Raw genomic sequence first — 144,179 nt, 5'->3', positions numbered from 1 at the left:
GAGGGACATTCAGCCCGTTGTTTGTGTGAAAGAGAGAGGTGAAAGATACCAGAGGGACATTCAGGCCGTTGTTTTTGTGAAAGAGAGAGGTGAAAGATACCAGAGGGACATTCAGGCCGTTGTTTGTGTGAAAGAGAGAGGTGAACGATACCAGAGGGACATTCAGGCCGTTGTTTGTGTGAAAGAGAGAGGTGAAAGATACCAGAGGGACATTCAGCCCGTTGTTTGTGTGAAAGAGAGAGGTGAAAGATACCAGAGGGACATTCAGCCCGTTGTTTGTGTGAAAGAGAGAGGTGAAAGATACCAGAGGGACATTCAGCCCGTTGTTTGTGTGAAAGAGAGAGATGAAAGATACCAGAGGGACATTCAGGTCGTTGTTTGTGTGAAAGAGAGAGGTGAAAGATACCAGAGGGACATTCAGCCCGTTGTTTTTGTGAAAGAGAGAGGTGAAAGATACCAGAGGGACATTCAGCCCGTTGTTTGTGTGAAAGGGAGAGGTGAAAGATACCAGAGGGACATTCAGGCCGTTGTTTGTGTGAAAGAGAGAGGTGAAAGATACCAGAGGGACATTCAGCCCGTTGTTTGTGTGAAAGAGAGAGGTGAAAGATACCAGAGGGACATTCAGGTCGTTGTTTGTGTGAAAGAGAGAGGTGAAAGATACCAGAGGGACATTCAGGCCGTTGTTTGTGTGAAAGAGAGAGGTGAAAGATACCAGAGGGACATTCAGCCCGTTGTTTGTGTGAAAGAGAGAGGTGAAAGATACCAGAGGGACATTCAGGCCGTTGTTTGTGTGAAAGAGAGAGGTGAAAGATACCAGAGGGACATTCAGCCCGTTGTTTGTGTGAAAGAGAGAGGTGAAAGATACCAGAGGGACATTCAGGTCGTTGTTTGTGTGAAAGAGAGAGGTGAAAGATACCAGAGGGACATTCAGCCCGTTGTTTTTGTGAAAGAGAGAGGTGAAAGATACCAGAGGGACATTCAGCCCGTTGTTTGTGTGAAAGAGAGAGGTGAAAGATACCAGAGGGACATTCAGCCCGTTGTTTGTGTGAAAGAGAGAGGTGAAAGATACCAGAGGGACATTCAGGCCGTTGTTTGTGTGAAAGAGAGAGGTGAAAGATACCAGAGGGACATTCAGGTCGTTGTTTGTGTGAAAGAGAGAGGTGAAAGATACCAGAGGGACATTCAGGCCGTTGTTTGTGTGAAAGAGAGAGGTGAAAGATACCAGAGGGACATTCAGCCCGTTGTTTGTGTGAAAGAGAGAGGTGAAAGATACCAGAGGGACATTCAGCCCGTTGTTTGTGTGAAAGAGAGAGGTGAAAGATACCAGAGGGACATTCAGGCCGTTGTTTGTGTGAAAGAGAGAGATGAAAGATACCAGAGGGACATTCAGCCCGTTGTTTTTGTGAAAGAGAGAGGTGAAAGATACCAGAGGGACATTCAGCCCGTTGTTTGTGTGAAAGAGAGAGGTGAAAGATACCAGAGGGACATTCAGGTCGTTGTTTGTGTGAAAGAGAGAGGTGAAAGATACCAGAGGGACATTCAAGCCGTTGTTTTTGTGAAAGAGAGAGGTGAAAGATACCAGAGGGACATTCAGCCCGTTGTTTGTGTGAAAGAGAGAGGTGAAAGATACCAGAGGGACATTCAGGCCGTTGTTTTTGTGAAAGAGAGAGGTGAAAGATACCAGAGGGACATTCAGGCCGTTGTTTGTGTGAAAGAGAGAGGTGAACGATACCAGAGGGACATTCAGGCCGTTGTTTGTGTGAAAGAGAGAGGTGAAAGATACCAGAGGGACATTCAGCCCGTTGTTTGTGTGAAAGAGAGAGGTGAAAGATACCAGAGGGACATTCAGCCCGTTGTTTGTGTGAAAGAGAGAGGTGAAAGATACCAGAGGGACATTCAGCCCGTTGTTTGTGTGAAAGAGAGAGATGAAAGATACCAGAGGGACATTCAGGTCGTTGTTTGTGTGAAAGAGAGAGGTGAAAGATACCAGAGGGACATTCAGCCCGTTGTTTTTGTGAAAGAGAGAGGTGAAAGATACCAGAGGGACATTCAGCCCGTTGTTTGTGTGAAAGGGAGAGGTGAAAGATACCAGAGGGACATTCAGGCCGTTGTTTGTGTGAAAGAGAGAGGTGAAAGATACCAGAGGGACATTCAGCCCGTTGTTTGTGTGAAAGAGAGAGGTGAAAGATACCAGAGGGACATTCAGGTCGTTGTTTGTGTGAAAGAGAGAGGTGAAAGATACCAGAGGGACATTCAGGCCGTTGTTTGTGTGAAAGAGAGAGGTGAAAGATACCAGAGGGACATTCAGCCCGTTGTTTGTGTGAAAGAGAGAGGTGAAAGATACCAGAGGGACATTCAGGCCGTTGTTTGTGTGAAAGAGAGAGGTGAAAGATACCAGAGGGACATTCAGCCCGTTGTTTGTGTGAAAGAGAGAGGTGAAAGATACCAGAGGGACATTCAGGTCGTTGTTTGTGTGAAAGAGAGAGGTGAAAGATACCAGAGGGACATTCAGCCCGTTGTTTTTGTGAAAGAGAGAGGTGAAAGATACCAGAGGGACATTCAGCCCGTTGTTTGTGTGAAAGAGAGAGGTGAAAGATACCAGAGGGACATTCAGGCCGTTGTTTGTGTGAAAGAGAGAGGTGAAAGATACCAGAGGGACATTCAGCCCGTTGTTTGTGTGAAAGAGAGAGGTGAAAGATACCAGAGGGACATTCAGGTCGTTGTTTGTGTGAAAGAGAGAGGTGAAAGATACCAGAGGGACATTCAGGCCGTTGTTTGTGTGAAAGAGAGAGGTGAAAGATACCAGAGGGACATTCAGCCCGTTGTTTGTGTGAAAGAGAGAGGTGAAAGATACCAGAGGGACATTCAGCCCGTTGTTTTTCCACCACATACATCAAACTAAGAGGGCTTGATACAGCAGTATTGCGCAGAAGTGAAAAAAAAGAAAACAGATTATATGATGGAGCAATTCAGAAAATACCAGGATGGAGAGGTTAACAGACTGTCGTTTCTAGAATTAATTGGCTTCAAGTTTTCAATACGTACCAACATGTAAAATCATGTACTATCAGTACTTTTACCTTTTAGATCAGCTTTGTTTCAACATTTTAACATGTTTATCTGTATATATTTCTAGGATTTAGTGCTTGTGCATACAAAAAACGAACTTATCTTGCTGGAAATCCCACGTCCACCTCCTCGTTGGTGAGCAGGGGACTTAGACTAACGGAAGGAGTACTTATACTTGTAACAATTGAGCAAATTTATGAATAAATAAGTATTATCATCTGTATTTTACCTGAGTTTACCTGAGTTTACCTGTAAAAAAAATGCTCGCAAATGTAAGCAAAAGGTGCGCGCAAATGTAATGATTTTTACGCGCAAATGTAATGGTAATGCGCGCAAACGTTATGCACCGGTTTTTCTTTTGAATTTATTTCACATGTTGTCATATCAAGGTCTTTTAACTGACTAATAGGTATGGCTTTTGCTCAGCATTGAATCCTTGAAGTGAGGTATATTCTCATTTGCAATTATACCATTCCCCTTCTTTTTGTACTCAATATCCCCTCTGTCCAAACATTGTCGTGTTAAGTGAAACTCGGTGTCAGTAACTTGGAATGACCAGTTTATGGTGCCGATTACTAATATTCATAAAATATTCTAAGCCATTTTTTAGACTCAATCATGGTTTTTACATTCATGTAGTTTAAAATATCATATCTAATATTTTACAGCTCCTTTGCGTGTTCTATTATTGTAAAGTTAATCTATATTGCTGCAAATCATATGATTAATTGACAAATTAGACGTAGTACCTTTAAATGTTATTATGCCATTCAAACTAATACAATTTTGTTTTTGTATTTCTTTTGACGCAGCAACAATGAATATAACGTGTTACTTTTATCATATTTAAAAGCTTTTGTTCGTTTTATTGTTAAATTTTTACGTGAATTGTGATTTTAAAACCTCTATTGATATCATATTCTTTTAAATTACTCTTTTTAAACTGATAAAATCACTTGTCAATAAAGAAAACAAAAGATGTTATGTTTCTAAATTTTCTCTGTTATTACAAACAAATTTTCAGCTGGATGAAGAGAAATTTAAAAGTTGGTTTGACACCAATAAATCTTTTTCTGAAAAGAACATTATTTTAACTCAACATCCTACGGATTTTCATTGCACATTTAATACCTTGAGTTCGCTTAATTATAGCAGCTAGGTTCAACCCTTGACAATATACTCGCATATTTCGACTACAATTTCATTGTGCGACCATATTCTAACTATTAATTACTTCAAAACAGAATGCAAAACGTAAAATAGAGTATAATAAAACCACAATAAACTTCAACAAAAACCATGAATAGGTGATGACCCCCAAACAATGACGAAGCGATTAAGCGAGTGATTCCGAAAGGACTGTAAACAAAATGGCGACAAAAGGAGATTTAATCTCTTTATGGAAGTTTCAATAAAACCAATGTATCGCATTTCACCGTTGGAATTTGAAACTTGAAAAATTTAATAAAGTTTAAATTTACATCTCTAAATTCAAATGGCACAGGTGCAAATAATCAAAAGTCTACAAAAATACTTCTACGATGATAGAATCTATTGTATCTCCGCACAAACAAGAGATGGAAATTACAATGTGAGCTTTCTACAGATCAGAAATGCTTCAGAAGTAAACTGAAAAGAATAATTGTCAAATTAAGTATGCATAAACAAAGGTAGAACAAGTCTGTTACAAGATATATGGCCATGAAATCTGAGAAAAATAGCTAAAATAAAAAGAATGAGTTATCGTAAACATTTCAGTTTCATGTTTTTATGTATACTTAGACAAAACACATTATTTTGAAATGGAAAAGTATTTTTTTTATTTATTCAAAACTCTTTATGGCAACCTGTGAGAATTGCAAAGTAATTCTTGAATACTAAATTAGAATTGGTAAAAAAGAGTAGTTTTACATTGTAAGTGTGATACGAGATGTGAAGAACACAAGAATGATATACCAATAATTGTTTGAAAAACTATTTTGAAAGCTGGAATTAAGAAAAAAGAATGCTTGCTGGCTGAATTTCAAAATATCATTATTCTTTATAAATGAGATATTTTCAGAAAAACGTCATAGATAGAGCAAGAAATTGTACTATTTAGTTAAAAAATAATTTGATTTTTTTTAATAACATGCATTGAGAAGTATGAGTGCTGTTAATACTAAGACAACGTTTTTTTTTCAAGCAATGGCGAGGGAAAATCCAGAAGGGATCCCAAATTATTAGGGTCGGAGCGATCATATGTCATTTTCTTTACTTAAATTTCAGGAATTTACTGCGAAATTTTTGAATTGAGGATAAAGATGTATTTTAATGAGAAAAACTTGCGTCACCTAAAATTATCAATTTATGAGTTTTTGTGGCAATCCACTTACATATCCGGCATTATCAATCAGTAATAGTTTTATTATTTATCTAGATCTATTTAGCCATTTATCAGCTTCATCTATATGCAGGTACGAGTAAAAAGTGGAAAACATAAATATGTAAACTGGTAAATAAACATGATCCTTCATTAAAAAAAAAAATCATCTGCTTTTCTGGCTTTTCCTGTACACATTTACTTCAGCAATAAAAATGAACGGGCCATCAATGACAAATTTATTGAGTTGTATGTGGAAATAATATGTGTTTAATTAATACAATATCCCGTTGATATTCTTGAATACTAAGTAGTTTACAGAATAACTGTACTTATTGTTGAAAATCAGAAAGACTCATCAGATCTCGTCAAAATGAGATTTCCACGCGTGACTTGGTGTGTGGCGTACGTCTGCTACCAGAGGATGGACTTCTTCAATTGAACATTCGCAGTATGAGTTGGAATATAGTTAGTATTGCTAGAAAAACGAAAAGAGTGCTTCCCAGGAGGAAGATGACATATGTATAGATTTTGCAAATTTTAACCAATTCATTAACGTACTTCAAAAAGAAAAGGCTTCAAGGTTCTCAATTCTGTAGAACGGATGTTTAGATAAATTTATAATTGGCATTAATAAACCGTAAAGTATTTCTAGTTAATATATTTTACATTGACGTATATTCTTTTCAACTGACAAACATACACTAAATCCATCGAAGGTTTTGTGTTCGCTCAAGTTTGTTTTTGTTGAAACAACTGTACCACTATAATGATGATTATTATTTAATAGCTACTAAGAATCTGATTATCAAGAAATTAAAAGAAAGGAAGATGTGAAATAAACAAAGACCTTTCAAGTCAGTTGTAAAAAACTGCAAAAGATATTAAAAATAAATAATATGCAAATAACGATTTCATTTATCAAAACATAAAAATCTTGATATTAAATCAAAGACGTATCAAAACTGTCTCCCCTAAAAGAAAATAAGAAGAAATTAGAAAATAAAATATGGCCCCAACGGCATAATGACATATAAAAATTCGTGCTCAAATATAGTTCTGAAGCTCTTTGAGAGAGACCTTGTAACAATATAAATACAATATGTCAGTTCTGGAATTTCATTTATAAACTATTTTATTATAAAATCTAAATTCTGGCAAATCATCTACATGTTTGATTTACTAAAGCGGAGTTCATAAATTTTAGAAATCAGTTTTTATGCAATGTTGAAAAAAAACTAATAGAGTATCACACATGTATTACGTTCAAACTTAAGCCTCGGTCACACCTTACCGGATAGCTCGAACGGACGCCTAACGGATAACTTTTTTTTCAATCCGTTCATGTCCGTTATACGTCCGTTCTTATCCGCTAGACATCCGTCCATATCCCTTGCATGTCTGTTAAGCGTACATTTTTCCGTCGACGTCCGTTCTGTCCGGTGGAAAATTTTGAGCATGTTCAAAACTTTGAACAGACGTCCAACGGATAAAATGTCCGTTGAACGTCCGTTAGGCGTCCGTTTTGTACGGTACTCGTCCGTTTCGTTTCCGTTTTGTATCCGTTACGTGTCCGTTATACAACCGTTGGAGGTCTGAAAGATAAATTCACCAACGGACTTCTACCGGACGTTTAACGGATAAAACGGATGTTGAACGGATGAGAAACGGACTTCTACCGGATGTATAACGGATAAAACGGATGATGAACGGATCTGAAACGGATAAATGCCAATTGAAAATTTCGAGTCAGAAATACCAATTATTGGTATGTCAGATTTCTTAAGTTTCATGAATTCTTATTATTCATAATCGATCTTAGAGTATAGGCACGTCTTCACAATCAAGCAGTTCTTATTCAGGCCAGACACTGCCCTGAAATTTGAAGAACAAACCAAAACCAGTTACACAGAAAGTTTTGAATATTTATGCGATTTACATGTTTTATTATTGTCGCCTTTGATTTTTCCGTTAATCTTGTTCATCCGTTTTATCCGGTACGCTTCCGTTAGGTGTCCGTTTTATGCGGTACTCGTCCGTTGGATGTACGTTCGACATCAGTTCTGTCCGGTACGTTTCCGTTTCTCGTACGTTGAATATCCGGTGTGTGTCCGCTATGCATCCGTTACACGTCCGTTTTATTCGTTCAGTACTTTAACGGACTTCCAACAGATAACAATTTTGTCAACGGACAACTTTTATTTTCATCCGTTAGGCGTCCGTTTGTGCTATCCGGTAAGGTGTGACCGAGGCTTGTGAAATCGGTATCAGAGACACATATTATGCTTAATATGTTCAATAGCAATTCACATTTTAAACGCGTCCGATTTATTGTTTTATGAACTCACGTGTAGCCTAGGCACACAGCTATATCAGTATAGTTTTATCGTCTCATTGGATTTAAACTTGAAATCATATGGTTGACCAAGCCAAGAATGAGTTGACAGATAATTATTTCAAACTTAAAACCCGTGCTTCATATCTTTGTATCATGGTCTTTTCAGTCTGTTTTTTATAATTTCACATGAAGTACTAAAATATGAATGTGATTTTTTTTTATTATTATGAAAACGAATTGTCTAAGGCAATTGTCACATAAATCCGACATTTCAGATTGCTTGGCTTATTGTCTCAGCTCTGTAGTGACAGAGTTTAAGTAATTTGCAGAATTGGACATCTGCATTTATCATGCATATCTTGACATCTGTAAAACAGATATATTATAAAAACAGAAACTTCGAATAATTTAACAAACGCATGTTTTAATCAAGACATATATTTTAAAGAGTTTGTGGTTAAGTTTTAGTGATGGAACCTGTCTGTATGCATGGTATGATGTTATTATATAAATTCAGAAGACAGCAGAGACAACAAGTGGTGGATTCTACAATGTATCTTAGATTGTTGTATTGTTGAGGGAAAACCTCATTAAAGATACATGGCTTGTAATTGTGTACACTAGACGCGCTTTTCGTCTACAAAAGACTTGTCTGTGACGCTCAAATATAAAAAAAAACCGGCTTAATCAAGTACAAAGTTGAAGAGCACAGAGGACCCAAAATTTCATAGGTTTTGCCAAATGATTGCAGCTAAGGTATTATTTTCATGCGGTAGAACATCTTTTATGTTTCGAAAAATTCAAAGATCTGTAAACAGTTTTTAAATATAAATAAGGCCGTTAGTTTTCTCGTTTGAATTGTTTTACAATGTCATTTCGGGGCCTTTTATAGCTGTATATATAATGCGGTATGGGCTTTGCTCATTGTTCAAGGCCGTACGGTGACCTATAGTTGTTAATTTCTAGGTCATTTTGGTCTCTTGTGGAGAGTTGTCTCATTGGCAATCATACCACATCTTATTTTTATAGTTCATTTTTAATATATGACCATTTCAATGATAATTCATGTCAACACAGAAGTGCTGAATACTGGGTTGGTGATATCATCGGAGATGAAACCACTACTAGAAATGACATCGACCCAGTGGTTGTAGGAAAACTCATTAAAGTTAGAAGGCTAATAATCTTGTACGCTAGACGCGCGTTTTATCTACAAAAGGTTCATCATTTGCGCTCGAATGAAAAAAATGAAATGAGACTACTCACATGAACACAAAACCCAATTTGGCTATTACGACACGGAGATGAAGACCATTTTTCGTCAAGGTAAAACATTAAATAAAAAATCTGCACATACCAGCTTCAAATATAATGGCCTCAAACATAGATTCTAATTGTTAATTTCTGTGTCATTTGCTCTCTTGTGGATACATGTAGTTTTCTCATTGTCAATAATACCACATATTCTTTTTATACTCACTTGAATAAGTAAACATACCAAGGCACACAATATAGAAAGCTGGTTCAAACGTTGGTTCTACAGCAAGCTTACCAATGTTATCACAGCAGTTGGTTGAATACTCTGTCTCAAGAAAAAAAAATATCAGAGACCTAGGAGGTTTCATGAAATCTGATACTATATTTAATTGAAATCGGCAGTATTTGTAAGAGACCAGTTAGCATTAATATCGTTAAAGCTTAAACAGAAAGATTCATTTTAACTGAATAAGTTGGTCTATCATCTGTGTTGCTGTTGAAATACATTTGTATGTTGTAAGAATTCAGAGAAACAACAAATTTTGAAGAACATTGAATATTTTATAAATTAAATTAGAACCGTAACCACAAATAAAACCAATTGGCCATATATTCCAACTATATTGTGCATCTTGTGTCATGCTTAAGTCTAAGAGATACTATGTTAAAATGTCTCAAGAGACAACTGTGTACAAAAGCTTTACCTTAATTTTGAAATCGTTTGTTGTGTTTTCACAATAAAATGTTGAATCATAAAAGTACTGTTCAATAATCGTGTATTGTTACTGTCTTTGTTTCGAAACAGAACCTGTCATTTTAGAAACATGCTGTTTGATTATATAACTTTCAGATAGCACGTAAAAGTACTGAATGGTTTCTGAGACTTTTGTATTCACATGTAATGGAACATTATTCAATCTCTGCAAGGGCAGACTGACAAGTATTCAGAGCCAACTATATCACTTTCTTTTTATTTGTATTTCTGAGTGTAATGTATAAAAATGAATTAAAATGACACAGATCTCATGCAGGTCGTATTCAGTGATCTGACAATTGCCCTTTTAAAAACACTTCCGCGCACTGTGCATTGAAAGAACAACACAAACTTTACAATGGTAGTCAATATCCTTGCAATTGTCTTTTTCTAATAAATCAGTGCACTTGTAAACAGACAAAATGTAATAAAGCCAGAAAGTAAATTTTATTAAGAGTTGACACACACCTACCAAAAATAAAAGACCCATGAGTTGAAATATGACTAATTGTATTATCCTATTTGCTTTTTAATCTTTTTATAAGGGCAAATGATTAAAACAAAAGTTAGATGAGCAATACATTGCTTAAGTTTAACTGTCTTTGAGGAATAACTTACAAATATTTCCGGGAAATAAGAAAGTCATTTCATTGAACACAATTAGTAATTCAATGTGAACAGAGTGAATTTTTTGAGGAAACAAAACGAGATCATCAGTGCAACACAATTCTTGGAGATAGAAGGAAACTTTTTTTTAGCAAACGAAATACCATACAGACAAACTAAATATATTAGTACATTTTGAATACGCAATACATCAAACCAGAGGTTCCAATGACCTTTAAATGTTTTTATTATTTAGGTGTTGCAACTAGCTCAACACCAGATACGTTGTATATTGGTTTCTAGTCATACCCTGGATTCATAATGATTTAGCATTTAGATGAATGAAAATGTCTGGAAACATTTACTAGGGAGCAACATTACCTCTGATATGCAGCTTTACCATACAAAAGATCCATGTCAAAAAGCAGAATTTAAGACACAAAAATCAATGCATTTTCATACTTTTTAAATACATGATTTTCAGTTTGTGGGAAGATATAATCTCGAATTATATTTGATATACAGTAAAGCATATCAAGATGGAAAAATCGAAATGAAATTTTGACACCTATACTTCTAGTGAAAAAAAAACGTTGCTGAATCACTCAAATTTATTAGTTTAGATACTTTTTCACATTGAAGCTATTATCAGTCTTAAGTAAAAAGCTTTTTAAAGGATATCACATTTAAGATCATCAAATTATTTGTTTGTATTATCAAAATTATACCCATTTAAGAGCTACCTTTTTGTAGGCACACAATCATATACCATGAAGGCGTATCCAAAATTGTATTTTATGAAAATTGATGTATCATTTTCTTTTTTGGTTCTCATTCATATCATTAATCATTTATATTTTATAAAAGCCTTTTTCATTTTCATTTCAATTTAAGTATATGACGTGTTATTAAAGCATACAAATTGTTGAAATGAAAGTTTAAAAGGATTTTTTTTTCAAATACTTTTATATAAATGCAAATTCATCTATTTCTAGAGCTTCAAAATTATCACGAACATGTTTAATAATGAAAATCTTGCAGTTGTGTTCTGACTGATATGTATTGTTGCAAGTGAGGTCTAACCTTTTTAATTACAATAGCGTAATGAAACGCATTAATAATTAAAATATAGTATTATCCTACATTGAATACATTAAACTAATTAAACCAATTAAAAAAACTGTGCTGTGTGAATATTTCTAAACTGATATATATAAATGTAAATATTTTATGTATTTTGAGTAGTAAAAAAAAATCAAGCTATAAAAGAGTTCAAAGTTGTGTTCAATATCGTAGCAGCTACATACGTAGATTTCTGACTACTAAACGTGTAGCTAGCCTAGCTGCTGAGTAGATCTAGCCTTGAAGTAAAAAAAACTTTCGAGTCAGTTTTTTGTACTCTTTCTTCAAAATCATCCAATCAAAATGTTTGATAACATGTTTCGAGCATGATTTTTGTGCTCCAAAGTTTTTGGACTTCATGCCCTAGATAGCTGCTAGTCTATATAGCTACACGTTAGTCGTTCAGTAGTCAAAAATCAACCGTAGCCCTATGTAGCTGCTACGATATTGAACGCAACCCAATGATCAAAATTGATGATTATTAGATTAAATGACATGCAAAATATTTAAGCATTGGACAATGCATACTTTTATCAATACCGCATAATACCTGGAGGTGGAGATGTTAAGAAAACTAAAAATCGCATAGTAATTTTTTCAGAGCTACTCAATGGATACCCCGTTCCCCCTTGTTATAACTTATAAGATTCGGCATCCGATAAAATAATTTACTGTATTGAACTCAAAAATGATTCTAAGCAAAATGAGATATTTAGTTGTCAATGGTAATGTATGTAGAGGATTGTATCCTATAGCTGCATTGCTTTTGGTTTTGTTTGCAGACAGAAAGGTAAAATAAAAAAACGAAGATAAGAACAGATGAAATGACCAGTTCCTTCCGTTAGATATAAAACACATAGTCAATACCTTCATCTGAACGAGCGAAAAGGCTAAATATACCAAAAGGGATATTCAAACGTTTAAGCCGAAAACAACCTTACAACGCTATGAAAAAAACGAAAAGACAAACGACATAAAACAAAACACAACATAGCAAACTAAAACTGGCCAACACGAACCCCATTAAACACCAAGAAGATCTAAGGTGTTCCGGAAGGGTAAGCATATCCTGCTCCGCATCTCGTACCCGTCATGTTACTCATTTAAACTCATTCGAGTTTGACATAATATATATAATATAAACAATTTTCATTCTTGAAGACCGTGTGTTTTCCTTAGATATCTGTTTGTTAGGTTGCTATGATTGGCGCCCCTCGTTCATTTTCTTTTATCAAATATCATATTTTCTAATTTGTACAACGTATTTTTAAAATTAAGATAGTTGTGATTTGAAATCTTCTTTGAAATACAGTCATGTATATCGGAGTTTAAAGAGGCATAATTTTACAAAAAAAGAAAAAAAAATAACATTTTGCTTGCGATATGAAAGAAGCACTGATGACAGAAGTGTTTAACGGCTTTGATTGACTATACAGCCCTCGCACGGTCGAAAGAAGCACAACAGTTTAACCCCGCCACATATGCAACCGCCTGTCCCATACTAGTCGAGAAACTCGTTAATGGTTATCTCTTGTCATGCCTGAATATATGTTTTGTCATGGTTGGGAATTGACATGGGGTTGATGGCTGATCTTTAATAGTTTCTGTTAATTCAGTCATTACGTTCCTAACTTATGGCCGATTAAGATCTTGATAAATTTAGAGACACCTGTCATCTTTAAAATAACGAATGTGTCTTTTGGTTTTCTGTTGTCGAACTGCTGTTTAATTGACATATCTTTTTATTCATATTCATTTCAGATTCATAGGCAGGAGTTAATCTTATAAATTTTTAATACAAAATTAATAACAAATAATTTAAACAGAATGTGACTTCAAATAGTTCTCATTTTGTGTTTTGAACCAATAACATGTACAGAAAAAAATGTTCCAGGAATCAAATTTATTTTTTTAAAGTTATATCGTCATACAGCATTCAAAAAAAAAAAAAAAGAAAAGAAAGAAAAAAATGTTTTTCTTTATGCCAAGAGTAGCATGTTTCATTTGAATATCCGGAAACAAATGATAATAGGAGACAGCAACACAATAATGTATGACCAATAACCAAAGGATTATAATACTTATAACTGATTGTTTTGATTATGCATATTTACTTAGATAAAGATGTCTAGAAAGGGCATCACAAAATAGCAGTATATCTGCTCATAGATTGCTGAGCAGTCTGTTCAAAGATTTTAAACATTAGTTCAATTTGCGTAATATGAGGCTGATCATAAACAGCACAAAACATAAAACCTTTGAATAGCCAAACTTAAAAAAAAACCTATTTGATTCTACTAAGTTCGGCAATAGTCTTCTTAAATTTATAATGGTTTATAGTTCGAATGCCTTAAATTAAAAAGATGATCTCAAACATTGAATAATTAGCTCAATATTGAAATGTTTTGGCCTAATGCGAAATAAAGTCCACTTGTATGAAATATAAAAAAGAAGATAATTTCCAATGAGACAACTATCCACAATAGACCAATATGACACATAAATTAACAACTATAGCTCACCGTAAGGCCTTCAACAATGAGCAAAGCCCATACCGCATAGTCAGCTATAAAAGGCCCGTAAATGACAATGTAAAGCAATTCAAACGAGAAAACTGAGTCTACAAACTTTGTAATTATAGAAGATGGTGATAGTTTGACTTTATCTGTTCAAAGTATATGTACAGTTTCTATTCAATTGACTAAATTTGAAGAATATTTCGTATATTTATGTGGGTCTTCATTTTGGAAAAAAAAGATATAGAGAAGATTCACATGGGTTAAAGAAAAGAAAACAGATAATACCTTGGTCCTGTGTAATTAAAACATGTTTCTCTGAGTTCGTTATACTTAAATGTGCCTATATACTAGTATACGAAAACGCGAGTTAATGTGGATCAGAATTATACCAAAAGGACAAAAAAAGACTAGCAACACACAAAACAAAACAACATAAAATTGAGCAACACGAAGCCAATCAAAACTCGGGGAAGAAGTAAGGTCCTCTGGTAAGGTGAACTGAACTTCCAGCACTAGTAACTAACATTCGTCGATTTCTTCAAGGCAATACAGAATACAGCTGATCGGTCACTGTGATTTTCAATAACGCTTACGGTCGGTTAAATATCACACCAAATATGCCGGTTTTCTACTTATATATTACAAATAACAAAACACATCAAATACTGTGAATACAAAAAACTTTTATCTGAAACAAGTATAAGCTTTTGTAATCACATTGCCAGCTGTATTAGTCAATCAAACAATCGAATTTAGTTAAAAACACAACAATTATCGAAATTTAGATTGTTTTTTGGGAACATGTGTTACAGTATAAACAATAATCAAACTACTTACCTACTTACCTCAAGTAGATATAGGTTGCTGTCTCGTTGTCGTATAACACGCATAACCAACATGTGCTTTTATTCATATGTCTTGTATGTAAAAGACAATTACAAATAGTATTTTTATGGAGTAAAGTAATTAAAAATGTAGGTAGGAATCTATATACCTCTTAGACGTCTTAAATAATAAAAAAAAGTCGTTTAGAATTGTGAATGTGATAAATAGATCTATAAACATCAATATTGATATAATCCAATACCTTATCACTGCTGCTGCTCTATAATAAGAAAAAAATAAGATAAGTTATTTAATTACATCTATACATGTATATGTTAAATATTAGTTTAACCAGTATGTTATTCAAATGAATTAAATTGGATTCGGCAACAGGCAGCAAGTCTATGTAAGCCCTCCCCATAGAAAAGCTAGTCAAATATAAATAATGTTATTGTTTTAGACAAGTTATGCTATAAACAAACGATAAAAACTGTTCGCTTATAAATCTAAAGTGATTATCAGGAACACGAAAGTCATTGGTTTCATCTTTGATAAGCTTCATTATTGGCTGGATAATTATGCGACGGAGGAAAAATAGATTGATTTTATTTCCCTACCGAGCGCATGCAACCTTAGGCATGTAACAATTGTAAAATACTGATAAACATCAATTATAATTTATAAAAAGGATATCAGGAATTACTACATTTATTAAACAGTTCAACAAACCACACTAACAATCGGCATTAGACTCATCAGAGGATATAGAATAATTGATGATGATGGAAAAAAAAATATCACGATTTTGAATATTTATTTTTAATGTTTTGGTCTTGTTCATAATTTAAAAAAGTTTCTAAGACGACTTCGTTCCGTCAGAAACATATTAGACTGTCTTTTGGACAATCCATGGTATATATACTTTTCAATTTTTGGGTTTTGTTCATAATTTCAGATAGTTTCTAAGACGATTTCGTCCCATAAAAAATATATCAAATTGTCTTTTGGACAATTCATGGTATACTATTTTTCGTTGTGTACTGACTTCCTAGATCTTGGCCCTAGTCAAATGAAAAGATCTTTAAAAGAATGCAAGTCTATTTTATTAGGTAAGGTAAAGTTACGAAAATCTCTTATACTTATTTTTACATTTATGATGATAACTGTCGATAATATATAAAGCTATTGTAAGATCTTTTAAACTTCTTTTAAATTTCAAGGGTTGTAAAAATTTATGGTAAAAAGTTGATAAATTACGTAAGTTTGCACAAATCATCTGAACAGTGGTTAGACTTATTACAGTTTTAGATCATTCTCTTTAAGACTTCATTTTGAGAGGCTAGAATAATTCATATTGTCAATTTACAAACTTTTGTATTGTATCTCAAGTCCTTTACAAATATAATTAAGTCTAAGATATATTCTACCGACAATAAGCTATTTACAAAATGCTTTAATGCTATAAAAAGTCAATAAGAAGCCTGTTGTATTTCACACACAAGCTCGTTACTTGTGACAACTCTTAACCAGCAAAAATTAGCTAACTCATTGAATCTCCAGTCTGTTGTCTCCTAATAGGTCATCTTACTTAGAGGTCAACTTCTTGTCCTAGTTGTAGATGAATTCAAACTTTTCACATATTTTATAATGTACGCAATGTTTTAAGTCCAGAAGAAAGTTAGAATACTTTAAAAAAAAAAAAATGATAGTTAAAATATACGATTACTTAAAACAGCACTTTGTTTGACCAAAATATATATTATTGATTCTAATAATGACAAAAAAACTTGCATATCATGACCATAATAAATATATATTCTAATTGTTATCTAACTTTGTGGTTCAATGTTTTATTGTACACACACACACACATATATATATTTATGTATCATTTTCATTGATAACTGTGAAATCGAAGACTATAGATTGAAATTGCCTTACATATCTTCTACTTGCAACTTTTTTTTTAATTTGTCTCCATGTGTGTGTGGTGTTTTCCGATTGTTTATTTTAAGTATACATTTTTATGAATTTTTCAGTGGTTGATATATTTGATACTTTTTATGTGATAGTAATGTAGTATTGAGACATACTTGAGCCAGGAGAGGATTCTAAACAGAAGGAAGGAGATACCAGACTTCACTTAAGCACCGGACAATGTGTTTTATTTTTTACTGTTTAATTGGTGTTAACAAGTTATAGGTGAACCTCGCATTCGTTCTAGCATGAATTTATGATTAAACTTCAACAATCCAGTGCAGTCGAAGTATATGCAAAAAGAAGAAAAAAGTGGTGACAAGAACAGGAAAATAAACATCAATTTCGAAAAAGTTCAAAAATATTCTGTTGTTTTTTGTTTCATTGTAACTGTAAATGCCCGAGTGAACCACTGCTTTGTAAGGTCACATATAAGTTCTGCGTTCAAATGAACTTGAAAATGAAGAACTATATTTCACCCTAAGCATTAAATATATACCCAATACACTTGGTTTTCACTGATGCATATACGCTGTATTGAAAAGAATTATTTATTTTTTCCATTTTTAACAGAATTGTTAGTTTGAAATTCAATTAATGGATTTCTTTCATTAATAAAAGACTGAATTAAACGTATCATTTCAGATATTTCTAACTTTTGAAATTTTACAAAAACGTTTAATATTTTGTTAAGGAAGTTGATGAGTATTATTGTTATGTAAAACTTTTTCTTATCTTTAAGGATGTTCGCTGCTCTGTTTAAAACTAACAAGCTTTTTAAAAGACTGTTATAAATTGAAAGTATATGAATAAAGAAACTAAAAGCAGAAAAAATGGAGGGTCCGTGTGCTTGCTTCGAGATATAAGCCGTTAAAAATTTGGCGGGAAATAATTCTCTCTAGATTTTTCTTTCACTTAGAATGAAATTCAGAACAGTGTGGCTGTGGCCATTGATTGACACATTAAATTCGTCCATTGACTGCGACAATTTACGTGAACGTTTGTCTGTAACGACCACTGTTCACGACGTACCTACGATAGCCATTTAAACTGTGGGGCCACCAAAGGTTTCTTAACGCCTTTAATTATAAATAATTCGAAAAATTAATCAGGAATAACCTTTATGTTTTGATTTATATAATTGATATAAATCAAAAAACATCGTGTTATTTCTGATTAATTTTTCGAATTACTTTATTAAGGTGTTGAGAACCTTTGGTGACCCCATAGTTTAAGTGTCTTTAAAAAGTACATAGTGAGCAGTGGTCGTTCATACAAACGTTCACCTAAATTGTCCCAGTCAATGGATGGATTTAATGTGTCAATCAATGGCCACAGCCACACTGTTTTGAATTTCATTCTAACATGGGCATCTTTTTTGTTTAAAAAAATTATGAAAAAATAACAAGGATTTTGAAATATGTCTTTTTAAATAATATGTAATAAAAATATGAAAAGAAAGTAGGGGGTTAGTGTGAATATTTTTTAATGTAAATACATGGATAAAACCAGAGGATTCCGAAAATCTGGCAAAAATTCAAAAAGTAGAGGTGCAAACACCCTTAAGGCAAACATCATGAGACTTTAGAATGAAATTCAAAACAGTGTAGCTGTGGCCATTGATTGACACATTAAATTCATCCATTGACTGGGACAATTTAGGTGAACGTTTGTGTGTAACGAACACTGCTCACTATGTACTTTTTAAAGACACTTAAACTATGGGGTCACCAAAGGTTCTCAACACCTTAATAAAGTAATTCGAAAAATTAATCAGAAATAACACGATGTTTTGATTTATATCAATTATATAAATCAAAACATAAAGGTTATTCCTGATTAATTTTTCGAATTATTTTATAATTGGTGACCCCACAGTTTAAATGTCTATCGTAGGTACGTCGTGAACAGTGGTCGTTACAGACAAACGTTCACGTAAATTGTCCCAGTCAATGGATGAATTTAATGTGTCAATCAATGGCCACAGCCACACTGTTTTGAATTTCATTCTATTAACACTTTTTTTTTTAGGAATTGTGAAATAAGAAATCAAATTTAAAATTTCATAATGCATCCACTATACGCGAAAACGGAACTACCAAAAACATATTAGGAAAAAACGAAATCCGAAAAGTACTGAAAGTCACTGTGTTAAACGTCCAACGTGGAATTGGTTATTCTAATTATTTTTCGATTCCATTCGTTTATTTCAATGTATATATAACAAGACGTTTATGCCATTGGGAAATGATGTTATTTTGGGTTCATGACCAATATATATGTGGCCATGCTTTTCGTCATCACCATTGATTCTTCAAAAAATATCAATGGTTCATTTTTATTTTCTTTCAAAAAATTTGATAAAATGCATCACAAAATTTTACCAGAAATTACGTGTACACTATTCATGCATTTTTTCGGCATGTAAATATACATTTAAGAAAATATTACACTGATGACTTATGATATGTATGTTTAATGTTCTACTGTTTCATCTTTAATAAGGAATATTTTTTGGAAAGTCAAACAATAAAACGTTTATTTGATATCTTTAAAGTTTCATGATAATGATATTTTAGCCTAAAAAGAATAGGATGGGATTGATAAACTAGCCTCAGTTCTACTATACGAATCAACGCAAAAGAAGGTATCCACTTCATATGATATTTGGATATAGCTGTCTCATTAGCAATCATACCACATCTCCTTATTTTTATCTTTTTTCGTCCCTTAGTAGCTGTCTCATTGATGTACACACATCTCATTTATTCATATCTCTATCACAGAATCATTCGAACGCTAACTTTCTTTAAAATCTCATCATAGCTCTTAAAAATAAACAAGCTTAAAATTGCTGTATGTATGTGCGTACTTATTCAATGAACTTTTGATTGATTTAAGCAAAAGTATATTCCGTTATTCTCTTATATATATATACGATACAACGTCGTCCTGCTAAAGCATATGCACTTTTTTTTTAAGTTGCCAAAATCACCAGCGTTTCAAATGATTATTTTTTTACTTTTTTTTCCATATTTAGCTTTACAAATTTTTAGTTTTGGGCGTTCCCGATGAACCATAACTCAAAAGAACGCACACCATAATAATTCATGTGAAATGTGAGTTTGGTTAAGACTGATACGGTGTAAAGTGTACTCTCAGTTTCATAAAATTTTAAGGGTTCCTTCAGTATATTTTGTGCTCTTCTTAGCCAGGCCGAAATGACAAGATTTGATTTCTTATGGAAAAACATGCCGAAGTCATAAAAAGTATTTTTTTATTTACCACTGGAAAGATGCTTGCTGCAAAACGATTTAAGCTTATCCAGAAATAAAATTCGAACACTCACATTCAATAGACTGAAGCAACAACAAATTAAGAAAAAACAGTGTGTTATTGCCATGTTCCTTAGCCGTAACTGTATCAACTGTTTAAAACAAGAAGAAAATAAGACCAGAAAAATGAACTCTTTATGTGCCTGTTTCAAGTCAAGAGCCTCTAATTCAGTAGTTGTCATTTGATGCAGTATACCATAACTGTTTTCCGTATATTGTTTTGTTCATAAATCAGGCTGTAGGTTTTCTTGATTGAACTATTTTATATTTTGCCAGTTAAGGATCTTTTACAACTTTGTATACTGAATGGGTTTTGCTCATTATTGATGGTAGTACGGTGCCCTATAGTTGCTTATATCCCTAACAGTAGTTTGTCTCATTGAAAATCACACCATATCTTCTTATTTTAAACCTTGATGAACCCATGGTCAGATTTATTAACAAAAAATTGATAAATCTTTCACCGAAACTACCACAAAAAGATAAAATGGATCTAAACGCCTACATATAATTTTTCATGTATTTTTTTCTACGAATTCTCAAGAACAAGCGATGCAGTGAAACAAACAACTTGCAAAAACAAGAGTATGAAAATGTTAAACGGAGTCCGACCTCAGAAGACAGATCAAAGATTAAATTAAAAATAACCCATGCTTCAGATGACAGAAATCCTTCAACTCTCCACTGAATTATTACCATCTTAACAACTGAATAGAAGTTCTAAATTTGTACACATCTCTTGACGTTTGTATCATGTTTTTTATTTCAAGCACATATTCTTTCTTTTTCGATGTAAAAGACTAAGCTATATTAATAATGAAATTTCAAATACCAAGAAACATTTGAACACTTTATTTCAATAACAAAATATTAAGAAAAATTAAAAATAATAATCAAGGTAAACAATAACCCTGTTTAAGATGATGACAATGTTAATATATTCAAAGAGACATGTCAAATGAATAAATTGCATTAAATGGGCACATGCAGTTTGAAATGAATGCGCTAGTATGTAATGACTTCCGTCTAGTTCGTAAATATTTGAGTTTCTTTAATTTCTATTGCATAATATATTGCATGGCAATAATGTTACTATTGTTTATTTATAGAATGTTGTTTAAAATAATTTTAATTTTATCATTTTTTGTAATTTCCAATTGCAATTCACAAAAGAAATCATACTTTGAAAATCAAATTAAATTTTCTCAATAGACTTGGACAATAGAAGTAATTCTGCTTATAATAAATGAAAAGCAAAGTTTATTAAACTTTCATCAAATTTGAATAATGAAATGATGAATGTATTTTTAGACAAAACCAACCGTTTGTCGTGTTCGACGTTTACACATAAATATTTAAACAGTAGTTTAAACTGAATAACGAACAGTTTACAAATAGTTAAACAATCTAGTGAAGCTGACATTGAAATTAACACCCTGTCAGTCATCGAAGGTTGAACTCCTAAGCAATAAACGATCCATAACTAACAGAGTTTAACAATGTTATTGTCATGTTTCCTTGTTTCATAAATACAGATCGATGAGACAATTTGTAACAAAATGAACGTCACAATAAGCAATTAATTTTCTATTGTTGAAATTGATTTGTCGGCTTTTGTAAGTTTTATCTGTGATAATCTTTTACAATTATTACAATGTAATTGACATTGGATTTTTAGTAGATTATAATCTTTTTTGCCCATCGGGATTGTATTTAAAATAAAACTTGTATACATTTTGAATTAGGAGTATTTTGTAACATTTTGATTAAATCTTTTCTGTATTTATTCTATTTTGACAATGGTTTTGCTTGTCGAACTTAAATTGTACGCTATTTAAGTATTTTGAAAATTGAGATAATTCAGTAACTTTTCTCTTACATTTGTATTCTCAATTATCAATGTAATAACTAGTATTTTATATCATTTTTACTGAATTAACAATATAGACCTTTCATTCTGCAACGAATGTAAGACTTTCTAATTACAATATAAGACTAATTTCGAACAAGAAAGAAATATTCATGACATTTTATTCCCGCAATAATATTAAGTTTAAAAACAGAAACGATAAAAACAAATGTGTAAAAGTAATTTTCAAAATGTTTAAAATACAAGCGTTTTGCTTTAATAGTAAAAAGATTTTTTGTAGTTTAAATGGAAGTTTGAATATTTTGCTTGTCATTATATATTTTTATACATTTACTTTTAATAAAAAAAATAACAAAAAAAATGTATCAACATCTTAGATCATAGACATGTATAACATTAAAACTAAAAAAACATAACATATTCTGACAACAATACTAGCACTTTTAGTCTTTCATATATTTAGCACTAGGCTTTAAAAGTAAAGGTGTGTTCAGAATGGTTTAAATTCATGAGATCATGATGTCCATTGTACATACCAAACTAGTGTCAGTGTGGACACTATCCCTTTGAAAAACACCAGCATCATAAAAAAAATGTATTCTTGAAACAAATCCAAACGTCACGTGTTTGAATTTCGCCATTTAAGTATGCGAAATATGTTATTTCAAAGCAAACATTGTTATAGTCATAAATTTGAATATCACATAACAGACGAATGTCGGTAATGTTCTTCCGGTTTAAGTACTACATATGCTACTGGTCTATGGATGTCTTGTGACGGTAAATATCCTGGAGGGCAGCAAGGTAACAAATACTGTCCAGGATGAGAGTGTGCTGCAGGCGGTAATCCCGTCAACGCTGATGACGTAGGAGGGTGGAAATACGGCGAATAACTGAGTGGATTACTTGAAGACAGTTCCTGAGATCGTAAACTAGCTAAAGATGAAGAGTCTAAACTTTTCAAATTTTCTAAATGCGAATACAAACTGTGTGTTGATGATGGTGGTAAAAATGCCCTCATTTTGTCACTCATTGATGCAGAGTTCATGAAACTGTCGGCAGCTGCTGCAGCGGAAACTGCAGAAGGATGAAACGATGACGACAAAGCACCAAATGCCATTGGATTCATTCCTGGTATCATTGGAATCGGAAAAGCATATTTGTCCTTTTTTAACAATGACTTTGGTTTTCTACGTGGTCTATATTTATAATCGGGATGTTCTTTCATGTGAAGAGCTCTAAGACGTTTTGCTTCATCAATAAATGGTCTTTTGTCATCTTCAGAAAGTAATTTCCATTCAGCACCAAGTCGTTTACTGATTTCAGAATTGTGCATTTTTGGATTATCCTGTGCCATTTTACGTCTTTGTCCTCTTGACCAAACCATAAATGCATTCATTGGTCTTTTGACATGATCCATATTTCCCGCTTTTGAACCATCACCATAGTCAATATTGTCACTTCCAGGGGAAGAAAGATCTTCCGGACTCATATCTTCAGAACTCATCATTAAATATCGATCACAAATACAGTCAGTTATTGTATATGTGTTTTTTTCAACTTCGGATATTTCGAGTCTAAATTATAACACAACTTTCTTCGGATATGAGAAAAATGCTTGAATTTCCAACTTTACACCTGTGGTCTTCAGTGCCTTTTCTCATCTGCTATCAGTTAGAATTAACTTGAATACCTTTTTTACTAAACCTTTAAATCGATTAATTCTTAGCCCCTTCAGAAGCTTTTATTATCCATTTGTTATTTTAACAAAGTGTTAACCAATAGACTTTTATTCGCATTAAGATAACACCTTCCTTCTTGTGTATTCATTTCTGATTGGAAGTGAATATAAATTTTTTCATTCGTCTATTGTAGCCACGTGTGATTGAGTCACGCCTCTTATTTACAATTACAGAAAAATGAAGATGTCATTATTTGCAGACCAGCATATTAATTTTCATTTCTTCGTTTATAGATTTTGGTCTGTTGATTTTTATACCATGTATTTAAAAAAGTTTCAAGAAATAAAAGGATTTTTGGTTAATATATTGGCAGGTAAATATTTGAAGGTACCATTAAAACCATCGGACATTTCCCCATCAGTATCTTAATACATGTATTGCTCATGGAATTTCATAGTTCATGTTGAAAACCAATTTCAATCATTCAATGATATACTTTATTCATACTGGAACAATAGATAAATATGCATGGTGTAAATATTAAAAATTTCAATTAGGAAATTAAAATCGGAAACGTTTTTCCTGAAATTATTAAATATAGCTGAATGGTGAATTATTGATACGAATACAATATAACATCTATAAAATATTAAAACCGAATTCAAATTTGTATGGTACCCAGACAATATAAAGAGAGTTAGGTACGTAGTAAAAAAATAAAACAAATAAAAATCATGACTGTTTTGTCATAAATATCGAGTTGCTATATCGAAAATAAAATACAATTGCACATTAAAACACAAAATACATTAGAGAATATAATGATATCAACGAAAGGTAATTCAACTGATGGATATTAAACAAACATCAAAAAGAAAAATTAAATAGATTATATTGTCCCAAGTACAAAATGCCACATCATAATAAATTGTGCATTACTTTAACGTGCTAAAGCGAATACCAAACTATTACGACAAACAGTGTGATATGAGTTAAACAAACAAGAACGCCTGTTAACTACGACCCATAATGTGAAAATATCACAATATTATATTATGCAGTCACTTGCACTCTTAAATCATATTTTAAGAATTATTAATTGCTGCTTGTTTTCGTATATATATATTTTTTTATCTGCTAGGACGTCTTGGCAGTAAATATCCTATTTTCGAATATGAAAAAGAAATTATCAGATATCGTAAAGAAAAATGTATGGAAGAAGAAAAATGTATTACAGAAAAAATGTTTTATTAGCCTACACAATTGTTTATTTTGATGAACTAATGGTGTTCAAGTTGGGTAGCTGTATCCAATAAATGACGTTCATCCATATGTACTTTTGTGGATATTTATCGATTTACTAATTTGAAAAAAAGAATTTGACAAAAATAAAATCAATTATCAAAAAATTAACAGCACCGAGTTTTTGATCTTCAAATTCTACTTTTCTTTATTTTCATACCAAAAATGTTAAGTGGACATATTGACTACATAGGTTAAAACGATCGAAGAAATAGACGAAAAAATATTTCATTGTAATCATTCAGATTTCATTATAAAAAGACGGTTTTCCTGGAATAATATTTCAAAGAACTATTGCATATCACAGAGCAAGAATCAAACAATACCGAAGGTTAAAATCCTTTAGTGGAAGATTAAACAGTTTCATCTAAATAAAAACAAATCAACTGATTCTAAAAGCTGCACATAAGTTACAACACATAATATAAAATATTCAATGTATAATTTATAGAACTTTCTTTTACAAAAGCATTCAAAGATCTTATCAACACAGTTAATAAATATTACATTCCTTTTAAATGATAAACTGTCACCGATGAAAAAAAATATAATTTTATTCTTCAAGTATAAAGTTAGTCTAATTACAAGAAGAGAGTTGAGTTTGCTTGTCAGTAAAACTGACTAAATCATTTAATAATTGTATTCATCTTATTTTCCTTATTGTGCATATTTAAGCTTCAAATACAGAAATTAGTCTACATTTACGCATTTGAAATATTTTATGTGATTTTTATGTAATAAATCAAATTTTGAAAAGTGCCTTTAATTTCTGTTTCTTTTTAATCTAAAGTTTATAGGAATTTAATATGATCGTTGAATTGTATCTTATGTGAATACTGTTTACATTAAAATAAGCAATAGAGGATTTCGTCATGATGATAAGAAAGATAACAATTTTTCTAATTTTTTTTCTTGATTTTAATTTAGTTAAAATTGAATTAATCTGTTCAAAAAGCTATGTATATATAACTTACTGTCTTTCATTGGTATTAGACTTTGAATAATATCTTTTTTGATATGAAGAAACTAATCCTATGATTTAAAAACACAAGATCATGTAATAATAAACCAAACTATATAAACAAGATACAATCTTAAAGGCGAAGATGACAGTATATTAAACCAGAAAAGTACCTACGTTTCAAATAAGTTCAGCGACTTATTAAGAATATCTAAAGAATATATGTTTCATCCTGTCATTCTATAACTCAACGTGTTATAACATTATTAAGATAAATATTGAAATTGAAGGACCCAGTGGCTTTTCAAAAATTTCAATTCGCCACAGCTTAAAATGTAGCTATCGAAAGTCAAGAAAATTGTCAGTATTATAGTTGTCTTTATTTTATATGACCACTAAGAATTGGTAGGTCTTTGATAGTCTCTGTTAAATTCATTCATTATTTGTCTAGAATTTTGGACGGGTTAGTGCTTGACATAATGTAAAAATAAAATATGAAAGACAGCATAAGTCTCGATAAACTGACAATGCATTGGCGAACAAGGGAAGGACACTAAAAGACAAACAAGGTCCCAAAACATCACATGGAAAACACAATACTTGGCAAAACTAATAATAATCCCACCATAAAATGGGAGATCCTGTCAGATGCTCCAAAAGGACAAGAGTGTCCTGCTCCATAAGTGGCACCAGTGCTGTTGATGGTAATGTAAAAATTCTGTGATGACAATTGGAACATATTCGTGGTCATCTATGTCATATATATATCAAGTAGAGGTTAATCAACGCACAATGGCGTCTACGACACTTTCAAAGGGATGACTTTCAGCTTACTTCTGAACTTTAGTTCTTGGGATCCTGATTTCCTGACTTTTTTGTCTACAGCAACCAACTGTAATGGAAATAATAATAGGAAACGCAAGCCTTTCAATATCGTATCAAGAGGGAGAGGTACGTGCTGGCGCTCCTGGAATGTTGCTACAAAGAAATGGAAAGTTCACAATTGTTAAGTATAACATTTGTCGTAAATTTTGTTCTGAATAAACTCATCATCTACCCTAATAGTCAATATCAAGATGCAATCCAGAATTTGAGTTACACACAATTGTTTAGTGTATAGGAACAAGTGCTTACCCGTGTATGCCTTTTGTTTGATTTATTTTTTGGTTGACGGTCTCTTTTAATGATACGAAAAATCCCTTTTTATTCACAAAATTAAACTAGTAAATTATGTGAAATTTCTCATGAGACCGAGAATTTTAAACTGGCATTTAACAGTTTATCGATGTTCAAAACTCACAGATTTATCTAAAATACGTAAACTAAAAGGTTGAATCTGAGACAACCTTCAACAGGAGCAAGCCCGGATGTGTCGAAAGGTCACGCGTCTCCTGGTATGCATGTATTACCCAACATGCAAAATAACAACACGACAAGGCTAAAAAGTAGAAGGTGTCATATAAAGTGTACACATGTTTTGTCTTATCTTAAGTCTTATCTTAAGAGCTTTTTGAAGTCTCGCGATTGACTTATACTACAGTTCTAAATAATATTTGTATCTATATTTTTTCTCTCGTATTTCTAGTAACATCTATAATATTCAGGGGCGTAGCTAGGTTCTAGATCAACTGTAGGCACAAATCGGCAGGGGGTCTGTGGGCCGTTCAAGGCCCCTGCAGGTCCAGGGCGGAGCCATGGTAGGGGGTTCAGGGGGAGATTCCTACGGAAAACGGTTTTCAGCATTTCAGTTGCATAATTTTGTGTACAAAAATATCATATTTACTGGTTTATATCATGATAATATTCATGAAGAAAAGTTCGAAGAATTATGAATAATATTACATTAACACCTGAATTAACGTAGTACAAACAAAAATCTGAAAAAAAAAATATTTACAATATGCCCACTGTAGATCAGATTAGTTTTAGATTAAGGCCCACAGAGGGTCAAAGGAAAAGATTTTGAACTTTTTTGAACGAATCTTATAACTCAAATTTGGGCAAAAATTGGTTAAACAAATTTAATATTTCTGAACTTTTATGAACAACTTTCAGATACAGTTTCATACACAAAGACAATGATACATTTACTTAAAGTCAAGTCGACGGTTTTTTTTCTGCCGATAAAATCAGTTATACTCGCATCAACATCAACATTGAGCTGTCGGTGGATATGAAGAAGAGATAGATTTGAAAGTCGCTCGACTCCCATTGTCGATCTCAGGTAGGATTTGACGCGTTTCATCGCGCTGAAGGATCTTTCACTAGTTTCCGATGAAACAGGCATTGTCAATAAAATCCAATTAAGTCTAACACTGAAGGGTACAGATCGGCGTTTGTTACGTTAAGGACAACAAAAGTCTATCTGTTCTGTTGTCTTCAATACGCCAACGGGCTTTCCATCATGCTATCTCATCTTCAAATTGTTTTTTTTCACCTAAATCCGAACGGTACAAGTTGTAAATTTTGTCTGCTATTTCTGGAGTCAAGTTCCCTAATTTGGCAATAATACGGATTAGAATTAAAATGTTTATTTTATTTTATTTTTTTTTTCCAAAAGGGGTATAATCGGCAAATTTATGTATAGGCACGTGCCTAGTCGAGCCTTAGGTAGCTACGCCCCTGATATTGTCTTACTTTCCTTTCAGTTAAAAATGTCGTAAAATATATAAAGCTTTCCAAAATGTACAATTGAATTTAAGTACAAGATATGTAGCAGATAAATAAATCTTGACATTACTTGTGTGATTTTATTTTATTTTTATATAAATTGTATTATAAAAAGTTTAAACAGAAATACCGAACTCAAAGGAAAATTCAAAAAAAGGGGGAAATCCAAAAATCAGTATTCTGAGCTGAGGAGTACCTTATTTATGTCGCTAAGACTACAAATAAAGACCTTCAGATATAGTATTGAGATAATTCATATGAGCAAGTTAAAACAACATTGCATCTGTGGAAAAAAAGAGGCTCATGGATTCGTATCGATGAAATAACCATAAAAAAGTAAAATCACAAAAAGAACTGATCTCCGACGAAAACTTAAAACGGAAAGTCCCTAATCAAATGGCAAAATCAAAAGCTCAAACACATCAAACGAATGGATAACAACTGTCATATTGAAGAGAAATCAACATATTTCATAGGAGTGACACGACCGGTGTCACATGAAAAGCAGTTTTTGATGTGGTTTGTGTTACTCATTCTATATGGTTTTCGATGTCATGTTCGGTTTTGTGTACTGTTGTTTGTCTGTTTGTCGTTTTTCCTTTTTAGCCATGGCGTTGTCAGCTTTTTTAGACTTTGAATGTCCCATTGGTATCTTTCGTCACTCCGATTAAAAATCGAAGCATTTACAGAAACTTTATTCTGGCACAGTTTGATATAAAAATATCATTATAAAAATCCTTTATGAGATTTGTTTGTACGAGGTGTGGGATGGTATTGATGTTAGACCAAAAGGTATCATCAAATTATTTATGGAAAGTTCTATGCCAACATGCTACAAATATGAACTGAAAATGCAATAATAATAAGCACATTTTAAAACACTCAAGCGATATAAAAAGCATTGGTACTGCCAACTCAAAAAATCAAACCAGACTTAAGAGGTAGAATAACCTCAAAAAGTAAAATCACAAAAATACTGAACTCAGAGGAAAATTCAAAACGGAAAGTCCCTAATCAAATGGCAAAATCAAATGATAAGTCACATCAAACGAATGGACAACAACTGTCATATTCCTGACTTGGTACAGACATTTTCAAATGTAGAAAATTGTGAATTGAAGCTAGTTTTATAACGCTAAACCACTCACTTGTATGATAGTTGCATCACATTCCATTATTTTTACAACGATGCGTGAACAAAACAGACACAATCGGTAAAATAGTCAAAAATATGGTTACAGCAGTCATCACTATGTTACAATCTCAAAACAAACAAGCATTTACAAAAAAGCACAAAAAGCATCTTTCAAATTAAAAAACACATTCGTTGTTTCGCGTGTTTGGCGTCAGAAATGAAAACATCACATAGGAAGAAACTTTGTCGTTCAATGTATATTCAAAACAATTATAATTTCACATGGGAAATGGTGGTGTGCAAGGTTAAAAAATCTAAAGTTATGTAAGAATTAATATCAGAAACAGACCGAGATTTAAAAGTTTACAGTCGCCATTAGTAACAACGGGAATCGTTACAGCATCTCAGGTAAATAGCGGCACATCTAATTTTGTCAACATTTCACATGTCCACTATACTCATGTTTTAGTTGAATAAAATTTACTGTTATCTATCTTTAGAGATTATTCATAGCTCTGGTTCCTTATCAGAATTTTGAGGCACTTTATGTCCTATTGATTCTATCAGTATTGTCAAAGTTTGATTAGGCTTTGAATTTTTCAAATACTTAAGACTCAGAAATCACCCCATATACAAAAATTGTCGAAATACACATCTGGTACTGGACAGTTTGCACCGTGTGATTTGTGATTTTACTTTTTATGTAGATATAATGTTTTGTAAAACTAAACTTTTAAAATAACTTATAATTATGGCCAGTTCGTCGGAATTGGCATGATTGTTCATTTCAGTTTTTAATTTACCAGGTAGGATAAGTCAATAAATATATAAACGGAAACAGTAGTTTTCCGAATTAAAATCTCGTGAATCTCTTTGAAATGTAAAATCACAAACATACTGAACTCGGAGGAAAATTCAAAACGAAAAGTCCCTAATCAAACGGTAAAATCAAAAACTCAAACACATCAAACGTATGGACAACAACTATCATATTTCAGACTTGGTACAGGTAATTTGATGTATACAATCAAAATAAAATACAAACATAACAAGTAAAACTGTGAGCTACTGCTCACTGATGATACCCCCGCCGAAATATTTCGGTAAACAGGAAGTTGTCGAGTGATGAATCTGAAAACGCATCACACGGTATAACTGACTTATATAAACCCTTAAACCAAATTTCAGAATTCCTTGTCAAGTAGTTCCTGAGAAAAATGCGACGAAAATTTTCAACTTGGCTATTATGTGTAAAATGATACAAGTGTTCGATAAACAGGAAGTTGTCGAGTGATGAATCTGAAAACGCATCACACGATATAACTGACTTATATAAACCCTGAAACCAAATTTTAGAAATCCTTGTCAAGTAGTTCCTGAGATAAATGCGACGAAAATATTCATGGGACGGACGGACTGACGGACTGATGGACTGACGGAAGGACAGAAAGAGGTAAAACACTATACCTCCTTTTTGTCAAAGCGGGGGTATAATTAAGGTTTATGACCTCTTCTGTAGCCATATTTCTACGAATTTTTCAAACTTCAATTGTACCAAAACTACAGATATAATGAATAATAGAGATAGGCAATTTAGTACATATACCAAGGGGAAACTTGATGGCAAGCATAATTATTTACTGTTTCATTGCATTTAATAGATAAAGGGTACTTTGTGGCAAATAAACCAAGATTTTTTATAGAAAATCCTCAGCCTTTAATACAGAGATTTCCGTTATAAAATTTTAAACATAGATTACTCACTTGCTTTTCTATGATGTGCTAGTGCTCATTTTCTAGAAAATGTTCTAACCAACCTATAAATTCCAAAATACCTCGTGCTGAGTCACTAAAGTCGAGCGCATCCTTTAAAGGTGTACTTGATTTGGTCCATATTTTTATTTGTTTTAAACAATAACTAAATTAATAAACTTGTTTTTATGAAATCAATGCTAGCACTGCATGCACTAATCTTAAATCTAGCAGTCATCAAATTGGCAAATATGAGAGTACAAAGATAAAGGCTGTGGATTTTCTATAAAATTTCCATATGTTTAGCATTGAATCAACACACGGGTACATAAACCTTAAATCCCATATGCTTTTAAAAAAAAGAGTGCAAGATGCGATTACATGGTAAACATCTACTACTATGCACGGATGGCAAGACTCAAAATGTCACGATTGAGAAAAATACAAATACATTTGTAAACAACTATCATGATACCGGTATTTGAAATACTAAGACCACGACGTCTTGTCTCTTGACAATCGAGACAATAAAGAATCCTATCGGTGAAGCAATTCGTTATGCGTAAGCAGCCAATCGGGAAAATGTTTAGACTTAGATGCAACTCATACTGAATAAGACAAAAACATCAACAGGGTGAGCATTATTCTCATATGCATGCATAATGTTATTTCAAGGTCTTTGCAAGAAGTAAATGTTTCAGTAAGAAAATTGATCAAGTTGAAATGAGAGGAAGTGAATGTAATAATATAGGTGAGAAATCGTGGATGGAAAAAGTTAGTTGCAATTGAAATATCAAGTGTCTTAACTGGAACATCAATCCATCAATCTTAAGAAAAAAACATATAATCCATGATATTTGTAACTTATGATAGGGTTATTAGATCTTAAATTTTATTTTGTCTTTAACAAAATAGAAATCTTTTCTACTTAGTACAAGAAACGGTTTGCACAGTGCAATCGTATTACAAAATATTAAATAATACGATAAAGAAAATATTTTAGTTAAGAAAGATAAATCGCCGTGTGAAGATTCATTATTAAAAATAAATACAAGTCAAAGATCTTGAAATAAGAATATATAATAAATTAGAAATCCGACGACAATGAAGAAATTTAATGAAATTCAGGGTCAGCAACCAAATGTTTGACTACAATAAACAAATGACACAAACTGTAACTTCTAATTTCGGCTATAGTAGTTTTCCAATGTGTTCAAATCTTTTAAGACGATGCAAATCAAGAACTAACAAACACTGAAAGAATCGCAAAGAAATCCAAAAAGAAGCTAGACAGGGTGTGTCGACATTGTAAGCATGTATCACCCGTCCAGCAAAACTTATCCCAGTCAAAATGTCACCAACGGGCATAGAACAGGTAACAGGTAAAAGTACAGATCAGACGACTATATTGTTAAACTCTTAAGTTCTAAGACTACAAAAACATGTCGTTTCTTTAATTTTGTTCTTTTTATATATAATATAAACTGCTCTTTGGTCGAGTTGTTGTCTCTTTGACACGTTCCCCATTTCCATTCTCAATTCTATGGTTGAGAAAGAGATTCGTTAAATGTTTTGGTGCAACACGATTTAAGTTGTTTCCCTTTGACTGAAAGAGATATACAAAATCCAATTTGAAACCGCAATAATAAATCGCTATCCAGATTAGATATAAAAAGATAACAGGAACGCAATAAGACACAAAGCACAATTATGCATTATTGCATCAACAATATTTAATCATCTAAGCATATTATCACAAATTATTGAAACAACTTACACCGAATAGACCGTTTTGATGTAAGCCACAATTCTTCATCAACTTAAACCTCTTAAAAGAATTTAGCTAAACAGAAGTTCCATTATTTAATCAAAAGGTCCTTAAAATATGATTGCAAATATAGTTGTGCGACCCATATATGTCCTTATTGGTAACAAAAAGAGAAACATGCGGATCATTCTTACTGAAACTGGAATTACATTATTAAGGCTTTAACAGATACCGGTAGGTGAAAGATATAGTCAGTCAAACATAAACTTAAACGAAAAAAAAAAAAACCAGAAAAAGACTAGCAGACAAATAAAGCATACATTACATAAATTCGTAAAGGTAGCCGTCGCACTTTATGTATCGTCGATTTCATTGGTTCTGCACCATAATTTCCTGGAAGAGTTTGTTGTTAGGCACACATCCTTGTTTAAAAAAAAATGACCGTAAACAGGTAACAAGGACTCTTGTAACGTATCAATAAAGATATCTAAGCATCATGTAATAAGACAAAAAGGGGAAAGTGACAATTTGAAAACTGAAATTGTTACGTTTGTCATGATTAATAAATTTGATCTTTCTCATAAAAACTTTTAACCTTAGTTACAATCTTGATAGGTAGAAAAAAATAATACCTATAAAAGGTAACAATAAAATTCAGAGGTGAATGAGCACTTACTCACTGATATCGGTTACTAACCAAAAAAAAAAAAAAAAAAAAAATAGCTACAAGGAATTTTAGTCCAGCTATAGATAAATGATCATTTTTATTCTGATGAATGATACGGGATATTATACAATTACTGTCTTTTGGTGAGGTAAATATGCGGTTTTATTGACTTTTGAAAAACTGATATTCACTGAGGCCGACGGCCGAAGTGAATATCAGTTTTTCAAAAGTCAATTAAACCCCATATTTACCGAAACAAAAGACAGTAATTGTTTTATTCCATATTCCGAGAGAAGAAAATGTATTTAATGACAAACATATTATACCAAAGCAAATTTTACAGGAAACATTTTACTGTAACGTTGCATGTAAAAGCGCGTGACGTTAAGCGCGGTGAATAACACTTCCTCAGGTGAATATGCTTTTTTATTCAAAATCCAATTCGTATAGAGAAACCTACTAAAATAATACCAATATGGAATAAACGCCTTTATTTTACTTATATCTAAAAGAAGATAAAAAAATAGAAATACTCAAAGCAGTTATAAGAAATGACGAATTAAAAGTAATGATTTTACATTTGACCAATTGCATCCCCGTGTCTAGACTTACTTTTTAGAGAATGTGCCATGGTACTATATATTTGACATTATCCCTTATTTGTATTTTGTTTTCTATGTTGTGTTTTGTATACTGTTGTTTGTTGTTTTTCTCTTTATTACCATGGTATTTTAGTTTGTTTTTGATTACCTTTAGTATCTTTTGCCTCTCTTTTGTCGTTATAATTGACTCAATCTTGGTATTATACTAAGAAAGATTCATGCATAGCAGAAAGTAAAATGACAAAAAAAAAAAAAAAAACCCGATCTTCAAGGAAATTTCAAAACGGAAAGCTTCTATTCAAATTGCAAAATCAAAAGCTCAAACATATCAAACGAATGGTTAACAACAGTCATATTCTTGACTCGTTACAGGCATTTTCTAGTTATCTAAACCCTTTACTTTTATGATAGTCGCATTACATTCCATTGGATTGACAACAATGGGTGAACAAAACAAACAGACATAATAGGTACCAATGTCAAAATAGGGGTACATCAGTTAACATTGTGTTATAATCTGAATCACTCTACACAAAAAGGACCAAACAAGTATGTCAACAACAAAGACAAATAAAAGAACCATATAACACGCACACATGTCAGTACCTATAATCTGTTCTTCAAGACCATCGTGTATTATTTGTGAATTTGATACGGAATATTTAGCAACAAGGGCTTACTATTTTCCGATGCAAAACTTTTAGAAAAAGGACGAGACGTACATGACATAACCCTGGTCCATTAACTTCTTGCTCAGACACTGATGACGTTTTATAAAATATGAGTAGCAGCTGCAAGCCTTTGATATAGAAAAGAAGACGTGGTATGATTGCCAATGAGACAACTATCCACAAAAGACCAAAATGACACAGACATTAACAACTATAGGTCACCGTACGGCCTTCAACAATGAGCAAATCCCATACCGCATAGTCAGCTATAAAAGGCCCCGATAAGACAATGTAAAACAATTCAAACGAGAAAACCAACGGCCTTATTTATGTAAAAAAATTAACGAAAAACAAATATGTAACACATAAACAAACGACAACTACTGAATATACAGGCTCCTGACTTGGGACAGGCACATACATAAATAATGTGGCGGGGTTAAACATGTTAGCGGGATCCCAACCCTCCCCCTAACCTGGGACAGTGGTATAACAGTACAACATAAGAACGAACTATAAAAATCAGTTGAAAAAGGCTTAACTCATCAGATGGACAAAAATATAAGTAAAAGTGGCCCGGTACTTATACATCCCGACACAAAAAGACACAATGAACAGAGAGTACTCGCAGTTATCTGACAGCTAGTTCAAAGCCACTAACAACTTATAAAAAAAATCATGCATCTAAGACTAAACTATCAATCCGTACACATCCAACATCCAATGGATTTAGTGTAAAGACATTATAAACAGCCAGAGAAAAACATGACCTTGTGCAATGCCAAGTTACAGGTATCGACAGATTGTGGATCCACGAATATGTATATATATAACATACTAGTAAAATTTAGTTAGCTTTTAATCTACTGATAACAAAATCAATATTTAATCCAATAAAAACAATATTCAATGATCTTATTACGGTGTTGAATAGGTAACCTTTTAGAATAAGTTTTTTTAAAGGAGCGACAAGTTTACATGGATCATTTCTAAATTTCCGGGCACGGTTAACAACATTTCCGTAAAAATGAGGATGTGCTATCCCGTTTGAAATAAGTTTTCTACAGGTACATCCAAACTTCAAAACCAAATCTTTATAACTATGGAAAAATTTAGTAAAGGTTTTCAGTAATTTATGGTAACGATATCCCTGGTTTAATAATTTACCAGTAATACATAGGTTGCGTTCGTTAAAATCAAAAACGTCACAACAGACACGGGCATAGCGAACAAGTTGTGAAATATAAACACCGTAAGATGGTGCCAAAGGAACATCACCATCTAAAAATGGAAAATTAACAATAGGGAACGAAAAATCGTCTCTTTTGTCGTAAATTTTAGTGTGGAGTTTCCCATTTAAAACCGAAATATCTAAATCCAGGAAAGGACAGTTATTACGGAATAAATTTGATTTATTTAAAGTAAGTTCCTTGGGGTAAATTTCAGCAGTATATTGAGAAAATTCTTGATTATTTAACGAAAAAATATCATCAAGATAACGATAAGTGTTGTTGAATTTATCAATTAAATGCAATTTCGATGGGTCTTTACTGAGTTTAGTCATAAACTGCGATTCGTAACAGTACAAAAACAAGTCTGCTATTAAAGGGGCACAATTAGTGCCCATGGGGATACCTACAACCTGTCGATAAACTTTGTAGCCGAAACGTACATAAATATTATCAAGGAGAAAATTAACAGCTTCAATCATCTCATCACACCCCCAGTAAGTATATCTAGCATATTTATCTTTCTCATTAGAGAAGAAGGCTTTAAATGAGTTGCAGCAAATATATCTACATTCAGCTTTACCAAACGACCATTTAATTAAATAGGAAAACTTTTGTTTATTAAGATAGTGTGGAAGTGTAGTATAAAGAGTAGAAAAATCAAAACAATTAACAGAATCAAAAGGACCATCAAAAGCCCGTAATTTATCTAAAACATCCAAAGAATTTTTTACACTCCAAAAATGGTTTACACCACTATGTTCATATATTTTATTACAATAGTTTATGATAAGCTCTTTAATAGTAGTTAATGAACTAGTTAAGAGCACTGACAGATTAGTTGTAAAACACCTACTAGAGGCCGAGATGAAACGATATTTAAATGGTTTTTTGTGTAGTTTAGGTAGCCAATACATAGTAGGGACCTTCAAATGTTCAGAAGAAGCCTTAAGCTTTGATGTGGTTGTGATATGCTTGTTTACTATATGACTCTCTGTGAAGCGGATGGACTTGAATGTAGATGAATTTAAAATTTCATTCTTAAGAACGTCCGTGTAGTATTTACGGCATACCACCACCACATTGTTGGTTGCTTTGTCGGCTGGTACAAACACAAACCGCTTTGAAAGTATTTGAAGTTTATTTCTTATTCTGGAAATAGGTGTATTATGTACTCTATTATTTACTTCTAAATTATTTTCAAAATGTGATATTCTCTTATCTACCACATTCATACATTTATTCAAATAAGAATCAAGAGATTTTTTATCAGATTTTTCCCGTTTACACCATTTTTTACAAAACGAGGAAAGAGCATCTTTGGTGACTTGACGACATTCATTCCAATCTATTTTAGATGGAGGACGATATTTTGGTCCTTTTTTCAAAAAGTTTTTAACCTCTCTGTCTGGGACGATATTGAGGTCCCCTGTAATAACATGGCCATAGGGAACATATCTAAACCTGGACGATTCACAGTTTCAAGTTAAGGGAGTATTACTATCTATATTCACGTCTGATGTAACCGACGTATAATTAAAAATTAAACTTTTGCTTGGTTTTTTGTATGTGTATGAAATTATAGGTGGTTCTATATTATCAAAATAGGGAGGTATACAGTTTTGAACGGTAGAGTCATTAAATATACTAGATAAGTTGATAAAATAAATACCTCTACTAATATATTTAATTTTCAAAAAATGACGTTTATGATCTTCAGGTTTGTCGATACGGGGGAACAGCCTATGGTGGCAAAAAGCTGTAATGATACGAGAATATTCATACAGTGGGCTGAAGAATGAGATGGTGTCACACTATTTGAAAATATCGTGTAATTTACTAATGGGTATTTGACCCAGTTTACATAATAATTGATGCCTACCATTATTTTTAAATACAGATAAGAGATTATCAAGTGTATAATTTATACGATGTTTAACTCGTTGATTTCGATTGATACGTTTCCCATGAGACCTATTATTTCGTTGTTTTTTTATCAATAATATTCATGATATCAATAGAGGAAGTAGTAGATATGTTCCCTTGTCCAAATATATTGTCATTTAGACCCAGGGGATAAGCTGTTTGAAGTCGTTTAATCCAAGACAGTTCGATAATTTTACGGGAATCTTCAAATTGTTATGCGACTGCCCTTGTTGTTTCTGGACCGTTTCGAGCGGTTGAAATCTAATAAATTTAATATTGTGGTTGTGTTTACCTAAATGTTGATAAATTATGCTTTTGAATTTCTTAGGTTTTCGGAAGCGGTATAGACTCCCGTCCTGTTTGTCCTACATATTGTTTACCACACTTGGGCTTAGTTCATGTAACCAGATAAATGAGGCTTTGGGTTTTTCATGTTATGTCACAGGAAAAGGAAAGCGAAAAAGCTCTCCCGTTCACTGTTGACCTTATAGTATTATCAGAAGATAATCTAGAACAGGTTTGTCATTTTCTGGCATTGCACGGAAATATTTGTGGATATCCACGTGCATTTTTATTGAATAATGCTTACGCTGTCGAGGCATCTTATATAATTATGTATCTGATTCCAACTCTTTACATTTTGGAAAAAAAATTTGAAAATTTAGAAAACAGCAATTAACAAAATTTAAACATTTATATACACGTCTAAATTGCATGATGAATAATGAAATGCCTATCTAAGTGAAGAATTACAGGAGTATTTTATTAACACCATTCGTTTACTACTTCGAGCGTAACAGATTAATTAGTGTAGATGAAACGCACCTAAGATGTACACGTTTATTAGCCGGGTATCTTTGATTATATTTTTACATTGCCATTAAGACTTCAATATATGAAGGTTAAAGCAGAATGACCATAAAAGTTTTCTTTTTTTTCTTTTTTTATGCATTATAATTTCATGTCAGATTAGAGTTATGAGAATATAAGGCATATTGAGAAGCGCCAATCTTTTATCAATATTCTATTTTCTTTCTCTGTGGCTGTTTGATCATTCCATATCTATTGTTCCAGTATTCATGATGTTAACCATTCAAAACGATTGGAGGTTTCTGTTGATTAACTAGAACATTTGCTATAAAAATACAAATGACAAAGTATTCTAGTTTATCTTGATAAGACTATATTTATACTGATAAACATTTTCAAAATAAAAGAAGTTGATATAAAGACACTTAGTTCCCTGCAATATGTGAAAAAAAGTAAAATCACAAAAATACTGAACTTAGAGGAAAATCAATTCGGAAAGTCCATAATCACAGGGCAAATCAAATAACAAAACGCATCAAAAACGAATGGACAAGAACTGTCATATTCCTGACTTGGTACAGGCATTTTCAAATGTAGAAAATGGTGGATTAAACCTGGTTCTATAGCGCTAACCCTCTCACTTTAATGACAGTCTCATCAATTTCCGATATATTTACATTGATGCGTTAAATAAACAGACACAATAAATAAAATAGTCAAAATATGGGTACATCAGTCATCATCGTATAACAATTTTAAAAGGAACAATTTAACAGAACACAAAAACATCTACTATCTACGAACACATTCATTGATTTGAGTGTCTGACGTCAGAAAATTTTATACGTCACATAAATTTGTCGTTCAATGTGCATACAAACAATTTTAAAATTTACATAGGAATGTTAGCATACAGGGTTAAAAAATCAAAAGTATGCAAGAATAAATTTCAGAAATAGACCGAGATTTAAACTAGTCCAAAAGTTATATATAGAATTTATAAGAATCCAAAAATAGATAATTCCACTACGCGATTGAATGATTTTGACGTTTGTGGTTCAAAGTATATTGTAATTCATAATAGAAATATATCATAATGACATATACTAGACTAGAACAATATCATACTGGATCTTTTAAAGTACAGAGTCACGTTATAAGAACAAAAGAAATACAAAGAGTCGCATATACAAAACAAACCACCAAAAAATGAAAGCCAATACAAACACATTGACGAGATGTATAAGTACCGAGCCACGTGAAACGGATATCACATAAAACCATTCAACAGTAAAAGTAATATTAATAATAGAACACAGACAAATGAAAGAACTATAAAACACGTTGTTAAGATGATAAACAACATCAGTACGCAGAATCTATACATCAAGACCATCGTGTATTATTTGAGAAGTTGATACGGAATATTTATCAACAAGGTCTTGGTACCTTCCGATGAACTTTTTTTAGAAAAAGGACGAGACGTTCTTTGACATACCCCTGGTTCATCAACTTTCTACTCAGACACTGATAGACAGATTATTGTACATTGACTTACCTAGTTGTGTGTATTTCAGGAATGCATGATCAAGAATATGGTCAGTAAAAATAATATTCATGTCCCTATATGCAACTATGTATTATTATCTGTGTTAAAAAAATCTGCTTTAAATCTAGCTTAAAATTCTAATCATAGAAACTTAATTACGGATTTAAAATTTTTGTTGTTGTTAAACTTGACTTTTCAGTGCCTCAATCCTTTTTTGATCCATCTGACCCTTGTTCACGCTATAAGTTGAACAAACTGTTTCGTGTAATTCAGCTGAAGATTTTATAAAGAAAGGAAAAAAATACATCATTTAAAACTTAAATGTTCCCTATTCATCAATAATATTGAAATTGTTAGTCATCAGAAAGTGTGTAAAGATACCAATACATAAATTGCAAGCGGAGACATTACAATGGTGTTTTTCCAAGCCCATGTTGATTTGTAGAAGTCTTTTTACAAATTTTGAATCACAGAATATGTTCCATGATTTCAAAATATATAAAATTACGAAAAGAGGATCAATCCGCTATACTTTATTCGAATTATGCAAGCAGTCTGATAACAAATAAATATGCCGACGAAGTTCTTCAATATATGCTTATAAGTGAACATTTAGTCGAAATAGTATTATCGGGAAGAGGAGACAATCGGTTAAATTACAGATTAAACAACTGTTCTGATATCTTTAGATTTAAAAAAAGAGAAAACATGTTGTTTGTGAGTTGAAACACACATAAGAGAAAATAATTCTTAATGTTTAAAGAAACGTTAATGTAAGCCGTCTTCCTCAAATCATTCTTAGTTTCTTAGTAATTCTATTTAAGATGAATGCTTAAAAGAATTCATGACATTGAGTATTGCAAACGACCTTCTGATTTAAAATGTCTATTTATGGTTTGATTATTACCTTTTTCGATTCGTTTGTTGAGCCAAGGAGACTTAACTTTATACGTCTGCTTATCTAACTATATGAGACATGCACACTCCAAAAAAAGGTGGCAAATAATATCAACATCAAGGAAAGGGAAATAAACAATAGGAAAAGAAAAGTCTGATCGTTTTTCATATATTTTTAAACGGATATTCCCACATGAAATTCTAAAAAGTTCACCAGTCACTGTAAATGCATGATGTAGTGAGAAGGAGTTCAGTTAAATTACATTTGAATAAATTGATAAAAAGGGGGATCGCATACGAAGAATATATTATCTAACTATCTGTATAGCTTATTGAAAATCATCTTTCAAGTTGTGTTGAATTTGGTCTCTATATAAAACTTTTTTTATACATTAGGATATACAACAGTAAAGGAATGTTTTAATGTGCAATGCAAATATCAAAACAAATATTATATATAATTCAAGTTAACAAACTTTTCTTTAATTTCTCTTATTCTGTAATATAACGATCGGGTCTCTGATAAAACTTCGTATTTATAAGTTCAAATGATGTGTGAATGATCGACCAAAATCTATTTTCTCGATAAGTATGTTTGTTGTTCCTGCTGACAAACTTCAAATAATATTGGCTAGTCTTTTTATGCAAATCGTACTTTTACAAGTTTCTTTTCAAATAATAAGGAATAAATGAGCACTTATGTAATCCCACATACAAAAACGTATCATTTGACAAAGATGAGATTTTGTCCTTCATGGCTTCAAATAAACATTACAATAAACGGATAATTGGAGGACTTACCTTGTTTGTATTGGATACACAAGCTTCTCGTACAAACAACAGTACATTGGTGACATAGGAACGAACTGTGCGCCTTTCCTTGCCAACCAATATTTTTTCATATTGGTTGGAGTTCCTTCAGAAAGTTGTAAAAAACAAGAAGATAAAAGAAGCCAGATCATTTAATTTCCCATTCAGATATTTTGATATTTTCGATTAACAATCCAAACTTTTCTAATTGGGTTCCATTAATATATCCTCCAGAAGTAGAAAATAAAGAAATAACAGACACGGCTTCCCCTGCTTCTTTTTTTTTTTTTTAGACTTTTACCTCGAATTTGCCATCAGCGGTCGTCTTAGTACCAGAATATATTACAAACAAGACGATTGCAACTTTAAAATGATCAATTTCCCCAAACATAGTAGCAATTTACCAACTTCACCTGCATATGTGATATACATTTCCCATCTCATTCGGTATTCAAGATCGCGCATGTGCTACTCAAACTTTGTAAAACGTCACCAGTTTTGGGCAGAAAGTTGACGAACCAGGGGTATGTCAAAGAACGTCTCGTCCTTTTTCTAAAAAAAAGTTCATCGGAAAATACCAAGACATTGTTGAAAAATATTCTGTATCAACTTAACAAATAATAAAGTGGATGGTCTGGAATGAATGCACTCATACCACATCTTCTTTTATCTATAGAAGTATAGATTCTAGGTACTGACTTTGTTTATCATCTTAATAACGTGTTATACTATTCCTTTATTTGTCTATGTAAATTTGTAGTTCTACCATTTAGTCTTTTCTTATGGAACTATCCATTTGACGTACCTCGGTCGCTTGACATCCCGTCATTGTGTTATTGTGCTTTAATAAATGTTTGTATTATTGTCTTTAATTTTCGTGCTTTGTCTTTACGCCGTTTTGTTTTTCTTTGTTGACATATATTTGTTTGTTTTTATAGTTATGATTATAACACAATGTTGACTGCTGTACACCTGTTTTTGACATATTTACCTATTATGTCTGTTTGTTTTATTCGTTGTCAATATAATCGAATATTTTACGACTGTCATGAAAGTGAGAGGTTTAGCTAGCTATGAAACCAGGTTTATCCACCATTTTCTACGTAAAGCTCTGTTCAATTATAGATAATATTTGATTGAAAATCACTTCTCGCAAAATTACGTCTCAAAGGGACTCTATTAAAACGATTCAGTAAAATGCCTGTAACAGGAATAAGACAATTGTTATCCATTCGTTTGATGTGTTTACTGTTTTGATTTTGCCTTTTGCTCTCCCTAGAATTTCCCTAAGAGTTCGGTATTTCTGTTATTTTGTATTTTTATATTACTCTGTGGCGTATGTGGAGTATATTCAATTATTTAGAAATGATCGAGCTTTCAAAGTCATAGTTAGTAAGTTTTGTGGCAAAACGCGCCCATTGTTCCGTTAAACAATTATCAAAGGTACCAGGATTATAATTTAATACGCCAGACGCGCGTTTCGTCTCCATAAAAATGACGCTCAGATTAAAATAGTTATAAAGCCAAACAAAAAAAAAAAGTTGAAGAGTATTGAGGACCTAAAATTCCAAAACATTGCGCCAAATACGGCTAAAGTAATCTATTCCTGGGATAAGAAAAACATTAGTTTTTCCGTAACATTTTTAATCTTGCCCTGGATACTGATAAGAAACAAATTTTAGGAATGCGGATGCTTTGCCTAAAATCAAATTTGATGTTTTACAATGAGTGTGAAAATAGACATGTACCCTGTATATCTTGTTTATAATTCTATTCTTAAAAAAGTATTGAATTTTCCTGTGCTCTACTGTTTATCAAAGTAAGACAATAGAGACTCCGTCACATATTCGAATACCTTTTGAGTCTGTCCTAGGTTATGAATATCGTCTGTGGTTGTCTAATTGCATGTTTTTTTTAAATTTTTATTAATAGTATATTATTTTACATATTAGTGTTTATGTCATATTTTAAATATTTTTGTGGAATCAATTTTCTCGGGGCGTTTAGAATTTGCCGTTTTCATATATTGACATTCTCAATTTTATTTAGTAGTCCAACTGTGATAAGGGGAAACGAGAATCTAAAATTAAGTAAATACTTATGAAAAATCGAAAGTAAAGAGAGTAGAAGTGGTCAAATAATGAATACAAACAGGAAACCCACAACCTTTTACAAATCTAAGGGGATCCATTTAACTTTTTCCTCCTCATGAAACACGCATTAGGAAAGTTATTCTATTATTCAGGTAGTTTACTTAACCTTCAATAAGTGATTGAAAAACTTTAGTTAATGATTTATAACATTTTACGACCACGATTCATTAAAACAAAAAACAATAAATATGGCAGATTCAATCACCGTGAGAGGGGTTATCACTCTATTCTTTTATTTAATTATTCTTTTTATTTTCATTTATTGTATAGAATTCGCTTAGGTGATGATAAAATATAATCAAATGTGTGATTGTGTATTATGGGAAAGCGTAAAGGTAAACAAAAAGAAAGCAATTTCTTCTGATGTATCAGACCTAATGAAATCAATTACTCGCAATATATTTGAAATCGACATCATTATTAGTGCGGTGACAGAAGTGTAAAAAGTCGTCTAGATCGCGAGTTTAATCTCCCCAAATAACACACGGCTAAAAATGGTCTTAACTTAAAGACAAATATGTCTTCTTTAGTTTTTGCCCTGTCGTCAGTATTTCGTACGGTCACTTTTTTCTAAAAAGTCGTTTTAATGACTGGTAGTATATTGGAGAGTTTCAACCCCCCTTTTTCAAAATGAAAAAATGGGTATGTTTGCTTACATTTAATTGAAATAGTTTTTCCTGAAGCTATTTTGACATGTCAAAATATGCTAATCAGTATTTTATTTTCTTCTAATCTATAAAATTTGTGAAGTTTAGACTATTTAAAATTGAGGTAATTTTAATTGCAAATTCAGACTCAAACTTTAGTTTCTTCTTCATAGTAGTAATAACAATTATCCCACAATATTTTTAGCATATAGTATTTAATAAAACTAATAAGTGATAAAAATTTCGGAACCAAAATATGAAAAAAACCTTAAGAAATCAATGGGAAAAGAACGGAGTAAAATTCTTCAATTTCAACACGGAACTCAATCACTTGCCTTCCGTCCCATTTTGTGTATTAGTCAATAATTTGCTCTCAAATGATATATGAAATTACTACCTTTTTCGCTATTATATACACATATTTTCAATTAAAGTGCACTGATATATGCCACATACTTTGTTTATATATGTTTATATTCTATGTTTTTTCGTTATAAAACATCAAATATACTTTGTCAGAAAGGTCTTATTGTAAAATTAAAATAATTGACGGATAGTTTCAGTAAATATTCCGTGATATGTCAAGTCCTTTGCAACTTGCTCGATTAAGTCCAAAGAACAGACAAAAGTCGTTTAATTTTATGCAGTGAATAAAAAATATGCTAAAAAAAACCTCGATTGAAATTTTGAGTCAATTTACCAGTTTAGGGAAGTCGACTTTTGTATCTGCATTGCATAAAAGATTGGATGAGGGGGGGCATCAAGATGTTTCATGCGATAGCTGTTAATTTGAAGAACTCCGTGCAGGAAGTTTGATGAATACAATTATCTGACTGTTGTCCCTCAGTTTCGGGTATCCAGTGTACACGTTCTAGAACGCAGTCGTTCATCTGGAGCACTTGTTTATTTTGTTGCAACAAAACATTTTAGAAAGATAAAAAAATACTCAAGTTTGATTCAGATGAGCGTATTAAAAATGTTTTATCCGTGTCAGATAAAGTTAAAGTTGAAATAGTTTCCCGTCCATCTTTTAAACTTCAAGCACTCTGTCATTTTGGTTGCATTACAAAATATTTGCTAAAAACGAAAAAAAAAAATCCAAACCCGTGGAAGCAGATATTTCAGAACACGATACTGCTTTTACTAATTTTATTTTGGCTATTGACAACGATTTAATGGTAATTCCTCATGACACCGTTACTTGATAAATATAGATCATTTCTTCAGGCTGATTCTAATTTAAAATATTCTACATGTAAAATGCAGTCTAAACTCATTTATTTCTATAGAAATTCAGTTGTCAAACAACTTCAACAAGTTCAAGGCAAATATAACATATTATTTAGTAGCAAAATAACTATTTAAGATGCCATATAAGCTTCTAGTCAATTGAAAACTGACCTCAATGTCAACTGTAATAGACACAAATAACGGACAGATATTTAATTTCGCTGCAAGTTTACTTAGAAAAGGCATCGAAACTCTAAAGAAGACTACCCAACTTCGGATGAATTGTTTCTTCCTTCTTAATTCAGTCAATGCCTTCGTATTTATTGCAATTCATTCTATGGTTACTCAATGAAACTGCATACAGCCAAGACTATTCTCAGGAAATGGCACCAGAGAAATTGTGGAAATGCTAAGCGATTGTTGAGGCAATCATTTTTGTTTTACTCCTTTTTATTTTATTGGCTTTACAAATGTACCGTGAGTTTGGTTCAAAACACCTTGTTGAAACATTGAATGCCAATTGATTTTATGCTTCTTAAAATAAAGTGGGACGCTATCTAATGTGTTGCCAACCATGAAATTGAGCGAATTCAAGATAATGTGTACTTCTCGTATGATGTTTCCCCAGCATCTTTACATACAAGCATATGGATGTCATCACACCTTCCTAAACCCCCTTATAGATCTTGTAAATCTTGGATGAACTGATAGGGATGGTTTGAAGCTGGTATTTTTTAGGAACAAATATCTTCGGACTTCCTACAATACCTTGTCTGTACTTGTAAAGAAAAACTCAAAATAACGTGTTTGCTTTGAGCAGAACCTTTCATGTGCAGACCTGTGGCCATGAGTGAAATGTGTAGAAATATTAAAACATGTCAAAATGTTAGAAATTATTATAAATTAAGGAATGTATCTCCCTCATGCAAAGCTCTGATTCCTTTCACGGATTTGGCAATACTTTTTGGAACTTTTGGATTATAGCTCTTCATCTTTAAAATAAGCTTTGGATTTCACATATTTTGGCCACGAGCATCACTGAAGAGACATGTATTGTTGAAATGCGCATCTGGTGCAGAAAAAAAGGTACCGTTATTGTTATTACTACCACTGGGTCGATGCCTCTGCTGGTGGATTGTTAGTCCCCGAGGGTATCACCTGCCCAGTAGCCAGTCCTCCGGTACTGGCATGAAAATACGGATTTTTTGTTTCATTAAAATTTGCTGTTACAAAATGTTAGAAATTATTATAAATTAAGGAATGTATCTCTCTCATGCAAAGCTCTGATTCCATTCATGGATTTGGCTATACTTTTGGAACTTTTGGACTATAGCTCTTAATCTTTAATATAAGCTTTGGATTTCACATATTTTGGCCACGAGCATCACTGAAGAGACATGTATTGTCGAAATGCGCATCTGGTGCAGAAAAAATGTGACCGTTATTGATATTGTGACGGTTGATAAAAATGAACATGATGGAGATAAGTGTTGATTTGGTATAAAGCTTGTTGCACTGGTACACACGGTTCCAGTCCCGAGGTTAGGGGAGTTTTGGCGTGCCCTTAAAAAAGTTAAACCCGCCACTATCTGTATGTGTCAGTTTCAAGTTACGAGACGATAATGCAGTGTTTGTCGTTTGTTTCTATATACTATATTTGTTTCTTTATTATTTATTTTGTACATTAATCAGGCCGTTAGATTTTTTGTTTGTTTTACATTATTCGTTTCGGGTATTGAAGACTTTGCAGTATGAATTTTACTCATTGTTGAAACCCGTACGGGACCTATAACTGTTTTATGTCTCATTTGGTCTCATTTGGAGAGTTGTCTCATTTGCAATCATATCACATCTTCTTTTTTTATATATGGAATACTTTTGAAGTCTGTGGTACGTTGCAAGGGAAAAAAGGGGGGATATAGTTACAAAACCTATAATGTAATAGATATTAACCAGTGTTAAATACACAACAAAAGATAATACTGTGGTAGCAGTAATAATTGTGAAAAAAAACCAAAAAGCAACGAGTAGTCTCTAAAAAACCTGAAGTATCCGCAAATTCAATTTGAGTTCATATTTGACTGTAGTGTTCTATGGCTTTGGTTTGATACCTCACCCAATATGATAGTTTAAAAAATAATTTTAAAGTATTGTCCTGCATGACACTTGATTTTTACCTGAAATTGATATTTTTCATAAGGTTAAGGTGCTCTTAACATTTTATAGGTTGAAAACTTGATTTTTGAAGTTTTGTTTATATAACGTCGTTTTAGGATTTTTTTTGATAAAAAAATCTCAATGATTAAGGTTTATGTATAATAACAAACATTACTAAAGCCAAAACAGTATCATTTGTATTTAGGTAGAGTTTAGAAATAGAAAAAAATGTCAAAATTGAAACCCACCCAAATTTTCACAAATTTTTACATATGACCTTTGACCTCAATTTAAAAAAAATGTGACCATATCAAGTCCTGACGACAGGCATATTATTATAGTACACGATTTCCTCTTTCCAATGATATATTATGTAGGTGTGTGTTCGGTGGGGAGATTAAACTCCAAAAAATCTGCCTTCAGTCACCGCACTATATTGTCTCCCAGTTAACTTAGGTCTTTGAAGAAAGTCATACCGTGACGGAATGATATTTGAATCATCTTTTGTTCTATGTTATCATATTGTTATAATTGTTTTCAATCTCTTTGTAAAGCTCTGTTCAATTATAGATAATATTTGATTGAAAATCACTTCTCGCAAAATTACGTCTCAAAGGGACTCTATTAAAACGATTCAGTGAAAACGTTTTGATGGTACCATGCAAAACATATTGTTTTCTCTTTTTATCAGAGGTAAATATTGAAAAATATCAGTAATTAATAAGTTTGCACTTTTCAATCTATTTTTACAGGAAAACAATTACAGTGTACTATTAAACGTCGTTAGTTATAACAAGGAGATTAAAAAATATAATGGTTTTAACTTTTGCATTTCCGTCATTTTTAACTTAAAAGCAATTCATAGGTGCTGCCATGATAAAAGTGGTCTAATGATTACGTAAACTACTTTAAAATGTAGGACATGGAAGGCATTATGTCATTTCATATGTATACTGACAAATGAGGATAAAATGCCAGAAATGAAATTTGATAAAATTGTCATGATTTTATTGTGATTGTCCTCGTCATTATGTAATCTCCTTGTTTCCTCAAGTAAATCTTCTCTTTGGTATCTTTCGCCCCTCTTTTCTTCTTTTTTTCTTGGAAATGATCAATATATTCTGGTTGAAGTAATGTTTTATATTAGTCAATTGATTATACCAAAACCATCTATTAGTAAGTGTCTCGTAACTTATTTGATGTCTTAACGGTCAGCCTGTTGGAAGTTGTGGATTGGCTTATGATTTTGATAATATTTGCATATTTACAAATACTTAAATTTGATTGGTCGATTAGATTTTATTCTTCGGTCTACACTTCGATATGCCGTGCAAGTTGCCGAAATAACTTTTTAACTGTTGTAAGCAGTATGCCGATTTCACTGTGAGTCATTTGAAACACCTTATTGCTATTTGTCCGCCATTACTGGATATCACAGGTTCTCGTAAAATTTTGACGTCATAAAAAAAAATGTCTGACGCCACAATGGAAAAGTGATTGTTGAATGACGCCAGAAGTTCAAGCGGCCGTGTCAGCCGGAATAGCGATAAGGTGTATGGAATACTGGGGTTCCAAGACAATAAAAATTTAATAAAACGAAATGTTTTAATACAGAATTATAAGTATTAACCATGAACATTTCAAAAACTTTTATTTGGTTTGTAAGTTGGTCCAGTTCACACAACAATAACATATGGATAATGTATCTAAGCCTTTACAATAATTAAAGGATGATTATTAAACTGGATCAATTTTTGATAACTTTTGCAAATCTTGTTTTTATACGCCCGTCAAAATTTTGACGGGATGTATTATGGTATACAAATGTCCGGTGTCCGTCCGCCCGTCCGTCCGTCCGTCCGTCTGTCTGTCCGGCGTAAGCATGTCGCACCGTAACTTGAGAATGACTTAATCAAATTTCATGAAACTTAATATAGTTGTTTCTTATGATGGTCAAATGATCTGTATACTTTTTGGTGAAAATAAGATTAAAACTTTTTGAGTTACGGCACTTTGTAACTAAAACAGGGGTGTGTTTTTTTCACATGTCTCACCGTATCTCAAAAACGATTCTTGATTATGGCTTAAAACTTTAAACACTTCTTAGTTATATTAATCTTAATACCTGTATACTTTTTGGTGATGATTCAAAATTTTATTTTTGAGTTATTGAGTATTTTGTAAAAAAGGGGGAGGGTTTTTTTTACATGTCGCACCATATCTCAAAAATGATTTATGATTATTGCTTAAAACTTTACACATGTCTTTGTTATATTAATCTAAAGATCTGTTTACTTTTCTTTTTGGTGATGATTCAATATTTCATTTTTGAGTTATTAAGTATTTTGTAAAAAAGGGGGAGGTTTTTTTTTTACATGTTGTGCCGTATCTCAAAAACAATTTATGATTATTGCTTAAAACTTTACACACTTCTTTGTTATATTAATCTAAAGATCTGTATACTTTTTGGTGATGATTCAAAACTTTATTATGGAGTTATTGAGTATTTTGTTAAACAGGGGAGGTTTTTTTACATGTCGCGCCGTATCTCAAAAATAATTTATGATTATTGCTTAAAACTTTACACACTTCTTTGTTATATTAATCTAAAGACCTGTATACTTTTTGGTTTTGATTCAAAATTTTATTCTAGTGATATTTAGTTTTTTGTAAAACAAAAAACATGTTTGGGGGTTTCACATGTCCCGCCGTGTCTCAAAAACAATATATGGTTATTGCTTAAAACGTTCTCAAAAACAATATATGGTTATTGCTTAAAACGTTCTAAGAAACTATTTATGATTATTGCATAAAACTTCCACACAAGACGTCGGGCGTATCATGCGCTCATGGCGCAGCTGTTTATTGTTAATTATGTTTAAAATTATGCGCACAAAGTGGAATCAATATTTGTTTTAATATTTTGAATTCTGAATCGTTCGATCTCGACATCTTAAACGTGTGAAAAATTGCAATAAATGCTAAGCACGCACATCGTCAGAAACATACGATCTCACAACAATTGACCAACTCCTTATGAAAACATTTGTACAAGATAATATATAAAGTCATTTGTTGCGTTTATTTGGGCACTTAGTATATTATGCATATGGAACCATTTATCAAAAAGTTATGGTACCAACGAACTGAAGTCCCTTGATAATCTAATGTATTTTTAATGCGATCTTGTACTGACAATTTGTGAAGGTACTTTCATCTGTAATATTGTCAAAGAGTCTGAATCAAACTTTTTTAATACGATGAAGTTATATGCGAATGTGATATGTTTACGATGGAAGATATTTGTCAAAAACTTATAACAAAGAAGTCGATAAAATTGCCATATTTATACCCATAATAGTACCTCTCTTTACAATCAGTGAAGACCTTTTAGGAATTATGACAAAATCCACTAAGGAAACAAAAGTTTGAGTTTAAAACTGAAATTTTTGTGTCTAATTTATGAATTTCCATTGTTATAAAAAAAAAGAATCAAAAAGAGAGAATAGCTGTGTTCTTATTTCGCATTTCATATTTTACTATGAATATTTGGGTGTGTTCAGAAACTTCTATATTGATGACACAGTGCTGTAATGAACATTGCAGTATGACTTTAGAGGAACATAATTGTATTTGTCAATCTCAACAGCTTTTGAGTGCGAATATTTATGAAATTAATGTCCTCATTGGTTTTGTTTTGCCTTTATTCATAATCGGAGGCAAAGTAAGGTTAAAATGAAACCTGAAATAGTCTATCGTGATATGTCGTCAAAATATAAAATAAAATATGTTTGTAAGTAAACCTGATAGAACGACACATTTCAGCGACGACCATTTGATTAAAGATGGGTTTTGATAATCTTTGACACTATCCCAATACATCTTAATAGCAAATTAGTGTTGATTTTTGATGCTGAGACAGTTTATTGACAAAAGAATCAGAGAAAAACATAATATTGTCAAAATCTGTCATAATACCAAAAACAACTCTCTGAAGAGTTCATTTGAGATCGAAACGAGGGACAAACCAGAATATTACAAAATGCAAATTTAGCGAATAATCATCATTTTCATAGAAAAACCAAACAATAATCTCATCAGGAAACCGATAAAAGAAATCAATGCTATGAATAAAGCTCTTTTAACGTGGTTTAAACGACTGATAAATGTTTCAATTTCTGGTAAGAATGACCTTTGTTCTAGGATTCTGGGGTATAGACGTGAAATATTGTCAGTTATGTTACCAAGGTTGGATTAACTCAAGTCAGTCTAATGTTTTCCTGTACTGTAAATGTTGATTAAATGTCCCAGAACACAATGATATATCTACTGATTGTTTTCATAAATTATATTGCCAAAGATTTTAGTGCTTTTGGCATCATATATTGATTCTTAAACATCATGCAAAATGATTCCAGAAAAAAAATATCCGTTTCAATCTCTTATTTTAATATAATAGAAACATTTTTACCTATAAGCAATATAAAGGAATACTGATTAAGTGGTTTCTTTTAAAAAGAACACTACAAACTGATAAAGGTTAGTTGACTCTTCCTAAATTATTGAAGATTTGATATGTTGATGACTTGCATATAATAATAAGAGGATGATTAAACGTTTGAATTACAAACAAAGAATAAGAGATATTATTGCATAGCATTATAATATTTCCCACAGAAGGTAACCAAATGTTAGCATGCAATGAATTCTAAGATTGCACTAGTGCAATAAATCATCAAAATTCATGACGTCATCAACGACAAATTCTTAGTTTAAACCAATTTTTACTTTCAAATATTATATTGCTATACAATAAAAGGGTTATTACATGAATATTGGGGAATATTGTCCATCGTAGAACATATATTGCACTCGCAAGCTTGTGCAATATAAAAATCTACTCGTGACAATATTCCCCAATATTCATGCAATAACCCTATATTACAATTTCCATTAATTTGGATTTATGGGAAAGCGAAGTTTAGAGAGAAGCTAGTTTGAGATATTTGAATAAATTAGCATGCAAATAGATGTGGCCAAATAAACAAAATCAAAAGCACGACCAACAAACGAAAAATGCCATACAGTTTCATGCGAAATTTATAGTGAATAGCAAATATTAGAAAATAGATTTTGTTTACTTCAACATTTGACAAAGTAGTGATTTACGTATTACCCTTGACTGAAAATCAATTAGTTCATTAAAAAATAATTTCTTTTTTACATTCAAAAGATTTTTTAGAAATGTTATTTATTTCTGTTCATCTCAGGCTGTCAAAATATTAGAAATAAATTGGACATGAAAAAAAGGAAAAGACAACTTAAATATAAAGAAAGATTTTAATTCCTCCGAAACAATCAGTTACTATTTTGCTTTCATATGCTTTAAATCTACGAGAAATATTTACTCTAAATATTGCGTCTCAAAGTCTTAGTGGCCATGTTATCCCATTTTTGTTTTCGGACAAAATCATAATACTATAAAAAAAACAGATGCTCCACAGGACGCAGCTTTATACGACCGCAGAGGTTGAACACTGAACGGTTGAGTCAAGTATGGACACAACATGTAAGCTTGATAAAGCACTGAATTTGGATTGTAATTGAATAGTTGACACAACATAGGTTTCTGACACAGAACGAATGTGGTCTAAGAACTTAAACTTAAAAACTTAAAAATTTTAAATTGGACATTTACCTGTTATAGTCCAATATCTAAAATCTAAATACATGGTTAGATTCAGCATATCATAGAACCCCAAGAATTCATTTTTGATGAAATCAAATAATGTTCAATTTTATACCCTTTAGACCTCAATGTGGACCAATTTGATAACCAGGCCCAAATATTAAAAATCTAAATACATGGTTAGATTGAGCATATTGAAGAACCCCATATATTCATTTTTTGTTGAAATCAAACAAAATTTAATTTTTTATTCTTAAGACCTTAATGTAGACCAATTTGAAAACGGGACAATACTGTGCAATTGAATATTTCTTACTATAGCGCAAAACTGTGCAATTGAAAATTTGTTGCTATTGCGCAATATTGTGCAATTAGATATTTCTTGCTATTGCGCAATACTGTGCAATTGAAGATTTCTTGCTATTGCACAATACTGTGCAATTGAAGATTTCTTGCTATTGCGCAATACTGTGCAATCGAAAATTTCTTGCTATTGCGGAATACTGTGCAATTGAAAATTTCTTGCTATTGCACAATACTTAATAAAATAATTTTAGACCCCGATTTGGACCAACTTGAAAACTGGGCCCATAATCAAACATCTAAGTACATGTTTAGATTCAGCATATCAAAGAATCCCAAGAATTCAATTTTTGTTAAAATCGAGCTGAGTTAAATTTTGGACCCTTTGGACCTTAATGTAGACCAATTTGAAAACAGGACCAAAAATTAAGAATCTGAATACACGGTTAGATTTGGCATATCAAAGAACCCAAATACTTCATTTTTTGATGAAATCAAACAAAGTTTAATTTTGGACCCTTTGGGCCCCTAATTCGTTGGGACCAAAGCGCCCAAAATCAATCCAAACCTTCCTTTTGTGGTCATAAACCTTATGTTAAAATTTCATAGATTTCTATTAACGTATACTAATGTTATTGTTCAAAAACCAATAAAAATGCTTATTTGGGACCTGTTTTTGGCCCCTAATCCTAAACTGTTGGGACTAAAATTCCCAAAATCAATACCAACCTTCCTTTTGTGGTCATAGACCTTATGTTAAAATGTTCACTTATACTAAAGTTATTGTGCGAAAACCAAGAAAAATGCTTATTTGGGCCTTTTTTGGCCCCTAAATCCTAAGCTGCTGGGACCTAAACACCCAAAATCAATCCCAACCTTCCTTTTATGGTCATAAACTTTGTGTTTTAATTTCATAGATTTCTATTTACTTTTACTAAAGTTAGAGTGCAAAAACCAAATGTCTTCGGACGACGACGAAGACGACGACGACGACGCCAACGTGATACCAATATACGACCAAATTTTTTTCAATTTTTGCGGTCGTATAAAAAGAAAAAGAGTAAAATCACAAAAATACTGAACTCTGAAGAAAATTCAAAACGAAAAGTCCTAAATCAAATGGCAAAATCAAAGATTAATATATCAAAAGAATGGACAACAACTATCATATTCCAGACTTGATACAGGCATTTTCTAATGTAGAAAACGGTGGTTATATAACTAGCTAAACCTCTCACTTGTATGACAGTCGCATCAAATTCCACTGATTTTAAAGAAATGAACTGATGTAAATATGATCAATTTCATATCTATGGTGACAGGTTAACGCAATAAGACGATGAAGATGCATTTGTTTTAACTCAAATAAGTAATCTTTTGAAATAAGATTTTAAATTGAAAATGAAACAATTCTTGACAATGATTAAAACATAACTAAATCCAACTTTAGTATTCTTAGGGGATTTATTTGATCTCCATTTGAAACAAAAGCGACACAAACGGTTGAGATGATAAATAGTAAAATAACAAGCTTACCTAACTCCGAGGAAAATTTCCCCCACCTTAGTAGCAATATACCAACTTCACCTGCATATGGGATATACATTTCCGGCATTCAACAGCATGCAGCAACTATTTAGACTTTGTAAACATCACCAGTGTCGGAATAGAGAGTTGATGTTCGAGGGCTTTGTCAAAGAAAGTCACGTTCTTTTTCTAAAAAGTTCATCAGAAGGTATTAAGATCTTGTTGATAAATATTCTGTATCAACTTCACAAATAATACAAGAATGTCTTGAAGTGAAGATTATGTGTACTGATGTTGTTTATCATCTTAATAACGTGTTATAGTAATCTTTTATGTGTCTTTATAAATATTACTGTTACTGTTAAGTCTATTCTTGGTGGTATCAATTTGTCGTGGCTCTTTTATTATACATTCCATCATTGTGTTATTATTCTGTGTTAATTTTTTTTATTCCTGTCTTCATTTTTGCTCAAATGCTATGTCTATATGCTTTTTTTCTTTTTTTTTACATATGACGTTGCTCTGTAATTATACATCCTGTCAAATGTTCTGTTGTGTGTCAATGTTTGTTTACATATATATTTATTTCTATGTTGATTAAGATGATAAAACAATGTTGACTGCTGTACCCCTATTTTGACATTTTTGTCTATTATATCTGTTTGTTTTGTTCGCACATCGTTGTAAATATAATTGAATGCTATGCCACTGTCATACATGTGAGAGGTTTAACTATCAATAAAACCATGTTTAATCCACAATTTTCTACTTAAGAAAATACCTGTACCAAGTCATGAATTTGACAGTTTGATGTGTTTTCGCTTTTGATTTTGCCAATTAATTAGGGAATTTCCTTTTTGTATTTTCCTATGAGTTTAGTGTTACTGTTTTTGTTTTTTTCTATGAATTGTATAAATATGAGAAGGCAAGAGACCGTCAAGTGTCTCCATTTTGACAAAATGTTACACTTAGATTTCACGTTGCTACAAATAAACCTTAAAATGGCGAGCTCGTCTTTTTATGGGGTTGCGATAGTATTTGTTTGTTACCTCTACCATAAACTACCTTTCTGATTTCAATCTAAGAATCAAATATACCGGTAGATTTTTTTTGGGAAAATCTTCCCTGCCATTTGATTTAATTACATTTAATATATATTATTAGCTTTAATCACGTTAAAATATAATTAACTGAAAATCTGATTTGAAACAGATTGTCCTATCGGTTTTGCACTCCTGTAAATAAAACTCATGACGTCATCTGTAATAAAGCTTTATGTAGAAAGCGTATACAACCAATTTCAATCTACAAGCTAAATCATTTTTTGATAGAATGATGATTAATTTAAGTTTCAAGACCTTTTCAGAACAAAAAGTTAATTTATATTTATTTTCACAAAAATAATTCAAGTTTCTATTTTCACCTACACAATTATATTGCTTTTATTTCAATTGAAAAGTAACCTTAACAGACTTCTAAGTCAATCAGAAAACATTAATCACTTGGAGCTTTTTTAATTCATAATCTATGACTTATTTTTCTGTATCCATTGCCTTTGTGTTTCTTATACATTCCAACTACAATTGCAGACTATTGTCTATTGAAAAATCTCATTTTTACATCCATTAGTAATTTGCAAATTTGAGAAAAACTTTAATTTTCTGAATCTTTGATATAATGGTGCTTTACTTTGGATATTTCTTCAAATGAATGGTACAACAATCCTCTCAGGAATCCATTTCCTTTCTTTAACAATTGCTTTTCTTGATGTGTGAAATTTTGACAATAGCTTGAACATAATTTTCTTAATCTATGAATAGTTTCATCATGAACTCTATAGTATATTGTCAATGATGCCGAGACTAATAGATTCTAAATGAATGAACCGAAGAAGAAAATGAAACAGGGAATTGTTCTGCTATTTTACTTTCTGATAATACCAAGTTGTGTTGATGGAATCCTTTCATTCTATGTGGAATTATTTTATAATCTCCCATTAAATTTTTCAGCTTTATCGAAACCGGTTGATAAAAGATGCTTTTTATCCTCAAATCAACGTCCTGTTGTCTAGTACACACTTTGACAAGAATTTATTGAAAGGATAATAAAAATACATCATGTGATTTACGAATTATTTACCAAACATGGTCATTTCTGATAGCTTTCCTTTTTTATGTTTACCCTTTTATCATATAGTACACCTAACACTTCAAAGTCTTCGAAAATACGGTAAAACAATGTCAACAAGCAGTGATACAAGAAAGCTACAATAATGTTTTCTTGCTGGCTGACAAAGTTCCTCTGATTGTTTTATATGAGAAAAAAATCACAGCTTGTTGAGAATCAAAACGCACCTTATTACCAGCTATCAATATTGTAGATACGATAGGATATAAGATAAGATAAGATAAGATAAATTTTATTTCCAATAGAGGAACCATTATACGCATAGTCAGTACATGGATTTTTTTTTATATCAAACAATTGCAATAGACAATACACAAGGAAATAAAAAAGAAATACAACTGTAAAAAACATGAAATATAAATTGAGGTAATAATACATGAAGTCACGTTCACCAGTATGTTTACTGTTTATTGACCATGCACCAGCATCACATCCATTATAAAAATAGGTTTTGAGTTAAGTCCTTTCTCGTGGCTGATGCATATGAACAAGTAGTACTGTTGTTCATATGCAGGATTCACCAAGGGAAGATGTTTAAAGGACACTCAAGCCAATACACAGAAATATGAACACTTTAAACATTTTACAACACAGTATAAACTAATACTCAAAGAAGAATTAAAAGATCAAATGAAGTATGCGAAGTTCATGAGCAAATCGAAAGGTTTTGTCAAATACAGCTTTGTTTGGACTTGTTTGTTTGCTTTTTGGCCTTGAATGTGTGTCCCTAATATTTTATTAACTACGCACTTGCATTCAGATATCGCCGATCAAATTTATTCGTTCATAGTGTATTAATTTACGTTTTTTGATTGAGTTAGGCCTGCCAATTAATATTTTATCGTGTGTTTTTCTATGTTGTGATGTTATGCTATTGTTTCAGAAAAAGGGAGAAGGTTTGGATCCATTAAAACGTTTAATTCCCCTGCAATTGTTTGCACCAGTCCTAAGTCGGGAATCTGATGTAGAGTAGTTGTCGTTTGTTTATGTAATTTATACGTGTTTCTCGTTTCTCGTTTTTTTATATAGATTAGACCGTTGTTTTTTTCCCGTTTGAATGGTTTTACACTAGTAATTTCGGGGCCCTTTATAGCTTGTTGTTCGGTGTGAGCCAAGGCTCCGTGTTGAAGGCCGTACATTGACCTATAATGGTTAGCTTTTTTTTAAATTGTTATTTGGATGGAGAGTTGTCTCATTGGCACTCACACCACATCTTCCTATATCTAGGTAGTTTTAATAGGGTTAATACATCCTTAGTATTTCGTAAAATTGTAAGGTTTGCTAACAGTTAATTTACAGTTATGATCAATCAAACTTCACCCTTTCATTTAACTATCTTGTTCAGTAGAATTTTGTCTGAAATTTTGATTGGCATTGCAATGTAATTTATTTTGCGATCGTGTACTTAAGATTTTGAACGTAACCAATTGCTTCTGCCATACCAATAGCTGGCATAAAGGTGTAGAAATGATGACGCCCTCTTTGAAAATATATTCCTTCGTTTATTCTTCTTAGTTGGAAATACCTAGAGTGTTTCGCAATGTCTTCGGCATAAACTAGTAAATAAGAATAAAACAAAACAAAAAGTTCCAGAACCAGTTCAACGTTGAAGATGTTTACAATGAGACGATTGGAAAACGAGACCGTGATCGAACAACAAATAGTTACAATTAGTTAAACTACTTCTAGAGGTAAACATACAGTTTAAAAAAAATAGACAGGTGACTAAACTATATATCAGTTTTTTATATGACTATATAAAACCAGACAGACTCCGGTAATAAGAAAAAACTTAATTGAAAAAAAAAGATAAGAAACAAAAGACTAACATTGACCAGGTTTATCACTTTGAACAACATGAGCATGAGGGGTAGTACAATTTATAAAATGTCTGCCGGGTAGTTTGTCCGATACAACTCTTTTCTTTCTTTATCCCTTCAAATTAAAAAGCCTTGATATCGTTTAAATTTGTGAAAACTATAAAAAAAAAAAAAAAAAAAAAATCAATCCAAATTATATAAATCGAACTTTATCAAATATGTATCCCATGAAGACATACAATAGAATTATTGTACAACAAGAAAATTGATGTTAAAAACCATGAAAATACCAGGATTAAAATAAAAAGTTGCATTCTAGCACAAAAATAAGTTGTCCTTATCTGAAGTTGTTAAAAAGATCGGAAAGTTGTAGCTTTTCCATCACGTGATTGCAACCATTGCATAACTCTTTATTACATATGTCCACAAACTTCAATGTCTTTTTACTCGAAATAAAGTCAGCATTAAAAATCACTTTTTTCCCTGATCCATAATATTGATAGCAATTCTTCTAAAAAAATATCAAGCGGTACTGCTTTAAATACGTTTTTGACAAAGTATGACTTTTCTGGAATGAAAGGCTAAAATATTTGTAACCAAATCAAATAAAAACGTTGAACAGATGATAAAACTGAAAATGACAAAAAGTATAATCATGAAAGAGATTTAATTTTTTAAAATGCCTCATTGAAAATTCCATAAAAACAATATCAATATTTTATTACCAAAATTCTGTGCAATCTGGCTGGTGATACACTCGGACATCTACAATTCACCATTAAGAAGTATCGGTCAAGTGAAAATAATTACATTAGATGTATGTTTCATTATAGTACGTTATTCTGATTGGCTCTCGAGGATTGGCTACACTGCAATCTTGCGTTATGCCTTAGTCAATTTCATTACACAATAAAATTTATCATTCATGATGACACGAGGTCCCATAATAAAGTGCACAGATAAATTAAATAAAAAGTTGATAAATATCGTGTTTTCATGATCCTAGCTATAAATGTAATTATAAGTATTGAATGCTTCTTCTTGCAACTTCATCGGGTTGTAAAAGCGTTGACCGTGCGCACATTTTTAGAATGAAGCGCTTCCGTGCTTCATACAAAATGTACTTCGGTCAACGCTTTTACGCCCTAATAATGTTACAAAAAGAAGAATTCAAGTCTTAAGTAAAGTATAAAGTGATATCAATTTATGAATTAAATGCGTATTAATAAAATTAACAACAATTGTCGTTTGACTATAACAACTTGGACACCCGTATACATGTTTAATCCATACACACTGCATATGTGCCTTTTATAAGTAATAAGTCAGAAGCCTGTTGTTCATAGGTTGTCATTTTTTATTGTATATTTATTTCGTTATTTGTTTTATACAGACAGTAGTATTTTTTTCATTTGTTATTTCCGTATGTGTTATAGCTAACGTTACAGTCTGGATTTTGTTGATTGTTTAGGCACTACGGTGACATATAGTGTTATCAACTACGTCTATTAGTCTTAAACGGAGAGTTGCTTTATTGGTAATAATACAACAACTTATTTAAATATTCAAGAAAAAACGGGTGTAACAACATTCCAGCAGGGCATGTATATGAAGTACGATATTCCAAAACTTTCGTTTCCTTTTATGATAGAAATAAACTCATCATAGGTACCAGGACTGAAATTGTATATTTACGATGGACGCGCGTTTCGTCTACAAAAGAATCATCAGTGACGCTCGAATAAAAAAAATGTTAAATGGCCAAATAAAGTACGAAGTTGAAGAGCATTGGGGGACTAAAAATTCCTAAAAGTTTTGCCAATTACAGCTAAGGTAATTTATTCCTGAGGTAGAAAAGCCTTAGTATTTCAAAAATTCAAAGTTTTGTTAAAAGTTAATTTATAATTATGAAAGAGGGACGTAAGATACCAGAGGGACAGTCAAACTCATAAATCGAGAATAAACTGAAAACGCCATGGCTAAAAATGAAAAGGACAAACAGACAAACAACAGTACACATGACACAACATAGAAAACTTACGATTAAGCAACACGCACTCAACCAAAAACTAGAGGTGATCTCATGTGCTCCAGAAAGGTAAGCAGATCCTTGCTCCACATGTGGTACCCGTCGTTTTGCTCATGTTATAACAAATCCGGTAAATAAACATATCAATGATAGCTTAAGTCAAGACGAAAGTGCTGACTACTGGGCTGGTGATACCCTCGGGTAATAAAGTTATTCAACAACGGATTCCATGCGGTTATGTTGAAGTTAGCAATTTTAAAAGTTTTTTGAACGCGAATCCATCACTTGATGGTTGATAGATGTAGATCATCTTTGTCACAATTGAACATGTGTATGTTCTAATGTCATAATCATACTCCTCTGATTGTGTCATCACTGAATGAGATTTATCACATAATATATACTTCCCATGAGCATAGCAATAGTACAGCAGGATATGCTTACCTTCCTGAGCACATGATATCACCCCAATGTTTCCCGGGGTTTATATTGGGCAGTTTCAAGCATCCTATGATATGTTTTGTGGACTTGTTTGTCTTTTTTCCGTTTCCGTTTTTTTTTTACTATGACATTGCAAGTTACTTTTCGACTTATGGTTTTGAACATCTTCTGTGTATCTTTCCCCTAATTTATACTTAATGAATGTGTTTTAAGCTTGAAACAAAATGTCTTTCAACTCAAACCCTATCATAAGGATTAAAAGGTGAAAAAAAACCCGAAAAGAACTAAAAGTGTAGTCAAACACAAACAAGAAACATTTCTGAATTTTAAATAATTTCTTAGTTTTATATCACAGCTGTTATTATTATGAAAGTAAATTCTGTGTTTTGATACCAACACCAAAGTACTGGGCCAATGTCAACTCAATCTGCATATTCACTTGTAATGACTGGTATTTATTCCGTCTTTTTTAACTTCATCTGTTAACATGTTTTTTCTAGTTCAGACCGATTCGAATACGCTTAAATCATCGTATTTTAGAACATATGCAATAGTAATTTAATTTGTTTCTTTATTTCTGACAAGTCGCTTTACTCGTTGTTCTAAATGCAAAGAGGAATAACTCTGAATATCATGCTTTAATCTAATGTAGATAGGTTCTGGGTAACAAGGAATTGTTTGTTTTTTTTTTATTACTGTTTTTAGGTTTACTTGAATTTTCTATCCCCAACATATATGGTCTTAGCAATTTTTTGGTTGGCTTGGGCTTGTAGAAATATTTTGTTTGAATGCTTTAAAAATCTGAAAACAAATCTTAATAGATTGCATGCATATAAACTGCTCCTCTGGATTTAACTTAATCATGAACGATGAAAGCTGAATATTATAAGTAAAGAATGTGTAACAATAAATCGAAGCAGTTGAAGAGCTATGTCACCAAAAGGACCGAAAAAAGTAAAAAATGACTAAGATCAACAATTATTGCACATTTTTCATTTGACTGTCCAAATGTTTTATTCTAACGGTAATGGTGCATTTATGTGAATAAAACGGGCTTCTTATGTGTCCTGGTATTGCATTTAGTTTGTCAAGTTTTGTATGAAGCCCTTATCTGGATTTATATTTCATTAGTAACACTAAAACTGGAACATTTTAAAGCCAAGGATATATGCATGAATACATTAGTACAATGATTACATTCCAATATTTTACATTCATGAAAATTCTAGTAAATACATATCTGTGTATGATTGGGTTTAAATTTCAAAGAGGAATGCCGAACCTGATAATGTACATACGAGCAAGCAGTTGCTAACCTTATCATAATATATAGCACGGACATTTTCAATTCCATCCTTTTTAGTTAGAAGCTGCCGCCCTTCTTTTCCATTAGAGGAAATAACAACGATACTCTCAGTTCCAAGTGACGCTACGTAAACGTTATGTTGAGTGTCAACGGCAATTCCTCGCGGTTTGTTAAGAACCTTTTCATCTTCATAAGTCCACAAACTGTTGCCATCCATATCGAAACATGTCACACTATTGGTCTTCCAGTTTGTATCATATATCTTGTCACCGAGTGACGTTACATAAGTATCGACAGTTATATTTGCTTTATAAATTACGGAAATATGACCAGTGTCTAAGTGTAACACATGTATACCTTTCGAATAAACAGAAAAAATAACTTTTCCGTCTACATGAGTTATTCCGTCGCATTGCCAGGTTGTGCCAATAGACTTTTTTATTTTCTTCGACAGAATATTCGCGAAAGCTATTTGTCCGCTACTTCCGGTTGTTATAGCGATTGTTTTATTGTCTATACACGTGACATCAAATGCAAACAAAGGTGACAACGAAATTTCACCACTAGATGTGCCAGTACTATCCATTATTACTATTCGATGATTGTATGTGCCATCTACAAAAGCAAATTTGCCATTGGGCAAAATAGCACAACTTGTAATTGTATTTTTATTTGAGCCTGCTGGAACAATAAGAGTACGCTTTACTTTCGCCTTTACAGCAGATTCAGATCGTGATTTGTGAGTTTTTGACTCTGAAGTTTTACTTTTGTCATGTGTTTCGTTCGTATGTTGAATATCTACCGAGAACAAATCCTTTGTAGAACTTCTTTCTTCTTGAATATCTCCAAATGTCTGTAAGTCAATTAAAAATAGTTTTATCTTTTCATTTACATTGCAATGGATATTGATTCTATCTAGCCTTGTATCCCCATATAGGAGCTGTAAATATTGCTTCCTATTTTCCACTTCATCTTTCAATTCATTCATTCCAACAAATACCTGAAAATCTGTGGCATGTCTTTTTATTGCATCAATGTTCTCTTGAATTTTCATAACTTTGTTCTTGCCGTCTGTGACCTCCTTTGTAAAATCTTCAGATTGTTGAATGATTTTCTTTTCGATAGACTCCAGTTCATCTTGTAACTTTCTTTCAAGTTTATCAAAGAGATTTACCAACTTTTCTCGAATTTCTTTGATCTCGCTTTGAAATTTCATTTTACTCTCATGAATAGTTTTCAAATTTGTTTCTTTCTCTTTTAGAATTTTGTCCATATTATGTTGGATATTTTCGATTGTTGAGGACATTTCTGAAAATGCGGCAGACTTTTTGACTCCGTGTACAATGTCACTAATTGAAGATAAGCCTCTGCAGTTTTTGTGCTCGGTATCGGATGATATTTTACAGCATGGGATCTTATGTATTGGGCAAAAGTAATCATACTTTTCATCATGCTCATTGCAGTAGTGCTTTTTCTCGTGAATGAAGGACGGAAGTTTTTCATAGTCATCAATTGAGATGATGCCATGTTTTCTGGACGTTTTTGAATGCGTATGGTGAGTATAGCAATCAATACACAGCCCTTCCTCACATTCGGAACACCAATGCGCGGCCGGATTATCATTTTTCCTGTACATGCATGTGTCACAAGGGAGCACAGATGTCGAAGACATTTTAACTAAAATATAAAATAATGATTATATTATGCTGGTGGACGTTTTGTCCCCGATGGTATCACCAGCCCAGTAGTCAGCACTTCGGTCATTTTTATAAATTTCCTGTTACAAAACTTTGATTTTTTTGAAAAAAATGAGGATTTCTTATCCCAGGAAAAGATTACCTTAGCCGTATTTGGCACAACTTTTTGGAATTTTTGGGTCCTCAATGCTTTTCAACTTTGTAATTGTTTGGCTTTTGACTATTTTGATCTGAGCGTCACTGATGAGTCTTATGTAGACGAAGCGCGCGTCTTGCGTATTAAAATATAATCCTGTTACCTTTGATAACTGTTATGTAGTTGTATTTTATTTAGAAGCACACAAATAATTCAAAGCAGGTATGAAGTATTTGTTTCTTTTGATTTGTTAAACTTTTCAAGTAAAGAGAAAGCGGTATACAAACGGCGATCGGTACCTAGGCATCAATAAAGAAGACAGGAATCACATAATCACAACTTATAAAAGTAATATTTTTCCAGTCAATTGAAAACGAGTTTTTAAAGTCTGTATCTTACATCTGAGAAAATGGTCCTCACTTATTATTAAAAATCTTGCTAGTAGTATTAATGATAGATAAAAAAGAATTAAACGAAATTATTACCTTATTATCCTCTGTATGCCCTCGATATAATGCACAATATATTGTATTGTTTAAAATACTTAAAGTTTCTATAAGTCAATAATACAAAAGAACGTATGTCAACCAGCTCATTGCATAAATAAATTAACAAAAGCTATTGTAATCTCCTATATTAATTTACAAATTTTACGCGTTAACAAGTGAAACTTTTTTTTACTATTTAATGTTAGGTTTTTCTATATTTCATTAGCGACAAAAACTAGAGGCTCTAAAGAGCCTGTGTCGCTCACCTTGGTCTATGTGCATATTAAACAAAGGACACAAATGGATTCATGACAAAATTGTATTTTGGTGATGGTGATGTGTTTGAAGTTCTTACTTTACTGAACGATTTTGCTTCTTACAATTATATCTATAATGAACTTTGCCCATTAGTAACAGAGAACTATATTTGGTAAAAATTTACATAAATTTACCAAATTAATGAAAATTGTTAAAAATTGACTATAAAGGGCAATAACTACTTAAGGGGTCAATTGACCATTTAGGTCATGTTGACTTATTTGTAGATCTTACTTTGCTGAACATTATTGCTGTTTACAGTTTATCGCTATCTATAATAGTATTCAAGATAACCAAAAACGGCAAAATTTCTTTAAAATTTACCAATTGGAGGGCAGCAACCCAACAACCAGTTGTCCAATTCATCTGAAAAATTCAGGGCAGATAGATATTGACTTGATTAACAATTTAACTTCTTGTCAGATTTGCTCTAGATGCTTTGGTTTCATAGTTATAAGCCAAAAACTGCATTTTACCCCTATGTTCTATTTTTAGCCGTGGCGGCCATCTTGGTTGAATGGCCAGGTCATCGGATACCCCAAAGATGATTGTGGCCTAGTAGTTTCAGTGGAGATTTTGTAAAAGATTACTTAGATTTATGAAAAATGGTTAAAGATTGACTATAAAGGGCAATAACTCCTAAAGGGGTCAACTGACCATTTTGGTCATGTTGACTTATTTGTAGATCTTACTTTGCTGAACATTATTGCTGTTTACAATTTATCTCTATCTATAATAATATTCAAGATAATAACCAAAAACAGCAAAATTTCCTCAAAATTACCAATTCAGGGGCAGCAACCCAACAACCGATTGACCGATTCATCTGAAAATTTCAGGGCAGATAGATCTTGACCTGATAAACATTTGTATCCCATGTCAGATTTCCTCAAAATGCTTTGGTTTTTGAGTTATAAGCCAAAAACTGCATTTTACCCCTATGTTCTATTTTTAGCGGTGGCGGCCATCTTGGTTGGTTGACCAGGTCACGCCACACATTTTTTAAAACTAAATACCCCAAAGATGATTGTGGCCAAGTTTGGATTAATTTGGATCAGTAGTTTCAGAGGAGAAGATTTTTGTAAAAGATTACTTTAATTTACGAAAAATGGTTAAAAATTGACTATAAAGGGCAATAACTCCTAAACGGGTCAACTGACCATTTTGGTCATGTTGACTTATTTGTAGATCTTACTTTGCTGAACATTATTGCTGTTTACAGTTTATCTCTATCTATAATAATATTCAAGATAATAACCAAAAACAGCAAAATTTCCTCAAAATTACCAATTCAGGGGCAGCAACCCAACAACCGATTGACCGATTCATCTGAAAATTTCAGGGCAGATAGATCTCAACTGATAAACATTTTTATCCCCATGTCAGATTTCCTCAAAATGCTTTTGTTTTTGAGTTATAAGCCAAAAACTGCATTTTACCCCTTTGTTCTATTTTTAGCCGTAGTGGCCATCTTGGTTGGTTGACCAGGTCACGCCACACATTTTTTAAACTAGATACCCCAAAGATGATTGTGGCCAAGTTTGGATTAATTTGGCCCAGTAGTTTCAGAGGAGAAGATTTTTGTAAAAGATTACTTTAATTAACGAAAAATGGTTAAAAATTGACTATAAAGGGCAATAACTCCTAAACAGGTCAACTGACCATTTTGGTCATGTTGACTTATTTGTAGATCTTACTTTGCTGAACATTATTGCTGTTTACAGTTTATCTCTATCTATAATAATATTCAAGATAATAACCAAAAACAGCAAAATTTCCTCAAAATTACCAATTCAGGGGCAGCAACCCAACAACCGATTGACCGATTCATCTGAAAATTTCAGGGCAGATAGATCTTGACCTGATGAACATTTTTACCCCATGTCAGATTTGCTCTAAATGCTTTGGTTTTTGAGTTATAAGCCAAAAACTGCATTTTACCCCTATGTTCTATTTTTAGCCGTGGCGGCCATCTTGGTTGGTTGACTGGGTCACGCCACACATTTTTTAAACTAGATACCCCAATGATGATTGTGGCTAAGTTTGGTTTGATTTGGCCCAGTAGTTTCAGAGGAGAAGATTTTTGTAAAAGTTAACGACGACGGACGACGACGACGGACGACGGACGACGGACGACGACGACGGACGACGGACGCCAAGTGATGAGAAAAGCTCACTTGGCCCTTCGGGCCAGGTGAGCTAAAAATTAACGATTTAACTGTAAGCTGATAAGAGTTTATATAAAATCACAAACCGATGATACAAACAACTTGTAATTCGAACAGACCTAAATTTTGCAAAAGCGCTTCCCCCTCCAAATAGTTATAAACACTAATTATTTTGAAAGGGTTGAGCTACACATGTATACGAACAATAAGGGCAATATGGTACTGAGGTATCATTTACGCAAAACGAAAACAAATTAGAGATTGAAAAATAAGGCAAAAGAAGTTTAACGATGTTCAAATCCCGTAAATCTTTTAAATCCTGGTATCATACACAAACTGAGTGAAACACGGGTGTCCTTTTTTTTTCTTTGTTGAAATATCTGTTTGTTATTATTGTGATTTAGATAATAACACAATATTGACTGATGTACCCCTATGTTTGACATTTTTACCTTTTATGTCTGTTTGTTTTGTTCACACATCGTTGTCAATATAATGGAATTTTTAGAGACTGCCATACAAGAGAAAGGTTTAGCTAGCTAAAAAAATAGACTCAATTCACCAGTTTCTACATAAAAATGCCTATACCAGGTCAGGAATATGACAGTTGTTCATGTTATCCATTCATTTGATGTGTTTTAGCTTTTGATTTTGGCATTTGCTTAGAGACATTCCGTTGAGAATATTTCTCGAAGTTCAGTATTTTTATTAGTTTACTTTTTAGGGTCGTTACATATGCTGGTTCTCAATCCCTGATGCTATCAACAGCCCGGTAGTCAGTGTTTCGATTCTGACATGATACTTACCATCCTTTAAGTTCCCCTTTGATAAATTTGGAACTTGTCCATCTGTTTTAATATCTTGGAAAATATCAAGATGTATAGCAGACCTTCAACGTTATATAGAATCCTTTATTTGAAGTCCACCACGATATATGAGATGAAAGCAATCATTTAAACATTAAGATATTGATATTTAGTGTAAGGACATTATCTGCAAGTAAAGTTTTTTTATGAGGTTCAGTACAAACATTGCTCCATACGAATAAATAAATAAGTCAGCCTGTAGTGGTGCACAATACATTCTTATTCGATTACCGAATGTCTACAGAATTGTCCATTTTATAAGAAGCCAACAGAACAAGACCATATAGAAAAGGAAATTGAAATTAAGGAATAAGTGTCGATCAGTCTTTAGTTTTGTGTGTAGTGTATTGTAACTTTGTTTGCCTTAGTCGTTGTTTGTAATAGCGTTGTAAGTGTCTCTCGACTTTAAAAGGTGAGTTTTAATGATTTTTTTGGCATTTTCTGTCTCTTTTTGCTATACAGAAATGAAAAGGTACAAACTTGAAAGATGAACACATCTCTATTTATAAATTAACATGAGAAATAAATGAAAAGGGTTTTAAAAATTGTATTTTATAAAACACAAAACTTAAACATTAAACGAACTGAATGTTGGTTTTTGAGTTTAAATTGTGACACATTTTATTATGTCGGGTGCTTTTATGCGACACGGGTGCTGTTCAATGTTGATCGCTGTCTGGCGCAAATACAAAATTTCAATCTTGGTATCTATGATGAGTTTATTTACAACCAACGGGTCGATGCCATTGCTGGTGGAGTTTTTATTTCCAGGGGTATCACAAGACAAGTAGTCAGCACTTCTGTGTTGACATACATTATCATTGATATGGTAATAATTATAAATTAACTGTTTACAAAACGTTGAATTTTATAAATACTTCGACTTTTCTACCTCAGGAATAGATTTCTTTATTTGGCAAAACTTTTAAGAATTGTTGGTGTTCAGTGCTGTTCGACTTCGTACTTTTTTTTGCCTTTTAACTTTCTTTTTATTCGAGCGTCACTGAAGAGTCTTTTGTATACGAAACACGCGTCTGGTGCAAATACAAAATTTCAATGCTGGTATCTATGATGAGTTTATATATTTTTACAATTTACTTGTTTCTCATCTATCTAAACACAGTACGTATGATGTTCGCTAAATAGGAATATATATATACGTCCTACTAATGAATATTTTTTTGTTTTATACTGATTAAAGTGTTGGATCTTTCAGCATTTCAATGTTCGCTAGTAAGAACACAATGTACTTTGTATTATCAATTTAAGTGTTAATGTTTGGTGATTATGTCGAACGCATGTATTTTTGATTTTGTCAGTCTTATTACAGTCTTCCCCATCTTTGAATTGAACTATGGAGTTTTATCTTATTTTGTAAATACCTATTTTTTTTGTTAATCGAATTAACAAAAAAGGATACAAGTCAGCAGACATAGTTTGGTGTGCCTCATATCTTGGCTATAACACCAAGAAATTAATAATGATGACAGGTTTAGAAAAAAAATTATCGGCTAAAGGGATGGTTTTTCCTTGTGAACATTAAAAACAGAGACTATGTCTCTGTTAAAAACAAGCGTTTAAACAATTTCGTTGTTTCTTTGCTGAATCAATTTAATTTGGTTTTACTTATCTATGTTGCATTGTATTTCAATGTATGTAGATAGGGTCTCGGTGGCCAAGATGAATTTTTCTATCATTTCAAGGTCTTTTTGGTCGTATAAGTTTAACTGTTTCGGTCTATAGTCTTTCCAGGCTCTCAAATATTCGCCTTTGGGGGTTCCTGATGAATGTAAATAAAAAAAAAAGCCATTCGAAGAAGTGTTGTTTTCATTTTTCACATCACTGAGTTGATACTGCTGCTTGTGGTCTATCAGTCCTTAAAAAAGCATTTCCATGTGTTTAGGCCTTATAACTCTAGCTTTCCAATATGTGGGATTTAGCATTCCTGAGAACGGAAAACACAGAAAAAATGCTTTGAACACACTTTTAATTTCTTTTTCAATCCCGGCTAATATACAACCGTCATCTATTGAAAGGTTAGCTGCTATGCCAAGTGTTAAGCTCTCCATTTCCCTTATATCCAAAATGTTAACAAGTGTTCCAATTTGTTAAATGCTTAAACTTATTTTACCATGTGGAAGCATTTTAATATTTGCATTTTTTAAATGTTTCTGTGTTTGAACATTGATTAAGTGCTTTTTTATTCCATTTTTTCTCAACAATAGATAATGTACTGAAATGTCTACTATGTATAAATTAGAGCACTATGGACATTGCCAGAAAATGTAATTTTAGTAACTAAATGTATCAGCATATGTCTACCAGTTAATAACAAGTTGGAAAATGACAGTAGCATATGCATTTTCAGAGAGTACCTGAAATTTTAGAGGGAGAATACATTCTTTTGGCACTCTGAAATTTATATAAACCATATACTTTCTTCTCTCTGTAACAGCTTCCTTTGTAAGAAATAAGTAAAATCTAATAAAAGCAATACACCATTCTATTTTTACACATAAACTCTAATATGCATAAAACAGAAAACGTTTAGCTGATTTGTCTAACTAAAATGTCTACGTTTCAGAGACTGCCTGCCGACCACCATACAAAAGAATGTCTTTGAAATGTTTATTCAGAAAGAAATTATAAAATAGAAATTCAGTTTACATTTTATTTGATATTTTTGACTTTTATTTATTATTTCAAAGTTCTAAACACATCAAACATTTTTTTTTAGAAAAAAAATACATCTTTTATAAAGAACTGGCTGTAAATACCATATATCAATGTCATGGTACCCTCCATACATCCATTACCTCTGACAAATATAAAATTTGGTATTGAATTGCATCAAAGGAGTAGGTCCGGTAAGGACTGATTTTGGCCTCAAATTTCAGGTTCATCTGACGAAAGATTCTGACCACTTTTTAAACACTTAAGTGTCTATTTTATTTGAATTAATTAGTTTATGTGAAAGATTTTAACAGATTTAGTCATTAAAAACGATCCGAATCAAGCTCAAATATGAAAAATCTACCTAATATGCCGAAAAATGTCACTTTTCAGATGGTTTTTGGTAAAAATGAAAGTGGCCGCATCCGTGTTCATCCTCAACCTTTATATATGTTATGTATTATCATAAAATACAACTTACATTTCAATATTAAGGATGAACACGAATGCGGCCACTTTTGTTTTACACGAAAACCGTCTAAAATTTAACTAAAATGCTAGAATTATGAGGATTTCAGTAATTTAGCATGACTTAATGGTGCTAGTACCGGATATATGTGCATTGTATTGTCAAAAACAGCCCATATTTATGTAGCAGAAGCATTCTACTGTCCAATAAATAACTAAAGGTTTACATTTTAACAATTTTGTAAAACTGCTATATTTTGGGGCCAAAAAGGGGTCTTACTGAACCTACTCCTTCTGAATACTTCTATCTTATTGAAATGTATATGTAATTCAAATCTAAATAATCGTATATAAAATACAACAAATTTAAAAAAAAATACCTTTAAATATACAACTGTATTACCAGAAGCTTGTTTCAAAAGTAATAACAATATAATCAATTTAAATGTAAAATACAACAAATTTTAAAACAAATCCTATCTAGTGGGAAATAAGTAACATGGAAATGATGTGTAAATGTACAAAAAAAAAACATAAAAAAAACCCAAGAATGTGTCCATAGTACACGGATGCCCCACTCGCACTATCATTTGTCATGTTCAGTGGACCATGAAATTCGGGTCAAAACTTTAATTTGGAATTAAAATTAGAAAGATCATATCATAAGAAACATGTGTACTAAGTTTCTAGTTGATTGGACTTCAACTTCACCAAAAACTACCTTGACCAAAAACTTTAACCTGAAATGGGACAGACGGACAGACAGACGAACGAACGGATGGACGGACGCACAGACCAGAAAACATAATGCCCCTCTACTATCGTAGGTTGGGCATAACAAGTAAAAGATGAAACAAATTTCTATTTGGTATAAATTCTAAAAATTAGTATGTATAAACATCTTTGGCATTTAAAAATACATGAAGTGAACAAGAGAAAAGCTAACAGACTGTTTGAAAGTTGAAATGCTAAAGTAATTGACTAAATATTTCATTGACTGATCCAGTTTAGAAGTAAGAGGCTTTTTATTTATTATATAGAATTCAGAAAATCAGATATTGTAAAGTTTTTTTTTCACATAATTAACAGTAAATAATATTTTGTTGATTTTAAAAACATGATACATCATTAAGGTGGGTTTATACTTTGGTTGCGACGAGCGATGCGACGAATATTTCTGTCGCAAGGTAAAACGCAGCGACTGTCCGCGACAACGCACGATAACGCGCGGCATCGCTTCTATCACTTACAAAAACCATTAACGCAAGGTCAATCGCAAGGGGACATACTTTTCTTGCCAACTTTTCAAAATGCTCCCGTGACATACGAAAGTATAGAATGTGATATTCTGGATCAAGTCTCATTTCCTGCACAAAATTAGCATAGTCTCCTTGTCGTCTTCTTTGGGCCAATATTGATCTTGTGTATTTGGTTCTTTTTCTTCTACTTCTAAGTCTGTTGTACAGCAACCATATACCAGTCATGTGCATCAAATATACATGAATTAAAGAGTTGGTTTCATTTTGTATTATCTTCAATTGATTCTCCATTTTGAATAGCTGTTTTGTTTACAAAAATCGCTAAGCAACGCAAACTAAAAACGATCGTGGCGACACGATTTTTCAGTATCGTATCGCGTCACATCGCTGCATCATTTTGTCGCAACGCTACGCCTTCGATAGCATCGCATCGCTTGTCGCATCGCTGCCGCTACCGAAGTATAAACCCAGCTTACTCTTTAACAAAAAACTATGGAAAATAAAATCAAGTGTATACAAATTCATATTACTAATCTATGTACAATGAAAATCTGACACTTTTAATCATTAACCTGTTGTATTACTATAAAAAGTTGCTATTAAAAAGGTAAAAATAAAAAAAAACAGAGGCAGGAATGTTCAGATGGAATGAAATTAAAAAAAATATCTCAAATCATGTAGACCTCTCGGCCTCATATGGGGCTGAAAGATATGAGTCGTCTAAAATCTTTAAATATACAACTGTATTACCAGAAGCTTGTTTCAAAAGTAACAATAACAATATAATCAATTGATATGAGATGGAAATGAAATATATGTGTATGTAAAAGTGCTCTTTTTCTGTTCTTTTTAACTCTTATAGCTTGGAGATGTGCTATACAAAACAGGACTACACATACAAAGTTGATATAATTAGTTATTGTTCAATACAGTTAAAGTTTTTAATTGTTTTGTAGACCAATGTTCACCAACTTTAGAATAACTGATTTGCCTTTTGAAAATTGTAAAGGAATATTTCTTTCTGCACTTCCAACACTTTTTTTCAAGTATGAATTGACCTAAACCAAACTTGGATTATTATGCAACATAGGCATAATGAGACAACCAAAAGCCACACATGATATAAATCAGATCAGTATTTATCACATAATAAGTATGATTAGCTGAGATCAGCATTTATGTTGATTGTGTCCAAAGAAATGAGATATCCATATCACCAGTAAAGATTTGGGACATTGCAATAAAAAAAGTCAAAGATAACAGGTCCAATAAACCTTTCATTGTCAATCTTTCATACTCTGGATTTTCTGCTCCATTATATCTGCTAAGGAATGTGTCATATCTGAAATAAAAATTCATTACATATTTTATATTAATATCCAAAACGTTAATTTCAAATGATGGTTTGTATTAAAAAAGTTTTAAAATTTAATAAGTTATGGTGTTATTTTTGCATGTTTCATATTGATTTATAGTTTTTTTGCTTACAAATATCATGAACTAATATAATAGCTTCAAGTTTATTTCAAAACTTTCAGGTCAATAGGAATAATTTACAACTTCAATATTTCCATCACATTAAATATGTCTGCTCAGAAAACAAAGTCCTTCTAAATCTTCAAGATTGGCCTATAAATACATGTCCTAAAGTCAAGCTTCATTTGAGAGATTTAAGAAAAACAACTCAATACCACAATTACTTCCACTTTATTACAGCAACCTTGTATATCTTTTTTATATGAACCAGAATCACATTTGGTCGCTCATTTTCATTAGAGTTTTTAACATGAATTTATGAATTGTTTATACCCGAGTATAACAGCTCTTAAGATGTAGTCAATAATTTAACACCTTTTTCTTTTATGCATTATGTCAGAGATTGGAACATTTGAAAAGTACATTAATTTCAATATATGTAGATATGCAATGGTGTGATTACATCCTAGTTCATGTATTTTAGATAATTCCATAAGAAAGAACAAATCTAATGCAGTATTTGCTATTAATTATACAATGCCTACCGTCATAGTAAATAAATTCACAATACTGAGCCTTCTCTGGTACTGCATTTCTCATCAATTGACTAACAATTTCATAAAACCTATTAGCCTCTGATGCCATAGTTTCCAGGTTTACTCCAGCAATATTCCATGTTTTCATTTCTTGTAAGCAAGTCACAGGTGCTGCATACTGCCCAACAAAGTACATTTCCTACAAAAATTCAACATTTTACAAACAATTGTTATTCACCATCGTAGTACTCTATTAAGCACAGCACTGAATGTCAATATTTGTTCAAACTAATTAGACAGTAACAGCCTTATGAATTTTGAGATATCTCCCTCCTCAGAAAGCCGTAAAATAAAGGCAACAGTAGTATACTGGTGTTCAAAAGTCATAGTTTATTATGACCCCTCTATTATGTTTTTGTCACTGTACTTTTTAACCCAAATTTTATAGTGACCTGACATTGAGTAATTCATTGATCTTATTACAGTTCATACACTAATCTAACACTACCCTAGTTTGTTTCATCTCATTAAAATATTCAGTAGGTAACATTTTTTCCAAAACTTCACAAAGCAGTGTCAATTTAATGCATGTATTAAATTTCAAATATAAGAAATAGGTAATATTCTTAGGATTGAAGCACTAACATTCATGCCATGACCCTGGTTTTACTGGAGCAGTTTGGTCAAATTACTTTTATACTAACTGAATGATAGATGTGATGATATAAATTGCAATTAGGTTAAATCTTTTATGTCTGGAATAGAAAGAGTAAAACAAAACAATAAGATTCAAATCACATTAGGGAACCAAAGATATTTGTTTAAAAAACCAAGGAGCCTGTGTTGCTCACCTGATATTTTTATAAACTATTGATACATGAAATTATGCAACTGTTATACTGCTTTAGTTTCAGAAGACTTTTGTAAAAGATTACCAAAAATTTATGAAAAATTGTTGAAAATTGACTTGAAAGGGCAATAACTCCTTAAGGGGTCAATTGACAATTTTGGTCATTTGACTTATTTGTCGATCTTACTTTACTGAACATTATTGCTGTTAACAGTTTATTTCTATCTTTAATAATATTCAAGATAATTACCAAAAACTGCAAAATTTTAGTAAAATTACCAATTCAGGGGCAACAGGTTGTTTGATTCATCTCAAAATTTCTGGACGGATAGATCTTAACCTGATTAACATTTTAACCCAAGTCCAATTTGCTCTAAATGCTTTAGTTTTAGAGATATAAGCCAGAAACTGAATTTTACCCATATGTTCTTTTTTTAGCCATGTTGGCCATGTTGTTTGGCAAGCGGGATCATCCGACACATTTTTTAAACTACATACCCTAATGATGATTGTAACTAAGTTTAGTTGTATTTGTCCCAGTAGTTTCAGAGGAGAAGATTTTTTTAAGATTACAAAAATTTGCGAAAATTTGTGAAAACTAACTTTAAAGGGCAATAACTCCTTAAGGGGTCAATTGATCATTTTCTTCATTTGAATAATTTTAGATATTACTTTGCTGAACATAACTGCTGTTTATAATTTATCTGTATCTATAATAGTTTGTAAGATAACAACCAACCAGATGCTCCGCAGGGCGCAGCTTTATACGACCGCAGAGGTTGAACCCTGAACGGTTGGGGCAAGTATGGACACAACATTCAAGCTGGATTCAGCTCTAGATTTGGATTGTGATTAAATAGTTGACACAGCATAGGTTTCTGACACAGAATGAATGTGGTCTAATGAACTTAAAAAAAATATGTTTGCCTTTGAACAATTCACTATGCTGTTGAATATTAATCCTCTCAAAAAAATGTTTGAAGAAATTTTCTTTTTATTTATGAAATCTGAAATGAAAAAAATTGACCCCCCAATTTTTTTTCACATCCCCCTTTCCCTTATTTCAAAACTGATCTCAATTCAAATTTCTAATGAAGTTTGCAACAATAACTACTCATTTAAATACATCATAAAATATTAAAATGTAAAAAAGTGCTTGTTTTTACTGAATGGTAAAGATTGTTTTAATCTATCAGTTGGTAGTAAAAGTGAATATACATTGTATATTGTATAAAACAATGATTTAAGTTGATTCAACTACTATTCTGGACAAAGAAAGATAACTCCAATTGAAATCCAATTGGAATTTCTTGCTATTGCACAATATTGTGCAATTAGATATTTCTTGCTATTGTGCAATACTGTGCAATTGAAAATATTTGCTATTGCACAATACTGTGCAATTGAAGATTTCTTGCTATTGCACAATACTGTGCAATTGAAGATTTCTTGCTATTGCTGAATACTGTGCAATTGAAAATTTCTTGCTATTGCACAATACTTAATATAATAATTTTGGATCCTGATTTGGACCAACTTGAAAACTGGGCCCATAATCAAAAATCTAAGTACATGTTTAGATTCAGCATATCAAAGAGGCCCAAGAATTCAATTTTTGTTAAAATCAAAATTAGTTTAATTTTGGACCCTTTGTACTTTAATGTAGACCAATTTTAAAACGGGACCAAAAATTAAGAATCTACATACACAGTTAGATTTGGCATATCAAAGAACCCCAATTATTCAATTTTTGATGAAATCAAACAAAGTTTAATTTTGGACCCCGATTTGGACCAACTTGAAAACTGGGCCAATAATAAAAAATCTAAGTACATTTTTAGATTCAGCATATCAAAGAACCCCAAGGATTCAATTTTTGTTAAAATCAAACCAAGTTTAATTTTGGACCCTTTGGACCTTAATGTAGACCAATTTGAAAACGGGACCAAAAATTAAGAATCTACATACACAGTTAGATTCGGCATATCAAAGAACCCCAATTATTCAATTTTTGATGAAATCAAACAAAGTTTAATTTTGGACCCTTTGGGCCCTTTAATCCTAAACTGTTGGGACCAAAACTCCCAAAATCAATACCAACCTTCCTTTTGTGGTCATAAACATTGTGTTTAAATTTCATTGATTTCTATTTACTTTAACTAAAGTTATTGTGCAAAAACCAAGAATAATGCTTATTTGGGCCCTTTTTTGGCCCCTAATTCCTAAACTGTTGGAACCAAAACTCCCAAAATCAATCCCAACCTTTCTTTTGTGGTCATAAACCTTGTGTCAAAATTTCATAGATTTCTATTAACTTCAACTAAAGTTATAGTGCGAAAACTAAGAAAATGCTTATTTGGGCCCTTTTTGGCCCCTAATTCCTAAAATGTTGGGACCAAAACTCCCAAAATCAATCCCAACCTTCCTTTTGTGGTCATAAACCTTGTGTTAAAATTTCATAGATTTCTATTCACTTTTACTAAAGTTAAAGTGCGAAAACTAAAAGACGACGCCAACGTGATAGCAATATACGACGAAAAATTTTGCGGTCGTATAAAAACTGCAAAATTTCCAGGGCAGCAACCAAACAACGGGTTGTCTGATACGTCTGAAATTTTCAGGACAGCTAGATATCGATCGGATCAACAATTTTACCCCCTCAGATTTGCTCTAAATGCTTTGGTTTTTGAGATATAAGCCAAAATCTACATTTTACCCTTATGTTCTATTTTTAGCCATGGCCCCAATCTTGGTAGACTGGCCGGGTCATCGAACACACCTTTTAAACTATATACCCCAATGATGATTGTGACCAAGTTTGCTTGAATTTTGCCCAGTAGTTTCAGAGGAGAAAATCTGTACAAACAAACAGACGACGACAGACGAAGACAGACGCCAATAGATGTTATATGTGCATTTGTTGTCCTTTTCCATCTCTAAACCTTCTAAAAACACTTCTCCTCTAAGACTTAAATTCTGCAGGAGTGAAATTGTATCTGAATTTGGATGTTGAAATATAACAATAATTTTTATAAATTGAATTTAGAAGAGTTGAAATTTTGAAACTTAATAAAAATTCTGAAAGTATAAATAACAATGTAAATTTTGTTTGTTTAGTTGAAAAGTTGCACATCTGTCAAAAATTAGGTGTCTTAGGCATGCTTATTGGCAATTTACTAGTACTTTTATCTAGTGATCATTATTTTTTTTTTCTAAAAACGTTATTAGACAGTTAGTTGTGTAATTATCAAATAAAGTATTTATTTTTTTAACTGTACCTCATTATTAAAACTGCCTGGTGACAATTTATAAATATTACAGTGGAATGCTCGACCTGGTCCAAATGGATACACAGCTGCAGTTTTTGAAAAGTGTTCAATCCTTCCAGAGTCATTCTGTTTATCATTCAAAACATTACCAGCACTGCAACTTTTAGGAATGACTATGAACAGCTTGTGAGGACATCTGAAGTTTTTAACTGCATTTTCCTCAAAAGCAGGACTAATTCCATTTAAAACCTCTACAATGCAGTAAATATTCAAAATTTAATAATTTTCAAAGAATTTGTAAACATTTGTATTAAAATTGTTATACATCTGAAGTTTCTGTATAATACTCTTTGAACAATTTTTGTTTTTGTTGTTTATTTTGACTAGGATTTTATTTGACTATGATTGCTGCCAAAGCATCTTCTTTTTTAGGCATACAATATCTAATCAGCTTTCTATTGAGATGATAAGGAAAAAATGTGATACCTATTTATATTAAGGTCAAGAAACAGTAAATGGACTGTATCGCAGATTTTTCTAAAATTTTGCATGCAACTTTGGCTCGTTGAACTTCAACTGAAAATAGTAAAAAATAATATATTTATCTCTTTTATAATCTGAAATATTGCAGATTTATTTCTTTCAATACGGGTGAATATTTGTAAAGTAAGCACATAAAATCGGCAAAATACTTCTAAAATTTGTCTTCAAATTGCCAAAATGTCAAAAATCAACACGGTGACATAAGGATTATTTCGAAGTTTTGTTGAATTTTTTCACAAAGAACACAACTTTGAATGATGTATACTGTAAAAAGAAGTTGGTGACCCTATCTTTATTTTGCATCATTATAGAAATTTACAAATCAACAACATATATTTTTTTTTAGAAAAATCAGAAATTTGATGATTTTAAGACAAATTTTAGAAGGTTTTTATGCCAATTTTATGTGCTTTCTATACAAATATTCACCCCATTTTGTAAGAATTCAATCAGAAATATTCTAAATTATAAATAAGATAAATGCATTTTTTTTTTTACATTTTCAGTTCATGGAGCCAGAGTTGAATGTAAAATTTTACTGAAATCTGTGACATAGCCCATTTACTGTAACTTGACCTTAAGTTGTAACTCATTTAAAGTATTGGGATTCTCTTGAAAGCCTACAGAAAAAAAACAGTTTGATAAAAATATTTCAACTTTTAGTTTAGAGCAACCCCTGATAATGTATAGTGAAAGAAAAATGCACATGGATAAGAGAAAGAAAGAGTATGTCATATGTAACAATAGCATACCTGGTAATATCTTCATCAGATAATTTGTGACATATCCCCAAGCTAGACCATAGGCCACATCACCTGCTGGCAGTACCATCTGAGTCTCCATTGGAATATCCCTTCCTGATTAAAGACCAAACTTATTTTATTCAAAACTATCTTTTAGCCTTTTACAATTTTGAAGGCTGTGAAAAATTGCATTTAATTTAGATAAGCTGTGCATTCACATTGTAACCAAGGGTGATTTCATTTAGTGTTAAAAAAACAATTTCACATAAGGTCTTACAACTAACATTTTACTCAAAACTTATGCAAGGGCCTTAACAAGTTTCAGATGAAAAAAAAAAAAAATTTGTTATGAAAATCAAATGTAGTACTGCAGATTCATTTTTTTTTGTGGGTATCAATTTTCAAAAATTGAGGAAAACTTCCATTTTCGAGGATATTTAATTTCATGGTTTTGCCAATCTCTGCAAACAAAGCCCATAGAAAATTTGTAATTCTTTGAACATTTGAATTCGCAGTTCACCTGTAATCATGAAACCGACAGAAAATAATGAATCCACAGTATGAGCTAGTATTCCAAATTGCTGTACTGAAAGTTGAATCTTTGCAGTGACTTTAATTTCAATAAAATAAATCTGTGTTCTTATGCAGCCTTTATAGAAGTGATGAAGCTATAGTTTTTTGTACTATGTAAGAAATATTTTAAAGATTATCTACTAGTAACATACAGTTGATGGGCATTTACTTATTAAAACTGCAGGTCAGTCTAGATGGAGGAACCCCCTCTTTTATTTTTTTCTGTGCAGACATTCAGTCATCTGAACAATCGTTGACTTATAATTGAATGTCTTTTTTCTAGTTTAACTTATAAATTATAGCATCTCCACGGATCAAATTCTAAATTGGTGGATAACAAATAATTTTGTCACCAGAATTATTAGTGTATATGCTAGTCTTATTATTAACCATAATAACTACCTATAGTTGTTAATGTCTGTGTCATTTTGGTCTTTTGTGGATAGTTGTCTCATTGGCAATCATACCACATCTTCTTTTTTATATCATAAGAAATTAACTGCATGCAAGAAGCAAGTTATTTCAGATTGGTCTAATTGAAACATGATTTTCTAAATTCGTTCCCTTGTGCTTAATTGAAAAGAAACATACCACTGACAATACTATATAAACTCTCCAAATGTCTACCATTTATGTCAAATGGAACATAAGTGATCCATCTCAGTGCCTCAGGAATAAACAAATTTTCACAGCGGTCCACAACAGGAATGACTCGAACTTTTCTTCTATATATGCTATCACCCAGTGCTGATATAACATTATAATTTAAGGACTTATCTTGAAGAGCATTTTTGGTCAAAAGAAAGATAAACCATCGACATTTGCATGAAGCTGCCTTCAGTTTTTGAGACCATGTAGACCCTGCTAAAAATGAATCAGCATCTAATATATCACTATCAGCAATCCCCTTTTCCCTAAGATGGTCCATTATATGCTGTGCCTTCTGCCTATCATCATTGTGGTCTGTACGAGCAACATACACTTGGAATTCATACCTTAGTTCTTCTTCAGACTCTAACCTGTCAATCTGTGGAGGTTGATTACCTTTCTGAAAAGATACATACAACAAGATGTACTGTGAGCAACTGCTAAACAAATATACTGTAAAGCGTTTAATCATAAACTAAATAAGACAACAATCTCATATAGGTGTATGAGATTGTAAGATAGGTTTTGAGCAAATAAGCATAGTACCAGGAAGGATTTTGTTACATGTCCAACTGGCATAACCAGATAAAGCTTGGTGGCATATGAAAATAAATTTTGTTTTGTAGTTGCAGAGCCTGAAAGAGATACCATAGGGAGAGTCAAATTCATAACTTAAAAACAAACTGACATATGATATTCCAGGGCAAAAAATAGATAAACAGAGAAGACATAGATGATGCCCCTGCTTGCATAATATATAAAGTTATAAAGGGACATAACTAGAGAACAGTAAAAGTGACCCAACCAGAATTTGTACTTGATCTGAGTTATGTGGTATTAAGTATTGTGTATAAGTTTCATAACATTTGGTTAAGGAAAACTTAAGTTGGAGAAAGAAAACAAACAATTAAGCAATATTTTTTTTTGTAAACAGGCATAACCCTGAGAAGGCTGAAGTGACACCACCAAAATTTAAACTTGATCTGTATTTTGTGGAAATTGATTGAGGCAAGCTATAAAGTTAGAGATTGGAAAAAAAAAGTTCAGCGTTTTTTATTATAAGTATAGTGGCATATCTCTAGAAGGGTAAAACTAACAAAAATTCAAACTTGATCAATTTAAGAATAACAGTGTGTATAACTGTTATTATCATGATATTTTCAAAGTCCAAAGCCTGAAACTTGGCAAAAATCAGCAGATCAGAACCAAACATAACCTTGATCTGTAACTCATCATCGTTGATTCAAATTCAAATAATCAGCTCAATATGTAAAGGCATTTAGAAAACAAATTCTCTATAACTTATAAGGTCTAAGCCAAAAATTTGGACAAAAATTAGTGCAGCAAAACCAAACGTTAACTGGATCTGTAAATCATCATAATGTACTCATATACTTAAAACCTGCTCAATATGTGAAAGCACTCAGATTCACAGTCTTTATAAAAAAATTTCCCAAAATTTTCCAAGCCTGAAGCCTGTAATCTTGACAAAATCAGCAGAACGAAACCAAACTTAAACTTGATCTGTAAATCATCATAGTTGACTCACATATAAAAAATATGATGAAAAAGGAAAAACTATAGGCCCTGACAACTTTGTGGATGGGTCATAATAAATGAAAAATACCTTAAATTTCTTTTCCTGAAAATTTTCTTCTTTTAAGTCTTTTTTTATGGCATCCATCAAAATTTTTGAAAGTTGATTTTTCTTATTTTCATCTGCAATGTAAAAAATACCTCAGGGGGAGATCATTTTGATATGAAAGGGTCATTTGGATCTGAACAGCTCCTTTAAGACTGAACAGTAAACTATTCAGTCAATTTTCAAACTTATTTATTATAGTAAATACAGTAATTATGTTCAAACAATTTGCTTGCAGTAAATTCAGTATGATGTCAAAATGAACAGGTAAATAACAAATACTAGAAGTCTGAAAATAGAAGGAACAGATCTATAAACTGATTGCAAATGAAATTTCTGAACAGTACAGAAGTTTTAAACCACAGCAGATAAGTCTGAAGTTTGACTGAAAGACTTCTATTTACTCATACTAAAGTAATTGTCCGGAAACCAAATGTCTTGGGACAACACCGACACCAACACTGACGACAACCAATATATGACTACAAATTTTTTTGCAATTGTATAAAAAGCTAGAAATTTGACTAACAATCTCAATTTGGAGCAAGCATGCTGCTTGAAATATATAATCTGCAAATATGAAAACATCTACATGTATAAGCAAAATAATTGACATTAATGTTATTGAAATAATACTACATGTACTATTGAATCTAAAACTTATAAATCTAGCATAGGTAAATAAATACCTCAAAAAATATTCAGTAGCATAGAAATTATAATCCTGGCATGCAATGAAATTATGAACTAACAATTTTAAGGAATTCCTTTAATACATACCATTGAATAGCAATACTCGAGCTGTGTCTATACAGTCAAGAAAATGATTAAGAGTAGAATTCATAGTGTAGTAAAATCTTCCTAACTGTAACTCCTTGTCTTCAGTGGTAAATTGAGCAGCAGTTGTGGAGCCTTCTTCTCTGACTCCTCCTGGGTATGTGTGAGAAAATCTGGCCAAATGCTTGTCCTCCATTACTTTCATTGTACCAATCACACTAGGAAACTCACACATACAGTAACAAGTCTAAAAATATTTTAATCAAACCTGAATAAAATGAGATGTGGTGTATACATCAATGATAAAGCTAACTATATATACCACAAAAAACAAAAAAGCAAACAGTCCAACAAAAGACAAATGTCTATACAAGAAATACATGTACCATTATGTTTAACTTCAAAAATAAATATAGAATACTTTTAGAAAGAAAAACTATATGAAAGCTTAGTTTGGACAATTTTATAGCAATTCAAAATAAACAGTTCCTCTTCAGCATGGAAATGACTATAATATAACTATACAAACTGATAAACTCATTTTGACACAACATCATTAAAGTGGAGTTAAAGTCTTATAGGATTGTAAGTATATTTTATTTTATCACCTTGCACTTTCACATTTTGACTGAACAATTTGTTCAATATTCTGACCAGTTGAAGAATTTGGTTTAATAAAACAAATTGCAATTTGGTCAAAAATTTGAATGAGTTGCAATTGGTGGAGAGCAACACTAACAGTCAAGTCACTGTAGTTAAATTGTTTTCTTGTCCTTTGAAAAATAGGATGTAAACAGCATATTTTGGTAGTTTGTTACTTTTATGTTTAATTCGAACAATATGTTCATGATTTTGAAAAAAAGTTTAACAACTTGCATGATGTTGATTACCATATTTTGTCCATTTTTAGATGTCTTTTCAACTGTCTTAGTGACATAAGCTGCTTGATAGATTTTTTATGTTTTTATGAAAGTATGGTATAGAGTTTACCTGTTCTAAGCATTTTCTTTCAGAGCTGATTTAGAAATTGTGATAACAAAATCTTTAAAATAAAGTGATCTCATGACAAAATTATTTTCATACATTCATTTTCTCTTTTTGAAAACGTTATAATCTTTGAAAAATTTAAAACAAAAAATCTTTGAAAATTGAAAACTTTCTCTAGCTTTGGATTAAAGATTTGATTTGTATTTTGTGAACATTTACCTCTTCTTCAATGGTAATACTGTACATTTTTAGAGACATATTTCTGTAATTTCCACTTCTCCAGGTCTCTATTTCAAATTTTGTAACATACTTGATGTTGTCATCTTCCTTTGGTATATCATATTTAACATCACACGTCCTTGGCACTAATTCATATAATTTACAGGATACATTTTTTCTTACTTCTTCAGTCAAATTCTTGTACCATTCAGACTCTTTCACTGTTTTCTCCAGTTCTGAAATAAAGTCAGGAGCCTGTATTTCAGTGGTTGTTGTTTGTAACATTGCTGTGTACATATTTGTTTTTAGTTCATTACTTTGTACATGAATTAGGTGGTTAGTTTTCTCCTTTGAATTGTTCTTACATTTGTCATTTCTGGATCAATTACAGCTAGCTGACTATACTGTATAGGTTTTGCTAATTATTGAAGGTAGTATGTTGACCTAAAGTAAAGAATAGTTGTTAATTTCTGTGTAATTTGGTCTCTTGTGGAGAGTTCTCTCCTTGGCAATCATACCATATCATTTATAAAAAAAACACCAAAAAAACAGTAAGTTATTCACTAAATTAAACTTCTACAAAACAATATTTCCCTCATGAAACTAACATTAAAATAGCATATAAAGATTCATCATAATTCTGTGTTCTATGTTCATCCAATTTTACTTGTGAATTGGGTCTAATTGTTAAACTGTAATCATATGAAAACTGACCATTTAGTCTTAAATGCATGATATTTTTTATTAGGTCTTAGTGGCATTGAACTAGCTGTCAGTAACTGAGTACTCTCAGATCTGTACTTAGTGTCTTTTTGTTGATGGGATATACAAGTACCCTTCCACATCCACTGTGTATTTTTTTTGATGTATTTCTATTTGTATCCATCTGATGAGTTAAGCCTTTTTTAAGTGATTTTTATAGTTCTTTTTTATGTTGTACTGTTACACCACTGTCATAGGTTAGGGGGAGGGTTTGAATCCCACTTACATGTTTAACCTAGCCACATTCTCTATGTATGTGCCTGTCCCAAATCAAGGGCCTGTAATTCAATGGTTGTAGTTTGTTGATGTATTTGATTTTCGATTTTTTTTTTATTTACATAAATTAGGCCTGTAGTTTTCTCCTTTTGATTGTTTTACATTTGTCACTTCAGGGCCTTTTATAGCCGACTTTGTGGTATGAGCTTTGCTCATTGTTGAAGGCAGTACAGTGACCTATAGTTAGTTTTTTAGTATGTGAGTTAACTATGACAAGGGGTACAATCAAAATCACGTGATGGATATACACACACCGGAAGTTACAGTTGAACTCGCCGCTTGAAAGGTTAGTAGTTGCATTTTCTTGTTTATATCAATTAAATTTTGATTAATAAGTTGGCACACCGAATGTCGGATAGTATGTAGATTTAAAATACACAATTGTTTTTGCTAGAAAGCGTGCAGTTATTGCAAACACTTTGACGGTGAAATTTTGGAACTGTGTCGAAGTGTTCGCATTAACTGCACGCTTTCCAGCAAGGATAATTGTGTATTTCAAAACTAGATAGTATCCTACATTCGGTGCACTACCTTATTTATTAAATTTTATTGATATAAACAAGTAAATACGACTACTTACCTTTCAAGCGGTCTGCTCGACTGTTACTTCCGGTGTGTGTATATCCATCACGTGATTTTGATTGTACCCCTTGTATGATGAGTTACAGATCAAGTTTAAGTTTTGTTCCGCTCCACTAATTTTTGCCGAAATTACAGGCTTTGGACTTTGAAAAGTTGTTGAAAATCACAGTTATACAGACTTTTTTTCTAAACGCCTTCAGATATTGGGCTGATTTTTGGTTTATGAGTTAACCGTGATGAGTTACAGATCAAGTTTAAGTTTGAGTCGCTCCGCTAATTTTTGATTTAATTACAGGCTTTGGACTTTGATAAATTGTTGAAAATCACAATTATACAGACTTTTTTTTCTAAATGCTTTCAGATATAGGGCTGATTTTTGGTATGTGAGTTACTCACGATGAGTTACTGATCAAGTTTAAGTTTCGTTCCTCTACGCTAATTTTTGCTGAAATTACAGGCTTTGGACTTTGATAAATTATTGAAAAATCACAGTCATACAGATTTTGTGTCAACATGTGTTATTGAAATTGCAGATTTTTCAACTTTTTGGGACAGGGCCATTCGTGTGGCTTTGACACATCTAGTTCCAAGTGATTCTTTTTCAGATTTTTCATGAGTAGTGAAATAATGCAAATATATTTTGCCTTGAAAATTTCTAACTTTGATATCAATCATATAAACACATAAATAAAATAAGAAATAGCGAAGATAAATAGTTATGAAGTCGAATAAAAATGGCTAAATGTAAAATAAAGTATCTGCTAAAATAAGGCCAACTAAAATTAATTAGTAGATTTTCATCCAAAGTTTTGAAAAAAATGGGGCGGGTGGGAGGATTTTATTTTTTACTGTGTTTATCCAATAACCTTTGTGGTAGTGAATTACCTATTGCCTGGCCAGTTTAAAAAATTGTCAATACAATTTGTCCATTTAAATTGTACAATAGGTATTGTAAGAGCTGTTATCAACAGGTGGTCATTTAACTACCTGTAGATTTACCTGGTTGTTTTTGACAGAGCTAATTTAAATGACTGATAGCTAGCTTGCTTTCCTCATGTCCAATGTCCTGAAGAACGGACTATTCTATATAGGTATAGGACATTTTACATTTAATACACAATTTGTTCTTTCTACAGATGTTCTAATAAAGATATTTATTGTAAAAAAAAATTTTTGCTTACAATCACAAATAAATCATTCCTTGTAAATCCGACTTTCATAATGAAGAATAAATTAAGCACTAATATTTCTATTCACTAAACCATTTGTTCTTTTTTTATACAATGTATATTGAAAATAAATTTTTAACAGTAATTCCAATTGAAGTAGATCCTGAATATTAAATGAAATTTAGCATCACTACTATTCCATTTCAGGAATCGTAATATAACATGAAAATATATCCCATTAGAAAACACCAAGACACACATAATTCATTTTGTAGAATTATTCACAAATAGATGGGCTATCCAAATATATCCATATATCCATTTCACAAACACTTTAATTCCATATCAGAAATCAGAAACTTAAAATATATCCCATGAAGCAAACATATATTTTTTTTTTTTTATAAACTTAATTCACTGATTGAAATTTCCATCTTCACTGTTTAGAGACACAAAGAGAAATGGCTTAAAATGTCCCATATCTAAATAGAATAGTCTATTCAGGACATTGGTCATGATACATGAGGAAAGCAAAGCAAGCTAGCTATCAGTCATTTAAATTTTACCTTTTAGTGATTTTTTTTTTACTGGGTAGTTATATAAATGATCACCTATTGATAACCTCTCACAAAACCTATTGTACAGTTTAAATGGACAAATTGTGTTGACAATTTTTTTATCCAGGTAACACTGTAGGTAATCGGATAGGCACAGTAAATTTTATTCAATTTGAAACCTTCATGTGGCGTGAACTTCATATATATGCAAGTGTTATAATTACAAAATTTAGCTTATACCATGTACATGTTTAAACATGTATAAAGAATCGTACATAATTCTTGAATAAACATCTCTGATTTGCAACGCGGACTGTTCTACATGCAATTGCTACTTTAGAAACATATTTTCAGCAAACAGTAAAACCATGGAGAAATTCTCTATTCATTTGACTACCAACTCCAAATTTATTTTGCTCTCTAAGCGATGGTTTGTAGTCCCCATAAACTTATGCAAATGCAATGGTATGCAGCACAAGTATTATGAGTGAAATGAACACTCAAACAAGTGTTGCCAGGAATAGTAAAGTTGGCGCTTTTAAGATTCTCAAGTTATGCAAGAAGTGACGCATATATAATTACATTATAAATGGTATTTTGTGTTTTTAAACAAAAACAATAGCCATAGGTAAATCTAAGGGTTTTCTAGTACACAATGTGTATGTTTGCCGACTTTTTGAACTCTTTTTTTCTACCAATTTGTTCCACGATTCTTGCACTTTGGAAATCATTCACAGCCCAAATTTGCTTACACAAAGTCATGCAGTGTATTATTAAATAAATCCACAATTTTCTGATGAAAGAAATTTCCAATTTGTGACATACCGCAATTTGCGTTGGACACAGCGTATTTAATACTCGTAACCCGAATATTTCATGCCCTTCTGGTAATCTTTCTATATACTACTTATATTTGATAACTAGACACACACTTATTTCATGTTCTGTGAATTTGATAAAAAAAAAAAAAAAACTTTTCTCATGGTTTTTTTATTAGAGAATCCTAAAACAGGTAAAGAAATAAACATTGTTATAAGTCTTTTTGTTATGGAAATGGATGTTTTCCCTGAAATGATTAATCATTCAAATGCCAAAAAACATAACATTTAGACGGAAAAAGAGATTTTTTTTTGCTGTCTTTTAAAATTTTAGAAGGGGGCAACATATATATTTTTATAAGGGAATTTAATTGCATGTCATATAATTCACTACATTTCCTCTTTAATGTTTTCATAGCCAAATACTATGAGAGCTTAGATTTCTTGTATATTGTTGAAAAAAACCTTCTTAATATCTCTTTGGCTTTTCAATGGGAAATAACTCAAAATAAATTGTTTTTGACATATTCCTTGTACAAACTGTTATTGTATATTCATATTGAAATATAAAAATCATATTTGAATGAATTATTTTATTTACTCTACATATTTTACATCTGATCATCCAGTATTCCATTTTCTTTATCAGAAATAATTTATAACATTTTTCTAATTTTATGAACATGATGAAAGTTTTCGCATATTTGTTCATGCTTTTGACTATATAACTAGATTGTCTCTCTATATGAGTATTCTGTTAAATTTCCCATGATATATATCCTAAAATCAGGTACAGAATTTTGCAATATTTGATTATTTCCATTATCACATTTAAAATGAGTATCCTCACTTTACAAATATTTTGGATAAGTTTATTCATATATTTTCACTATATCACTTGATTTTAATATATCCACAGTATTCAGTTTTTATTTCATTTACATGTATATATTTCAATTAAACAATTTTAGGTCCAGAACTTTATAATGATTACTTCGAATTTCACATTCATATTATCCCAACATTAGGAATATTTTGAATATTATTAATTTACTTTTTCATTTCACTTTATCACTACATTAGACTATATCCACTTTATGAATTTAACATTTTGTTTCATTGCCATGATAATTCCAATGATATATATTCCATTTAAACAGGTGAATCAATCTTATAATATATCCCAAAATTTATAATGAATGTGTTGCAATTATTTCTCCTTCTTCACGTTTGATTTTTTATAACCTTTTAGATAACTTATTCCATATTATGCAAATTGAATTTCCATCAATGAACACAGTATTTTTTCACCAAAAATCCTCTTATAATAAATTTCAAAGAAAAACACTGCAAATATCATAATCCAAAATGAAAATCTTGAAGGCACATTATAAAGAAATGCACAACATATAATCCATCTGAAAATTGAAACTAAAATCACCTGGATAGCCTTTTCATGTGTCACTGACAAATGGACAATACTATGTATGAGGGTTACAAATTTAAAGAATCATTTATTATTTAAAAACAGTTTTAATTTTCATGCATATTAATATGCAGTTAACAAAATATTTTACTGATTAAGATTTTTTGGTAATTTTTAGAAATATTATCAATACTGGGGATTTAAACAATGAAAACCTAAAAACATTTCTACCCTTTCAAATTTTTGATAGAATAATCCTATGTAAAGAAAAATTTTAGGAAAAAAGCATGCTGAAATTTTGGGTTAGGTGAATAAATTTTTTTACAGGTAGCATCAAGGTAGATTTAAATCTTACAAACCAACTGGTCAATTTTAACACGGTGGGTATGGTTGTCCTGCGAGAGAACGTTCTGTGCTGGTGATTCGGTCCTGACGGGTGCTGGTGATCAATGAAAAAATGTAAACAAGGACGAAAATGATGATTTTTGACGTTTTCACTCATAAAAAATGGAAGAAAACAGTTGACATTTTTCAATTTTGTTTCTTATGGGTTCATATATAAACCATTAAAAAGTTGACCCTCGAAACTGTTTCAGTAAGCGTAACCCAAAAATGCTCATTTTCAGAAAATCTAGAACTGAAAAAATAAAACAAAAATGCTCATAGAGTTCGCTTTCTATACCGCAATCCACACGACAAAACTATTTTGTGAAAAAACATTGCAATTTATTAAAATTTAGCATTTTCTCAATTTATTCATGTCCTGATACTGTGCTGGTGGGTCCTGTCATTGTGCTGGTGGGTCCTGATACGGTGGTGGTGATTTTGGATAAGAAGTTGGTCATATTTGAAACAAATGTTACAAAATCAATAAAATTGGGCAGATAATTGTTGTCAATAGGATCTATGACTCCTATTTTAGCTCTTGTGCATCCATTTAGCTGTTTAATATGTGTTTACAAATGATCGTAACTTGTGTTACATAATTACATAAAAGGGCAACATCTTTCGTCCAATATAAGATAACAATATATAGTATCTAAAATAAGAATAGTTTTATTAAGATATCAAATGCCCCTTACATTGATGCTTCAACAATGATCAAAGCCCATGCCGCATAGACATGTTTGTTAGCGCTCCGCATACGCCTCCCCACTTCCACCCAACCAACCCTCCTCATTTCCTCCTTCATTGTTACAGTGGTGTACCAACACAATAATTTATCACATAAAATAATAACACAAAGACACACATTATTGAACAACGAATGCTCGCAGGTACTGAAAGCTAGTTCAAAGCCGCATTTTCAACTAATAGATAAACCATGTTCTCATATACAAAAATCCCAATCGTGTCGATTAAAAAGTCTCAAAACTTAAGTTCACAATATGCTTGATGAAGCAGAACTGTAAAAGTGTGCAGTGAATCTTGTGCTCACAACAGTTATTTTCATAATTATATTTACATAAGACTTATAAAGGAATTAAGAAGGTACGAAAAAATATTTTACAGTTAATGAATGGCTATTATCTATTTTGAATTTATTGAACCATAAAACTAATTTTTGACTCTTCACATTGAATAATCCGCGAAGCGGATTATGTAAAATGTGAAGAGTCAAAAATTAGTTTTATGGTTCAATAAAATCCAAATAAATTATTGCCATTCATTATAAATAAATTTCTATAAAAATAAGGCTCAAAGAACTTTTAATATTATTTATATTAACAATAACAACGTACACACATGTTGGCGTATGAATACACAACGTCAGAGTGGGCATGTCGCCATCAAAATTGACAACATTGAAAATAAAACTAATAATTTTAACCAATCAGAAGACAGTAAATACACCAAATTTATTTATTTCAATTTAATGATCATGAATGGAAGGAAATGGTACGGAAGTTTACATAGGACAAAAAGAAATTGATAGTATTTTTTGGCGAAAGACTTAAACGCTTCTTTGCATTATATAGTACAGCTCTTCTATAAAAGCATGCACAAAAAAACTTTGATTGACTTGCTTGCTATATTTGCTTGGATGTTTTCAAACAATAGGTAGGCTGAGTTTCAATACATACTGGGATTTGATTGGACAAATACAAACTGACAGGAATTGAAGTTAATGTTTATTGTCCAAACAAATTATAGTATATAGTAAACAGACTACTTACCTGTCGTTTACAAACATCCAAACAATCATAGCACGCAATTTGATCAATAGTTTGCTTTGCATATATTTATAGAAGAGCTGTAACTTCTAAAAAAAAAAATCTTGTTGTCGTAGATGGTTAAATTCTCAACAAAATCTCAATAACTTTGTTGGAACGAATATAGGTTTTAAATCAAATTTTCGTGGACTTTTTAGCTTCCACCCTGACGAGGCATTTTAGCTGTTCGTATGCTGTTGCACCTGACGCACGGAAACTTTCACATTTCCATCTTCTTTTCTGAAATATTTTACCCGGGCCGTTTTACCCAGCTCATACTTGACAGGATTGTTATTCTAGTAAAAGATGTAACCAATGAATTGAACACAAGTTAAAAATTCCACAATACTATATAATTCATTTTATGTGTCAATTTGTTCGAAAAAAGTCGAAAAGATGAGAGTTTTTTTAATGTCATGATTATCTGTCGCTTTCTAGATCTATGCTTAGCATTTATTTCAGATGACAAGGACTCCTCACCCTGGTGACCCTGCTGCCTTTCATAACTTTATCCGTATACATATATTAATAGATAAACAAAAGGCTGCAACTGCTATTTTTGTATTTAAAATGATTCGTTGTAACGAGAATATTTGTGGTGAATGGAAACTGTGGGGTCAAAATATTAAATTGCTTATAAATTTTGCTGGACCCAGTTTCGTTATCTGATCTGAATTTTCTGAAATGTGCAAGGTAGATAGACATTAGCCTTTTGATTTTTTTTACTCGTTAAGTTTTGCCCTAATTGCTTGAACTTTTGCAATATTAAAGCCGATTTCAATGAGCGTGTAGACATAGGGAATATCTTTGGTTATCTTGCTTGCTGAACATAAAAGTCATTGTTAAAGGTTATGTAAACTACCCTACTTTAAGAGTAGAGTAGACTAGTCCGACAAATGACACATCTTTCTGTCTGTAGGACCAGGCTACTTCGAAAGGAGGGTAGTATACCTTACCTAACAATGACTTCACGGTTTAGCTAACAAGCAAGCTAACCTAAGATATTACCTTTGCCTACATACTCAATGAAATCGGCTGTAACTAAAAACTCGAATACATTTTAACAGACAGTGGTCATGTTTGTTGATGAATATTTTTTTTCCTAGATTCACTCTTGAAAAATCATTTGGTAACATTTGGTCAAGTAATTTCAGAAAGATCTTTTTGTAATTGGGGACGTCAAGACAATACATGAACCTCACACGACCCCTCGACACAGGTGAGCTTATATATGATCTTATAGCGATTCGGGTTGATAACCAGTTGAAATTAAGCCAGTTTTTTGTTTTTGTAGATTTGTATTGTTTTATTAAAAAGAAGATGTGATATTATTGCAAATGAGACAACTATCCACAAAAGACCATAATGACACAGACATTAACAACTATAGGTCACTGTACGGCCTTCAACAATGAGCAAAGCCCATACCGCATAGTCAGCTATAAAAGGCTCTCACAAGACACTGTAAAACAATTCAAACGAGAAAACTAACGGCCTTATTTATGTAAAAAAAAAAAAAATCTATATTTTTGCTCTCCATTTTTATGCAAAACCTTTTACATTTTTATTTTATGGGTTATTGTTGAAGGTCGTACGATGACGTCTGGTTGTTAACATATACTTCCTTTGGTTTCTTATGAAAATTTGTCCATTGACAACAAACATACACATCATCTACTTTATATAAGTATTGTAAAAATTACAACGTATTTTGGTGATCTTGCAAAATGATCGTAATCCCGAAAATCGTAAACATATGTTCTTATTTTAAAAGGGGGCAAGAAGGGTTCCATTAACAGGCCAATAAATAAGATTACAGTTAATTTAAAAAAAAAAATTAAAAAAATAGGGGTATTTTTTCTCTCATAATAACAGTAAACAGATTCACAACAATGTCAATTTCAAGAAAGCAGACAACAGTTAATTAGTCAATAACAGTACAGCATCAATGATTTTGAATATATGCCACTTTTAACTAAAATATAAAGGCACAGAACCAGGACCGTTTTTCTTATCACCAGCACAGCGTCAGGACAATTCCGTTTAACGAACTTGCACGACTTTTGCAATATAATATTGTTGTAATATACTTTGCATGGTACTTATGACGCATCAGAGAAAAATTAAGCAACAAAACAGTCGTTTTATTGCTGTTCTGATACAATGTAAACAAACCCACCAGCACAGAATCAGGACCCACCAGCACCTGACAGGACCAAATCACCAGCACAGAACGTTCTCTCGCAGGACAACCATACCCACCGTGTTAAATGTCCCAATTGTATTGTCAATGTTTCAATCTGGTTGAACAATAGCTACAGGTAAACGGTAACACCTATAGTCAACTCACTGTAACATCAAATAAATAAGTTTATTTGTGTAGTCTAAAGTTCAATTGAAACTAGATACAAAATTCAGGGTGCTTTGTTTGTAGTTCCTCAGAAAAATGCTAGGATAATTTCATACATTACGGAAAAAATATTCAAGTATGTAGGAAAACAAAAGTTTTGGTGGTTCCTGAGAAAAATTGGATCAATATTACATACATAGATAGAAGGAGATGTGGTATGAGTGTCAAGGAGACAACTCCAAGTCACAATTTGTTAAAAGTAAACCAGTTTAGGTCAACGTACGGCCTTCAGCACATAGCCTTGGCACACACCAAACAGCAAGCTATACAAAGGGCCCCAACATTGACTAGTGTAAAACCATTCAAAAAGGAAAACCAACAGTCTTATCTGTATAAAACAATGAGAAAAGAGAAACAAGAAAAAGGCTAATCATTCACATCAACAAACCACAACCACTATCAACAGGTTCCTTATTTAGGACAGGTGTAAACAAACACAGCAGGTTTAAATGTTTAAACAGGCGCCAATCTTCAACCTAACCTAAGTGTTTCATCACAACATAAAAAGATACACTGCAAAATAGCCCTAATGTTTAATACATAGAAGTATGTGGTTAACAAGAAGTGGATGAGCAAAGAAGATGAAAACAAATCAAACAGTATATATGATGCTCATGTAAGGCCAAATACCAAATTTCAGAGCAAGTATTACATTATCTTTTTCCCCATTATTTCTGAATAAATTGATTTGCAAAGTGCAGCTGGATACAACCCCAAAGGTCCAACCCTGAACAGTTCGTGCAAAAATGGACACAATATTTGGGCTTAATACAGGTATGAATTTGGATTGTAGTTACAGTGACTTGACTGTTAGTGTTGCTCTCCACCAATTGCAACTCATTCAAAATTTTGACCAAATTGCAATTTGTTTTATAAAATCAAATTGTTCAACTGGTCAGAAATTTGAACCTACTGCTGTAGAAAACCACAGCCAAGTCATGAAAGTGCAAGGTGATAAAATAAAACATACTTACAATCCTATAAGACTTTAACTCCACTTTAATGATGTTGTGACAAAATTAGTTTTTCAGTTTGTATAGTTATATTATATTCATTTCCATGCTGAAGGGGAACTGTTTATTTTGAATTACTATTAAATTGTCCAAACTAAGCTTTCATATAGTTTTTCTTTCTAAAAGTATTCTATATTTATAAGAATCAGACATTATGCGAATTACAGTGCTTATCCAGTGACCTTTTGGGTATCACAATAGCAATGGCCAAAACAGTTTACCAAATTGCAGTTTGATTTCTTCTCCCACAAACTGATCAACTGGTAAAATATTTTAGCAGATTGCTCAAAGTGAAATGTTGTTAGTATGAAGTGAGTGCTGTTAAATCAAGAGTAATACTTACCATCCAGATCCAGTTAGTTGATATCTTTGTCATTCTCTTCAAACACAATAATGACTTACTATAGTACGAGTCACTGAATAAGAAGGTCTAATTTTGACATGGAAACTTCCATCATAAATAGATTTTATAAATAAATAGTTCAAACCATTGTTTTGTAGATGTATATTTTATAGCTTTGTCTTCTAAGACAAAGTTATTGTGTAATTATGATTCGTATAATATTTTCTATACAAATTACTGATCTGCTGGCATTAAAGGGAAATAATTTTTATTGAGTTATTGTACATTTAAAAATTAATCAATGATACCAGGCTTTTGATTTTGCCTACATTTTTTTCAAAATTTTAATCATCTTAAAAATAAATTTCATTGTTTCTTTTCAAAACAGAGGATACCAGTTTAATAATTATAAAAGTAATGTTACAAACAAATTAAATGAGGAAAGTTGATATTTGTCAGACAAAAATTGTGACAACATTTTGCTTTTTTTCAGAAATGTAAATTATTTCCCTTAAATGGTCGCAGATCAGTAATTGCTTTAGAAAAAAAAATCCAAATTACAATTATGCACTAACTTGTTGTTGGAAAACGGAGCTATAAATTATAGACTTACAAAACAATGTTTTGAACTATTTATTTATAAAATCTATTTATGATAGAAGTTTCCTTGTCAATATTAGACCTTCTTATTCAGTGACTCATACTATAGTAAGTCATTATTGTGTTTGAAAAGAATGACAAAGATATCAACTAACTGGATCTGGATGGCAAGTATTACTTTTGATTTTACAGCACTCACTTCATACTAACAACATTTCACTTGAGCAATCTGCTAAAATATTTTACCTGTTGATCAGTTAGTTGGAGAAGAAATCTAACTGCAATTTGGTAAACTGTTTGAGCTATTGCTCTTGTGATACCCCAAAGGTCACTGGATAAGCACAGTAAAACATTTCATATTCATACAATATGTGTAAAATTGCAATATATGTTTGTAGGAAGTTTCCATGGGGGAGATAATAACTTTTCTTTCAAAAAGTCTTTATTCAAAAGAATAATAATTTAGGTTATCTCCCCTGAAAACTTATCAATAGCATATTGTTATTTCACACATATTTTACTGAATATATGATGTTTTATTTAAAATGATATCTGATTCTTATAAATATAGAATACTTTTAGAAAGAAAAACTATATGAAAGCTTAGTTTGGACAATTTTATAGCAATTCAAAATAAACAGTTCCTCTTCAGCATGGAAATGACTATAATATAACTGTACAAACTGATAAACTAATTTTATCACAACATCATTAAAGTGGAGTTAAAGTCTTATAGGATTGTAAGTATATTTTATTTTATCACCTTGCACTTTCACATTTTGACTAAACAATTTGTTCAAAATTCTGACCAGTTGAAGAATTTGGTTTAATAAAACAAATTGCAATTTGGTCAAAATTTTGAATGAGTTGCAATTGGTGGAGAGCAACACTAACAGTCAAGTCACTGTAAATATTTGACAAATAACAGTTCTTACAAAGAATAGCTGTAGTCAAAGAACTTAGAATTAGTTATATGATTTGAATTTGTTAATTTTTTTTATTTTTTTGCTTTTGTGCAATCCACTTTGATGTTGTGAATTGATCCCCCCAAAACAAAATTAAAAAAATACCCCTCACTTTTTTTTCTTTTTTTTGTGCAATACACTTTGCTGTTGCAGCATGACACCCCCCAATCCTAACCATTCCTTTGTGGTTTGGAAACTTGTGGCAAAATTTCAGAGTGATCTATACACACGTACAGTTCAACAATTTTTTGTCTGAAAACTAGAAAAATGCTTATTTGGGCCCCATTTTGGCCCCTTATTCCTAAACTGTTCAGACCATAACCCCCAAAATCAATTCCAACCTCCCTTTGTTTGGTTGTAAACCTTGTATTCATATTTCATAGATTTCTATTTACTTATACTAAAGTTATTGTCCAGAAACCAAATGTCTTTGGACAAGGCTGACGATGACGTGATACCAATATAAAACTGCAAATTTTTTTGCGGTCGTATAAAAATGCGAAACCACATAGATTTATAGCTCTGGGCACTGGCTCATAATAAATAGAGGATATCATATGAATTTTTCAATATCACATCCCTATCAACTCAAGACAACAATATAATTCAAAGAGCACTGCTTGAGGGATTATATGGGTGTAGGGTTGATACGCCATGTGAAAATAAAAAAGCCGTATCATACATGTACATATACTTTATCATTTTTACTTCACATAGATGTTTTTTTTATGTTACATGACGTCAAAGCTCTAGAGATTAATATATTGGTGTCTTGGGTTGATAATACAGACTTGATTTTGAAAAAGCCATACGCTATTCTTTGTTTATTTATAGTCTTACCAGGCAAGACATACTGTAGAAATCCTGAATAATGAGACCAGACTAATCCATGGGCAACATTTCCAGCAGGCATGATGTCACCAATTGTCTTTGTTTCTGCAAGAAAAAATCAAGAAAAGCTATCTTAAAATCATAGAAGATTTCACACTAAAAATCTCCCTTCAGCTCTTTTCATTTTATTTAACCAATCTACTATCTTTTAACAGCATCTAAAAAAGAATCCTATGCAATTATTTATCATTCAACATTCAACTTTCAACTGTATTATATTTGACCTGAAGAAAGCAAAGGGATACTACTAGTGTATCCTTGTTTATTTTTGTATTTGCATGCATGTACAGTTTAAGAATACTTATAAAACTGATGTGTTATAAAATAAAGTCAAGTTTTGAAATTATTTTATGTCTCCCTCACTTACAAATCTAGACACTAAATGATAGAAAACTCTTTACTTTATCTATCATATTCTTATATTGAGTGGTTAGAAGAGAAGACAGTATTATAAGGTGACCTAGGGGAGGTCAACACCGACACAGACGGACGGACATAGCCAGCTTTGACACGACAATATATCCTATGGTAAATTCCTAGTAACTAACTAATACAGTATATATATATATATACAAGTTTATTAACACAAGTTTATTAACAAATGTACATTACTTCCAACATATAGACGAAGTTAGCTACAAAGTTTAAACATATAAACTTTAAATACAAGTCCTCCAGAATCTTACTGATTCAAGACTTTAAAGGGGCACTAGCTGCCAAATTCATGTTCACGGATTTGACTCAAATGCTCATATTTTATTTATAACAATGTAAAACATTTTTCCAAACTCAAAAGTATAAAATAAACAATTTACAGGAAATGGTTTCAAAAAGATAAAGCTTTGTTTCGCGAAAATTTTAGCCAAGACGCCATCTAATTAACTATTAAGTCGACCTTCTATGACCATATAAGCGATGTAAACATAAACATAGATATAAATAGATTAAGCAACACATGCAATTGGATTTTTATAAGTCTGTTAAATTTTGTATTATAGATTCAAAATTTATGTTTACCGTCGTCCTTACCATTATAAGAATGACTCTTTGTGGATCGAATCAGTTAATCAAATTATTTACCTTTGTTTCACTTTCAATGTTGACATTCTTTTCCTTTAAATAACCGTACACGGACATTGCATGCGTTTTTCTATCCCTTTCTACGAGGTTAGATTGGAGTTCACATGAATACAGGTTTAATAAGGTTGAGTTACTCACTTGCAAGTGAATAATTCATTATCAATGTTTATTAGCTTAATTTGACAAAATTGGATCATTTTAGCTGATAAAAGCAAATTATTATTTCACTATTTCACTTTCATTAATGATTGAACAAAAAATAATCATACTTTTGATTTTTTATAAATCTCGTAGATAGTGCCCCTTTAAGCAATACACATCCTTACAGTATCACAGCTGATACACAATCTCCCAGTTGCTTGACCAATTGAAATTTATCGTAGAGTTTAATTACTTCATCTCTAGACAAACAAATAGTCATAACTAATTTTATTACCCTACACACCAAGACATCCTTTCTGGTCTTAATCACATCTGATGGTTCAACTTTAACTGCAGATAATAAAACTAGCCACTTGTCAAATTAGCTTGCGTCATTAATTTTCTCTGTACACAAATAAAGTTATAAAGGCAAACTAACTAGAGGTCAAAACTTACAAAACATTAAAATATTACAGTATGTCAAACAAACTAAATACAACATCATTCTAAAAATAAGTTACGTATCTTCTATCTTATTGAATCAGAACTTATCCTGATTTTATGTGACATGAAATTGAATACTTTAACAGTATTGACAAAAAGAATGTAATTCAACAAGCATTCTGTGAGTATTTCATGGCAATACATAGTCCCCTACAGATGAAAAATTCAATATCTTCAAGCATGACTAAAAAAAGTGAAGAAAACTGATTACTTGACTGATTTTTTTTATGTCCAAGGACCATAACTCTGCACAAAATTTTCAGACCAGAACTAAAATCAGAGACGACAGATAGACGACAGATAGATTGCAAACTTAAAGTCTCCTTGATGAAGTCAGTAGGGGACTATTATAATGAATAATTTGAACCTGCTTTCATTTTGCTGAAAAAGAATTTGTATTGTATGGAAAGCTAAGATTATGCTTTGAAATATTTTTTTTTTATCTAATCAGTATAAGTCAGGCTTTTCCCATGCATCATTCTAGGATGCCCTTAAATTCACTTAGCTAAATATTTTCCTGTCATGATTTGATCACACTCTCTGTATGAAATACAAATATTTGTCTAAAGAGAAAACAGTACTATGCAATATCTATATGTAACTTATTGAAGGACATCAACTGGGCCTAATGACAAAGACCTTAAACATAAAAGACTAGGTTCATAATGCACAAACCTCGTAATCCCTCCACTACTTCTCTCACCCATTCATCATTATGTTCATCAAAGTGTATTTTACGAGCTTCTTGAAGAACTGCAATATGTGGAAGCTAAAAATAATTTAGTTTGAAATGTTATTTACCATTCAGAAGAAAATGAGGATTGTTTGTAGAGAACTAATTCCTTACATTATTACTGCCAAGTTGGGTTAAAAGTAGTTTCTGTTACCAAGTGACAGCTATATATTAGCTTATGTTGGGCAAAGTAAGATAAAACTATGAATGATTATTTTTCTTCACTTTCAAAATTTGAAGTTATGCTATAAAATTTACTTTCAATGTGCATTTTCTTAGAAGGAATTTATATGGTTCAGCGAATTACTAAAATTAAGGAATCTATCTAACTAGACTAACCTGGATTTTGAGGAATTAAAAGCTAAAACTTTGATGACCTATTTAAAATCTTGTCTTATTGCTGAAATTTTTTTGCTGTTTGCAGTTTCTGTATATTTTTTGCGAAAAGCATAATAAATTACTTTGCCAAGTGCAGCCTGAAATGACTGGAAAGGTCGACCTTAAACAGTTGGTGCAAATTTGGACACAATTTTCAAGCTTGATACTGTCTGAATTTGGACTGTGATAAAAAAAATTGACATAAAATAGGTTTCTGACACAAAATAAATGTGGTGAAAGATCTTTAAAAAATTTGAAATGGGTTAAAATATTTGTATTAATTTTAAATTGAGTATTTCTTGCTGTTGCCCAATATTGTGCTATTGTGCAATACTATGATATTGTGCAGTACTGTGCTATTGTGTAATACTGTGATATTAATTGTGCAATATTGTGCTAGTACTGTGTTATACTATGCAATAGAAGATGTTTTGCTATTGAGCATTTACTGTGCTATTGCACAATACTGTACAACTGAAAATTTCTTGCTATTGCTCAATTCTGTGCAATTGAAGATTTCTTTCTATTGCACAACATTGTGCAAGTGTTTTTTTTTTTGATATGTTGTAATACTGTGCAATTGAAGATTTCTTGCTATTGCGCAATAGAATATACAAAGCCAACATGAGCTTTTTTTGTTAGAGTTTTTATCAAAAGCAACTGTGGTAAAACTAAAAAGAGCTAGAAATCAATACCATATTATATACCTGAGACTCTTCTATTTTATGAAGTAACAAAACAACTGCAAGTCTGTTAGTCCTCTGAGATTTCTCCAAACTAATCAGCAGCTCAAATGAACACCATGAACTGCCTAAGGAATTTTCTGAGATAAACAGCAATGTTTTATCTGCTTTATCTACCAACCCTGTAATGGCTGGTAAGACATGTGTCCCTGGTTGTAAGTCCTCCTCTTCATAAATATTTATACCGTTATCTTTCAGCTTTGGAATAACTACATCATTTACAAGATGACGGTCTTCAAATTTATTGCTATGAGATATGAAGTATCTGGAAGGATTATCTTCCATCCTTTTACTGAAAATAAAAATACAATTGGTGCTTAATAAGTATAAACCAAATTAGAATTTGTTTTAATAATGTTGTTTTACATGAAGACCCTGGTATAAACAAATTAATTGCTTCTATAATTTTATGTGGAACCTTAGTGTCTGTTTGTCGTTGTTTTTGCTGTTAGTATTTCACAATGAGATTTCTATTATTTCTTCATTCTGTTAAATTAAACTAATTAAAACTAAGTTTATACAGCAAGTTCTGACCGAAAAAAAAGATTGAATTTTTACTGTTGAAAGTTTATAACTAATAATTTTCATCTGTTAATTTGTAAAAACAAGAACTACATGTAAAAATGGTAGTTAATCCAGCATTGGATTTAAATACCACGATAAAAATAATATCTACATTGTTGGCAAATATAACATTTATTTATACATGCTACGAATAAAGATGAAAAAATCTGTGAGCCTCGCTTTTGGTCCAGTTTCTAAATCTTGTACAAATAAATTTTATATTTTAAGACATGCACAAAAAATTATATTGTATATATATATTTATTGTGTAATATGACAAAAGCATTAATCATCGTGATCATTTATATGATCATAAAAAAAGGGTCCCCTCCCAGTCCCACCACTGCAACCATCATAGTAAAAATAAAAATAGCCTTTTAAGAAGTCATACATTTGATGGATGTAGATTAATAATTGAACTAGTTAGAATCCTGACAGGATCACAGGACTGTCAGGAGTTTGAAAGAAGCTCTACTGTGATAGTCGAGTTTGGTACATATGTATATTTGTAGGACTCTAAAGTGCGATGGTACTCTAAAGTGCAATGGTTGCGCTAAAGTACGGTGGTGCCTTACGCTAAAGTGAGATAGTTGTTTGTTTGCTAAAGTACGATGGCATATCACGTTAAAGTGCAATTGACCAAAATGGTACGATTATTAGGCTTAAAACGTGAATGTATTGGATGTTAAAGAACATGTCCTTTTGCAAAAGCTAGTAAGCTAACTTGTATAAATATGTGATAGGCTTCATGATTTACTGGTAGGCTTATATCATTGTTTCTAAATTTATAAGACCGACCATGTTTTTATTGTTAAAAAAGTAATTTAGGTGTCACCAAATGCTATATTTCCTGGAAATAAGTTTTTAACAATTTGGGCATATTAAATATTTGGATCATTGGTGTAGCTTAACATTCTCACAGTTTACCAATTAAAAGAACATCTCCCCTTACAGTCGTTATTGAAAATTGGAAAGACAAATTTCGTTCATTTTCGAAATGTGTAACATTTATTTGTATGGGCTTTAATTCAAATGCGAGAAAAAGAAGATGTTGTCAAAGTTTTCTCCATTTTTGTAGCAATTAGTTATTTACAAAACTGCAATTAACGTAAAAAGAATTTAAATGAGTATATATTTTGTATCTATACAGTAAACTGCAATAAACGTAAAAAGAATTTAAATGAGTATATATTTTGTATCTATACAGTAAACGGCAGATACAAGTCCTCGATTCTTCCAGCAGCCGAAAAAAAACACACAGATTTGCTTCAGCTGACAAAGCACGGTTAGGTTTAAATCAATTAAGTCATGGACACTTGCTTCCCGACTGCTTGGGTTATAAGTTGTTAATGAAATATATTTTCCGGCATGTACATTTATGGTTTGTATAAAGGACTGTTTACGTCATAATTCAACTGCGTGTCATACTCTATACTTTTGTGGACCATCGCACTTTAGGGAGCTACCATTTGATTTTTATGGGGGGGCTAGGATGAAAAATTTTGTCCTGCATTTTTTTTAGCTGTAATCTCTGTCCTGCCTTTTTATTTTTCACTCTAATCGGTCCTGCCTTTTTTTTTTTTAGTTTATCCTGACTTTTTTTTACCTAAATTGTCGTCCTGACTTTTTTTTTTTGCAAGTGTCACATCCTGCCTTTTTTTTTACTCAAAACTCCTGTCCTGCCTATTTTTTTCAAATTTCATCCTAGCCCCCCCATAAAAATCAAATGGTAGCTCCCTTAGACCATCGTACTTTAGCGTCCCCATTGCACTTCAGAGTCCGATATATTTTTAACCCGTTATTGATAGGATTTCAAACTCTCGTGATTATGATCTGTGGGAATTTTCACTTACCTTTTTCTTCTTCCAGGTAAAGAACAATAATCAAACGTTGTACATATATATGTGGTCCCGAAATTGGAAACTTATATCGACTATTGGGCAAACTTTTAGTCTACCTTTGTGACGCTTTCTCAGATAATAATGAACATGATGAAATAATGCTTCCCAGCTTTCACTTTGAAATAGTTGCTGGAATTACCAGCGCATAGGTTTTTCTTTTTAACTGTTCAAAACGAAAGTAGAGCAGGTTCCCACATATTCAAGAGGAACCAGATCTAGGAGATACTAAATAATGAATCAAGTACGGATGTTTCGGAATTATGTTTATTTACGATAAAAGGTTGATTTTATGAACAGCAAATGACCACATGAATGATATTTTTGTCAGCACAGTAGTTTTGTTTAAAGGACTTGCAGGATGCATCCATCATTTTGGAAAGGGGGAATAAATTAATTTCATAAAATGGATCAAATTAAAAATTTTGGTCGATTTTAATCTACCTTTACCAAGGATTTGTATAGTAAGTCTTACTATACAAATCCTTGCCTTTACAAAAATGGTGTCAAGAATAATAATAACAAATGTTATCAAAACATTGACATATACATATATATCACATCAAATATCTTAACATAACAGAGCAACACAAATCTTTTATAATTTGACACTTGGGTGCCATGTGAAATTGACAATGCAGGTGTACATGTATAACCATAAGACTACATTTTGTGTAGAATCAGGACCATCATGTTACCTTGGTCTTTGACCTGGATATTGAAATTAATTTTAACGACATTTTGTTGTCCAGAAGAGAGATTTTATACTCTGACATGCTTTTTAAATTGGGCACATTGTTGCACCTCAAGACAAAGTGTCATGTATTCTTGAAGATGGCATTTGACCTGCACATAAAGGTCAAATGAGTGACGTTTAAGAACAAGTTCTTGTACTTTTTAAACATATTACAATTCTTGTTTGCCTTAACATACCTGATTAGTGCACAAACAAGTTTTGAAATCATAGTGCACCAGAGTTTCATTAAATCATGGTCCTCTCCCTAAATCATATACCTTCATTGTAAGAGAGCCTTTTGGTGGTCTTGGACTGTTTTTTGCTTTTTGGTCAAGTTATTGTCTCTTTGACACATTACCCGCTCACTCCTCAATTTTATAGACCAGCTATCTCTATAATATGATAATTTTGGCTTGTGATCCTAGACAAATCCTTTCTTTACATCCCTGGTGTAATGGGGAATAGAACTTTATCAATGTAAAGATTCAATGATTCCACAGACCACTTGAATTTGCAATACACAAGAATGTAAACTTCTTTTTATCAATTTAGATAATTAGAATAGATTTAAAGGTCCTAGTGAATAAACTATACAGAGAACAATACCTGTTGTATTTGTTCAATGGGACAAATGAACTGCCAAAAGTTTAAATGGACAGGTAACTATCAGGTGAATCTGTGGTAAGGTATAATTGGGTTAGCAATAATAGATTGTCAATAGGACATATTATATCCTCCTCATACACTATAGGAAATTTCCATGTAAAGTGAACTGTGAAATCTGGTGAAAAAAAGAATTTATTTGGCATATATTTTTATTTTATTATTAATTTGACATCATAACCAACATGTATATGTTTGATGTAGATGTGATCACATCTTCTTAGCAAACTAATTTTAACCAAAATGTTAAACTGGTATTGTATAAACAAATGGGCACACATATTGGAAAAAATAATTATATCATAAATAACATCAACAATAAATAAATATCTATAAAACAATATACAAAAATATAAAACACTACTTTTTAATAACAGTGGTCCAAGTAATTGATATATGGTAACATAAAAAACATATGCAGGTCCTTTAATCAAGTATTTATAAAAAAATATATAAAAAGGGAGCCCAAAGTTTTTTTGAGGACTAATAATTTTCATTAGATATATAGCACAGATAAGAAAGCAATGCTGTTTGATTGTCATGAATTTGTCTGCTAATCAATATCCTGCAATGCTAAATAAACAAAATACTGCAAATGTGTTGTCTAACCAATCCTTTTCTCCATTATATCAGCCAAAGAATCTTTCTCATCTATAAAAACAAAAACTAATTTTAAATAATTTTAAAATAATCATTGCAATTTGTGTGACTTTAATTTGATTGATTGATTGATGATTGCTTTTAAACAGGATTGATTAAAAATATAAATTAAGTTACAGATGTTAATCTTTATCAATATAAACAATTTGTATGTTTAAAATACATTTAACCTAAAATCATCCATTACAACTAAAAACTGCTATGGCATCAAACAATACAAAAAATAGTCCCAACAAGAATGATGTCCCCAACACAGAAGGATGAAATGATAAAAACAAAAACAAATGATTGACATAATTTGCACTGTATAGCCTGGTCAATTAGAAATGGTTGGATATTAAAATGTTCAATATTTTCAATTCCTGTTTGAATAAAAGTAGTTTTAATATATAATACTTTAAGGCTCAGACTTATCTTTCAAATTTCAAAATCAAGAAACTGCCATCAAGCCAGTGTTTGGATCTGTCAATCTTTTGTATTGTATGTAAAAACAATTTCCTTTATTTCTTTTCTGAATATTAAAAAGATTTCTCCAGCAATCTAAGTTTGCCTCAAAAATATTTATCCTTTAAGTTTTTAATTTAATGAATAAATGATGTTAAAAATAATTTAGGATGTACGTTCTGATGATCAAGATGTCATTTATAAGGATAATAAGACTGCACAACATTGAATTTCTTAATTTAGAAAATTAATCTTACTGATACGAATCAAATGTATGGGAAAACTCACCATCAAAATATATAAATTCACAACATTTGGCTTTTACAGGATCAGCTGACTCCATAAGATTCTTAACAATCTTATAAAAATTGTAGGCTTCTGATAAAATTGTGTCTGCAGTAACTCCAGCAATCCTCCATTCCTTCATCTCATGTAAACATGTAATAGGTGCAGCATATTGTCCAATAAAATATTTGTCCTGTAAAATAGAATAAAATATTGATGTGTATACCATCAACATTCATAACATAAGATCCATCAAACTTTTCCTAATGAAATTGAAATCTTTGTGTCTTTAAAATTTATAAATTTATAAATGGACAATTTAAAATACATAAAATATAAGTGATTTAACACTGTATATCTTATGCTTTAATGGTGAGTTTTGACAAGTTTGAATGTCTCTGGGTATTTTTCTCCTCTCTTTTTCAACTTATATATATTGAAATCAATTTCATTTGAACAAGCTTAATTAAATTTAGTTAAAGTTCAATTCCATCTAAATGAATTATCTATCTACAGGTACATGTTGCAAATCTTGCCAAATGGCATACCGCCATACTCATTCATTGACTCATCTTAAAGTTATAAGAAACGAGTGACTGGTGAAAAATAATGCACATCCAATTCTTGAACCAATGCATGTATATATCATAAACTTAGTCCCTTGTGCACGATTTTATCATTTTTTACGCAAATATATCGTATTATCGTCATTTTTTTTCTATCTGTCTGTTATGATTTAAGGTTCATCATAACAAACAGAATTGTTGAAGAATAAAAAAATGGCCAACTTTTCAATGCCCTCAAAATTATATTATATCATATCCAAACATTGATTTCTAGTTGTTTCCTATAAATATTCATCCCATTTTGTATAATAATCCAATGGCAAAAGCATAAGACGTTATTGATTAAAAGTTATCAAAAAAAGAAATCAACGCTAGATTTTTTCATACACAGCTCTGGGAAAAAAATGGGACGCCTATATACGAGGGTTTCAAATATATATTAAATAAATTTACAATACCTTGGGTTTACATCTATGGGATACAAGACTTGAAAATGTCCTTAGATTGGGATAAATGAATTAAAATGTCAATTTGCGTACCAACATGTGAGAAATCATGGAGGTGGCCATTTTTTTCAGCGTAGTGCAAAAGTTACTTTATCAATATTATTAACCTTTCATAAGTAGGATTATTTTTGGGTAAAATTGATTTTTTTTCAACAAACGGAACGTGTTAGCCGTATTCAATGCACAATCACAATTTCAATTACCATGTAAAACCTAAATTATAAACATGTGTAGCAGTTTGTTTTGATTTGTCTTCGTCTCTACTTTCTTTTTAAAGTTCAATATTCCTACGCACAATTATAATGATGGATTTTTTTATGATGAACAAAATATTATTTAATTAATCATACAAAAATTCACAGTGATATGTTTGTTGGTTGGAAACGATCATAAATTCTATAAATTATCCGTATTTTTGTAGGGAATATTTAGGCGTAGTGATATCCTGATTTTACCGGAAGTTGTTGCCAGGCTGATCACAGATCTTCACAAAGTGAAACCTAATGAAATTTAGTAAAACAGTTATTAATATTTGAAAAACAGATTGAATTGTGGTAAGATAATATGTTTTTTGTTGAAATGCATGGACTGATTACAAAACCATTCATTCGATCTCCCATGAAGCCCATGTTATGTCCGTTGATCTATTGATCATGTATGACGAGGTCATACAATATTTATTGTTATAAATGAATTTTGTTTTATATTACAGCATATACAGTTATCTATTTTACATGAAAGATTAATAAAAATATAATTTAAAAAAAAGTGTGTGTTGTTTTATATATATTTTAAGTTCCACTTTCTATGGAGAGCATCTGGTTGCCATTACAATAGGTTACATTGTAGATAGTTATTTTCAATTTATTTATTGTGGTTTACACAATGGCAAGAATAAAGAAAGAGTCCCGAATATTTGGTTTAGCTCCTGGTAAACACAGAGCAAAACGACAAAGAATACGAGTAGGTTCAGGCAATGTAAAACATGTGTTCAAGTGTACTTTGAAAGAGGGGGCTGGAGTTAGAATTATAAAGAAGCGTAGAGCAATTGCTAACAACAGAATGATTATGAAACTATTAAAGCCAACTATAAAGAAGAAATTCCAGGTGTACAGGTCTGTCGATGGAGTACTCAGAAGTGTTGAAATTAACAATATAGCTGCAACAGGATACAGAATAATCAACTTACAGTGTTTGCAAAAACATGTTTCCGAGATAACATGTCATGCTATTCTTTGTGATAATGCAAGAGAAAAGGCTATTTCAGGTGCAGTTCCAATAATTTTGGAATCTCAGGTAGCTCATTTTGGACTAGCTGTAATTCTCGCTGCCAAATGTACGGGATGTGGAAAAAAATTTCATTTTGAGACTAGCCCCAAATTGTTAAACGGTGGAACACGTCACTATGACATCAATGTCAGAGCTGTGTGGGGTTCAATAGTAAGCGGGAACGGTTTAGCTCATCTAAATGAACAATTGGCAAGCATGGATTCCCCAACTATGGCACAGAACACATTCAGTGTTATCGAAAAAGAAATAAATCAGTGGTGGAAAGTGATGGTAGAAGAAGAAATGGCATCAGCCATAGACTTGGAAAAAAAGATAGCAATAGAAAAGAATAGATATCATGAAGGTGTGCATAATTTTAATACAGTTATTCACAGATATAGGAATATGTGGTGTGAGTGCCAATGAGACAACTCTCCATCCAAATAACAATTTAAAAAAAGTAAACCATTATAGGTCAATGTACGGCCTTCAACACGGAGCCTTGGCTCACACCGAACAACAAGCTATAAAGAGCCCCATATTGAAAAATGACAATCATTATAAAATAAAATTAAAAAAAACTAAACCAAAAAGTGTAATAGTTACATTTGTAAAATATACAAAATGTAGGATAATTATTTAATGGGTGTAGTTGCACTTCTTAATTTTAGACATTAAATGTCCATTGATTTTCATAGGTTTACAACCCCAATATAATAATTATAGAGCGGAACAGTCCTGTATTTCATAACAGTATCCCTTACATGATTGATCGATTTATTATTGTTTGAATAATGTTCATTAGCAACTATAAAATTTATGTTGTAAGAGAAAGATTTATATTTTTTCTAAAGGGGGAGGGGACACCCACTTTTGCTGAAAAAAATAGTTGATTATTAAGGGAATCAATGAAGCATGACCAGAGTTGGCCCCCTCTAAGGCAGTTAAAGGGTCCCTAGTTATGAAACTTCCACTTTCTGCCACTTAATAAGGTTGGTGGACAATGACGATATAATGAATAATAAATTTTTATAAAGAAAATATATCTTCATACAGAGAACTAACCTTCCAGAATGTAAAAAATCACCAAAAGCAAAAGGCCCATTAGCACCTGTATTATAGGGGCCCAAATGAACATTGACAAGTATTTGTTATTGCAATGTATTGGGCTCTACATATTATTTTTTAATGATTTAAAAGTCTTCACGATAAATTTAGAATCTACAGAACTGAATGTCAATTTCATTAAATATTTAGCAACATTTATTATTATGTTGGCCTGTACAGATGATTTTTACAAGCAGAAATTTAAGAAACTTTGGTGATTGGCCAGTTGTTTAGCACAAAGATTGTGATTTTATTTAACTGGAATAAGGCTCCGCAATTAATATGGCCCCTAAAAACTTGTTACATTGGTTATTCAGGGTGCAGAGACCATAGGACTCAGTGTAGTATCAACACATCGCACAAGATTCACATTTGTAACGTCCATTCTGATTTTATATTGGATTAATCCGATTTCATATGTATAAAATAACACTCATGGTCATTCATCCTGTTTTATCAAGAGCTGATAATACACATATATGATTTGATGACACAAGCAACCACCCTTTTGTCAGATACATACTTTATACAAAAATGGTAAATAAGTATTAAAACAGTCGGGAACCATCAAACAGATTAAATCAACCACAGAAAACTAATTATAACTTATTGAACATCCAGTGGCATATATTTCTGTAACTTATTGAACACCCAGTGGCATATATTTCTTGCATATTCCTGGACAATTACAGTATTACAATTTGACCAAGAAATTCTATATCACAAAGGGAATGTTGGGATTGAGTTTGGGCGTAATTGTCCAATTCATGAAGAAATTACGGGCCGAAAAATGTGGAAAAACAAGCATACTAAACTCAGAATTATACACAAGAAACTGAAATAAAAATCAAAGAAGATTAACAAAGGCCAGATGCTCCTGACTTGTGACACGCCAAAATTGCGGCGAGGTTAAACATGTTTATGAGATCGCAACCCTCCCCCAATACATGTACCTCTATTATAACAATACGCACATTAAAATTCAGTTCAAAAGAAGTCCGAGTCCGATATTAGAAGATGTAAAAAAAATAAACAAATAAAACAACAAATTCAATTATACATAAAAAACAACATACTACTAGCAGTTAACTGACATGCCAGCTCCAGACCTCAATTAAACTGATTGAAAGGTTATGTTTTCATCATATGAATATCAGGCACAATCCCTCCTGTTAGGGGTTTAGTATCATACTATCATGACTTTAATAAATAAACATTTCCTTCTAGATATTCCATCCATAACAGTTATTTGTGATGGTGGATGGAGCAAAAGGTCGCACAAGCACTCATATAATGCTCTTGGAGGCGTTGCCGTTGTAATTGGTGCAGAAACTAAAAAAATCTTGCACATAGGTATCCGAAATAAATACTGCTACATTTGCAATAGATGTAACTCCCTAGGAATAACACCTAAAGACCATGAATGCTTCAAAAACTGGACTGAATCAAGTCAATCTATAGAGTCTGACATAATTGTGGAAGGTTTTTTGAAGGCTAAAGATTTTGGAGTCCGTTATATGCATTTTATTGCAGATGGGGACTCATCCATTCATGCACAAATTATGGAACGTGTACCTGTTTGGGGAAAATTTGTTCAAAAGATGGAGTGTGCTAATCATATTACAAAGTGTCTTAGGGGTAATTTAGAAAATTTAGTAAATGAAAATCCAAGTTATAAAGGTAAAGGCAAGTTGTGCAAAAGGACAAGAATAAGAATTGTTAGTGCTGTCCGGTGTTCCATAAGAAGAAGGTCCTCCGAAAAAAATAAAACACTAGCCATCAAAAATTTAGAACACGATATCCGAAATACAACATCACACATCTATGGTGATCACACTAGATGCAATGAAGATTTTTGCAAGGTAAAACAAACTTTAGATAAAAACCACAGTAATGGAGCACAAACAGATGCAGTTGATGATGATAATGATGATGATAATGGTGATGATGACATTTTTCTCCAACAATCGGAAATGTGGACTCAAGGTACATCCTTACAGGCTCAAGAGCAGTCAAGAGGCTCCTACATGCTTTCCAATTCTGATTTACAATCTGGAATGAGACAGGATCTTGCTCTCCTCCTGAACAATGTTGCACGTAAGGCTAGGTCTTTATTAGGTAACTTTACAACTAATTTGGCGGAGTGTTGGATGCATATGAGAACAAAATTTGATGGCGGAAAGATACTTAACCACTGCAATAGAGGATCATGGCATACAAGGTGCTATGCCACTGCTTTAAGATTTAACAAAGGGCCAACTTGGTCTCCAAATGTGTGGGAGCAAGCTACCGAATCAACACCTGGTGCATATTTTGAAAAACTATATGAACAGCGCAAACAATGCATTAACAATAACAATACCACCAAAGACAAGTGCACTATTAAACAAAACCGATGGAAAAGAAAGATGTCATCAATAAAAGAATCAAATACCAAGAAAGCAAAACAACATTATGGAAAAGAATCTTTGCAGGTCGAAACAGATATTGCGTCTGAAGAATTAGAAAAATTAAAAGTTAACTATTTGAATAAAAACATAGATATTCCTGAAACTGAAATCATCAAAATTGAAAAAAACACTACGTCTCAACTATGTTCTGAAATTTGGAAAGATGAAAGAAAAAAACGCATTACAGCATCAAATTTTGGCTCAGTTGTAAAAAGAAATTCAAAAATTAAGTAGCACCATTGATTAAACAACTCCTGTACAGTACATTCAAAGGCAACAAAACTACAAGAATTGGATTAAAAGAGGAAAAAGTTACCATTACTGAGTATGTCAATATTAAACAGAAACAAAATATACACACCAAGGTTGAACAATCAGGACTTGTCATTGACAAACATCATAAATTTTTAGGAGGAAGTCCAGACGGTGTAGTCACTGAAAACAATGCTAAAGGACTAATTGAAATTAAAAATCTAGTTCATGACAAGAATATTAATTTGACACAAGCTTCAATGTCAGTAAAAAACTTTTGCCTAGAAAATATATCAAACAACTTAAAACTGAAAACAAACCATAACTATTACTTTCAATGCCAGGGTTTGTTGAATGTATGCAATTTACCATGGATAGATTTTGTGGTGCGAACATTAAATCCGTATGATATACATATAGAAAGAATATATAAGGACACAGTACTTTGGCAAACCAAGATGATACCTAAATTAACAGCATTCTACCATAATGCTTTACTTCCAGAGTTAGTTTCACCACGCTACAATAAATATCCTGGAATAAGAGAACCTGGCATATGGGTAAGGAAGTGTTTGACACGGTTATTTTGCTTTCTTTTTAACGTGTAGGAATAATCTTCCACATGTACAGTCATGTCCCCCCAAAAAATCCTATATTGTACTTATATATGTGAATATTGATATAATCAAAAGTAACATATATAATAGCTAAATCTTTTTAAGGTGAAGTTTACCTTAGAGAGTTTTGTACTTAGTTTGTTTATAAATATATATATGGAGAGTTGGATGGGGAGTTGTCTCATTGGCACTCATACCACATGTTCCTATATCCATATATTAATTTTAAGTAAAAGTATATATACAAATTTTTAGTAAAAAAAAATGGTTAGTAAATATAGCATTACCAAAGCATTGACTATTTAACTGTTGAAATCCATTTAGTCAAATACTGTAATGTATTTGGAACTGATGTATATGTAGACAGGGGAACAACAATAGTGTTAAAATAAGGCTGATTTTTTTTATCTCTTTATTGATGCATGCAATATAGGCATTCAGAGTTTTCACACAATGCAGAAAATAGTATAAAGCAAGGAGTAATTAATACTAGAACAACTATGCAAATTTTTTTATTGTATAATGTGAATAAAACTGAATTATTTGGCTTGAAATAATTGTGGCTTTGTCCACTTAATATATTAAAATTATGATGGTACCATACATTTTGTTCAGATATTTTGCACAACACAATTAAAATATAGGCAATGTAAAATTTCCTATTGTGTACTGTACAAATTAAAGTATGTTAAAATATTATGATCGACTATTAGAACATTAGAAATAAAAAATCAACAACCAATCAGTAATTAGTTTTTACATTTTCCTTTATTATTTCAGTACACTGAGGTACCATATTTAGGGAGCGCTTCAAGTCAACAGACATCTGGTAAAGTGAAGACAAGACAGAGAAAATCCTTGACCGTTGAAAGTGACACAGAGATAGATGAACCAGTGGTAACAACTACCAGTAAAATTGTTAAAAGGTATAATTATTATAAAATATAACATTATTTAAATGTTTACTAAAAATCAAAAGTAACAGTACATTTTGTATGGTTGAAAAAGACATTGGAATAATGCGAAAGAGTTTTCAAATCATAATTTCAAAATAAACAGACAGCAGCATGGCAAAAAAAATAAGTTATAAAGACAACTTCTCACAAAACACAACATAGAAAACTAAAGGCAAGCAAAACCAACCCCACCAAAAACTGGGTTTGAACTCTGATCGTCTTGCAGGGTAAGCAGATCCTGTTCCACATGTGGCACCCATCATGTTGCTATATTTACTACAAACCTGGTGCTATGTGTAATTTAGTCGGTTAATTTTCAGAAAAAAAGGATTAGCATCAAGTAGAAAAACAAGTGTTTTGGATGAAAATATCTTACTTATAACTATACAATAAAGTTTCAATAAATTTAAGGACAATTTTCATATACCTCAGGTGATTAAAAGGATAGTTATGGCCTACGTATACACAAATTAAAGTTGTCCCTTATCAGTGTTAACACATATAAATGTTGATTTATTATATTAACAAAAAATGCCATCATCCCATGTACTTATATGATAAAAATTGTTATTAAAATTGTTAGTGAAGATTAAAAATAATTAATTTTTCTTTTATTTTCAGATCAAAACGCAAATGTTCTGGACCAAAATTTGTAGGGAGAGAAATATTACATGAATGGGTGGAGGAAAACAGCAACAGAAAGTGGTATAAAGGCAGGGTAATTTCTGTAATCCAGAATAAAGATGGAGACAAAGATGCTGTATATGAAGTTCTATATGAAGACTGTGATGAACCTTATGAGATTGATCATTTGTTAGAGGATTTTACAAATTCCTCTTTGAAATTGATTGATTTATAGATGTAAGTACAATATGATAATTTAATGTGCACCAATAGCTTCATGAAGATGTTTTTCTCACAAATAATTTAATTCTACAACAATACTACAAAAATATCAATGTCTGAGCTTGATCTAGATAATCAAAAAAATACTCCAAACAAAGAAACAAGCAATATTTCAAATATAAAATGTATATGACATTGGTGGTATGATTGCCAGAGAGAACAATATAATCAAGAAACAAAAAACTATTGATTCAAACAAACTATGTTCAATGTATGGCCTTTTGCATGGAACAAATGCACATAGTTCATAATGTTTTGCTAACTGTTGGTATACATACTTAAATTTAATATGTAAAAAGGGAGGTAATAAGCATTAAAAATTATATTTTCTGATTTTACCCAAAAAAACAAGATATTTCCTTTATCCAATGATGTAGTTCATTGCTTTTGTAAAATACCGTTCAATTTAAGCACCGACCAAGTTAACTTTCTAACTTCATTTATATTATATAACATTTTACCATTAAATGATTTTTGAAAACATGCTTTCCATACTTTTCCCAAAAGTAGTTCCAAGATGGAAGATTTCATATATTTTTTCAAATAAAAACCAAACACTAACATTAGAATTTAATTGAAATCAAGCAATTAATGCATTAAATAACCTTGGTAGCACATAGATATAGTTACAAAGAATGTTTTTGTTTATTTTTCATAGTTTTAGAAGACAGAAGATATACAGGGCATTTTTTCTACTAAAGGACTTACATTTGGTACTATATTACTTTTGTTTGACATTTTATATTTAAATCAATGTGACAATATGATAGTAATGACCATGACGAACACATTGATATGTAATAAGTCATAAATTGTTGAGCAGAAATATTTTTAAATATTTTTTTTTTATTTTTTCAAAAGTTTGTTATGATGAACCTTAACAAATATGGCTACTAATTAAATACCGTGTTTTGAAGCCCAAGTTTACCGATTGTCACCTTATAGTAAATAATCAACAAAAAGCATGCTTATTTAGCACGTGTTTAACATATGCAATCAGGTACGGTAAATGTTTATTTTAATGACAGATTCATGCGTATTGCTATCACCGGATTTTTACGAGGAGGGTCACGCTAAGGTCACTATGCATACGGAAAATATGTCGGCGAATTGCATCCTGGCAGCAAGCAATTAAAAATAAGTAAACCTCTTCTAAATGTGGACAAATTAAAGTATTTTCCTCAGAAAAAAAGTATATGTACATAAGTTGTATAATGAAAACTATCAATTTAGTTTTAAAAAAACATGTGCATATTTTTTTTTAATTTGAGGTTTCATATGACTTTAATATACAAAGTACTGATCTTAACCATGACATTCTCGACACATACATTCTCGACACAACTCTATATATTTGAAAGAGGGGATTAAAACCTAACTAAGCTTTTGACTTTGACCTTGGAGGCAGGCATCTTCCTGTAATTGTGAGCATCACGAATACCCAGTATCATTAATAATCTCCATGGCATTTAAATGTTCAATGCTAGACACAATGAACACAAATAGATAGAGTGACAAAGTGATTCCTATACATCTCCTGTTTCGTTTCATTAAATGGAATATTATAATAAACTGAATTCTGTACATATGCAGCTTTTTCCATAACATTATTTATGTAGGAATCATATTTTTTCAAGTATTGTATTTCATTATTTTTTTTGCATCAGATAGACATATTGATAGTTACCAGAAGCAGATTAAGGATTTGAAAAGAGAGCACCAAGGCAATCTTAGGAATGGGAAGTATTAATCATTTACGGGCCAAACCCCTGAATTTGCCTTTTGAGTCTAAAACATACCTGGTAATCTGTGATAGGCCTCAATAAAGATAAGTTTTCTATGCCATAAGTAATGATTTAATGCTTCTAATTAGTTATATAGTTGTCAATCAAACAATGTTAATAATTTCATATACATACACAAGCATTTAATAATCAGTTATCATATCATTATATTCTACCCTGTGTACCCACTGGTCACATTCTGTTTCTATCCCAATATTATCCTTCCAATATTTAAAGTATGAACTAATGTATGAAAACAGACTTACCGGTTGATCAGTAATTTTATATATTTGACAAGAAAACGGTCTACTTGAAGATCCACCAAAAGGATGAATATCAGGAGTAGTTGTAAAATTAGTAATTCTGTCATTTTTGTCTTTCATCACACCTTTAGCATCACAACTCTTTGGTATAATAATAAACAAAGTTTCAGGACATTTATAATTGCTGATATCCTTTTTCTTAAAAGACTGGTCAATGTTTTTCAAGGCATCTATAAAAAGAAGAAAATACTGAAAATCATCAATTTGAAAGAATCTTATCTGAAAAGAGTGAGGAAAAGCTATACAACAGAAAAATCAAAGTCTTATATGTGTGATATGCTTAATGAAACAACAATCCAACATTACAAAAAAATCCTACACCCCAAAAACATGCAGAGGTCAACATGCAGTCTTCTACAACTATGCACACTTTGTTTAAATAAGCATTGAATAATTTACAAAGACAATCAACGATCTCGATCCACATAATATTTTCTAAAAATAAAGATCTGTAACAAGAGGCAACATCTGGCACTGATAATGCTACATAACACACAGCCTTATGCTGACATACTGACTTGCTGAAATATTTTATGTACATGCTGTAGTGGAGGGGCATTAAATCATATCCTTGTCCTTTTGTACATCTGTACGTATGTCCCAAAATTGGTTTTAGTGCTCTAACATTAGTTTGCCTCAACCAAATGTCCTGAAACTCTTATTTATAATGCTTATAACCGCAAAACACAGACCCAATCATGGTGGTGTCTCTTTAAAAAGTTCTAGAGTTATGTCCCTTTTTAAATGAAAAAAAATGTTGAATTCCTTTTTTTCTAACGTTAGTTTGCATCCACCAAACGTCATTGACAACATTTTTAGTGAAACATGTAAAAAGTCTAATGCATTAACCATAAATTAAACCACCTTAAATATACCTCTGCAAATAATCTTTCCTTATAAGATAAAAAAGAATATCAGTCCATAAAAATAGCTTTAATATTTAGATGTCATCACAGCAGTCATTCACACTGACACACTATATACTCTCTCTTTCTCTCTCATAGTATACTTAAGGAGGCTCGCAGGTATAAATTTTTAGAAAAAAATAAAGGTTTATTATTCATTACATATTTTATTTATTACCTTTATTAGTTATTACTTCATCATATGGTTAAAAAATCATTCCAAAAAATCAATGCATGTTGGCCCCAGGTGACTTTTAAAATGCAAATATCATTGAAAAAATTCAAAATTATCTCACTTTGATGCAATTTTTTGGCATTAAAATTGAAATATCTTTTTTAACTCATCGGTGACCTATTTTTTTATTGTTGTTTTCGAATAAGTTATACATAAACTAAATTGTAAAATTGAAGGGACTTCTGTAATTTTGATCTCTTTTTTATTTCGATATTACCTCTATTTCTCCTATTAGGTCAACAGAAAAAAGGACATTTTCTTTCCAAGGTAGATAGTGAGCTTAAATGAACGGTTACCCTATTTTTTTATTTCGTTTTTCTATTAAGTATAAGATAAATTTCATATATAGAAAAATATAGCGAAGTCCTATATTAAATAAAAAAAATTGATTAAGACCCGCGAGCGCCATTAATGACCTTACCTGGTAAGATAACTCTTAAATAATTAACAACATAACCCCAGGCAAGACCATTGGCTACATCTCCAGCAGGAAGTAACATCTCTGTTTTCAAAGGAAAATCTTCTCCTAAAACAAAACAAATTGTTAACAGATCTGTCAGTTTCTCTTAAAGAATAATCCACCCATTTCATAATTAAATTGACTTGAAAGTGTTTTATTTTCTTTTTAATTTTACAAAGCAATTAGAAGATTATCATACATTCACCACAGCAACATTGATTTCTATACTTAAACTAAACTACATCTTCATGATTTTTTCCATGGAATCATCAAAATTTTGCAAGAATAAACACTGTTTTGTCACAGTCTATTTTGGTTTTGATACTTTGAAATCTATTATTAATATAGTTTCCTGCCCTTTTCACTTCTAGCAGACCTGATGAAGCTTATTTCAGAAACATGTGTCGGTTGCATAAAAATTGGTATTATACATCCATCACAAAGCTACTAAACCCAACAAAGAAAGATTACATTTTTCTGTGATATATTACAGGCACTTACCACTGACAATATTGTGTAGACTTTTAAGATGAGATTTTGTTTGTCCATTATAAGGTACATAAGTGACCCACTGTAGAGCATCAGGTATGTAGATGTCATTACGTCTGTCTACCACAGGAATTACCCTTACTCTTCTTTTGAGGATACCATCATGGAGCGCAGCCAGTACCCTCAGCTGTAGCATCTTGTCTTTAACTGAATTCTGTGTCATCAGAAAAATAAACCATCTACAATTCTGCACAGCTTTAATTAGTGTATTAGACTTCACCTCTGGGTCATTTGGGCTATCAGGATTTTTCAGGATACTGTGTATCCCCTTCTCTTCCAGGTATTCAATAATTTCTTTGGCACTCCGTTTGTCTTCTGTGTCTTCAGAATGAGCTATATAAACCTGATATTGGTATTCAAGTTCTGGTGTAGGTTCCAAGTCTTCCAGCTTAGGCCTGGTGATTGGGCTTTCCTGAAAATGATTTAGATATCAATACTATTTATATTATGTGTGTGGCCATAGATTTAAAAAAAAATGATAGATACTGTACATTTTAAATTAAAACTTATAGTCATAATTAAAGTAAAACATCATAGAACTAGAAACAACAAAAAGGCTGCAGACAAAAACATTTTTTTCGTGGATTGCTGTAAACTTACATATTTGTGAATATTTGGTTTTGTGGTTTTGCCAACCTCAGTAGACAAAGCCTATTGAATATATGATATTCGTTGAACATTTGAATTCGTGGTTCACTTGTACCCACAAAACCCACAAAAATTGGTATCCAAAGAATAATAATGAATCCACAGTATACTTAATCAATGTTTCAGTATTAAGTTTGAGCAGGTGAACACTATTATAAAGGAAAAACAAGTTTGACATTAATACAAACCTTTGGCATAACTTTTTCAGTTAACTGTAAATCTTGTTTTATTGCTTTTACTAAAACTTCAGACACTTTCTCAGTTTCATCTGTAAAAACAAATTAGGTGATTTCATAATTATTTTTTTATGTTACATTAGAGTTTATGAAACAAAAAAAGTCTGTTCAGACAGGTAAATTTTAGATAGGAGGTGATTTATAATTGGCAGGAATGGCTTGTTTTTTTATGCTGGTTTCAAACACTAGATATATTGCAAATAGACAACTTTATTGTTGAAGACTATCTCTAGAAGTCTTTTGGTTATTTGTGTTACATGGGTTGCTGACTCATTTACCAAACTTTCCATTTTGAGTTTTCCTTCCTCGGAGATCAGTATTTTTGTGATTTTACTTTTTACATATAACAAGTACCAGTACCACATATGATGCCAAGTCCCTTTTAATTTATACGATGTGCAAAAATTTATTATCATAATTTATTATTACTATTATCAATATCAAGACTAAATTTTGTATTATAAATTTTTAATTTTTGTATATTACCATTGAAAAGAACAACTCTTGCTTTATTTCTAGATATGTCAAAGTGGTTTATCACAGAGTTCATGGTATAGTAAAACCTTGCTAACTGTAACTTCTTGTCATCTATACTAAACTTTGCTAAATGGTGATCTTCCATTGCTTTCATTGCCCCTATGGCACTTGGGTATTCACAAATGCAGAAATATGTCTGAAAAGGTATTTGAAAAGTATGAACAAACATAATATATAATATGAGTGGTTCATTTTTTGTGAAACAATTATTCTCAAGGTCTATAGAAAAAAAATGTAGATTCATTAAACCCTTAAAAAACACTCAGTTACAATATGATTATATAACCACAATTTGAGAAATCTGAAAATTTGTTTACATGCTCTGGTGGAGTGATGCCCCATTGGCAATCATATACTAATACCACATCTTTTTATCTTTAACTTATACTGATTTTCTTAAAGTCATATCTGCAATTATGCATTGATTTTTTTCAAATGGGTTAATAAATGAAAACGAAAACATTGGCAGGTTTTGCTTAATTGAACTACAATGTCTCATGCAAGCGCACAATGATATGCCCTTGTAAAAATGATTTGGACAGGAGCTCAAGGTTACTGAACATAAACAATGAAATTATGACCAACACATGATTTTCCAAAACTGATGATATAGAAGGAAAAAAATAAAATAATCAAGGCTTCTTGATAAAGACACCAAAAATAACTATTCACCTGATCACCATCAGTAATACTGTAAAGTTTGACAGCAAATTTTCTAATGTTTCCCCCTCTAATTGTATTGGAAAGTTCCAAAACTTTAACCAGTTTGATATTTTCATCTATTTTTGACAGATCAAAATGGCAAGTACATGATGTTGGTACCATTTCATAAAACTTTGTTGACACATGGTTCTGAAGGGAGGTTGATTGATACCAATCTGATTCTATCAGTTTATTTTCCAAATCTGTGAAAAATAAACAAATGATTAAACTGTACATGTCATATGCAGGTAAATATAAATTTAAAATAATTAATTAAGGAGAAAATTGGTAAGACATGCTAAATAACCGCAGATTTACAGTTGAAAAAAACTAAAATCAATAAACTGAATGTAAGAACAAACTGGAGAATACTAAAAGATTAGCCATCACAAAGGGCCCCTAGGAAGTCCACAAATAACTTGTAATGGTTTTTTTTTTATCATAGCTCATACTAATGCAAAGCAGAAATTCAAACAAAACAGCAATGGGTTTTAATGCTAACATGTTTTGTTCATATGCACAGCAATGACTAAGTTGAACTAATGTTTTGTTCATGACTTTTTATGTTTGGTTTTCTTACTTCCACCTGACAGTCTTAGAAGTGGTGTGTACTTTAAAAATACACTTCTAGTTATTAACATCATCAATGAAAAAAGATAAAAACAAAAAAGTACACAGATGAGCCATCCGAACTATCATTTTGACGAACGAACGGACAACGAATAAATGGACAAATGAACGAACGAAGGGACGAACGAATAAACGGACAAATGAACTATTGGATGGACAAACAGAAGCACAAACCAAAAAACATAATACCAATAAATGGGGCATAAAAATCATTTACAAAAAGTATACCTGGTAGGATGTATTGAAGTAATCCTGCATAATGTGACCATACCAGACCATGAGCTACATTTCCTGCAGGCATCAATTGTCTTATAGTCTCTTTTTCTGAAAAAGGAAATAACACATTTATTTAACACACAGATTTCTTAATCGCTGTCTATTCTGTTAAAAATTGCAAAAATAGGTTACTATATTAACCATAAAATAGAAGTATCAATATGTACTAGCTTAAATTTTAATTCTCAAGTAAAAAGGATACAATTACAGCAATAGAACCCTTTTCTTTTTATATTATGTCTAAGTTAAAAATCTAAAGACTCTTTCAGCACTCTTGGTTACATTCCCAAGACCATTTTTAATTAGTGATGGAAGCTGGAAGGCCCAGAGATATCATTGAAATTTGACCGTAAAATTAGCAAGCCTAGTCAATTAAGATCTGAGTCGAATACACATTACCAAATGTTGGGTTTCAAGTTTTGGTTGTTGCCATGTTGTTTTAGTTAAAATGCATGTTTTTTTATACACCTAGGTAATTTCACAAGGAGGCAGTTTTTGTCAACCCTAGTTCCCTACAGGCATGTGTATACATCTAAATGGTTTTAAATTAAATGTCCATTAAAAGTAATAGACGGGAATGAATCCAGCAATTTTTAAAAGGTAGCTTTTGCAAAAATACATTGGGATAACGGAAAAGAATGCCCAAATCTTATTTTTGCAAATTTTTTAAGCTTTTAATGTAATATTCTTTGTGGTGTTCTGTAAACTTGTTAACCTTTTCATTGTCTTTCATTTTTTTTGTCATGGCATTGTTATTTTCTCTTAAACGAGATTCAAATCCCCTTGGCATCTTTCACCTCTTATTCTGTATGACATACATCTATGAAAAAATAGGAGAAAAGGGATATGTGTCAATAAAACAACAATCATACAAGATTAAGATAAGATCCTTGTGTTGTTTATATGGATTTTTTATTTTCCAAACTGTCTACACTTGTAAGTACTTTAAATTCTGAATTATTGCGTGAATTTATTATTGTAGTTTTGTCATTTAAGACTAAAATGCAATTTTAATTTTTGCAATATTTAGAAAAATCCTGTTTGATTCATGTAAAAAAATCTAAAATGCGAGTTTTTATTATTGCGATATAACCCTGTTGCATTTTTCGCAATAAAAAAACATTGCAATAATTTCTGAATTTAAAGTAAGTATATTAGCTGGTGTCTTCTTTATAAACTATTTCAACATACCTCTTATCCTTTCAATGGTCTCAGTAACCCAAGAATCATTTTCTTTTGTAAACACAATTTTTCTAGCTTCTTGTAATACTGCTATTTGTGGAATCTATAAAGAAAATAAAAAATCTTAACTATGACAATTATATAATGACCTGTCACCAATATACACTAACAGAGTACATTTGTGTACATTGGTTTTATATAATGATGACACAATTTTTCAATCGGTTCAATTGAGTTCTGGAGCTGGCAAGTTAGTAACTGCTAGTAGTTGTTTGTTTATTTATGTATCATTTTCATTGTGCTGTGTTTCTTTTGTTGCCTGTTTTGAAATCAGACTCTTCTTTTAAACTGCATTTTACTGTGCGTATTTCTGTGTGTTTATTTATTCTAAATTGGCTAGAGATATAGGTAGAGGGTTGAGATTTCACAAAACATGTTAAACCTCGCCACATTTTGGTGCCTGTCCCAAGGCAGGAAGGAGCCTCTTGACTTCGATGGTATTGTATGTTTTTAAATTATAGTTCATTTATATGTTAAAGATTTTAGTATGAAAACCATTTTCACTGTACTAGTACACATTTTTATTTAGGGGTCAGTTGAGGTCAACCTACATATGTGGGATTTTCTTGTTGGGTTAAAGAACCATTGGTGGCCTTCGGCTGTTATCTGCTCTGGTCAGGTTGTTGTCTTTTTGACATATTCTCCATTTCCACTCTCAATTCTATTTATAGTAATGTGCTCTTCTAAAGTGCAGCTTATGTCTGGGGTCTAGTCTTAGCCATGTCAAAGACTTGAAAATTAGAATTTGATGCTTCCCTGTTAAGCAAATGTCTGCACTTAGGAGTTAGAAAAGAGAGACGATCGATACCAGAGGGACAGTCAAACTCATATATCGAAAAAAAACTGACAACACCATGGCTAAAAATATAAAAACAGACAAACAATAGTACACATGACACAACATAGAAAACTAAAGAATAAGCAACACGAACCCAACCAAAAACTAGGGGTGATCTCAGGTGCTTCGGAAGGGTAAGCAGATCCTGCTCCACATGTGGCACCCATAGTGTTGCTTATGCTTAAAACATACATGGTCAGCTCAGAGTTAGAATAAAGAATGTGTACCATCATGATTTTAATCATGTCATCTTTTATAAAAATAGAATGCATTGGTCCGAACTTATCTACACTTTTGACCATGTTTAAGATCCTGAAAAATCCATGATCTTTAATAGGTTTAAGATTAATCAGATTAAGGAACGAAATTATTTTTACCTTTTCTTCGATACAAAGAATATGCCTGTGCCACACAATTTTGTTATGTAAGTAACAAGAATTTGAATTCCTTCTGAATAAATGAAGCGATGAATTAAGTGTTAAAATTTTTTATTATACATACATCTTTCTCTTCAATACCATGTAGTAAAAGAACAACTGAAAGCTGCTGTTTCCTTTGGGATCTTTCTAGACCTATTAGTAATTCTAGATTGCACCAGCTACTTTGCATGGCATTCTTAGTGATGAATAGGAGTGTCTTATCAACTTTATCCACCAATTCTGTTAAACTAGACAGAAATATTTGTCCTGGTTGTAATTCATCCTGAGTAAGGATGTTTAAGTCTTTAAACGCTTCCAATTTTGGAAGGATTTCATCAAATACCAGTTGTTGATCATCAAGTTCATTACTGTGAGAAAGGAATACTTGTATGGTAGTCATTCTTTTCCTGAAACAAATTTTAAAGTACATATTATCTATCTATTTGTGGTACGTGTTTTGGGACATTGACCATTGTATCATACTTTTTTGGTACATTTCTAACCAGATGGGGATCTAGGATTTTGAAAAATAGGGACCAGTGATCTCCCAAACAAGACAAAGTTTTGAGTGCAACCAGTAATATTTTGCTTTGCAAATGTCCAATCCTGAACAGTTGGGGCAAAAAGTCTTGAAATAGAAAATGACATACATACCCTAATCATGGCTAAATTCAATATACCTTAATCAGTATGGGGTATTACTTGTACAAGTTATCTATTTACTTAAAGAAGCAAAAAAATATATACTTAGATAAGTAAATTATAATGTTTAAATAATCTCCCCTTAATTTTCCCAAAAATTTACATTTAATTTTCTCAAGTTTTGAGATGTATATTCAACCAAGAAACTGATTGCTGCAAAGATCTTAAGTATTTGCGCAAAGCCTTCATAAATTGCTCCTTTGCAGCTTTTTTAATGTTAAGTCTTCTGAAGATAACAGACCAATAGGATTTTCATTGTCCATTAAATTACACTTAAATGTTAAAAGTAAAGACATCTGCAATGAACAGACAAATTAAACTGCTATTTGAGCAAAGAAATCCTAAGAATTTGGGAAATGAAGATAAGATGACTGTTTCACTTATATAAGTAAACTAGAGGCCCTCAAGAGCCTGTGTCGCTCACCTTGGTCTATGTGCATATTAACAATGGACACAGATAAATTCATGACAAAATTGTGTTTTGGTGATGGTGATGTGTTTGTAGATCTTTCTTTACTGAACATTCTTGTTGCTACAATTATCTCTATCTATAATGAACTTGGCCCAGAAATTACAGTGGAAAATATTTCCTCAAAATTTACAAAAATTAACAAAAATTTATGAAAATTGTTAACAATTGACTATAAAGAGCAACAACTCCTTAAGGGGTCAATTGACACTTTTGGTCATGTTGACTTATTTGTAGATCTTATTTTGCTGAACATTATTGCTGTTTACAGTTTATCTCTATCTATAATAATATTCAAGATAATAATCAAAATCTGCAAAATTTCCTTAAAATTACTAATTCGGGGGCAGCAACCCAACAACAGGTTGTCCGATTTGTCTGAAAATTTCAGGGCAGATAGATCTTGACCTGATAATTAATTTTATCCATGTCAGATTTGCTCTAAATGCTTTGGTTTTTGAGTTATAAGCCAAAAAATGCATTTTACCCCTATGTTCTATTTTTAGACATGGCAGCCATCGTGGTTAGTTGGTTGGGTCACGCCACACATTTTTTTAACTATAAACCCCAATGATGATTGTGGCCAAGTTTGGTTTAATTTGGCCCAGTAGTTTCAGAGAAGATTTTTGTAAAAGATTACAAAAATTTACGAAAAATTGGTCAAAGTTGACTATAAAGGGCAATAACTCCTTAAGGGGTCAACTGACCATTTTAGTCATATTAGCTTATTTGTAGATCTTACTTTGCTGGACATTATTGCTGTTTACAGTTTATCTCTTTCTATAATAATATTCAAGATAATAACCAAAATCTGCAAAATTTCCTTCAAATTACTTTTTTCGGGGCAGCAACCCAACAACCCGTTGTCCGATTCATTTGAAAGTTTCAGGGCAGATAGATTTTCCCTTGATGAACAATTTTACTTCCGTCAGATTTGCTCTAAATGCTTTGGTTTCAGAGATATAAGCCAAAATCTACATTTCACCCCTATGTTCTATTTTTAGCCATGGCGGCCATCTTGGTTAGTTGGCCGGGTCACGCCACACATTTTTTAAACAAGATACCCCAAAGATGATTGTGGTCAAGTTTGGATTAATTTGGCCCAGCAGTTTCAGAGGAGAAGATTTTTGTAATAGATTACTAAGATTTACGAAAAATGGTAAAAAAATGACTATAAAGGGCAATAACTCCAAAAGGGATCAACTGACCATTTCGGTCATTTGTCTTATTTGTAAATCTTACTTTGCTGAACATTATTGCTGTTTACAGTTTATCTCTATCTGTAATAATATTCAAGATAATAACCAAAAACAGCAAAATTTCCTTAAAATTACCAATTCAGCGGCAGCAACCCAACAACCGGTTGTCCCATTCATCTGAAAATTTCAGGGCAGAGATATCTTGACCTGATAAACAATTTTCCTCCTGTCAGATTTGCTCTAAATGCTTTGGTTTTTTAGTTATAAGCCAAAAAACTGCATTTTACCCCTATGTTCTATTTTTAGCCATGGCAGCCATCTTGGTTGGTTGGCGGGGTCACGCCACACATTTTTAAAACTAGATACCCCAATGATGATTGTGGCCAAGTTTGGTTAAATTTGGCCAAGTAGTTTCAGAAGAGAAGATTTTTATAAAAGTTAACGACGACGGACGCCGGACGCCAAGTGATGGGAAAAGCTCACTTGGCCCTTAGCTATTTTGACAGCTTTAATAATAAAGTTATTTAATCAGAGCCGGCAAAATCATAACATATTTTCTAGTTTGCCGAAGCCAGCAAAATAGCCAGTGTTTTAAATCATACCAAATAGATGAAAATATTTTTTTTAAATCTTGTAGAAAACCAGTACTGAGCTTCTTTTTTATAATTTGGTTTTATAAAGTTGATATATATACACATGGAAAAAAGTATTGCAACACCAAATTGAAATTCAAATTAAAAAAAACACTCCTTTTTTCTGTGATATAATTTGTTGAATAGAGCTATTTATAGAATAACTAATCGAAGAATTCAAATAGAGAAAAATATTCAACGAGTGACCGAACAACACATAATTCACGAATGCGCGTAGCGCATGAGTTATTCAGTGTTGTTCGGTCACGAGTTGAATATTTTCGATATTTTAATTCTTTAATTAGTTATTCTTTTTATTACATTGGCAAATGGCTTTTTTTTTTAAAAGAAATTAATGTAAAACATGTCAGGAACTATATCTTTTTTCTACGCATTCACAATTTGTTTTGATCCGCCGTTATCGACGACTTGACATATCCTCATTGTTTTCAACACTTTAAATAATAAATTTTATAAAGTTATGTGATTGACATCTTGTAATTGGTCATCCACAACTCTTAACTGCAGCAAGATGGCAGATTATCAGCATGAGAGAAGCAGGTATTTCGTTGTGACAATTGCACGTATTGTTGGTCATCACCCGTTTTGAGATTAAAAATCAGGCAACAAACAATGTTAAAGGCCTTCCGAGATCAAGAAGACACCCTATAACATCTGCTTGGGAAAATCAAGCACAATGAAGGTTGGTCAGAAGGATACCCATTGCAAACAAATCAATCCTAAAAAGACAGTGATGGCCATACAGGAGACTTTAAACATGAACTGTTCGAGATCGACTCATCGCTACTGGTTATCGTACCGGGGACCTTTGCTTACGATCAGACACACAGTTGCCCGTATCCAATGTATTGCAGAGCTCGCCAAAGTTGGGAATTAGCATCGTGGAGGAAGATCCATTATTCCAATGGCATTTGGTTTATCTTTCTTGGCTCGAACATAGCCCGGATTTGAACCATGTCGAGCATATATGGGACACAATTGGGCGTAAAGTGCGCAAAAGGACACCCAAGTTCAAACACGTCATGAAATAAACAATGTCCTTCGTTAGGAATGGTTGCTGCTACCTTAGCAACAAATTAGTCTACTTATGGCAAGAATCAGAAAACGTTCGACTACAGTAAAAGTTGTAAAATGCATTTTTTGTTACAAAAAAACACTTCATTTTGTTATTTAAATTGTGGTTAGATTTTTTATTCATACAGTTTTTGTTCGTTTTAATGCCAATGTGATCATCAACTATGTTTAAATATTATTTTAGAAATATTTTATCAAATGCCATCCAAAATAAGAGGCTGATTTTTCAAGTTTTGGAAAATCAAGGTGTTGCAATAATTATTTCCATGTGTATCTTTGCCATTTGTTACCCAGTGTTAGATGCAAGTAGCTTAAATTTGAAGATATTTTTTTCAGTTTTTAATTTATTTCACTTGTTCTTCCATCTTGTTATTTTACTCTCGACTCGACTAAACCTGCCCACGGGGTAGGTAGAACTCAACTCGGGTTAAAAGGTTAATTGATGATGTGTTTGACCCGTTCGATTTAAACTCTACTGACACGAGCAACCCGAATTTATCAAATCGTATTCGACTGAGCCGGATTGATTGCCGAGTTTATGAACTTCGTCCTTGCTTTGAAGTGTGGGCCTCCTTGATAATTTTCTGTGGCACAGTGCCGCATGGCTATTATTTCAGAATAGTTGATGTGCAATTGCTCGAGGTTTTTATTATAACTATCAAAATCCTTGCACATGTCACTACCGAACTTTAAGACTCGGTGGTTCTAGCGGTGTATCACCACCTTGTGATTATGATGTGAAATAAGTAGTATGCACATTCATCATCTAGACAGGAGAACCAGTCTAATACAACTTTGTGAATATTTGTGAAAATTAACTATAATAGTTTGAGAAAAACGAATTGGTGTATTGATAAGTTCTACTTAAATTATTTATGTATTTAAACTCACCGTTAATACTAGTATAACCAAACATTCATATTCTTTTAACCGTGTTTTACATATATAATACATGCACATATAATATCACCTATACATATATATATATATATATACTAGTATTTAACTCCCAAAATTTCCGAAATGATCCGGAAAACCAGCCTATAGATTATCGATTTCCAAAAAATTGCACATGTATAGTTGCCAAAACTAAATAAAAGAAAACACAAAATATATATACTTTTTTATATTTTTCTTTTTTAGTCAAAACTTCTATAACCTCGATAACACAATAAATATGGAAGTTTTTTTCCCCTTCTGGCTGTGGATTTAAAAAAAGTCTTGATTGTGAATCATTTCATTTCATAAATTTGGGCTTATATATAAATAATTGTTTTACAAACTGTGAAAACCCATATATTTAAATTTTTTATGTCTAAATATATCTGACAAACAAACCAGGCTAATAAAAGTTCCAAAATGACTTAAGAAGAAAATGTATGGTAGCTAGTATTTAAAAAAAGATTGATTGATTGATGGTGTTGAACGCCACTATCGGACTATAAGCTATGTCGTGGTTGTCAGTTTTTGTTAGTGTCACCGGGTAGCCGGAGTGCCAGAGAGAAACACCTACCTTCGGGCGGAAAATAAATAATTCTAGTTAATTACTAGTAAAATTTGAGTCGAATGAACATGACACGTGCGGGGATTAATTTTTGATAATTAACGTCCAGTGGCATGTATTTCATACATGGTCACACGAGAACAAATTAACAGTATATATGAAGGTATGTCTTGTAATAGAAGCCGTCCGGGAAAGGGGTCGGGGAAATTTGGACTGCCACTGGGTAGTGAGGGTTAATTGGATAGGGACAGAAAGTTTGTCTTGCAACAGGGCACTTACGGACAACTCAAATAGTTACAAGGATTCTTGGCATACAAAGATCGACCACGTTCGGGGTTAGAACTCATAGACTTTCAAATAGAAAATACGAATGCAAATATATGATTATTAAAGTATCGTTTAATATAAAATAAGGAGATGTATCAAGGAATTATCTGTTATTAGAGTGGATCAAAATCTTAAGGTTTTAAAAGATCAGCCAATTATTGCATGTTTATAAAAGATCATTTCAATTCTTATAATGCCTTAGTAGTCGGTTTTTGTTTTTTGTTTTATTCAATTCTGCTAAAAGCTTGCAAAATCAAAAGAAACCTATTGGCATTGTACATATGATACATTTATAAAAACTTCTTTTGATAGGAAAAGTAAATAAGTCACTTAAGCGAATTTCTATAGAAGCGAAATGACCGGTACCCGAAAGACTCCGATTTAACATCGCAAAAGATTTTTTATGTCAAAGTCAAAAGCCATAATTATGATATATATGATTGAGAACACCTTTGGACCAGTAATGGGTCAGTAAATAGCTCAACCGTCTCTGCAATAGTCCTACAAATTGCAAAAATAAGAGATTGTTGTTAGAAAGACGGACGAAAACAGCCGTCGCAGTGATATCTTAGTATTGAATGTTGATCCTAACATGGAATGACGGAGAACGATTTTTAAAAGTGTTGTTCAGGTCAGTGGAGAATACAGGGGGAGGGGGTTCGGGGTGGGGGTGGCCTCCCTTTTTGGACGATCAATGCATTTGAATGGGGACATGCAGTTGGACACCCCCTTTTATCCTGGGTTAGTAACCCCCCTTTTTTAAATGGCTGGATCCGCCCCTGCAGGTTCACAGACAACAACATTCAATTCTATATATGGTATATGTATTTGGTGATACCAAGGGCTCTGCATGGGCTCCGTGTTTAATCCTTACTTAAATCATAAATATGGAACCATTAGATATACTAGTGTTGTATACCCTCCTTAAATCAATAGATTAATTTATTGTCATAACATATATATATATAACACTTCTAACATTTTCATTACTATCAAGTAGTCAATAGTGTTATAAATTTAGTCCTGGTATCTATGATGGGTTTATTTATTGAACAGTGAACCTATTGATAATTTAGTCATGATTTATTTATCAGTTATTGTAGATTTTGTACTAGCTTTCAGTTGATGCTGACAATGCTTGTTTTGCATTCTGTCCTTTTGTTAGTTGTTTTGCGAACCATGAAAATCTGTCGAGTCCAACTATTGTGTGCGCTCACGAACATGTTTAACAACGAAACACTCTATGTGTGTATGTCTAAATCAGACCGTTGGTTTTCTCGAGTTTGAATCATATTTGGCATTTTTTAATGTTCATTTTGTTGCTCACATTCATGTTATTTGGACAATGGTGGATAGTTCTCTCATTTTGCAATGTCACGTTTCCTTGGATTATCAGTTCTACCAAATTTGCCGAAACATTCGCTGTTCCCTTATATCATAGCCCACATATAAATTATGTGACTTGAGGTGCAAGTTCAACTTGCACTTTCGATGCGGAAAACGATACGTATGAGAACAAATATGATATTATTGTTTGTGATAAATCTATGTACATGTTACACTATTCATATGAGGAAAATGAAATATTAACACGGAAGAAAGACGCTTGATTTTCGAATCGGATACGTCTTCTTGACCCTTTTCAACATAAGGTCCTTGAATATTTTAGAATGACAAGAAGAAAAATCTTTGTTCCATTTCTACTTCTTATCTAAACACAGGTAAACTACTAGTTTGACATCCTGTCTTTTACTGAAACTTTAAAGAAATTAAAAATTCTGAATTAATGCATATCCTTACATGAAGTACATATGTACTGATATCTTATGAAAATATAAAAGTTTTAGGTATAACCCACGTGATTTAAATGTGCACATCACGCGATTATCTTGGACTGATGGACAAAATAAAAGAAGACGTCAATTTTCCGCGGGACATACAAATAATTATTGTCAACGACATCGTCTCACTTCAAGTTCCATTTTTTATGTGGAATTATGGGAGGTAGTGCTTGTGTATAATAATTGATATCAGTGCTGATTTATTTTTCAGAATGGGTTTATAAGAACAGAACGATTAAACATACCTTATTCTCAATTTTGTTTAAACAACTGCCTTCAGTTTTGCTTCATACACACTTGTTTATATGCACGACAAAGTTATGATATCCTTTTTGGAAAGTTTCCGATATGTTACAAAATTCTTTCAATGCAACAGGATATGAACACGAAGTAATCATGTATAGGACGATTAAGTACACCACTCAGTATATATCTTATTAATTCTTGTATCCTAATGGTAAACCCCCGTGTTGTATATACCCGGTCCAGATGTTATCTTGATAAACGATGCACAGTACGTTAACCTGTATGTCCTTCTTCCGTTTTTAAAACATGTCAAACATCAAAACAAACTTTTTCGATAATCAATATTTTGGTTATAATACTCAAATTTACCATAATACTATGAGATATCGGTATAAGAAACTTTCTCTGAGCTGTTGATTAATAAAAACCCTACTATGAATGCTACTTTCACATGATTTATTAACCTATTTTAAAAAGAGGTTAAAATAGTGATAATATGTTACTACTGAAGTAATCAAACAACCTATATCTTACTTTTATAAAACTATATATATTATTACCTTTTTTTAATATTTGAGATATGACCTATTATCCAAGTTGAATGCGGAAATATCCCTTCAATCTGAAAGCAAACCCAGTAATTCCCAATTTCTGGTAAGGTTGCCAAAACTTATTATACATGTATATAAAATACCTTTAGTATAAGGTCATATCGTATTCTACAATACGTCAATTTAATGTCGTACACACGATGAAAAATTAATATCATTATCTTTTTTTTTTAACTATACACAGGTCTATATATATATATATATATAAATCTGTATGTTAACTGCGCATGGACATGAAAATTTCCACTGGACAATGACAATGCAAACTGACTGAAATATTTCAAATTCAGTGAATTATAGGAACGAATACAATTTAAGGAATGGTTTTTATTTGATCACTTTATGTTCATTCATCCACAAAAGAACATATCACTGACAATATTCAATATTATATAGTAATTCGCTTAATAGTCTTATAATATTAGTGTGTGAAAAAAAATCACAAAAATACTGAAATCCGAGGAAAATTCAAAACGGAAAGTTTCTAATCAAATGGCAAAATCAAAGGATTAAACACATCAAACGAATGGACAACAACTGTCAGATTCCTGACTTGGTACAGGCATTTTAAAATATAGAAATGGTGGATTAAGCCTGTTTTTATAGAGCAAAACCTCTAACTTGTATGACAGTTGCATCAAATTCCATTTTATTTACAACGATGTGTGAACAAAACAGACACATTAGGTTAACTAGTCAAAATATGGATATAGCAGTCATCAGTGTGTCACAATCTCAAAACAAACAAATATTTAACAAAATCACGTAAAGTTTCTATCAAATTTATAAACCACATTCATTGTTTCGCGTGTATAAGGTCAGAAAATATAAACGTCACATAGAAATAAATATAAAATAATTTTGCCGTTCAAAGTATTTTAAAAAAAATAATTTCACATGGGGAATGGTGGTATACAGGGTTTAAAAATCAAAAGTTATGTAGGAACTAATTTTAGAAATAGACCAAGATTTAAAATTATCCAGACGTTCTTTATAATTTTTGATAATCAACATATGTTTAATACCACTACGCGAGTAAACAATTTTGTCGTTTAAAGTATTTTCAAATTTATAATAGAACAATAACATTATGACATAGAATAGAACAATAGCATAATTGCGGGATCTTCAAAAGTACAGAGTCACGTCATATGAACCAAAGAAACACAAAAAGTCACACATACGAAGCATACCAGCGAAAATGAAAGATAATACAAACACATTGACGGGATGTATAAGTACCGAGCCACGTCAAGTGAAAATGATAGTAATAAAACTATATTTAATTTAAAAGTTAGAAGAACGTTCCTATATTTTTATCAAACATTGCTTTTTGCTCTAGAATTATCCAATGCAGTTTCATGATACAACAATAAGAATTTACGACAGTCTATCAATTTGTTTTATCGAACCTCTTGTCTGTTTTTCCCTTTGGTTCAAATTGGAGAGAAATGTCAAAATCGAAAGATATTTTCATTAATATATATTGATATAATCATAAATTATATCAGCTTGTATAGCAATGTCAAAATGAAAGAAAAAGCACTCGAATTCTTGTTGCTGTTGTGAAACGTACGTTGTAGATGAACCAACGTCGTTTCTCCATCTATTTTTTCAAATCAGAGGGAAATTGCACAAGAATAATAAACAAAGAATTTTGAGAAAATATACCGGTACCTCGAAATTTTCGCAACCAATTAAAAGCCTTTTGTTTGAAAATCAACTTTCTGTCTAGTAATAAGTATCTAAGTAGCTATATAGTTAAGGTTCATGCGGACCCTTTTGGCTAAAATGGCCGTGTTTTCACCTCAAAATTTACTGAGAGTACAGACAAACCTGTGCATCTGAAAAAGTTTTAAGACATAGCATGCTCTAGATAAATAAAATGGTGAATTGGTGTATGTAAACCGAAAATTGATCATTTGGTGTCGTTGGCTATATAAACTGATAAAACAATCAATTGGTGTCCGTTGCAGGATCACATATAAAACTGTTTTACAGGTTCGTCAAGATCACGGACTGACGGAGCAAATAATTTATTGATTCCAAATATCAATCCAAATCTATCGGTTAAGTATCTAAAGGTATCTATCGGTTTTTTGACAGGGGACTTTCTTTTTGATTTTTTCTTGGAGTTCAGTATTCTTGTTATTTTACCTTTCATACATTGAGTTCAAGTCCTTGTTATGATATAAATGATATAAGAAAAAGAAAAGGAAATGTTCTCCCAAAAATGAAAACAAGTCATCTTAAATATGTAAAATAAAAAATGTATAACCTTTTAATATTTTTCTTCTATTGAATATATGTGAAAGGATTTAACAAACAAACCTCGGCCAGCAGCAATCTGTTTGTAGATCTGAATAGACAGTGTTTGTGCTACTATATGTTTAAGTTTTAGTTTTACATCAAATATTTCAATGAATATCGAAACTAATAATGAACATTCTTGTGGTATATATTTGTATTGTTTATCAAGGACATGCTGTCAAAAACGTCACGTTCATGGCGGCTATTCCTAACCATTTTTGTATTATAAAACTCATGGATCGCATCGGAAAATATGAATAGTATATACTAGTATACCTGGCAGTAAATATACCTATGCGGAAAACGAAACGGTGCAGGAAAATATTATACATTTAAAAAAAAAAACACCACACATTACCTATACGGAAAACGAAATAGTTCGGATGCATGATGAAATAGCTAAATTATACTGAGTGATCAGTAATTTTCGACTGCATTAGGGGCCTATGGAATGCCACAGACATTGCAAAACAGTTAGATTGCATTACAATAGAAGTAATTCATATGAAAAAAAAAATGAAAAAAAATATACTCATACAAAAACCTACAATAACAACAAAACTACAACACAGAAGACTAAGCAGGATTACTTTGACCTCATGATAATTTCGATATTAAGAAAAACAACAGTTGACTATAGATGAAAATGGCATAACCATTAAACTTCTACCGACAAAGGCATACACACGGACTCAGAGTAATAAGAGAAATACAAGCTTAACCAGCAATTTAAAATTAATATCCACACCAGAAGCGTACGATACGTCAATCTTATTCATATTAAAATTATTTGGCGTAAGAAATCGATGTGAAAAAACAGCCTCGAATATGACTACAAAACGCCAATGTAACTCTGGTATGCATTCGTGTATCAGACAATTTGAAAATAGAAAGGGAGCTTACTTTCACCAATCCAATGAAAAAAAATGTTCTTGACAAGTTAATGATCCAAAAACACTGCCTCGAAACTAATGGTTATCGTTCAATAACTGAGAGACAAAAAAAATTTTTGTTTTTGAAAATAACAAATTCAGGTTACCTTTTAACATATAAAGGATTAAAGCTAAGTTTCAATTCAATCTGACTGTTTAAGTCCCGTAGCTTTTGAATGAAAAACCCAAAAAACGTGATATGTTCATAAGGAAATTAAAAAAAAAACATAAAAGAACTTTATATTTGTTTAATTAAGTAGTATAAAAGAAGCTAGTATCTGTGTGAAAATAAACTTTTTAAGGATAATTTGTTCGCGAGACGCGTTTTTCGTTGCAAAGACTCACCAGTCATCATGACAATCTATTCCTTGGGGTAGAAATTCCTTAGTGTTTCGAACAATTCCAAGTATTATGGGAGACTTTCATATGACCTAATAAAAAAATTGTAACTTCCAAATGTCACAAACTATTTTGATCATTATTTCTTGTAGAATGACATTGAATTGTGTTAAAATATCCTTTAAGTTAATGTACACAACATATAGTTTTTTTTATGTCTATAAGTGTGTCCTAAATTAACCCGCGGTCACCTCGAATTAAGTAACTTAAATTAAATGTAGTTACTTACCTTTATTCTTTGTACATTTCTATACTATATATAATGACCTGAAGATATTGAAAGAATAAAAATGATTTACAGAAATCTTAATGAATAGAATAAGACTGGGAATTTCCTATTCATATGTAGGTTATATCTCAGGGTTATATAAACATGATAAATACGACTGTACTAGCATATACAATATATGTAGGGGTGAGCACACGGAAACATAACATAATGTGAGAGTTGCTATACCACTCAGATCTTTAAGCTATTATGATTATCTTTTTCTTTTTTCTTAAATGAAGAATAAACAAACTTTTTAATTTTCTTCTTTTTATTTATTCATCCAAATCTTAAGAATTACATATTTTGTTCAATGTGTACTCACCTATCTGAATGATTTTACATTGAACAATCTTTTTTTCATCAATTAAAAATAAAAATTTAAAAGAAAGTGTCAAAGTTCAAAATATACGCTTTTCAGAGTGAAAATATTTTAATCTTGCGTTCTTTTAGTTTTGTAAGTGCGAATGTATATATATATATTTAATGCAAGGAAATAGAAACAAGAAGTTGTAAACAATATGTTAAAATAAATACTTCGATTTAAAAGGACAGTCTAGTTGTACCAATCCAGGATGATTATATGGATTTGGGTATTTTCTGGTTTTGTTTGATTGAGGACTTTTTATTATTAAGTTGGAAAATAGGATATAAATATGGGATAATTTGATAATCCACCCATTTCAAATGATATTATAATTACATAAACATATGGCAAACCGTTTTACTATTTATTCGAATTTCAAGATATCTCCTATAATATATAAGATATCTTATATAATATAGAAGATATCTTATATAATATATAAGACATCTCCTTTAATATATAAGATATCTTATATAATTTCATTTTTATAAGATATCTTTAATGTTATATAAGATATCTTTAATGTTATATAAGATATCTCATAAAGTTCATATGATATTTTATATACTTTATAAGATATCTTCTAAAGTTTATAAGATATCTTATAAAGTATATGAGATATCTTATAAACAATTTTTATATAAGATATCTTATATAATTTATAAGATATCTTATATAGTTTATACGATATCTTATATAGTTTATAAGCTATCTTATATAGTTTATAAACTATCTCATATAGTTTATAAGATATCTAATATAGTTTATGAGATATCTTATAAAGACAATTATATAAGATATCTGATAAATTATATGAGATATCTTATAAACTATGTAAGATATCTTATAAACTATATAAGATATCTTATAAACTTTAGGAGATATCTTATAAACATTAGGTGATATCATTTAAACTATATAAGATATCTTATTAACTTTATGAGATATCTTATAAACCTTAGGTGATATCATATAAACTATATAAGATATCTTATAAACTTTATATTAGATATCTTATAAACTTTATGAGATATCTTATAACTTAAATAAGATATCTCCTATAATATATAAGATATCTCCTATGATATATAAGATATCTTATATAATTTCATTTTTATGAGATATCTTATATATTATATGAGATATCTTATATATTATATGAGATATCTTATATATTATATAAGACATCTTATATATTATATAAGACATCTTTAATTTTATATTAGATATCTCCTAAAATTTATAAGACATCTTATATACTTTATAAGATATCTTATATAGTTTATAAGATATCTCATATTGTTACTAAGATATCTGATATAGTTTATGAGATATCTTATAAAGACAATTATATAAGATATCTGATAAATTATATGAGATATCTTATAAACTATATGAGATATCTTATAAACTATATGAGATATCTTATAAACTATATAAGATATCTTATAAAGTTTATGAGATATCTTGAAGTAAGAATAAATAGCAAAACGGCTCTCCATATAAACAAACTAATTTTTATAACCATTAACTTAACAAATTTCCAATCTGGATATTCAAAATAAACTTTGTATCTACTGGGTACCAAATTTGTTATTACACTCAACTTTTTTTCAAAACTTTAAGTTACCGAAATGTATAAATAAATATATTGTTAAAATTGATAAAAAGATGTATTGTTTTTATCAATGACAAAATCCTAACACGCACTAAAACTCTTGACAAAAAAACCATAGGCAAAATGTGTAGATAGTTAGATGTAATGGCTGGAAGAGTCGGACCCACTACACGTACAGAACTCTCACACATTCTAAACTTCAAGATTTAGTTTATATTGATTTCTATTGTTATTATCTTAATGTTTTATTAATATGTTGAATGTTTATTCCTTGAATAAAGAGTAAGATGTTGTAATCTTACCAATGAGACAGCTATCCATCAAAATTAAAATGAACTCGATGTAAGCAATCATATGCAAAAAGTAAGATCACAAAAATACTGAACTCCGAGGAAAATTCAAAACGGAAAGTACCTAATCAAATGTCAAAATCAAAAGCTCAAAAACATCAAACGAATGAACAATAGCTGTCATATTCCTGACGTAGTACAGGCTTTTTAGCTATTTCGTGACAGCCTGATTTTATAGGTGGAGATAGCCGGAGTTCCCGGATACAACCACCGACCTTTGATAGGAAAACCGACAATCCTAGTCAATTAAGATTGGAGTCAAATGCACCTGCATGTGCGGGGTTCGAGCTCAAAACCTAAGTGTCGACTGGCAAGTGATTCCAGTAGTAACTACTTAGATCATTGGTCACCGAGGCTACTTTGTTATATTTTAAGGACCAATGCCGCTTGATAATAACTATTTTGAATGAGCTTTTATAAGCTCTTCAATTAAAACTAAATGGAATTTTTTAGATATGCAAAGACGCATAAAATATCCGTTTTTAGAGTTACAGACTATAAAATCTAATGTACAACTTTATACGCACAATGTGGTTAAAGGCAAAAATGACGGACGAAGTTGGAAAGCTTGGGTAACCAAATATTTAAAACCTGATATCTATGATAAGTTTATATCTATACACTTATAACATTGTGAATAGCAAGCCCTCTGCCGTCTTTTAATTTTTCTGAAAAAGTTACTTTTCGAAAAATGGCTCAGTGTACATGTATACAGGTCACCTTTTTATTTAAAATTTGGTGTTTTAGTTCTGAATTTCCTGATCTGGGACCAAATGATGCGTTAGTAAAATGATTTGATCATAGATTGTTGTCTCGTTTGTGTTTACCCAAAATGTATTGATCTCATTCTTAATTCATATGTAAATACGATCTTCGATGTCTGTCGATTTAGCTAAATATGAATAAGGTCGGAATATTTAACAGTATAATGCACATTGTATATATATATATATATATGTATTGCCATAACATGTTTGTTGACCGTTATGGAATAACCGTTTCACAAATGATATCGGATATGTTCCTTACGTCGTAACTACAATCCCCCTCCCTTTCATGAATGTGACCTACCGAATTAGACTATTTACCGGATTTGTTATCACATAAGCAACACGACAGGTGCCACATGTGGAGCAGGATTTACTTACCCTTCCGGATCACCTCTAGTTTTTGGTGGGGTTCGTGTTGTTTATTCTTTAGATTTCTATGTTGTGTCATGTGTACTATTGTTTGTCTGCTTGTCTTTTTCATTTTTAGCCATGGCGTTGTCAGTTTATTTTAGATTTCCGAGTTTGACTGTCCCTTTGGTATCTTTCGTCCCGCTTCTATATGCTTTTGCAATAAATATTCATACATCTATTCAATGCCGCCAATACATTTCTTTAATTAGTGTGTACTTAAAAGCAAGATAACAAAAATGCCGAACTCCAAGAAAAATTCAAATCGGAAAGTCCGTTACCGAACGCCAAAACCAAAAGCTGAAACTAATGGATCTGCAGTTACTCAAAAAACAGATTTGTATTTAGAGATGAAATTAATATCGAAACATAACTATTATATTGAATGTCGCGTTAAGATAGAACATGACTTAATGTTTATACCTTAAAAAATTGTACTATCAAAGCGGAAAACGAAACTTTGCAATAAGATATAAAGTATGTTTGCATTTTTAGGATTAATTTTTATGTAAATATCACGTACTATTTATATGAGGAAAACGAATGAAATACAACTGATATTTCCAGGAGATTA

General features: G+C 31.7%; 3 protein-coding genes and 1 long non-coding RNA gene across 5 annotated transcripts; 1 reads left to right on the top strand and 3 right to left on the bottom strand.

The window, feature by feature from the left end:
- Positions 1-21,001: 21,001 nt before the first annotated feature.
- LOC143068476 (uncharacterized) lies at positions 21,002-23,767 on the bottom strand. Its single transcript, XM_076242568.1, has one exon. It carries the CDS (start codon positions 23,542-23,544, stop codon positions 22,735-22,737), a length of 810 nt encoding a protein of 269 aa, XP_076098683.1. The 5' UTR covers positions 23,545-23,767; the 3' UTR covers positions 21,002-22,734.
- Positions 23,768-72,270: 48,503 nt separating this feature from the next.
- Positions 72,271-106,548, bottom strand: LOC143068475 (uncharacterized). Its single transcript, XM_076242567.1, has 12 exons — positions 106,312-106,548; positions 103,859-104,186; positions 102,716-102,809; positions 100,265-100,360; positions 86,291-86,526; positions 85,088-85,331; positions 84,293-84,384; positions 82,609-83,065; positions 81,454-81,558; positions 80,168-80,409; positions 76,049-76,238; positions 72,271-75,369 (listed from the first exon to the last, which is right to left on the bottom strand). The coding sequence occupies exons 2-12, from the start codon at positions 104,177-104,179 to the stop codon at positions 75,311-75,313; spliced, it is 2,136 nt and encodes a 711-aa protein (XP_076098682.1). The 5' UTR covers positions 104,180-104,186; positions 106,312-106,548; the 3' UTR covers positions 72,271-75,310.
- A 1,104-nt stretch (positions 106,549-107,652) lies between these two features.
- LOC143068472 (uncharacterized) lies at positions 107,653-136,253 on the bottom strand. Of its 2 annotated transcripts, none has more exons than XM_076242566.1 (12): positions 136,133-136,253; positions 127,640-127,964; positions 126,250-126,343; positions 125,011-125,106; positions 124,123-124,355; positions 123,400-123,586; positions 122,866-122,945; positions 121,982-122,441; positions 121,442-121,546; positions 119,824-120,050; positions 109,148-109,337; positions 107,653-108,406 (listed from the first exon to the last, which is right to left on the bottom strand). In XM_076242566.1, the coding sequence occupies exons 2-12, from the start codon at positions 127,955-127,957 to the stop codon at positions 108,360-108,362; spliced, it is 2,037 nt and encodes a 678-aa protein (XP_076098681.1). In that variant the 5' UTR covers positions 127,958-127,964; positions 136,133-136,253; the 3' UTR covers positions 107,653-108,359. The 2 variants fall into 2 exon arrangements, with proteins under 2 accessions (XP_076098681.1, XP_076098680.1); XM_076242565.1 differs by lacking the exon at positions 136,133-136,253 and adding an exon at positions 135,572-135,931.
- On the top strand, positions 110,619-118,654 carry LOC143068473 (uncharacterized). Its single transcript, XR_012976178.1, has 4 exons — positions 110,619-110,770; positions 116,692-116,837; positions 117,489-117,728; positions 118,432-118,654. It is a non-coding gene; the product is annotated as an uncharacterized LOC143068473 (long non-coding RNA).
- Positions 136,254-144,179: the final 7,926 nt, after the last annotated feature.

Source organism: Mytilus galloprovincialis, chromosome 3, assembly GCF_965363235.1.
Source record: "Mytilus galloprovincialis chromosome 3, xbMytGall1.hap1.1, whole genome shotgun sequence".
NCBI lineage: Eukaryota > Metazoa > Mollusca > Bivalvia > Mytilida > Mytilidae > Mytilus > Mytilus galloprovincialis.
Note: the sequence above shows the minus strand (reverse complement) of the source record. Positions and strands in the feature narration are given on the sequence as shown.

Bases quoted from the DNA above. Each gene is read 5' to 3' on its own strand.
- LOC143068476 (XM_076242568.1), bottom strand. From the start codon at position 23,544: ATGATGAGTTCTGAAGATATGAGTCCGGAAGATCTTTCTTCCCCTGGA.
- LOC143068475 (XM_076242567.1), bottom strand. From the start codon at position 104,179: ATGGAAGATAATCCTTCCAGATACTTCATATCTCATAGCAATAAATTT. The intron at 100,361-102,715 runs GTTTGTGCATTA...TTTTTCTTGCAG, and splicing joins AGTAGTGGAGGGATTACGAG to AAACAAAGACAATTGGTGAC. The intron at 75,370-76,048 runs GTAGGCATTGTA...TTTTTATTTCAG, and splicing joins TGAATTTATTTACTATGACG to ATATGACACATTCCTTAGCA.
- LOC143068472 (XM_076242566.1), bottom strand. From the start codon at position 127,957: ATGACTACCATACAAGTATTCCTTTCTCACAGTAATGAACTTGATGAT. The intron at 124,356-125,010 runs GTATACTTTTTG...TATTTTTCACAG, and splicing joins ACTTCAATACATCCTACCAG to ATTTGGAAAATAAACTGATA. The intron at 108,407-109,147 runs GTGAGTTTTCCC...TTGTTTTTATAG, and splicing joins TGAATTTATATATTTTGATG to ATGAGAAAGATTCTTTGGCT.